Genomic DNA, 144179 nt, shown 5'->3' on the forward strand with positions numbered 1-144179 from the left:
GAGTTCGAATAATAGACTGGAAGCTTCAAAAGGAGGGTGGTGCTTGGAATCATTGTTCTTCTTCTGTCAACCATAGTTACCTGCAAGGAAACACGTGCCGTCGTCATTGCACAAAAAGGGCTTCACAGGCAAGAATATTGCTGCCAGTAAGATTGCACCTAAATCAACCATTTATCAGATCATCAAGAACTTCAAGGAGAGTGGTTCAATTCTTGTGAAGAAGGCTTCAGGGCACCCAAGAAAGTCCAGCAAGTGCCCGGGCCATCTCCTAAAGTTGATTCAGTTACGGGATTGGGGCAACACCAGTACAGAGCTTGCTCAGTAATGGCAGCAGGCAGGTGTGAGTGCATTTGCACACACAGTGAGGTGAAGACTTTTGGAGGATGACCTGGTATCAAGAAGGGCAGCAAAGAAGCCACTTCTCTCCAGGAAAAACATCAGGGACAGACTGATATTCTGCAAAAGGTACAGGGATAGGACTGATGATGACTGGGGTAAAGTCATTTTCTCTGATGAATCCCCTTTCCGATTGTTTGGGGCATCCGGAAAAAAAGCTTGTCCGGAGTCGACAAGGTGAGTGCTACCATCAGTCCTGTGTCATGCCAACAGTAAAGCATCCTGAGACCATTTATGTGTGGGGTTGCTTCTCAGCAGAGGGAGTGGGCTCACTCACAATTTTGCCTAATAACACAGTCATGAATAAAGAATGGTACCAACACATCCTCAGAGAGCAACTTCTCCCAACCATCCAGGAACAATGCCTTTTCCAGCATGATGGAGCACCTTGCCATAAGGCAAAAGTGATAACTAAGTGGCTCGGGGAACAAGACATCGATTTTTTTGGTCCATGGCCAGGAAACTCCCCAGACCTTCATCCCATTGAGAACTTGTGGTCAATCCTCAAGAGGCGGGTGGACAAACAAAACCCCACAAATTCTGACAAGCTCCAAGCATTGATTATGCAAGAATGGGCTGCCATCAGTTAGGATGTGGCCCAGAAGTTAATTGACAGCAGGCCAGGGCCGATTGCAGAGGTCTTGAAAAAGAAGGGTCAACACTGCAAATATTGACTCTTTGCATCAATGTAATTGTCAATAAAAGCCTTTGACGCATATGAAATGCCTGTAATTATACTGCAGTATTCCATAGTAACATCTGACAAAAATATCTAAAGACTCTGAGGCTTTGTGAAAAGTAATATTTGTGTCATTCTCAAAACTTCTGGCCACGACTGTATTCTAGAAGTTCTAGAAAATATGTAATGTACAGGTAGTTTTTCTAAATATATGTAAGTCTACACAACACGTTATTGTACATGTTTATATGAAATACTCTGTAATATCCTGAAACTGGACTGTGTCCTGTCTGCCAGACTTCTCCATGATTTGATTTGATGAATTGTATTATTATAGTTTCCTGTATCAGCATGCCAAGCCCACATGGGCTTATAATACACTGTATTTCCTGTAGCAAAATAAGATAATAATGTAAATATATGCACACATATGAGTATACCAAACATTAGGAACACCTTTCTAACATTGAAACCCCCCCCCCCAATCTTTTGTCTTTCCCTCATACACAATCCATGTCTCAATTGTCTGAAGGCTTAGAAATACCTTCTTTAGCCTGTCTCCTCCCCTTCGTCTATAAGGGATCATGGCTTTCACCTGGATTCAACTAGTCCAGTCTGTCATGGAAAGAGCAGGTGTTCTTAATATTTGGTATACTCAGTGTATGTAAACATACGTTCATATGGCAGTGAAAAACAATTGAGAAAACAAAACAAAAACATATTTTGGGCAGTTGGCATTTGGGAATGGGAGAGAAACCATCCAGTACTTCTCAAGACAGGCACCACTGGAATCTCTTCAGCTTATCCACGACCATGCCATCTAGAATGGCCAACAGAGATACTGGAGCGGCCATTTTACTGTAGAGAATTAGACTCTAAACATAGAACAGCAGTTCAGAGCTGGATCTGTGCAACGTGCCATTAAACCTTTGCATTGACATTAAACGTTCTATTAAATGCCTGGTGTTATATTTTATTGCGCAACAATTTGGCCAGCCCTTTTTTTTATCAAAGCTAAACTGCAGCTCAAGGGAAATGATCTGTGAAAACAGGAGGGAATACTCCTCTCTTTCATTCCTCTGTTGATACAGAACATTAGGATACACACACACACACTGTAACGGTTTTGATCAGGGCCGTCAAAACACACACACAATTCCCAGTAGCCGCTGATCATCTGTTTTCATTGCCAGGAGCAGGATTTGGGAGGGAGGCAGCTATGTTCTTAGTACTGTAGTAGAGTGAGAGATTAGTCCTATATATGTTTATATTATACACTATGTCATATTCTAAAACTGGACTCAGGCATTTCTGATGGACAGCTGACACAATCTGACTGTACCCAAGACTCCAAACCCTGGGTAGAGAGGCTCAGTGAAGGTGGCGTTGAAGGTGGGTCAGTGTGTCAGAGGAGACACTGTAGAAGGACTCAGTGCCAGCCAGTCCAGATACACTCCTACTCTGCAGGAGCAAAGAAAGGGAAAAACAACGTAGGTCTTTCTCTTATTGTGCACTGAAATGAAGCGGATTTCTCAGGCCTGCTGGTTTTCTGCACAGTGAATACCCCGGGATAGGTGATTATCACCAAATTTTGAAAGCCCATCCCATCCGTTTCTCCTGATTCTTTTATAGGTCCGTCCTACGAATACTAATGCAGTCCACTCTGCCTCCCAGTAACAGCGCCCGGTCAGACCATCTCCACATAGCACATATTTCTTGTTACTGAATCTCTCTGGATGTTTAGGTAAGGCTACTATCCCGCGCGCCACCATTCTGTTGACTTCATCCTGAGAAAGCAACCTGTGGACTGTGTTTGGGTCTAGCGTGAGCTAGACGTCATATTGTGATGAAATACATCTTGCTGCATTTGCCTTCTGTCTGTCTATCATTTCACAGTGATCAAGGATTACATCTCCTAGGCTCGAGTTAAGCTGTGGTAGGTTGCGAAGGTCTGTTATGAAGGTCATCTCTTAAATTCTCTCTGAGATGGTTCAGGTTCATCTTCCCAAGGATCTCTAGTGGGATTTTCACAGCATCGTCAGCGCCGTAAGTCTGCACCATCTTATCCAATGTGTCCTGCCTGTCAGACTTCTCCAGTTGGTATTTGGGAGTGGGAGAGAAACAATCCAGCACTTCCCAAAACAGGTACCACTGGAATCTCTTCAGCCAACAGACACTGGAGCAGCCGTCTTACTGTAGAGAAGTAAACAGACAACTGCAGTCTAGAGTTGGATCTATGCAACTTGCTATTCAACATTCCATTCACATTCAACATTCCATTCAATGCCAGGTGTTTTGTGCTACCAGCTTTCACAGTCTCCCGTCAGAATTAGACGTTTATCCATGTTTCTCAAACGTCAAATCAAGAAGTTGTTCCAAACGTCACATTTTGAAGTGTTTAAGGTTCAGTTTAGGCATTAACTCTAAGATTTTTTTAAGGTTAAGCCTTAACTCCAAGTGGTTAAGGTTCGGGATAGTGTAGTGGCCGGTTTCTACTTCATCTCCCGACGTACTCAGACATGGATTGACGTCGAATACTGACTTGTATCACAGGTGACCTGACTGGTTTTGTGTTGCACAACAATTTTACCAGATCCTTTTTTTTTCCAAAACTGAACTGCAGTTCAAGGGAAATGGTCTGTGAACACAGGAAAAATGACTCTTCTCTATCATTGCTCTGTTGCTGATAAAGACGAGTATACAGTATAGGAGTACATTAGGCTACACACACCCGCATGCACGCACACACATACACACTTACAAACACGCTTGTGCTCCTAACTGAATTCCCAGTAGCCGCTGATCATAGCAGTTGACTATCATCTGTTGTCATTGACAGGAGCAGGATTTAAGAGGGAGGCAGCTGTGTTCTTAGTGCTGTATTAGAGTAAGAGATTAGTTCTAGCATGTTCAGCACCCTACACAGGATCCCTCATCACTAAAGCTTGGTCTGCGTCCCAAATGGCACCCTATTCCCTTTATAATGCACTACTTTTGACCAGGGCTCTGGGAATAGGGTATGAGTAATGCATCCCCAGTTTCTACCACTACAGCCAAGCCCATTCTCTATCTTGTTAAATGAGAAAGCCATTTCATTAGGCTAACCCCTATTCAACATGGGAAGGGACATTCAGATAGCCCCATAGGACTGATAGCACTGACCCATTCAAACCAATGCATCAGCAAGAACACATAGGCTACACACCGCACACATACACACATGCAAATACACACAAACACATGCATATATACTGTATATACACACATGCACAAAATTGAGCAAGTGCATACAGAGACACATTTGAGCACACTGAGACTACTCTCATGAGATGCATCACACAGACTCCGACAGAGAAACATCAAACACACACACACACACATAAATGAAAACACAAGGCCAGCAGCAAGCATACACCCCAGGCTTGTCCCTGGCAGACTGCAGTGGGTGATATATGGAGCTCACTCTACATGCCTGTTATACTCAGGCCCTCCATTATTGACCAGAAAAAGCCCTCATGTAACTGTGTGTGTGTGTGTGTGTGTGTGTGTGTGTGTGTGTGTGTGTGTGTGTGTGTGTGTGTGTGTGTGTGTGTGTGTGTGTGTGTGTGTGTGTGTGTCTCTCTCTGTGTGTGTGTGTGTGTGTGTGTGTGTGTGTGTGTGTGTGTGTGTGTGTGTGTGTGTGTGTGTGTGTGTGTGTGTGTGTGTGTGTCTCTCTGTGTGTGTGTGTGTGTGTGTGTGTGTGTGTGTGTGTGTGTGTGTGTGTGTGTGTGTGTGTGTGTGTGTGTGTGTGTGTGTGTGTGTGTGTGTGTGTGTGTGTGTGTGTGTGTGATTTATAGCCTGTGTTTTAGGCTGATTGTGGTCCTGTGTGATTAATTCCATGTTCTGCTCTACAAGGTCTCCCCCATCAGAGGGAATTGCAAAGGTCTCCAGTGTGAGAAATGACTCCATCCCTCCACCCAGAGCACTGAGTAGGAATCCCCTTAACTGGGCAAGGGAATCACAAAGCCATGGAATAAATCATACATGAGTACAACAGAGGACAACGAACGACTACTGTTTTACGTATTCTTTATTGTTTTGCAGTATCATTGCCACTAAATAGCATTTGCTTTTGAGTTTTCTACTGTTTAGTGTTTCTATGCTTTTCTCATTCTTTATTTGATGTCTTGGGCACAGTAGATGAAAAGTACATTATACAAAGATAATTGTTTATCATGTATTGTTAGAGGGAGGGTTTCTGTCCAGTGGTTGTATTAAATAGATTGAAATAAATCAATTGTTTTTGCTAATGGAATAAATCCAGTGTGTTTTCTGTTGATGCTCTGTACCTGATGTAGCGTATGATTAGCGTTACAATAGCTGAGGCACTTGTGTGTGTGTGTGTGTGTGTGTGTGTGTGTGTGTGTGTGTGTGTGTGTGGTAAGCCATCACAGTCCATAATGGACTTCCTCTCTAGTCACCTACACATCCCCTGTCTGGGCAATGACTTCACCCATAATGCATCAGTAATCTCATTTCTGGGGTCTTATTGTGGTTCGTCATCAGTCATAATCCGACTAGGGGGTTTATTAGGGAGAAATTACCGGTGTGTGGTCATAGACACACTGCCTAGAGCAGGATGGCATCAGCGTAGATCTCCCATTGTTTATGATGCAGACGCCACAGAAAAAGTGTCTGTCTTAGTGATACACCTCTTTCCATATACACAACTGGACCAGACATGGCTTCAAAGTGCCATAGGGATGTTTATCTTAGCTTAGTTTTAGCCCTTGACTATGGAAATGGAAATGGAAATGTCAGTGTGACACTTGATGAATTAGCCTTCGTGCTAAAGCTGACTTGTGTGTGTAAATACCCTTAGCTTATTTTAGCTTAGCTTTAGCCCATGGCTGTGGAAATGTCAGTGTGCCACTTGATGAATTAGCCTTCGTGCTAAAGCTGACGTGTGTGTGTAAAAAGCTACTAGTCATTAAGCAGGCTGTCTCTGGCCATTCACCAGAATTACTAAAAGCTCATTAGATCCTCTGCTCTTGGAACAATCAGTTGCTACAGATTCAGCCAGCCACACAGAATGAACAATGAAAGACCTGCTCAGAATGCCAAACCATAACCCTAACCCTAAGCATGGCTTCATGTTCACATCTCGGTTGAACCATATCCCTAGCCTCAACAACAACTTCTTCCTTCAACAATGGAGAGAACTGAGCATGTGTCTATGATCATTTGGCAAGTTATTGCTGTAATAAAGACAGCAGATGTGCGATAATCGAAGTGTGAAAGAGGGATGGGGGATTTCTAATCCAGGAGATCCTGTTATAGAACAGGTCAATATCCACAGGCTTAACCTTTACGTTCCCCACATTCTGATTATGTGGCGAGTCTATACAGAACACACATACGCGGACACACATACACACACTTTCATGCACACTATACACACGGGAGCCGACACACACAGGAACACACATAGTCATTCATCAGCTACTAGAATAACAATAAAAAGTCAGATGGGAAATGAAGTAGAGTCTCATATGTTACAGTGGTCCCACAGAGCATGTTGTAATTATTAGAACATGGAGAAATGCACATGGGGTCTGCTGACTCTTATCTCTCCTTACTATATTGATTGATATGGCCTTCCCGCCTATTCTATTGTAACCCATTATTCCCTTCCCTCCCCATCCCTCTGTCACACACAGAATACAGTACATCCAAATTCACAAGTTAACGTGCACTAATTCAGCATTTAATCAGTACAGCTAACATATACAGTACAGCCAAAGCCATTTTCTGGCATTCTTTTCCAAATCTGAAGCGAGTCAAACCTGTTATTTGGGGCATAAACATGCTTTACCCAAGGTTTCAGTCTGAATCTGTGTCTGTTTGTCACATTGTGCTCCTTTGAATAAGGCAAACTGAAAATGCCCTTCGTTCAATAGGCCCTCAACTATGTAGGCTGTTGCCATAGCAACTCTTTCTCACAGAGCAGGGGCAAGGTGTGGCTGTGTGCTTGACATTTTGTCTTTATGTACTTTGCATTATTTGCATTCTATTATTTCTATTTGAAGAAAGAGGTGGGTGAGGGCTCATCTCTCAGAGTACACTGAAGGCTAGTCCATTTCTAGATCCACATCCATATTCTAAGCTAGACAATGTTCAGGTCCAGACCTGGACCCAGGGCAATAGGTCTGTCTGTCTGTCTGGCAGCCCGCCACGAGAGAGCTATCATCCCGGCTGGAGACAACCATAGATGCTCTCATTTCAACAAGCTCTCACAGTCTCACTGCAGAATTAGACATTGATTCCACATTCTCCAAACGTCAAATTTCATAGTGTTTTTGTTGCTCCTGCTGCTCTGTATCGTCCAATTTCTCAAACATCACATTTCAAAGTTAAGGGTTAAGTTTAGGCACTCATTTCAAATGGTTAAAGCCATACTCAGTAAGTCTCGTTTATGCAGTGGTGTAAAGTACTTAAGATAAAATTCTTTAAAGTACTACTTAAGTAATATTTTTAGGTATCTGTACTTTACATTACTATTTATATTTTTGGCAACTTTTACTTTTGCTTCCCTACATTCCTTAAGAAAATATTTTTACTCAAATTGTATCTGTCACATGCGCTGAATGCCTACTTACAAGCCCTTAACCAACAATGCAGTTTTAAGAAAATACCTAAAAAAGTAGTAATATTGAGGTAATATGTACATGTAGGTAGAGTTATTAAAGTGACTATGCATAGATAATAACAGAGAGTAGCAGCTGCCATACCAGGCAGTGATGCAACCCGTCAGTATGCTCTCGATGGTGCAGCTGTAAAACCATTTGAAGATCTGAGGACCCATGAGAAATATTTTCAGTCTCCTGAGGGGGAATAGGTTTGGTTGTGTCCTCTTCACGACTGTCTTGGTGTGCTTCGACCAAGTTAGTTTGTTGGTGATGTGGATGCCAAGAAACTTGAAGCTCTCAACCTGCTCCACTACAGCCCCGTCGATGAGAATGGGGGCGTGCTCTGTCCTCCTTTTCCTGTAGTCCACAATCATCTCCTTTGTCTTGATCCCGTTGAGGGAGAGGCTGTTATCCTTGCACCACATGGTCAGGTCTCTGACCTCCTCCCTATAGGCTGTCTCATCATTGTCGGTGATCAGGCCTACCACTGTTGTGTCCTAAGCAAACTTAATGATGGTGTTTGAGTTGTGCCTGGCCGTGCAGTCATGAGTAAACAGGGAGTACAGGAGGGGACTGAGCACACACCCCTGAGGGGCCCCCGTGTTGAGGATCAGCGTGGCGGATGTGTTGTTACCCTTAACACCTGGGGGCGGCCCGTCAGGAAGTCCAGGATCTAGTTGCAGAGAGAGGTGTTTAGTCCCAGGGTCCTTAGCTTAGTGATGAGCTTTGAGAGTAATATGGTGTTGAATGCTCAGCTGTAGTCAATGAATAGCATTCTCACATAGGTGGTCCTTTTGTCTAGGTGTGAAAGGATCGGAAAAGCCATCGAAAAAATCCTGGAACATGTTCCAGTCTGTGCTAGCAAAAATGTTCCTTGACATCCTAAAATACTCGTTACAGGAAAATAGTGAAATTCACACACTTATCAACCGAACATCCCTGGTAATCCCTATTGCCTCTGAGCTGGTAGACTCACTAAACACATATGCTTCTTTTGTAAATGATGTCTGAATGTTGGAGTGTGCCCCTGGCTTTACGTAAATTTTTAAAACAAGAAAATAGTGCCATCTGGTTTGCTTAAAATATGGAATTGGAAATAATTTATACTTTTACTTTTACTTTTGATACTCAAGTACATTTTAGCAATTACATCTACATTTGATATTTAAGTATATTTTAACCCAAATACTTTAGTAGAATTTTACTGGGTGACTTTTACGTGTAATTTTCTACTAAGCTTCTTTACTTTTACTCAGGTATGATAATTGGGTACTTTTCCCACCACTGCATTTACATCATTTGTGATTATGAAATACCAAATTGTCGGGACGACAAAACAAACCTAGGCAAGATGTCATAACGTGCTCTATCTGAGAGTTCTCAAGCGCTGCTGGGCCAGCCACCCTTCGATCAGTCAGTATCAGACAGCTGGTGTTCATGTTTGCTTGTAGCCTACAACAAGCATGTAGGTTACGCTACAAGTTGAGTCAGCTATGAATGTTATAGCAGTGAAATGTAATTCAACAACATAGGCCACCTACTGGAGTGCAACGGTAGCGCCGTTGTGTGCTTGATCTCTTGCAGTACAAACACTTGCCTGGAAAAGTCGGACAGCAACAACTATAGGGTTGAATACATTTGCTATTAAAACGTAGCAAATAGTAAACTCAACATCCAAGAGGATAATAATTAGCCGGTTAGCAACTCCAGCCAAAGCTTGCATGTGAATGAGCGTTTATTTGGCTGTAGGTTAATCACCCACCGGTAGGCTATCCAGATTTGCAAGCAATGTGTGAGTGGATCTAACTGTTTGCTAGCCAGCTAAATGAGCTAGTCAGCTTACTTCACTTACCAGTAGACAAAGCTGGCTTTAATGATTTTTATCCATAGTGTCCAGCATGCTGCAGGCACTGGTCATGCTGAGAAGTCTGAAATATGGTCCAACTAGCAATTGTTGCTCGAGGAAGATATTCTTAATCCCTTGCTGAATGAAAATCGCCCACAACTAAAGTTTTCATTCAGGAGCTAGCAACATCAAAGAAACTTTGTAACGACAGACTCACGAGTGTTTTCAAATTTGCTCTCCTGCACATCGTCAGCTGTCGCACAGACAGGCAGACGCACAGACGGACTGACAGCTAGGAGCCGATGTTAATTAACCGTATTTACGACATGCATTTGTCAGCTAAATTACACGTTTATTCTGCATCACTCAACTCTCATTGATAAGTCTTGTTTGTATTGAGAGGGATATATAGTAGCAGTTAAAAGTTGACACACCTACTCATTCCAGGGTTTTTATTTATATGTACTATTTTCTTCGTTGTAGAATAATAGCGAAGACATCAAAACTATGAAATAACACATGGAATCATATATTTTTGTTGTTGTTGAGATTATTCAAAGTAGCCACCCTTTGCCTTGACAGCCTTGCACACTCTTGGCATTTTCTCAACCACCTGGAACACTTTTTCCAACCGTCTTGAAGGAGTTCCCACATATGCTGAGCACTTATTGGCTGCTTTTCCTTCACTTTGCGGTCTAAAATATAAAATATATTTTGATTTGTTTATCACTTTTTTGGTTACTACATGATTCCATATGTTTTATTTCATAGTTTTGGTATCTTCACTATTATTCTACAATGTAGAAAATAGTAAAAATAAAGGAAAACCCTTGAATGAGAAGGTGTGTCCAAACCTTTGACTGGTACTATAGGTATGTATTGTTGATGTATTGCTGTAGTCATGGATTGATCAGAGGGACAGATAGAATGTGCATGAGAGAAATGATCAATAGGCCTATGCATCATAATTACTTAGAGAAATCTGACCTGCAAAGCTGCTGTACTTATAATTCGTAAAACCTTCATTTGTATCACTTTGAATTGATCCAAATGGCAAATTCACCTTTCATCTGCACATTTTGAGATATATTAAAGTAACAAATATTTTATTTGGGACTTACTGAGTCTGGCTTTAAGGTAAGGGTTAAGGTTTATGATACTGTTAAAAAAAAAATAATAATAACTGTGTCAATGACTGGGATATTACAGAAGTCATTACGTGTTGGATTACATGCAATTTAGAGGTCAATCTTGAACGACCTGGCTGCTCATTTAAATAACAAATAAATACCAACACAGTGTGTGTGGGAGAGTGTGTGTGTTTCGGGAAACTTTGTATGATTCTTCATGAGCCACGTAGGAGTGTCTATGTCTGTAAGTGTTAGCATAACTAAGAGAGCGTTTGTGTGTGTGTGTGAGTGTGTCAACCCTGTTTCTCCATTAGATAGCATTAGATGTCACATCTTCGCTTCTTCCCATGGGTAATGGCCGTTTGAGCTGCATAGAATACCCACAGAGCACTGCGGTGGCGTGCGGCCCAGTTTCTGAGGTGTGACTGATCTGTAAATTCACTTCCTGCTGCGGAGGGAAGCATCTCCTGTACTTAAACTAACCCCAAACACACATCCCTCTCATACAATCCACACACCTCCCACCAAAAGTCTATTGGTTCCACTGAAAGGGCATCCACACTATCTATTACACCAAGAAAATCCATTATTTTCCTCATATAATGATGAGCAATGGGAGTCTGACAAAGATTTAATGAGTGACCAGTGCAGGGGAAATAAGAGAGGAAGAGGAAGTAATGGCTGACTTGCTTAAAGTAGGTCACGGCATACAGGGCTTTTGTACATCTAATTTGACTATATAGATAGACGTCTCTCCTTCCCCCTCTCTCTGCTCATCTCTTCTTTCTTCCCATCCTTCCCCTTTTTGTCTGTCTCTCTACCACTCTCACGAGAATACCTCTCTCTCTCGCTCTCTCTCTCTCTCTCTCTCCCACTCTCACGAGAATACCTCTCTCTCTCTCTCTCTCTCTCTCTCTCTCTCTCTCTCTCTCTCTCTCTCTCTCTCTCTCTCTCTCTCTCTCTCGCTCACTCTCTCTCTCTCCCTCCCTCAGACGCCCTCCATCTCTCAGAGTAAATCCCTTTAACAGAGTGGAAACCTTTTCCTCTCCTCCTTTCCTCCTCCAGGCATCCATTTGGTCAACTTAATGGAAAGATGAAAAATGACTTTGGGGTGGGGCGGGGGAGGAGGGATGAGCAGGGAGCGACGGGAGTGGGGAGGTTCCATCGTTGCCTGTAAAATAAGATGAATTTTGAGACAGAGGAAATCAAATCAGAGTTATTTAGAAATGATGTGGCTCGCCACATTTTGATATTCTCACATATTCTCATGCTGGGATATGTGGGGGATATATCCGTCTGAATATGGGTTAATCGGTGGATATAAAAGATATTAATCTAAATGTAAATATGACATCATAGTTAAGCCTGCTGCCTTACCCTTTGAGATAGCAAGGATGCAAATAACATAGCCTTCCCTAAAATGACAGGCACCTTTGGTGACAGATGTGGTCCAAATGCATGTACAGTCTCTCTCTCTCTCTCTCTCTCTCTCTCTCTCTCTCGCTCTCGCTCTCTCTCTCTCTCTCTCTCTGTCTCTCTCTCTCTCTCTCTCTCTCTCTCTCTCTCTCTCTCTCTCTCTCTCTCTCTATGTGTGTGTCTGTGGTTTGTAGTCTAATGGTTAAATAATGAATAATGACAACACTGCTCCTTTAACTGCTGAGAGTCTCTTCTAATCTCTTCCAAGTCTCTTCTATTTGATTTCCTGGATACGGCGTAGCAACGCAGGCCTAAAAAGATCCGGGGGAATAGTCATTATGGGGCTTGGCTCACTTAAATGGGTGTTGCCTCACCCTCTAACAAGGGCCTCGATTAAAGGGGTGGAGGGGGAGAGAGCGAGAGAGAGAGAGAGAGAGAGAGAGAGAGAGAGAGAGAGAGAGAGAATTACATTCAAGGAAACAAAAATACCTCCACAGATCGGTTAAAACAAGCCTCCCAACAGATGATGCTATCGTTGAAGCGAGGAGTGTATGGGGATTGAGACTGGATGAGTCCGAATGAGGAAAGGTTTATGTAGAGTAATACCCAAAGGGTTTGAAGAGAATTCGCAGTGTGTGCCTTCACACGTTTCTAATGATTATGAGTTAGCCCCTGTAACAACCCAGCGGAAACCAGAGAGCTTAAAGTCTATTAAAGGAAAGATGTGGTCGTGGCTTAGTAAAGTATTACAATGGTGCTTTAAAGAAAGTGTTGTGAATGTGGCCCTATGGACACCCCCGTTGAATGAATCTCAGTGGAATGCGAGCAAAGGGTTGTCTTAGTATTGGTAGGTTATTCTAATGTGCAGAGCAAAATGTGAACGTAGAGTCGAAATCATTGTATAGAACAGATGTGAATTGGAACGCACTTCAAGTGTTCCATTTCTCCTGTCACTACACCACTTTATGGAACAATGCCTCTCAGTAAAAAAAACGAGGACACACAAATCTAAAAATAGATTAAAGATGTCTATCAATCTCTGTTCAGTCTCTCCCTTATGACAGAGAAGGGTCACAAATCTGAGAGATTCTAATACGTTCCTCCAACTGATCTTGGAACTGGAACTTTCAACTGATCTTACTCGTATGTCCTTCTTCGTCGTATTCATGTAGAATTGATACTGCTTCATGTTTCAATTGTAATATCTGACAGATTCTCCAATGGAAATTAAATGTCTACATCTTCAAACAGCCCTCTCAGAGAATCAAAGGAAAGCGAAAAAAGGGTGATATACAATTGAGCAGAAATACAGTATTAAACAGACACACATTGTGTGTGTGTGTGTGTGTGTGTTACAGCCAATCTCCCTGTCTTTGTTTGAGTGAATAGAGCTGGTTCTCAGATCGTCAGAGGAAGATTCCTCTCAGCCACTACAGAGCCAGCTAGCGTGGGAAGAAATGACACTGTCAAACACTTTTCAAATGGCTTCCTCTACTTGTCCCCTCTACTTTCGAACCACTAATGAGAGTAAGGACTGAATGGGTTTCCACTTACCGAATCATGCCTGATCAGTTCGAATGAAAAGGGAAGGTGGAAAGGAGACCTTGGATGACTACTGGAACATGCAAGTGATAAAAAGGCAGATTGGAAATATCTTTAGATGTGCCTTGCTCCTATCTCTTTATCTTCTCCTATATTCTGCATATGCAAATGCCATCCTCCAGACTGGGCAGAGTAGGGTATCTCTGAGTTAGAAATAAACTGTGGATCTTTGCTTAGGCCCATGGATATAGTAGCTCTGGGCCTGAAGCTTAAATAAGAAGGTGTGGAATAATATTGAGGAGAGGTTCAGCATCTCATTGCCAAAAAGGCGTGCGAGAGAGAGAGAGAGAGTGAGAGAGTGAGAGAGAGAGAGAGAGAGAGAGAGAGAGAGAGAGAGAGAGAGAGAGAGAGAGAGAGAGAGAGAGTTCATGTGTGTGTGAGTGTTATTAAATCACAGACACACAGCGAACGCAGCCTCTGGGCATCTTGTGTTCCTCTCACCCGGTCTGCCTCGAGCCAGTCTTCCCTTTACCTTTTCTATCCCCCATCTTTTCCCTCGTCTTTTTCTTGTTCTCGCCGTCTTTCAAAGTGAGTCAGAGTCAGTGGGAGGGGGCGAGATACCAACTGAACACATCCCACCAGGAATCACAACCGGCATTCAAAGCATACATGAATGCCACATTACGTAACGTGCCAGTGGAAGAAAATACATCTTATCTGGTGGTATGAAAGTAAACATTTGAATTTGCATTCAGAGGAGTTGAGATCCTTATGCATTGACACTAAATGCTTTGGCCACTCTGGGAAGAGATCTAGGTTGATTAGTATGCTTCTCAGGTTCTCAAAATCACCAAATTGAGGCTGCTTCCCCCTCCAGCTACAGTGCTGCAAACACGTTTGATAAAAGTGGGTCTGAGGCATAATAAGGATGGAAGCATTCTGCTATTTCTGGGCTCTGCTTGTGTGAAGAGAGGGGATGGGAGGAGAAGGGAGGCATAAGGTCTTACCGTTTGTACCATCGACCTCCTGGGCATAAAGTGTTGCTGTCTACAATGCGTTCACATCTCTGTGTATAACAGCAGTTTACATGGAAGCTGAGCTAAAGCCAGAGGCATCGCAGTGAGGAACAACATCTACACTGCAGCAGACTTAACTCTACAGTGCAACAATATCCCACTCTACCTTCAAAAGTACTGAACTCATTTACAATATATTGCACACACCAATGCCCTATATACTGTAAACGGGTGTTAAACATTCTGTACTCTGTACTGGAAAGTGTGAAATCATTTAGTGAACCGAGGGCTGTTTGACTTGTGTCATGGCCATATAAACTATAGGTTAATCACACTGTAGGTGATCATTATTCTCAGCATATTTTTTTCTGGCTGACAGTGGCATTACCAAAGCGGGATGGGCGCACAGTCAATCCCACCTACGGGTGTGGTGTGCACCACGCTCCCACCTAGTGTGTGTGGGCAGGCCAAGCCCCCATTGCAGCGATTGGAACAGGTACAGAGGCTAATCCCAAACAGCCCACAAAGCGTTGTTGTGATTTCTGTAAAAGGGAAGGGCATACCGTCAGGCGCTATTAGAACCTTGGCAGAGGCAACCCCCTCCTGCGTATTTCAGGCAGCCTGACGGCCCACAGAGTAGGACCAACTATCCAGTTATCCAGTCCAATTTGGAGCTTTCTGCTGAAAACATAGGTAACTATTTCTTGCCTTTACAACTAAATGGTGACTACATCCATTCGTGATGGCGCTATGTTACATTTGTGAATGTGTGTACTTTGTATACAGATTGCTAGACAAATGACTCCTGTTGCACCAAGAATAATTTGTTTTCCTATGTGTGCTCCACAAGGCTAAATCTGAATGTATAGATGTGGGTGTGCTATGAGTAAAGTAATTGCCTCATTGCTTACAAAATGGCATGAGAGACTTCACCATTGGTCTGCTACTGTTGGGTGCTGTAAACTGGAATGTTAATACACCTAATTTTCAAATGGCTTGAAACCACTCTTAGCCTACATTGAGTAACTTTCAAGTAACTTACAAGTAAAACTAAATGCATGCTCTTCAACCGATCGCTACCTGCACCTACCCGCCTGTCCAACATCACTACTCTGGACGGCTCTGACTTAGAATACGTGGACAACTACAAATACTTAGGTGTCTGGTTAGACTGTAAACTCTCCTTCCAGACCCATATCAAACATCTCCAATCCAAAGTTATATCTAGAATTGGCTTCCTATTTCGCAACAAAGCATCCTTCACTCATGCTGCCAAACATACCCTTGTAAAACTGACCATCCTACCAATCCTCGACTTTGGCGATGTCATTTACAAAATAGCCTCCAATACCCTACTCAACAAATTGGATGCAGTCTATCACAGTGCAATCCGTTTTATCACCAAAGCCCCATATACTACCCACCATTGCGACCTGTACACTCTCGTTGGCTGGCCCTCGCTTCATACTCGTCGCCAAACCCACTGGCTCCATGTCATCTACAAGACCCTGCTAGGTAAAGTCCCCCCTTATCTCAGCTCGCTGGTCACCATAGCATCTCCCACCTGTAGCACACGCTCCAGCAGGTATATCTCTCTAGTCACCCCCAAAACCAATTCTTTCTTTGGCCGCCTCTCCTTCCAGTTCTCTGCTGCCAATGACTGGAACGAACTACAAAAATCTCTGAAACTGGAAACACTTATCTCCCTCACTAGCTTTAAGCACCAACTGTCAGAGCAGCTCACAGATTACTGTACCTGTACATAGCCCACCTATAATTTAGCCCAAACAACTACCTCTTTCCCAACTGTATTTAATTTTAATTTATTTATTTATTTTGCTCCTTTGCACCCCATTATTTTTTATTTCTACTTTGCACATTCTTCCATTGCAAAACTACCATTCCAGTATTTTACTTGCTATATTGTATTTACTTTGCCATCATGGCCTTTTTTGCCTTTACCTCCCTTCTCACCTCATTTGCTCACATTGTATATAGACTTGTTTATACTGCATTATTGACTGTATGTTTGTTTTTACTCCATGTGTAACTCTGTGTCGTTTTATCTGTCGAACTGCTTTGCTTTATCTTGGCCAGGTCGCAATTGTAAATGAGAACTTGTTCTCAACTAGCCTACCCGGTTAAATAAAGGTGTTCTCAACTAGCCTACCTGGTTAAATAAAGGTGTTCTCAACTAGCCTACCTGGTTAAATAAAGGTGTTCTCAACTTGCCTACCCGGTTAAATAAAGGTGTTCTCAACTTGCCTACCTGGTTAAATAAAGGTGTTCTCAACTTGCCTACCCGGTTAAATAAAGGTGTTCTCAACTTGCCTACCCGGTTAAATAAAGGTGTTCTCAACTAGCCTACCTGGTTAAATAAAGGTGAAATAAATAAATAAATCAAACTTTCACACATAGGGTAGGAGTAGAAAATGTGTGGCTATTCAACGTGTTTCTTCAACATTTGTTTGTAGCTTGAAACTTGCTTTTATCTTCAAGCATTTTTCTTGATTATTTAAAAAATGTTAGTTTTTTTGGTGGGGGGGGGGGTGAATCCATTTTCTCTCAAAGCTCTCTCAAGCTTTATTTAAAATATACTGTATTTTACGACGCATTGATCTTTTCTGTATTCATCTGACCCACATAATAAAACCACATCTGTTGCTATTGACCAATCAGTTCAACAGATTATTTTGTGTTCAGTGAAATGTTGAAGTAATCCGTGATGTCGTCATTTCCTTCAATCTCTGTGTTTTGCTCTTACAAAGGAGAATGGAGCGTTCCTTTCTGGCTTGCTCGCAGAAAGGTGTTACCTAAGGACATTTGCATGTCTAAAGCAGAATTACAATGCTACCCCCGAAAGGACGCTCCTGGAGGTGATGCTGCTGGGACCATGAACTGCTGGTCTGAAGATGCCGACAGTGTCGAGAGTGCTGGCTGTCCAGTCCGGTTTTGAACACTCCTGTCTAACACAGTTTGCATCATTAAAAGGGAGGATTATGTAGGCCGGCCCAACCCTCAGTGTCACTTTTGTTAATGCTCAATGCAAAAGGTTTTATTGTCTTCTCAGGAATGCAACCTTCTCTGTGTTGTTCTCACCACCCCCTTTCTGTCACATCTGTGATGCCGTAGCTGCTGTTGTGATGACATCATGTAGGTATGATGATGTGATTAGAAGTTCATTTTTACACTATTCTATTGGTTAACAACTCAGATTTTGAATCCAAACAGTCAGATGTTAGACAAGGGTCTCCGAGTCATTTTGTCTTTCTCTTTTGGTCCTGCCCTGCTCTAGTGCGATACCGACACTCTCTCTGTCTCTTTCCCTCCACTCCCAAGAGTTTTGGGACATGGCCAGAAACGTCTCTCTCTCCCTCTCTGATCATGCCTAGATTATGAATGCTTTGTTAATAGAAGTATTGCCCTGTAATGTAAACCTTGTATAATGTGAAGCGTTCATTTTACAAAGAGATGGAATCTATTTGCTTTTAGTATTCCATTCGTTAGACCTTTCTTGTTTTGTTCCTGTAACTCAACAATAGTCCTGATTGCACACTGCTAAATCATCGTTATGGAGTCAGATAAACATTTGAATAGATTTTATTCATATTAATTGCATAGTCTTATTAACGGCCGCATCTGTGGGATTAAATGATAAATATGACCTCTCTCTCTCTGTCACGCCCTGACCTTAGAGATCATTTTTATTCTCTATGTTTGGTTAGGTCAGGGTGTGACTCGGGTGGGAAAGTCTATGTTTTCTATTTCTTTGTTTTTGGCCGTGTGTGTGTGTGTGTGTGTGTGGTTCCCAATAAGAGGCAGCTGTCTATCGTGTCTCTGATTGGGGATCACATACAAGTTGTCATATTCCTTTTGGGTTTCGTGGGATCTTATTTTCTGTTTAGTGTCTGTGCCTGATGGAACTGTTCGCGGTCGGATTTGTTATTTTTGTTTGAGTGTTTCTTGTAATAATATCATGAACACTTTCCACGCTGCACTTTGGTCCACTCTTCCTTCCACCGAAGACGAGCGTTACACTCTCCCTCTCACTCTTTGCAGGTTTGTTTTGTGCTGACGTGGCCTTGCTCACCTCCCAGATAGTGGGCCTACACTATCTCTCTTACACACACACACGCACTCCATCCCCCTCCCACACTCTCGCTCTTGTTCTCTCCCTCACTCATTTACTCTCTCTTTCACTTTCTTTTCTACTATCCACCCATTCCTCCTTCTCACATTCTCTAGCATATTTGTCTCTCTGTGAGAGAAGATTTGGGTCTGTGTGTTGGATGTGTGAGATCATCCGAGTTCTCTGTCCCTGTGTCAATACTGACATATAGATTGTGGTCTGGTTCTGTGTACAGTGTAAACACAGAGTAATGTCCTGACCTACTGTCTCTCACTGGGAGATGGGATTAGTCTACTCTGGGGACAATATATACACAACTGCACAATAGCACATTCAGCAGCACCACTCTCATTGTCCCCAAAATCCCCCTTTATCCTCTTCCTGTCCAAGGCCTGAAATACAATGTAAATATATCATACACACAGTTCCATTATCACTCTGTGAGATACGCTAAAGTCTCTACCTTCCATAAAAACCCGCCATTTCCTCTTATCTCTCTTTATAATACACACACAAACCACCTTACATCCTCATCGATACACAAATCTTTGTTTATTCCTTTAGAATGCATAGAGCTCAGTGTCTCAATGGATATCTACAGTATAAATAAATATGAGCTCCAGATTTCTCCTCGTCTATAATGTTCTACATACATATAATGACTCAATTATAAGTACAGTAGCTACACACACGCACACACACTGCAGTCGGCCAGAGACAGGGTTGGGGGAGGACGTGACTGCTTGCTGAAGGTGTTTTCATGTATGCGTATGTGTGTGGAGCTGTGGAGATTGGGGAAGGCGATACCTCTCAGATATGTAATACACACAGCTGACCCCTAACCTGAGCAGTGGCCAATCGCATCGTTTATCACAGCACTGTGTTTACTTTCCCAGAGCCAATCAACAATCCCGGGTCTGTCTCGGTCGGCAACCACAGCTCAGACAGTGCAGTTATGGGCAAATAAAATTGGCCAGGTTTCAAATATGCTTAAACCACACACACTGACAGTATGGGAGCCTGAATTCAAAATACAGATCCAAAATACAGTTTCCTTCCTTCCATTTTCCTTCTTTGTTTATTGTTATTTCGTTCTTCTGTTTCATTCTTTTTTCCTTCCCTCCTTTTATCCGCCCAGCGTGATAGATCAGTGATAGCCCAAAGTAACTAGAGTTGATAGTGTCTTTGTGCTCTGGCTCTTACTGTTGAGTGCTGCCGAGTGTGCTGTGAAGTAGAGGGGAGTCTGTATGTCAGCTCCACTTCTCCTTCCCTTCAGATGGCAGAGCAGTGCAGAACAAAACAGAGCAGAACAGAGAAGAACACAGAAGAACAGTGCAAAGCAGAGCAGACTAGAACAGAGCCGACTAGAACAAAGCAGACTAGAACAGACTAAACAGAGCAGACTAGAACAGAACAGAGCAGGCTAGAACAGACTAAACAGAGCCGACTAGAACAGAGCCGACTAAAACAGACCAGACTAGAGCTGAGCAGACTAGAGCTGAGCAGACTAGAGCTGAGCAGATTAGAACAGAGCAGACTAGAAAAGAACAGAGCAGATTAGAACAGAGCAGACTAGAAAAGAACAGAGCAGATTAGAACAGAGCAGAGCAGACTGGAGCAGATTAGAACAGAGCAAAGTAGACTAGAACAGAGCAGAGCAGACTAGAACGGAGCAGTTTAGAACAGAGCAGATTAGAACAGAACAGAGTAGATTAGAACAGAGCATAGCAGATGAGAACAGAACAGAGTAGAATAAAACAGAGCAGACTAGAGCTGAGCAGACTAGAGCTGAGCAGAGCAGACTGGAGCAGATGAGAACAGAGCAAAGTAGACTAGAACAGAGCAGAGCAGTCTAGAACAGAGCAGATTAGAACAGAAAGGAGCAGATTAGAACAGAGCAGAGCAGATTAGAGCAGAGTAGAATAGAACAGAGCAGAATAGAACAGAGCAGAGTAGAATAGAACAGAGTAGAATAGAACAGAGCAGAGTAGAATAGAACAGAGCAGAGTAGAATAGAACAGAGCAGAGTATACTAGAACAGAACCACAGAACAGAACAGAGCAGACTAGAACAGAGCCGACTAGAACAGAGCAGACTACATCAGAACAGAGCAGACTACATCAGAACAGAGCAGAGCAGCCTGGAGCAGATTAAAACAGAACAGAGTAGACTAGAACAGAGCAGAGCAGTCTAGAGCAGAGCAGGCTAGAACCGAGCACACTACATCAGAACAAAGCAGACTACATCAGAGAGAACAGAGCAGATTAGAACATAACAGAGCAGAACAGAGCAGACTAGATTAGAGCAGAGCAGACTAGAGCAGAGTAGACTAGAGCAGAGTAGACTAGAGCAGACTAGAACAGAGCAGAACAGAGCCGACTAGAAAATACAGAGCAGATTGGAACAGAGCAGAGCAGCCTGGAGCAGATTAGAACAGAACAGAGTAGACTAGAACAGAGCAGAGCAGACTAGAACAGAGCAGTCTAGAGCAGAGCAGTCTAGAGTAGAGCAGTCTAGAGCAGAGCAGACTAGAACAGAGCAGACTACATCAGAACAGAGCGGACTACATCAGAACAGAGCAGACTACATCAGAACAGACTACATCAGAACAGAGCATACTACATCAGAACAGAGCAGACTACATCAGAGCCGACTAGAAAAGAACAGAGCCGACTAGAGCAGAGCAGAGTCGACTAGAGCAGAGCAGAGCCGACTAGAGCAGAGCAGAGCCGACTAGAGCAGAGCAGAGCCGACTAGAGCAGAGCAGACTAGAGCAGAGCAGACTAGAAAAGAATAGAGCAGACTAATAAAGAATAGAGCAGACTAATAAAGAATAGAGCAGACTAGAATAGAGCAGACTAGAATAGAGCAGACTAGAATAGAGCAGACTAGAATAGAACAGAGCAGACTAGAATAGAGCAGAGCAGACTAGAATAGAGCAGACTAGAATAGAGCAGACTAGAATAGAGCAGACTAGAACAGAGCAGACTAGAATAGAACAGAGCAGACTAGAATAGAGCAGAGCAGACTAGAATAGAGCAGACTAGAATAGAGCAGACTAGAATAGAGCAGACTAGAATAGAACAGAGCAGACTAGAATAGAGCAGACTAGAATAGAACAGAGCAGACTAGAATAGAACAGAGCAGACTAGAATAGAGCAGACTAGAATAGAGCAGACTAGAATAGAACAGAGCAGACTAGAATAGAGCAGACTAGAATAGAGCAGACTAGAATAGAGCAGACTAGAATAGAGCAGAGCAGACTAGAATAGAGCAGACTAGAATAGAGCAGACTAGAATAGAACAGAGCAGACTAGAATAGAGCAGACTAGAATAGAACAGAGCAGACTAGAATTGAGCAGACTAGAACAGAGCAGAGAGAAGGACTTCGCTGGCTCGGTCCTTGTGCATCTCCACTTCCCACTTTCTCTATCTAATAATAATTAATAATAATTTGATGGGTGTTTATATACACCTTAGCCAAATACATTTAAACTCAGTTGTTCACAATTCACGATTCAACAACTGAGACATAAACTGAACAAGTTCCACAGACATGACTAACAGAATTTGAATAATGTGTCCCTGAACAAAGGGAGGTCAAAATCAAAAGTAACAGTCAGTATCTGGTGTGGTCACCAGCTGCATTAAGTACTGCAGTGCATCTCCTCCTCATGGACTGCACAAGATTTGCCAGTTTTTGCTGTGAGATGTTACCCCACTCTTCCACCAAGGCACCTGCAAGTTCCCAGACATTTCTGGGGGGAATGACCCTAGCCCCCACCCTCTGATCCAACAGATAACAGATGTGCTCAATGGGATTGATATCCGGGCTCTTCGCTGGCCATGGCAGAACACTGACATTCCTGTCTTGCCGGAAATCACGAACAGAACGAGCAGTATAGCTGGTGGCATTGTCATGCTGGAGGGTCATGTCAGGATGAGCCTGTAGGAAGAGTACCACATGAGGGAGGAGGATGTCTTCCCTGTAACGCACAGAGTTGAGATTGCAGGCAATGACAACAAGCTCAGTCCGATGATGCTGTGACACACTGCCCCAGACCATGACGGACCCTCAACCTCCAAATTGATCCCGCTCCAGAGTACAGACCTCGGTGTAACGCTCATTCCTTCGACGATAAACGCGAATCCGACCATCACCCCTGGTGAGACAAAACCACAACTCGTCAGTGAAGAGCACTTTTTGCCAGTCCTGTCTGGTCCAGAGATGGTGGATTTGTGCCAATAGGCAACGTTTCTGCCAGTGATGTCTGGTGAGGACCTACCTTACAACAGGCCTACAAGCCTTCAGTCCAGTCTCTCTCAGCCTATTGTGGACAGTCTGAGCACTGATGGAGGGATTGTGCGTTCCTGGTGTAACTCGGGCAGTTGTGGTTGACGTCCGGTACCTGTCCTGCAGGTGTGATGTTCGGTAGTACTGATCCTGTGCAGGTGTTACACATGGTCTGCCACTGGGAGGACAATCAGCTGTCCGTCCTGTCCTAGCACTGTCTTAGGCATCTCACAGTACGGATATTGCAATTTATTGCCCTGGCCACATCTGCAGTCCTAATGCCTCCTTGCAGCATGCCTAAGGCACGTTCGCTCAGATGAGTAGGGACCCTGGGTATCTTTCTTTTGGTTTCTTTCAGAGTCAGTATGGTGTCTAGATGCATGGAAGGGATAATTTGACCAAGAACAGTGTGAACCTCATCCCCACTAACCACCTGAAGCAATGGTGTTCAGTTTGGTCCTTCACCACTTCTACCGTGAGACCTGAGTCCGAGCCAGCATGTACACAGCATCCAGTCGAAGCTATCAACTGCCTTTTACTCTCAGGAGTGAGACATGGGTCCACTTGGAGTGAGCATGGAGAAAGATCCCATTCAAACTTGCTGGTGTACTTGTAGGAAAATGGACAAGACATAATGGACTGTAAAGGACAGTGGCGGCTCAGGTGAGACATTATCAAGGGCCATCCACTTTGAACATGTGCCATTGGGAGGACAGTTATTTGGATTTTTAGGAATTATCTTTGAAAGACGGGGTCCTGAAAAAGGGACGAGTTAGATACTTTTGTACCTGTTACCTCCAGCATCTTCACCAGGTCCTTTGCTGTTGTTCTGGGATTAATTTGCACTTTTCGCACCAAAGTTCGTTCATCTCTAGGAGACAGAACGCGTCTCCTTCCTGAGTGGTATGGTGGCTGCGTGGTCCCATGGTGTTCATACTTGCATACTATTGTTTGGACAGATGAACGTGGTACCTTCAGGCATTTGGAAATTGCTCCCAAGGATGACACAGGCCTACATTTTTTTCCGAGGTCTTGGCTGATTTCCCATGATGTCAAGCAAAGAGGCACTGAGGCCTTGAAATACATCCATAGGTACAACTCCAAATGACTAAAATGTAAATTAGCATAACAGATGTTTCAAAATCCATGACATAATTTTCTGTAATTTTCCAAATACTAAAGGCACAGTGAACTTAGTGTATGTTAACCTCTGACCCACTGGAAGTGTTATACAGTGAATTACAAGTGAAATAAAACAATTGTTGGAAAAATGACTTGTGTCATGCACAAAGTAGATGTCCTAACTGGCTTGCCAAAACTATAGTTTGTTAATTAACAAGAAATGTGTGGAGTGGTTGAAAAACAAGTTTTAATGACTCCAGCCTAAGTGTATGTAAACCTCTGACTTCAACTGTATGTCCTAATTCACACATGCACAAGTGTGTATTGTACGCATGCATGAATTGGAAATGTGTTTTTTTGCAAATCACAACTCCCCCCGAGGCACCCTCGGAAAGTGGGGCACAGCCAGGGTCTCACTCTCTCTCTCACTCTCTTTTTCTCTCTCTCTACCTTGTTGTTTCTCATGCTCCTTCTTTCAACCCCTCTCTCCCTTCTCTCTGTCCAGGGAATGTGTTATAATTGGTCTCTCCGTGTGTCTCCTAGAGTTCTTCATCTGGAACATTCCCTGGTCTCATTGGGAAGTTATTCTCCCGATTGCTGGACACACCAATAACAGAGGAAGTAGGGGGCACATTTGGGTAACTGGGGGGGGGGGGGGGGGCTGTCTTGTTTGGGTAATTGATTAATAAAAAATAAAAAATAAACTGCATAATAAATAAATGTGACTGGTCAATTGTGTGAGTCAGGTGCTAAGCCCTTTTTTATACAACCATAGGAGACAGATCTCAATGTTCAAAATACACCAGAAAGCATCATCTCGCCACAGATCAATCATTTCAAAAAAATAACTGTGGATGACATTTTATCACAAGTATACAGGTAACTGCCAAAATAAATGAACCCTTTCCTGCACTGGCAGTCAAATGTCCAAAGCACCCTCTAGTGGCCTCAGGGGTGGAACGTTATGAATCTTTTTCACAATTTCATAATTCGTAAACATTAGTATTTTAAAAAGCAGAAAATCTGGTGTTTCTCTGTCAATTGTTTTGTTATATTTCTGTCTTCTGTGATGTATATAAAGCGTCAAATTGGAGTGCAAACATGGCATAGTGCAAACATGCACCATGGCATAGATTCTACAAGTGGACCTAAACCAAGCCAGGAAAATGCACCCTACACCATAACCTTTTATTTGTTTCCCCCATTTACTCAAGTGGTTCCTTTAATTTTCCGGGTGTTAGCAGTGGTTGAAAAAGTACCCAACTGTCATACTTGAATAAGAGTAAATGTACGTTAACAGAAAAGTCACCCAGTAAAATTCTACTTGAGTAGAAGTCTAAAAGTATTTGGTTTAAAACAAACTTAAGTATTAAAAGTAAAAAAAATAATAAATAATTTCAAATTCCTCATATTAAGCAAACCAGATGGCACCATTTTCTAGTTATTTATTTAATTAGGGAAAGCCACAGACACACTCCAACATTCAGACATAATTTACAAACGAAGCATGTGTGTTTAGTGAGTCCGCCAGATCAGAGGCACTAGGGATGACCAGGGATCTTCGGTTGATAAGTTTGTGAATTTGACTATTTCCCTGTCCTGCCAAGCATTCAAAATGTAACGAGTACTTTTGGGTGTCAAGGAAAATGTATGGAGTAAAAAGTACAATATTTTCTTAAGGAATGTAGTGAAGTAAAAGTAAAAGTAGTCAAAAATATAAATAGTAAAGTAAAGTACAGATACCCCAAAAAAACGACTTAAGTGGTACTTTAAAGTATTTTTACTGAAGTACTTTACACCACTGACAGTTGGTAAGGCCGCAATTTGGCCAACATGCACGCCAAACATGCAGCTTGTTGAACTGTGGCCGTAGACATATCCATAGAAGGGTTATGAAGCATCTTACCCTGACGACTCCCATTTTTTTGTGAACAGCAGCACTATTTTTCAAAGGGGCTCATCTTGAGGTAGTCTATTGCCAAGACACGTGCATCAGCCAACACGGTGTGCTTTGCCTATGGCTTCATCTCCATTATTAGGTGAGTCAGTGTGCCACTGGAAATATTATTTAGTAGTCTGCTGTTTCCTATAATACACAGTACCAGACAAAAGTTAAGTGTTTTCAAGGGGTTTTCTTTTTTTTTTAAACTATTTTCTACATTGTAGAATAATAGTGAAGACATCAAAACAATTAAATAACACAAATGGAAAGCTTTAGTAACCCAAAAAGTGTTAAACAAATCTAAATATATCTTATATTTGAGCTTCTTCAAAGTACCCACCCTTTGCCTTGATTACAGCTTTGCACACTCTTGGCATTCTCTCAACCAGCTTCATGAGGCAGTCACTTGGAATGCATTTCAATTAACAGTGTGCCTTGTTAAAAGTTAATTTGTGGAATTTCTTTCTTTCTTAATGCGTTTGAGCCAATCAGTTATGTTGTGACAAGGTAGTGGTAGTACACAGAATATAGCCCTATTTGGTAAAAGACCAAGTCCATATTATGGCAAGAACAGCTCAAATAAGCAGAGAGAAATGGCCTTCATGGTCAATTTGATGCAAAGAAACCACTACTAAAGGACACCAATTAGAAGAAGAGACTTGTTTGGGCCAAGAAACACGAGCAATGGACATTGGGAATCTGTCCTTTGGTCTGATGAGTCCAAATGTAGAGGGACACTTAACCAGCATGGCTACCACAGCATTCTGCAGCGATACACAATCCAATCTGGTTTGTGCTTAGTGGGAGTATCATTTGTTTGTCAACAGGACAATGACCCAACACACCTCCAGGCTGTGTAAGGGCTATTTGACCAAGAAGGAGAGTGATGGAGTGCTGCATCAGATGACCTGGCCTCCACAATCACCCAACCTCAACCCAATTGAGATGGTTTGGGATGAGTTGGACCGCAGAGTGAAGGAAAAGCAGCCAACAAGTGCTCAGCATATGTGGCAACAGTCTTGAAGTGAAACTGGTTGAGAGAAGGCCAAGAGTGTGCAAAGCTGTCATCAAGTCAAAGGGTGACTGCTACATATTTTGATTTGTTGAACACTTTTTTGGTGACTACATGATTCCGTATGTATTATTTCATAGTTTTAATGTCTTCACTATTATTGTACAATGTAGAAAATTCTAAAAAATAAAGAAAGACCCTCGAATGAGTAGGTGTGTCCAAACCTCTCTCACTGCGTTTGATCGCCTTCTCTTTCTTGTAAACAAACTATAGTTTTTGTAAGTCGTTTATGACATCTTCTTTGCGCATGACACAAGTCATTTTTCCAACAATTGTTTACAGACAGATTAGTTCACTTGTTATCACTGTATCACAATTCCAGTGGGTCAGCATTTTACATGCACTATGTTGACTGTGCCTTTAAACAGCTTGGAAAATTCCAGAAAATGATGTCATGCCTTTAGAATCTTCTGATGGGCTAATTGACATAATCTGAGCCAATTGGAGGTGTACCTGTGGATGTATTACAAGGCCTACCTTCAAACTCAGTGCCTCTTTGCTTGACATCATGGGAAAATCAAAAGAAATCAGCCAAGACCTCAGAAAAACTATTGTAGACCTCCACAAGTCTGGTTCATCCTTGGGAGCGATTTCCAAACGCCAGAAGGTACCATGTTCATCTGTACAAACAATAGTACGCAAGTATAAACACCATGGGACAACACAGCAATCATACTGCTCAGGAAGGAAACGTGTTCTGTCTCCTAGAGCTAAACGTACTTTGGTGCAAAAAGTGAAAATCAAATCACAGAACAACAGCAAAGGACCTTGTGAAGATGCTGGAAGAAACAGGTACAAAGGTATCTGTATCCACAGTAAAACGAGTCCTATATCGATATAATCTGAAAGGCCGCTCAGCAAGGAAGAAGCCACTGCTCCAAAACCACCATAAAAAAGCCAGACTACGGTTTGCAACTGCACATGGGGACAATAATCATACTTTTTGGAGAAATGTTCTCTGGTCTGATGAAACAAAAATATAACAGTTTGGCCATAAATACCATCGTTATGTTTGGAGGAAAAAGGGGGAGGCTTGCAAGCCGAAGAACACCATCCCAACCGTGAAGCATGGGGGTGGCAGCATCATGTTGTGGGGGTGCTTTGCTGCAGGAGGGACTGGTGCACTACGCAAAATAGATGGCATCATGAGGCAGGAAAATTATGTGGATATATTGATGCAACATCTCAAGACATTAGTCAGGAATTTAAAGCTTGGTTGCAAATGGGTCTTCCAAATGGACAATGACCACAAGCATACTTCCAAAGTTGCAGCAAAAGGGCTTAAGGACAACAAAGTTAAGGTATTGGAGTGGCCATCACAATGCCCTGACCTCAATCCTATAGAAAATTTGTGGGCAGAACTGAAAGTGTTTGCGAGCAAGGAGGCCTACAAACCTGACTCAGTTACACCAGCTCTGTCAGGAGGGATGGGCCAAAATTCACTCAACTTATTGTGGGAAGCTTGTGGAAGGATACCCGAAACATTTGACCCAAGTTAAAAAATTTAAAGGCAATACACTTAATTAGTATTTGCTAGCATGTAAACTTCTGACCCACTGGGAATGTGATGAAAGAAACAAAAGCTGAAATAAATCATTCTCTCTATTATTCTGACATTTCACATTCTTAAAATAAAGTGGTGATCCTAACTGACCTAAGACAAGGAATTATTACTAGGATTAAATGTCAGGAATTGTGAAAAACCGAGTTTAAATGTATTTGGCTGAGGTGTATGTAAACTTCCAACTTCAACAGTAAATATATTGCCTCCTAATATAATACAATCTTTGTGTCGCTTCATTGGCCTGCGCTATTGTTTGTTTGAATTCAAGAGAAGATTGATCTCAGTATGTCAGTGTCAGTAGCCACTCAATTCTGTAATTTGTGTGGTATTAAAAGAGATTCAGCTAATGCCTTCTATCATGTAAATTATGTAGAATTGCATGAAATGCATTTTTTATATAAAAATAATAATAATAATAATCCGGCACTGGGAATTCCATTTAATCCTCTCTCTTTCTTATATAAGATGAACGTCTCATTCAGTTATGTTCAGTGATGTGCTAATTTGAGTAAGATGTCAAACCTGTCAGGAATACAGATTACATTCGCTTAAAGCACCAGGTCGGAATTTCTCTATTCCCCAGTCGCCAATCATATTCTTTCTAAAAGATGTTCCCATGGTAACACAGCCGGATCTGTCACTATACTGTCAGATGCATGTTTTATAACTTAAAACAAATAAAAACGGAACCAAAATATATTTAAAAAAAATACCTTTTTACATTAGGACAAAGGAACGTATAATCTCAAGAGACAATAATGAAATACTGATCAAATCTAAATGCAAAGCGACACAGAAATATGTGGTTTATTTATATCATACTGGAGAGACACCTACGGATGTATCTGTAAGCAGTGTTGAATCTAGCTGCTAATCTAATTACGGCGTGATAATAAGCAGCTACCCACACATGGTGATGCATAACTCATATCTTCTACAATGTATGTACCACATCCCGTGTGTGTGTGCGTGCCTGTTTGTGTGTATGTGTGTGTATTCATGCCAACGCTCTGACAGGGGATGTCTTGTTCTGAGGGATAATCCTGTGTGAAGAGTGAAGGATGATATTTTTTTGTTTCCGACAATAAACACTCTAGATAAGGTTTGGATGACAAGTCAACAGAAACCCAGCAGATAAGGTTTGGCACAGCGGCATATGGCACAACAGTGACAAATAACACTTCCTATACTGTGGATGGTATTATCGGTTGACGCTTTATGGCTGACTGACATTGGTGATAGGCCTCTCTACCTAGAACTGTAAAAGCCTTGTGAATAGAAAGCCACATTTCTGACGTCAAAGGATGGAGCCTGAAAACCCCGTTGAGCTTTCATTTCCAGGATGAGAAGTATTCAGAGGAATCTTCAAACGGACAGAGAGGCTTAATAAAACATGAGTAAACAGAACTGGGGGGGAATTTGAATGGAATCTGCTGCTACAATACAGAACAGCACATCGGGGTACACAGGCTAAAGAGGAAACAGCAGAAGAGGTGGGTGGGTGGGTGGGGGGGGGGGGGTGTAATCTCACAGAAATGTAACCGTGCATAGACATACATATCATAATCACACACAAACCTCTCTCACTGCGTTTGATCGCCTTCTCTTCTCACTCACCCTCTCTTTCCGCCTTCCTCTCGCTCTATCCTGTGGAAGGAGCTGCAGCTGCGGTAAATCACCTCATATGGTTTTCCCTAGCTACAGTATGGTTCTTCTCTATATGCTATTCAGTAGAAAGATGCCCAGACAGCTCTTACAGAATACGTCTCCTCTCTCCCTCCAAGGCCTCTTGCGTTAACAGGGCCTGCTCCCATGCTAACAAGAGCCCTCCTCAATCACACTCCATCAAGCAACAGTCTGCACTAACCACTGAGCTCTCCCCTCACCCCCACCACCACCCTGACGCTTTATTATTTAAAACACGAGGATCCGAGTTGCCATAGAGGCCCCTTAGTCGTCATGGCTACAAACAACTGCGTAGATGTAAGGAGCAGGAGGACGGGTTGAGGAGGTGCTCGAGGGCCTCGGAGAGAGGTTAACCTCTGCAGGGCTGAACTTTCCATCTTCATAAAGAAGTCACAAGAAGAGAGGTCAGCTTTAAATATTGTTTAAAAGACACTGGAAGGTCAAACTGTAATGTCAGAAGCAGTGATAAGGGTTAAGATGAAAATTTCTGTCATTCTAGCTGCACGTTTCCTTCCAAAGTCGCTGGTCTCTAAGAGACAGGCCAGTTCAGAACCTTGGACAGGGCTATGTGCTTTGCTGGACTCAGCTGAGCCACCAAGACCAGCATGTATCCCCTCTGTTTTTCTACAGTAATTGAAGTGACTGAAGACTATGCTTCGATGTACAGGCCAAAGGGTAATTTACATAGGATAGATAAGTCTACAGTTCTACCAAGGAACAACACAAGTTGACTAAATTACTGAGGAGACTCCAAAGTAGATCCCATCTATCCCATAGCCACATCGATAGAATCTTGCAGATCTATTCCAAAGTCCTAATTCTATAAAGCATTCTAGTCAACCCATGATTCCTCTCACTACTGCACTGCACTGCAAATTATCTGATCATTACAGCTGACCTGACCTGAGTTGAGCTGAGGTGAGTTAAGGGAAAATATAGATCCATTATATGGCTGTTTCCTGTGATCTAGGATCAGTGTCCCTGATAAAGACTGGGTTGTTCCTGCCCTGCAGCTGAAGCAGAGGAGGATCTAACACTGGATCACTGATCAATACTGGATCGATAGCTGTGATCTGATGCTGGAAACCGTGTTTTAACCCTAAATTGGAGGGAAGGGAGAAGCTGGTGGTTAAAGAGAGAATGTGTCTTGATAGCTCTTTGTCCTTCATTGGACAAGTAGGGTCCTATCAACCATTCATGGATTTTAAAAAGAGAAACAAACCGAGCACCTACATTTCATGTACAGTGCTAGAAAAAGGATACTATGATTCAGATAAGGTTTGGAAGATGATGGAAGCAATTCCTGCCTGTTACATTTTTGCTGATGACAAGGTACACCACCCATTGAAAACACACTTACCATAAAATAGCTAATAGCCCCATCTGGTGGTCAAATGTTCCATAGCAACATCTGTGTGTGTGTGTGTGTGTGTGTGTGTGTGTGTGTGTGTGTGTGTGTGTGTGTGTGTGTGTGTGTGTGTGTGTGTGTGTGTGTGTGTGTGTGTGTGTGTGTGTGTGTGTGGCTATGGCTTACCTCCAGAACTCAGCTCTCTAGCCTGCAGTGAGTAAGGTGCATTAACACAAACTGTACTAAAAGCTTTCAGTTCTAATGAAATGTTTCTCTTCGCCAATGTTTAAGTGACTCATAATAGGGAAGCTGCATCTCCCTGCCTCTGTCTCCAACCTCATCTCTCTCTGTGGTTAAACAAACTGTAAAATAAGAAGAGGTTATCACATTTTCACTATACAGTAACCTCTCAGTCTAAATCCCCCCTCTCCCACTGTGTACTCAGGGTAAAAGCTATAGTCTAGGAGTTGTGAGACTATGATTTGTTTCCTGTAAGGTAGGTTGGTAGCTGCCCACTGGTTCTGAGTATGCTCTGTGTGAGCGTGCGTGCGTGTGAGTACTCTCCATAGATCAGCTGAATGGCCTGGGCTAAACTGTGGGGTGACTGACCACCATCACTCTTCTCACACTGTTAAATGCGACTGACACTTGGTTCACTGCATCCCACAGCATTAGCATGGACAGGTGCCATAAACCAAGAGAGTGTGGGAGAGAGAAAGGGGGAGGGGAAAGAGAGATAAACAAACAGAAGTAGAAACAGATTGACTGAGATAGAGAAACTACCATATCTATTGGGTGAAATACCACAGTGTGCAACCACAGCAGCAAGACTTTTGACCTGTTGCCACATGAAAAGGGGAACTGAGTGTCAATTGACACGGTGACGTCTAAGTCAGGCCAGAAGTGTGCCAGCATTTGTGCCATTGTACCCCGGTAAAGGGGAGTGTCTAACCCTGTATGCTCCAATCAGGAAGCATTGCCTGGCAACCACTTTCATTCCTCTCCGGTGTCGGGGGGTTTATTGCAGTGTGTGTGCCCGCATACAGTATCTATTTTTGTGGTTGTAGCTAGTTCTGAATGTGTGTGTCTTCAGGAATGAGCCAGGCTGAGTTACACTCTGGTCAGTCCCTCGGGAGCTGTTATGGTGCAACAGCTGAAGTCAGGGCTGCTTAAAAGACACAAACATGCACGTTCACACACACACACACACGCTCTCTCACACACACACGCTCTCTCACACACACCACACACACACACACACACACACACACACACACAGCTGCTGAGTGAGAGCTGCAGTCCTTTCCTCAGACGGCCACAGTACTCCTGCTACCTGCCGCCCACCAGCCGCGTCAAGGACACCGAGGAGAACCAGGCAGGGGGTCCTACACACACTTCCCTCCCAAGGACTCGGCACTCCTTCCAGGGGACAGCCAGCAGGGACCCTCCCTTGCACCTCCAGACAGACTTACAACCAGACTTCCGACCTCTCCTTGACTAAACTGACAGCAGAGGAAGGTGTCACTACTGCACCCCTCGAACCCTCAGCACCCCCCCCCCCCCCCCTCACCGTGCCGGACCCCCCTAGGGTGAGGTAGTGACATGGAGCTGCCCTGCCTGCCCCCCGAAACCCCCACCACAGCCAGCTCCTGCTCCACCGACCCCCTGTACGACAACTGTCTACCCCATGCCGGGAGAGGGAGGGATAGAGGGTTTAGGGAGATGGAGAAGGAGAGAAAAAGGGAAAGTGGGGGACTTTGCAACCCTGCTGTAACTGGAATCCTTCACCCCTCCTCCCCCCCTGGCCTGGCCCCAGCTGCAGCTGTGGTTCCCACACTGGGAAGGGGGAGAGATGGAAGAGGAGGGGAGAGAGGGGCTGGCGTGCAGCCAGCTCACAGTCACTGCAGCTGGGGAGGCCTGGGAAGGCAGGGCTGGGACATGGGGACAAACAGAGGAGAGCGAGGACGAGAGAGAGGAGGGAATACGGGAGTGCAGGAGGTGGAGAGCGTTCGGCATCAGCAGAGCCCCAGCCCGAGCGACGGAGACACACACGAGAGCGCTCTTTCCGTCTACGACAACCTCCACGCCGTGACCCCCACCGAGGACGCTGCCATGGAATCCACTGTGACCTTCCCTACGCCCCAGCGTTTCCTGAGGATCCCAGTGCCGGTCTCGGTGTTGATGGAGGATGGAGGGGTCAGCGGGGAGAGTAGCTCCTGGTCTTCCTGTGAAATCCTCCTTGCAGGGAGCAGCGCCAGCAATGGACCAGACCAGTACCAAGACCTGGACCCAGAACCGGACTTTAACCAGGACAAGCCCATGTTCCAACTCCAGCCATTGATCCAACCACAACCCCATCGACCAGATAACTTCTCCCATCTCCAGCCCCTTGTCCCACCTCTACAGGCTTCTGCCACCCATCCAGTCGAGCCTCTCCAGCCTTCTGGTCCGATCCCTGTACCTGTCCCTGGGGCCCGGGTTCCCCCTCCCCTGCCCTTGGCAGACCCCTCAGCCAGCGCCCTCCGCAGCCTCCTCACCAGCCTCCAGCAGCAGATAGCCAGGCAGAGAGAGGAGTATGAGGAACGCATACACAGGTAAGAACTTCATATCATTATCTAATGTGCACACACATATAATGAAAAACATGGAGACATGGTTTCTCTGTGTACTTTCAGTGATAAGGAGTTGCAAAGGTTTTTTATCCAGATGTGTGTGCTGTTTCCCATGACCGCCCCTCCCCCCTACCCCCACATCCTGTTTACTGACAGATATCAGGCATGGAATATTCCACAAACACTTTTCCTGCCTTTTCTTCTACATTTATTTGACATGTCATTAGTACGCACACAAGGAATGAATGCCACGAATGGCATATTAAAAAACACCGGAATTCAAAACCGACAATTACACACAATGCTGCCATGACAGTCTTTTTGAAATAGAGGCTGTTTGTGGGGTGGATGGGGGAAAAAAAGAGCTATATAAAAGGGTATGTGCTAACCTAGACACTAACACATACCTCACTACTGCTGATATAGACAAGACAGTGGATGCCTGGTCAGATTGAGACTAAACTGGCCATACAACTAAAATTAGAAGCATACAGCACACAGGGACGATGACGTCTGACTGTCACATAGGCTAATTCACCATCCTTAGCCCTAACCCCACGATGGATGCCCCCAAAGGGTACTCGGTCGAGGTGTTGGCTCAGGACCCCTCTCTCTTCCGTACCCTTTTCGCTCTCCTCCTTCTCACTCTGTCCCCCTTACCCACTCTCTCCTTCGAAACACTTAAGGAAATGCAATTGAGATTCTCCCATGATTCCTCACCTCGCCATTTTAAGAGGTGAGAGGACGCAATGAACCAAGGAAATGCAATTGAGATTCTCACCAAAAGTCTGGAAGAGAGGAGCGAGGTGCTACAGGGAGAGGTGTTTGACCTGATGGCTAACCTGGCTCAGCAGAGTTATTGTGCCACCCCCATTTTCCTAATCTTCTCTCTCCACCCCCCACCCTTTGTCCCCCCCTTCCCAGTCTGGAAGAGAGGAACGAGGCTCTCCAGGTAGAGGTGTTTGACCTCAGGGCCAACCTGGCTCAGCAGAGGCGGTGGTACTCTGTGGTCCAGGCTAAGATCTTGGAGTCAGAGAGGGGCCGGGCTGCAGCAGACCTCCGAAACGCAGCCCTGCAGAGGGAGATGGAACAGTTCTTTGACACCTTCGGAGAGCTCAACAACGAGGCTAAGAAGACGGAGAAAATTGTCAGGAGTTTCTGAGACTGACCTTTGGCTGAGGGGTGTGTACTGTATGTGCTGAGGAAGTGAAGTATGTATGATGAGATTGGAAGTGATAAGACAACTGTCTTTAAACTAAGACTATTTACACAATCATTAAGGCCAGCTGGAGAGGAAACATTTGAGTATGAAACGCTGCCTTCAGGAATTCTAATGGATTATGGAATGGTTCATTATCAGAAATGTGCATATTCATAAGCTACAGTATATTGTCCATGGATTCAGACCATGGGCTCATACACCTTTATTTTGCGTCATGTTTGGCTCATCTTTGAGATTATATCACACCTCTATTAGCACTTTCTAGTGCTGGGTCAGGATCTGGAAGAGCTGATTTGCCAGTTTGGTGGGGGAAGCGCAAGAGGCGCTCACACACATCTAGAAGGTTCTGAACTGGTATCGATGTACAGTACCTCTGCATTTACAGCAATTAACAGCACATTCTTTGAGTTGTCCACTTTTAATTGATGGGGAAGGACAACATGAAGGCAAAGTGGTATTGTGAAACAGCATGTCATTGCAGACAGTACATTATGAAAATGAACAAAATAAAAGAAAATGAACAAGACAAAACATGAGATGTACAGTTTGTACACAGTGAATATTTTAAACATGGTACACACACCTCAGTCCTTAACAAATAGGATGTAAAGAGTGAGCCGGACACTCCTCTGGTCATTTAAGGCATGATGAATGAATAAGGCTGTCATGGTCTGAAAGGAAAACAAATATGGGCCACAGTCCTCATCTGACTACATTATGTCTGTTTGTGCATATCCGTCATCCAACCGAGTTACTTTTCGCCAAAATCTGTTTAGTTCTATCTATGCCGAGTTCTGCTCCAGAACTTCAAGGTCCAGAATCACAACTAGGTATTGTACAGTTATGTGACATGTCCACATTCCAAACCAACAGCTGTGCTCCACCACTGTGTGACTGTCCTTCCGTCCATAGGCATTCATCTACTGATGGTGGATGTCCTTGTCTTGAAGAAGCAAAATCCATTTGAGGAACGATGAGGGGACAGCATGGTACCGATATAGCATACACACAAGAAAAGTACAGTGAATGTGACACCATGCAAGTTGAACAACAATTGTTAAGTTGCTACATCTCTAGATACTGAATTTCAATATAATGTTTTATGTCATGATTTCTCCCAAAGGATTTCCAGTACTGATGGAATGGTTTAGAATAAGAGGCCCCATGCATTTGATCATCAATAAGACGTTTCACAAGGGTCTTGTTGTGTATGGGTCAAACATCATCAGTGGTGTGCAACATTTAGCAAAGAACTCAAACTAAATACAAAACACATGAACCTTTTTTTGTACTCTCAAAATGTACAGGATAATGATATTTCAATATACACATTGTACCTTACGGCATATGGGTTGATTGTACTATATGAAGATGTTTCTATGGGTACATTGAATGTCTAACAAACAAATATGCCTAGCTATATATCTACGTGCATTATCAGAGCTTTAGCTGGATACTATGACATACATTACACTTATAAAGGAAATAAAACCTTAACATTGCAACCACAGCCACCCCTGGAGGTCAGGAGGAGTAACAGCTCCAAACCACATCACTCACGACAATTAAAACACTATACTCAACGCCGGCACCACTCTCACTTGTTCTCAACACGGCTACCTAACTAAAACAAATCAAAAAAACGTGATTAGTGGTTGATCGGCAGATGAACATTTGATGGTTTGATAATGTGATCAATGCTTTGTTTGTGTAGCATGCAGAAAGCAGCTGTTCAAATGTAATGATACTCCTGTCTTTAGGTTCAAATCTTTATAACCTTAATTGAAAACAAAAAACAAGAAAACATTTAAAAAAAAAATTTTTTTTTAAAAGGTAGGCAAAGTAAATATCAAGTCCCTTGCCAAGAATTCTAAAGACAGATATTCAAAATGGAAGAATATATTACAGAAAACTTCAAATATTAATAAAAAAAGCTATTAAGCCAATATAGATATTTTAACTTGCGCCTCTTACACACAGTCAGAAAAATAAGGATTAGGATAGAAGTGAAACACTGTTCTGGGGTTACAGCTAAACTATACCTGTCCAAGATCACACAATTTTTCCTTTAGAAAAATAGACCTATGCATGGAAGTTAGAGAGAGAAAAAAAAGGATACGGAAAGAAATATGAAGTAAGCGAGACAAAGCAAGCTAGAATAGAGAGAAAAATATACACTTCCTGGTGCGATCTCATTGGCTCTCGTCCAGGTGTCCAGTGAGTGTGTCAATGCTGCTGCTGTCAGTGTCGGAGGCCAGGGTTTGCTCTGTTGACATGGACGAGATGTCATTGGCCGAGGACGACTGGGAAGCCAACCCCCTCACTGCATCTATCACAAAGACAGACAGACACCGAGAGAGAAAATATAATAGGGTTTATACTGTATGTCTAATGCAGTGGTCACCAACCTTTTCCGAGTCAAGATCACTTTCGCAGTCAAAAAGGAAGCCGAGATCTAGTGTTCAGCTAAAAAAATATATATTTTTATTTAAATGGCTTAAATTTGTTTTTAACTACCTAATAAAAACAATTCTGTAGGAAGAGTAGGCCTAATCACAACATATTGGCTAAATGCTTAGCAATATTGTTCTTCTCAGACCATATTATAACACTGCTTAAAAAAATAAAAGTGAACACTTAAACACCACAATGTAACTCCAAGTCAATCACACTTCTGTGAAATCAAACTGTCCACTTAGGAAGCAACACTGATTGACAATAAATTTCACATGCTGTTGTGCAAATGGAATAGACAACAGGTGGAAATTATAGGCAATTAGCAAGACACCCCCAATAAAGGAGTGGTTCTGCAGGTGATAACCACAGACCACTTCTCAGTTCCTATGCTTCCTGGCTGATGTTTTGGTCACTTTTGAATGCTGGCGGTGCTTTCACTCTAGTGGTAGCATGAGACGGAGTCTACAACCCACACAAGCGGCTCAGGTAGTGCAGCTCATCCAGGATGGCACATCAATGCGAGCTGTGGCAAGAAGGTTTGCTGTGTCTGTCAGCATAGGTGTCCAGAGCATGGAGGTGCTACCAGGAGACAGGCCAGTACATCAGGAGACATGGAGGAGGCCAACAACCCAGCAGCAGGACCGCTACCTCTGCCTTTGTGCAAGGAGGAGCAGGAGGAGCACTGCCAGAGCCCTGCAAAATGACCTCCAGCAGTCCACAAATGTGCATGTGTCTGCTCAAACGGTCAGAAACAGACTCCATGAGGGTGGTATGAGGGCCTGACGTCCACAGGTGGGGGTTGTGCTTACAGCCCAACACCGTGCAGGACGTTTGGCATTTGCCAGAGAACACCAAGATTGGCAAATTCGCCACTGGCGCCCTGTGCTCTTCACAGATAAAAGCAGGTTCACACTGAGCACGTGACAGACGTGACAGAGTCTGGAGACGCCGTGGAGAACGTTCTGCTGCCTGCAACATCCTCCAGCATGACCGGTTTGGCTGTGGGTCAGTCATGGTGTGGGGTGGCATTTCTTTGGGGGGCCGCACAGCCCTCTATGTACTCGCCAGAGGTAGCCTGACTGCCATTAGGTACCGAGATGAGCTCCTCGGACCCCTTGTGAGACCATATGCTGGTGCGGTTGGCCCTGGGTTCCTCCTAATGCAAGACAATGCTAGACCTCATGTGGCTGGAGTGTGTCAGCAGTTCCTGCAAGAGGAAGGCATTGATGCTATGGACTGGCCCACCCGTTCCCCAGACCTGAATCCAATTGAGCACATCTGGGACATCATGTCTCGCTCCATCCACCAACGCCACGTTGCACCACAGACTGTCCAGGAGTTGGCGGATGCTTTAGTCCAGGTCTGGGAGGAGATCCCTCAGGGAGACCATCCGCCACCTCATCAGGAGCATGCCCAGGTGTTGTAGGGAGGTCATACAGGCACGTGGAGGCCACACACACACTACTGAGCCTCATTTTGACTTGTTTTAAGGACATTACATCAAAGTTGGATCAGCCTGTAGTGTGGTTTTCCACTTTAATTTTGAGTGCGACTCCAAACCCAGACCTCCATGGGTTGATAAATTTGATTTCCATTGATAATTTGTGTGATTTTGTTGTCAGCACATTCAACTATGTAAAGAAAAAAGTATTTAATAAGAATATTTCATTCATTCAGATCTAGGATGTGTTATTTTAGTGTTCCCTTTATTTTTTTGTGCAGTGTGTTTCAACACTCAAGCTTTAATAATAAAATAGATCAGTTGGTATAGCACTTGCGAGGCACAGCTGAGCATTAATTGAAATCATTTTAATTGTAATTTTACTGGACTTGGTTCCTGCATCTGTCATGGTGCTTTCAAGACATCTGGGAACTGGGGGTAAAAATCACGACGTCAGTGATCTTCAGGTCGGAGCGCTATAAAAGATGCCCGAGTTTCCGCGTTGAAATTCAGAGTTGGATGACCATTCAAAACATTTTTACCCCGACTTCCCAATTGTCTTGAACGCACTGAAGTTGGAAGTAGGAGATTTCCGAGTTCCCAGTTGTTTTGAACACGGCATTCGTCCCAGCGGAGGGAGGGAGAGAGCAGCAGAGGGTCTGCCTCTCACGGTCCCTACTCCCTCCTTCCTTTCCTCCGGTGAGACTGACCAGAGAGAGGGGACAGTCTTCCACCTGATGGTGAAACTTGAGTCGCACCTCATGTGACAAACATTTTATTTGATCTGCCTCATGCACAAATTCATGTTGTTCCTATGACCAGAGAAAGTAAAATATTCATCGATATTAAGATAGACACAACGAGCTGCTAATAATAATATTTAAATAAGCAGGGCTATTGATAGACGTGGCTACTAATTCATTGCAGCTGCAGCACGAGTGGACATAGGGAGAAGCGCATTTTATGTTTTGTAATTAGTGTTGAATAAAAGCTTAAAAGACGTGAACTCACAAAAAAACGAATTGACAGTCTCTCTCTGGTCATGGTTTTAAGTCATGAAATCTCACGTAGGCTAGTATCAAACTTCGCTGTGGTCGGGGAAGCTGTTGGCACGGTGATTTAAGCTATCCGATTGGCCAGAGCAGGAGGCGCACTCGCTTTAGTCGGTCCACCGGGAAGGTGGAGTTGGTCTTTTCAAACAAATGAAATGGTTCCAAATGGGTCAACTTTGCCTACCCAGTGTGCAGGGCTTCTGAATCAAGTACCGCCAACTGCACAACATAAAATAATAAAAAGAACGCAACCTTTTGTCGTTGCCTTTTATACAGAAATGTTTGGTGATCGATGAGGAATGCCTTGAAGAGCAACGAGTCGATCACGATCCACCGGTTAGTGACCACTGGTCTACTATATAACAGGTAGGGATGGACATTTTTTAAATATTACTATTCAAATAATACCATGAGCCAATTTTTAGGCTCTTGACCAAACAGAATGACACAATGCCACAAAAGCAGTTATTTTCAGGGTGCTACTCCAGTGTTTTTGGTGAAAGACAAGTCTGATGTTCACCATAATAGAACTGATTCTGTTTCAAAACAAGGTGTTTTGCATTGATCTATGTCAGGTCTTGTGCACCGTCTGTTGGTGCGCGACTATAGCCTAACTGCTATTTGAAGTGAGGAAAATAGCATACCATTGTCAGAGCCAACCAGTGGGCTAAATGCCCTATGATAGTAAAATGCTTTTTCATGTAAATGCCAACCCGTAGCCCATGTGAGAGAAAATGTGCTTTAAATTCAAACAAAATAGGGGGCCTCCCAGGTGGAGCAGTAGTCTAAGGCACTGCTAGCTCTGCCACCAGAGATTCTAAGTTCAAGCCCAGGCTCTGTCGCAGCCGGCCGCGACCGGGAGGTCCAGGAGTGACGCGCAATTGGCCCAGCGTCGTCCGGGTTACGGAGGATTTGGCCAGCAGGGATATCCTTGTCTCATCGTGCACCAGCGACTCCTGTGGCGGGCTGGGTGCAGTACACGCTGTCCAGGTCGCCAGGTGTACGGTGTTTCCTCCAACACATTGGTGCGGCTGGCTTCCGGGTTGGATGTGCGTTGTGTCAAGAAGCAGTGCGGCTTGCGTTTCGGAGGACGAAAGGCTCTCGACCTTCGCCTCTCCCGAGTCCGTATGGAAGTTGCAGCGATGAGACAATTGGATACCACGAAATTGGGGAGAGAAAAAAAGAAGATAACTCAAACAAAATCATTTTATGCATCCTCAGAACTGTAGGCTACATTTACGGTTTGCAACTGTAAACAATTTACTTTCAAAACCATCTGAAGCAGCAGTAGCTCAATGCATGTACGTACATAAATACTACATTTTAAAATTTGTGTTTATATTTAATGAAGAATTTCAAATGTCATTGTATATCCTTTTTCATTGTTAAAATAGGCCCAATTATTTTGTTGTTTTGAATACTTACATCATTTTGGATATTAGAATATGAGAATAACCGTGCCCATCCCTAATTCCTGGCAGGGTCCACCAGGGGTCAATTCCATTTTAATTAGAAATTTCAATTCATTTCTTGAAATGGAGAAGTTACGTTGAATTCAATTCGAATTTCAACAACCTTCAAGTTACGGAATTGAACTCTTAGAATTTTTTGATCTTGGAATTCAATATTTGTACATTTTCCCTTAGTATCAAAAATGGACAGCAAAATTGGTTTAAAAACATTTCAACTTTAATTTCCATTATAGCTAGGCTGTCTGAACAGTGACATGATTAGCCTGAAAGCCTGAGGGATTTGAATTCTAATTTGGAATTTGTGGAATTATTGGGGATAATATTGAATTGGGAATATCAATCTTGGAATTTACTTAACATTAGAATTGAGAGGAACTGAATTCAAAGGCAGAACTGGAATTTTAATTGAATTACAATTGAATTTGTGCAATTAACCCCAACCCTGGGGCCTGGTCCACTAACATTCACCACTGTGTCACAGACACAACAGACCTAGAGGACTTGTTATATAGTACAACCTTTCCATTAAAGATGTGATCTTGTATCTGTGTATTGTGTAAAGAATTACCCGACTCGTCTTTCGTCACGCCATTCTTGTTCCTCTCCTCCCAGTCTATCAATTCTTCATAAATGAGCTCTGAGGAGAAAGAGTGATTCGTTTCATCCCTGTACAGTCATCTACACTGTTCGTGCGTGAACGTCACATATCAGAACAGGTGAGAGAGAGTGCAGTCCCTAGAGGGAGCCACCACCTACCTTTCCACTGTTCGATGCTGTGTTCTCTCTCCTCAAGCTGCTTGTCACAGATCTGTGGGGGAGGCTATTAGATACAACATAGACAACACAGTGACACACATATCAGACCAAACAAATGTATTCCCCATATATATATATATATATATACACATACACACACACACATACATACACAGTTGAAGTCAGAAGTTTACATACATCATAGCCAAATACATTGAAAATCAGTTGATCACAACTCCTGACATTTAATCCTAGTAAACATTTCCTGTCTTAGGATCACCACTTTATTTTAAGAATGTGAAATGCCAGAATAATAGAGAGAATTATTTATTTCAGCTTTTGTTTCTTTCATCACATTCCCAGTGGGTCAGAAGTTTACACACACTCAATTAGTATTTGGAAATATGCTTGGGGTCATTGTCCATTTGGAAGACCCATTTGCGACCAAGCTTTAACTTCCTGACTGATGTCTTGAGATGTTGCTTCAATATATCCAAATCATTTTCCTGCCTCATGATGCCATCTATTTTGTGAAGTGCACCAGTCCCTCCTGCAGCAAAGCACCACAAACATGATACTGTCACCCCCCGTGCTGCACGGTTGGGATGGTGTTCTTTGGCTTGCAAGCCTCCCCCTTTTCCTCCAAACATAATGGTCATTATGGCCAAACAGTTCTATTTTTGTTTCATCAGACCAGAGGAAATTTCTCCCAAAATTACGATCTTCGTCCCCATGTGCAGTTGCAAACCGTAGCCTTGCTTTTTTTATGGCGGTTTTGGAGCAGTGGCTTCTTCCTTGCTGAGCGGCCTTTCAGGTTATGTCGATATAGGACTCGTTTTACTGTGGATATAGATACTTTTGTACCTGTTTCCTCCAGCATCTTCACCAGGCCCTTTGCTGTTGTTCTGGGATAGATTTGCACTTTTCACACCAAAGTATGTTCATCTCTCGGAGACGCGTGTCCTTCCTGAGCGGTATGACGGCTGCGTGGTACCATGATGTTTATACTTACGTATTATTGTTTGTACAGATGAACGTGGTACCTTCAGGCATTTGGAAATTGCTCCCCAGGACAATCCAGACTTGGAGGTCTACACATTTTTTTTCCTGAGGTCTTGGCTGATTTCTTTTGATTTTCCCATGACGTCAAGCAAAAAGGCACTGAGTTTGAAGGTAGACCTTGAAATTCAGCCACAGGTACACCCCCAATTGACTCAAATTATATCAATTAGCCTATCAGAAGCTTCTAAAGCCATGACATTGTTTTCGGGAATTTTCCGAACTGTTTAAAGGCACAGTCAACGTAGTGTATGTAAACTTCTGACCCACTGGAATTGTGATACAGTGAATTAAATCTGTCTGTAAACAATTGTTGGAAAAATGTATTGCGTCATGCACAAAGTAGATGTCCTAACCGACTTGCCAAAACTATTGTCTGTTAACCAGAAATTTGTGGAGTGGTTGAAAAACAAGTAAATGACTCCAACCTAAGTGTGTGTAAATTTCCGACTTCGACTATATACATCCCCTCTCTCAAAAATGTGGAACAGTCCACTCACCGCATCTGCCTCTCCTGGATCGTACCACACATGGATATACGGGTGATTCAGGGCCTCTTCTACTGAGATGCGGCTCTCGGGATCGATCACTAGCATTTTGGACAGCAGGTCCCGAGCTTGACCTGCTGTCATGGAAATGAGAGAATGGCACATTCACTGCACTGTTTCTACAGCAACCAAGGCTATCTTGACATCATTTCATTAAGATAGACCCCGTGACCGCTTAAGCCCACACAAGGTGTTAGATAAGAATACGGATCCAGCTTTCAACTAGATCACTTTGATACAGCAACATACATATTGCTGGATAGTGTTCTTCACTCCTGCTCTTGGAGGGCTACAATGTGAGCGAGATTTTGTTCCAGCCCATCAATAACACACCAGTTTCAGCTTATCTATTCATCACTAAAGCTTTGGTCAGCTGAATCTGGTGACGCAGTGATGGGCTAGAGCAAAAGCCTGCGATACTAGAGCCTTCTAGGACCAAAAACTAAAAGAAAAGTTAAAAAAAATTAAAGATAAAAAAGTCAGAGGGGAGATATCTTACTCTTGAGTCTGTCGTGTTCGGAATCAGAGGGGAAGGCCCAGTCAGGAAATAGTTCAGCGAAGTTCACCCCTGGGTATTGAGGCTTGTTCATCACATAGTTCCTCACAGTCTCCATCAGCCGGTTCATAAACTCCATGGAGGGAGTACCCAGCACCTCAATCACCTTGTTCCACTGGTCTATGTCTGGACAGGCACCACAGTTAAGGAGAACATGGGTGTATGTGTGTGTATTACATCAACTAAAAATGAGAGCGAGAGCCCATTCCCATTAGAAAAGGTGAAACAGGCAGCCAGTATAAAATGCTAAATCGGAGGCATCCCAGTTCTTTTTTTCATTATCAATGGAGGTGACGTCTACTGGTTGAGGAAAAACACAATGGAGGTGGTCTCAATCGTCCATGTGGATCTAACCAAGTATAAATACTTATGGAGACAATGGAAGAATCAAGTGCCAGAGAGGAGTGGAGACAGAGGGATGAGGAAAGGGATGAAGAGGAGTGAGATATTGAAGAAAAAAAAAGAGGGAGTGGGAGAGAGGTGGATGAAGGATACGGTCGGTGCCCTGGAAGATAACGTTGCCCTTCACCATTTCACCCATGATGCACCCCACTGACCAGATGTCCACTGGGAACAGGAAGAAAATGAAAACACACAATGTTCAAACATATGGTTGGTTGTCTTTATAACACAAATCACCAAAATCATAGGAAGACTTACGGCAGTGGTTAAATTATTATATGTTAAATGGAAGAATAATGCTTTAGTTAAGAAATGTTTCAAAATGCAGGATTAGGGACATACTCCAGGCTATTTCCATTCAGAGAGCACTCTCATCAGGATGAGAAGGACAGACTAACTAACTTAACACACAGCCTTTCAGGCTCCTCTCGCATGCTTAGGAGCACTGCTAATCAGTTTACACAGCCGTTTCGCTTTCTAGATTTGCAAGTCGGGGATGAAATAACACGTGTCCTTACTGGACACTTTGAAGATGTCAGAATAACTGTCCACGTGTACTTTTCCTCAGCCAACAAGACGAGTAACGAACAGAAAAATCACCCGCCTATGCAAAGGCGGAGTTTGAGTTTCAGCACATTTTTTACCATAAAAATGCACCTTTATAATAAAGCATTGAATGCATCATCGCATTTCCAGACTTATGTAAGATAGTAGGCTATGCATAATGTGAGGAGTAGATTGGAAAAACATAATTTAGGCTAATAATATAATATATAAAAAAGACCACGTGTATATCGGCGAGTCCTGGGTTACAGGCTATATCAGATACGTTTATTCTTTCTTTGCACGGGAGAAACACATTTCATGCAATTCTACTACACTTTATATGACTGGAGACATGAGCAGAATCTTTTTTTTAATACGACTAATTACAGGGTAGCCTATTCTGCTGACATCGAAACAGATAAATCAAAACAACGTTGTCCATTTAATAGGCCTACGAGAAGGGGAGACGCAAATAGAATATGACGTCCATCTAAACTTGGAGGAAATTGTCCAAAAACAAACTTAAGTGGCACTGACTGAACAACGATAAAGAGTGAACATGCGCAGGGCGCACTTTCCGCTGGGGCTAATAAGATAAGCTATAGGCCTACTGTTCAATTAGGTTGAGAATTTGGTTACTAAAAGACAGATTTTCATTGTCTTCTCTTTACAGCAAGAGCCTTTTGTTTTCCAAACTAATGTTTTATTTCTGTATAGACAAGAGTAGGCTAATTAGGCTATATAATTTTGGCAATTTAATTTAAGTTACTTAGGGAAAGCATAGATTCCCCTTGCCGTATGGATGCGTCACCTATGAGCCTATGGCAATCTACTATTCCCCATAGTAAAAAAAGTTTACTATTCTATTGGCCAGCTTGTCGAGAAATAAATAGCCCAAAACAGTCTCTGGGACAGTTGTGGGAAGATAGATCCCAAATTCATACAACCACTAGGCCTAGGCAACAAAAATAATATTGAAAAGCAATGAATAGATCGAACAGATCATAACATTAATTTAAAATGCAAAGTCTTATTTCTTAACATAATTAGCACAGTAATGTGAGATAAATAGGCTTTTGGTTTCAATGAAATATGCCCAGGCTACATTGAAGCAAGGTAAAACATGCCTCATAATATGTAGCAAAATGTTCAGGTTTTAAACAATTAACTTCTCTAGGATAGGGGGCAGCATTTGGAATTTTGGATGAAAAGCATGCCCAAATTTAACTGCCTGCTACTCATCCCCAGAAGACAAGATATGCATATTATTAGTAAACACTGAAGTTTCTAAAACTGTTTGAATCATGTCTGTGAGTATAACAGAACTTATGTAGCTGGCGAAACCCCGAGGACAAACCATTCGGATTTTTTGTTTTGTTTTTGAGGTCACTCTTTTCAATGGGTTTTCATTGGGAATCCAGATTTCTAAGGGGCTTGCTTGCAGTTCCTACCACTTCCACTGGATGTCACCAGTCTTTAGAAATTGGTTGAGGTTTTTCCTTTGTGTAATGAAGAAGTAGCCCTGTTCAAAACGAGGGTCACTTCATGTGTACTGTTTGATAGAGGCACGTGACCAGAAAGCTAACGTCAGTTTGTTTTCTTCCTGTATTGAACACCGATCATCCAGTCTTCAATTTGATCTATTATTTACTTAAAAAAATACTAAAAGTTGTATTACAAAAGTAGTTTGAAATGTTTTGGCAAAGTTTACAGTTAACTTTTGAGATATTTTGTAGTCACGTTGCGCAAGTTGGAACCTGTGTTTTTCTGGATCAAACGAGCCAAATAAATGGACATTTTGGATATATATGGACGGAATTAATCGAACAAAAGGACCATTTGTGATGTTTATGGGACATATTGGAGTGCCAACAGTAGAAGCTCGTCAAAGGCATGATTTATAATGGCATGATTTTATTTCTGCGTTTTGTGTCACGCCTGCAGGGTTGAAATATGTTCTCTTTTGTTTACGGAGGTGCTATCCTCAGATAATAGCATAGTTTGCTTTCGCCGAAAATCCTTTTTGAAATCAGACATGTTGGCTGGATTCACAACACGTGTAGCTTTAATTTGGTATCTTACATGTGTGATTTCACAAAAGTTTGATTTTTATAGGAATTTATTTGAATTTGGCATTTTCTCTGGCTTTTGGCCAAGTGGGACGCTACCGTCCCACATATCCTAGAAAGGTTTTAAGTAGGTATACGTTTTCAAAGGGCATACTGCTTCCAGCTCATTGCTAAGTGGTGTGTGACGCGCTGATGAAGCCTGACTTCCGTTGCCAATGCATTTAAATAGTGAATGGGAAGCGCGCTTCAATTACCAGTTGAGAAATAAAAAGTTATTTTTTTTTAATCGTGGCCACAGAACTATTTAACACGTGATTGCATTTAGAATTGTTGGCAATAATTGGACTTTTAAAAGCACTGTCTGACAGATTTTCCACTCAAAAGGCCCTGTATCACGTGTGATAAATAAATTGCATAACGAATATACACACGTACCAATTAAATTCCAATAGAATTATGCAAATTGCCCCATAGATCGATAAGCATGACTGGTCAAATGTATTTACATCAACAAATAGGCAGTGGCGTAAAGTACTTAACAACTAAAAATACTTTAAAGTACTACTTAAGTCGTTTTTGGGGGAGGGGGGTATCTGTACTTCACTATTTATATTTTTGACAACTTACATTATTTTCTTTCGTAATGTACTTTTCACTCCACATTTTCCCTGGCACCCAAAAGTACCCTTTACATTATGAATAGAGGAATATGGTGCAATTCACACACATCAAGAGAACATCCCTACTGCATCTTATCTGGCGGACTCACTAAACACAAATGCTTCGTTTGTAAATTATGTCTGAGTGTTGGAGTGTGCCCCTGGCTATCTGTAAATGAATATTTTTGGTTTGCTTAATATAAGGAATGTAAAATGATTTATACCTTTGATACTTAAGTATATTTAAAACCAAATACTTTTACTCAAGTAAATTTTATATTAAAGGCATCTTTACTTTTACTCAAGTATGACAATTGTGTACTTTGTCCACCACTGCGAATAGGCAACAAAAAAAGCATCATTTTGCAAATGGATCTTTTTCTCCCAGCCTGGCGCCAATTGTGTTTACTAACTTTGTTATTTTTAAATTTTTATAAAATGAAGGCCAAAAGCTGGATATTTCTGACTAAAGCAAACCCTGAGTGTGTGTGTAGCTGGTACAATAGGATGTGATCAGGGCGTGGATAGTATTTGCTTTGGACTGTGTGTGTGCCTTTAACAAATGTTCATAAACCCCTCCCCTGTATTTCTGCCCTGATGAAACTTAGAGGTATTCTCCTTTGATAAAAGGTCAATTGGAATCTAATGCACTGGAAAAATGTGCCTTAACTTCCTACACAGGAAGTAGGTTTGACTACTGTACACCGATAAAACAAAAACATAAATGGAATACCATTCACTATGCAACACTGCTACATACAAATTCTCATAATCAGAGTAATGTGTCATAAGTGGAATGAACACGCACACTCTCACACGCATAAAGGATACAGTCTTTTCCAGGGAAGAGGATTTTGTGTGCAATCATCTCAGCCATGATGCAGCCAACAGACCACAGGTCAACTGCAGAGCAGCACAGAACCATCATCAATGGAAACATGATCAAGCGGTATGATCAGAACAGCATGATCAGTCACTGTTCGTTCTCTAACCTTGATCAGCCACCACAATAGTTTAGTAGAATCACTAACTATGATCAACAAAAAGATTTATCCAACCCTTCAAAGGTCCTTGGACACACCAAACATGACCAACAGCACTCCATTTTAAAACCAACCCACTGTGATGAACTTTTTTTAATTTTTACTAATAACCAATTTCTGTGTTCATGCAAGTGACTGATTGAACAAATCCTCACCATCAGTATCTGCAATTTGGCAGTACGCCCAGAACCTTGTTTAGAGAAAGGGATATCTCAGTTTCAAGGTCTCAGCTTAGAGAGAAGAAGACTTATGAGGTATTGGTCTGTCACATGCATGGCCCAGTATTGGTCGTCACGTGAATGAAGCAAACGTGAATTATGAATAAGCTAAATCATGCAAATATAACGGGACTGCCCCGTTAGAGCTCCTAATCGACATGTGTACTTGGTGCATTAAGTTTGTTGGAACCACTCCAGCGCGCTGATAATAAACAATGATTCATTTAAAGATTGACTTAGTGTCCCTGTGTACGAATTTCCATTGGGGGTCTGCGAAGAAAACCGGTGGCACATTTTATGAAGCCTGAGGGTAAATTTCCATTTTGACCAAAAGATGAGACCCGCCCAGACCCTTTCTGTGAGCTGCCCAGGAGGAGACATCATCCGCGAACAAATGAGGGACAGCAACTGATTTCAGTCCATTTAAAGGAAGTCCATTTAAGGAAGTCCATTCAAGTCCATTTAAAGGAATCTGAATAAAAATGTATGATGAAAAATAAAATCAAGGTGAGTAACACATAAAAAGGTACCCATAGTCTTAAAGAGAGAAGGCTATTCACAAGTTTTATGAGAAAACTAGCGCAAGGGCATAACGGTACCATGGAAAGCCCCACTGACAGCTGTCTAAGCATTTGTAAGAAATGTCTACGTGGTCTGCAGCCACTGATACTAAATATGTACGGAAGATACATATGGTGCAAAGCAAGTAAAAAGAGAATCGTTGAAGATGCACAAGACTAAATACGCAAATTGATTTTCTTCACATGACTGCATGTAAAAAGGGAGAAAAAAAAAGATGTTGGTAATGGTTGACAGTTAAATCCAAATGGATTGAGGTTTCCCCACATCAAGTGATGTGTATTGCTGTTGTCTTCTCATTGTTCTTGTCTTGCTTCAATAACACATATCACCAGACTGGGTCTGTTGGATGGTTGGGATTTCTCAATTAGGATTAGCCCTGTGCTGCCATCGTGTTAGAAGGTAACAGATGGGGCCTCCCGGGTGGCGCAGTGGTCTAGGGCACTGCATCGCAGCGCTAGCTGTGCCTCCAGAGACTCTGGGTTCGCGCCCAGGCTTTGTCGCGCCCAGGCGACCGGGAGGTCCGTGGGGCGACGCACAATTGGCCTAGCGTTGTCCGGGTTAGGGAGGGTTTGGCCGGTAGGGATATCCTTGTCTCATCACGCACTAGCGACTCCTGTGGCGGACCAGGCGCAGTGCACGCTAACCAAGGTAGCCAGGTACACAGTGTTTTCTCCGACACATTGGTGCGGCTGGCTTCTGGGTTGGAGGCGCGCTGTGTTAAGAAGCAGTGCGGCTTGGTTGGGTTGTGTTTCGGAGGACGCATGGCTTTCGACCTTCGTCCTCCCATGCCCGTATGAGAGTTGTAGCGATGAGACAAGATAGTAATTACTAACAATTGGATACCACAAAATTGGGGAGAAAAGGGGGCAAAACATTTTTTTTAAATAATTTTATTACAATGGTTAAGATGGATTTTCATTGTGTTCCATGGTGTTATTCACCCATAGTGGAGCTTTCTGGTACTTAGAAAGACTGTACGCAAACAGGAAGTAGAGAATTCGTAGATTTGCAGTGGTCTGATACTCCTTCCATTTCAATATTATCGCTTGCACAGTGCTCCTTGGGATGTTTAAAGCTTGGGAAATATTTTTGTATCCAAATCCGGCTTTAAACTTCTTCACAACAGTATCTCTGACCTGCCTGGTGTGTTCCTTGTTCTTCATGATGCTCTCTGCGCTTTTAACGGACCTCTGAGACTATCACAGTGCAGGTGCATTTATACGGAGACTTGATTACACACAGGTGGATTGTATTTATCATCATTAGTCATTTAGGTCAACATTGGTTCATTCAGAGATCCTCACTGAACTTCTGGAGAGAGTTTGCTGCACTGAAAGTAAAGGGGCTGAATAATTTTGCACACCCAATTTTTCAGTTTTTGATTTGTTAAAAAAGTTTGAAATATCCAATAAATGTCGTTCCACTTCATGATTGTGTCCCACTTGTTGTTGATTCTTCACAAAAAAATACAGTTTTATATCTTTATGTTTGAAGCCTGAAATGTGGCAAAAGGTCACAAAGTTCAAGGGGGCCGAATACTTTCGCAAGGCACTGTACCTGTCCCACAGGTGTGATGTTCGGATGTACCGATCCTGTGCAGGTGTTGTTAACTGTGTTCTGCCACTGTGAGGACGATCAGCTGTCCGCCCTGTAGCACTGTCTTAGGCGTCTCATAGTACGGACATTGCAATTTATTGACAGTCCTCATGCCTCCTTGCAGCATGCCTAAGGCATGTTCACGCAGATGAGCAGGGACCCTGGGCATCTTTCTTTTGGTGTTTTTCAGAGTCAGTAGAAAGGTCTCTTTAGTGTCCTAAGTTTTCATAGCCGTGACCTTAATTGCCTACCGTCTGTAAGCTGTTAGTGTCTTAACGACCGTTCCACATGTGCATGTTCATTAATTATGGTTCATTGAACAAGCGTGGGAAACAGTGCTTAAACCCTTTACAATGAAGATCTGTAAAGTTGTTTGGATTTTTACAAATTATCTTTGAAAGACAGGGTTGTTTCTTTTATATATATATAAAATGGTTTAAACTGTGTTGTTATTCTCTGACATTTGTTTTAGAAATCTGTATTAAGAATATTGGTAGCAGTAATAGTTTGTCATTCAAGAAAATCCAGACAAATTATTTATTGTATCAGAAATGCCCTAAAAAAATAAAAATAAAAATGTTGTTCTGGTCTCTCCTTTATGGCGAAAGTGACTACAGATGGTGTCTAGATGCATGGACGGGATAATTTGACCAAGAACAGTGTGAACCTCATCCCCACTAACCAGCTGAAGCAATGGCGTTCAGTTTGGTCCTTCACCACTTCTACCGTGAGACCTGAGTCCGAGCCAGCATGTACACAGCATCCAGTCGAAGCTATCAACTGCCTTTTACTCTCAGGAGTGAGACACGGGTCCACTTGGAGTGAGCATGGAGAAAGATTCCATTCAAACTTGCTGGTGTACTTGTAGGAAAATGGACAAGACATAATGGACTGTAAAGGACAGTGGCGGCTCAGGTGAGACATTATCAAGGGCCATCCACTTTGAACATGTGCCATTGGGAGGACAAACTGAAACACATGAAGAAAACGCCAGAAGGATGAGTGTCGGTATGGGGGGGGGGGGGGTAAACTGTGTCCGTAATTGATTTAGGCTTATCCAAAATGGTATATTTGAAGTATCAGGTTGATTGTGGAGGTCTGCACACTGAGAAATGTATAGTAATTTTGACTAAGAATGAATTGAGATACCACATCTGTCATTACCACAAGGGATGAGAATAGTTGCTACTGGAAATATAAGAATATACTGTATGTCAATGTACATTCTGCCAGTATCGGTGTGTGCTAAGTTGAGGGTCTTAAATTAAAGTGATAGTGCTTCAAGTTGGTTCTAAGGACTACCATTCTAAACTTGGGTTCGACAATTTATCAATAGTTATAATTATGGTTTGGAAAGGCGAGGCTTCTAGAGACAGAGCTATACAACTAAAATGTGAGGAGAGCCACTAGATTGGGGCAAGGTTAGCCCAAGCTGCAATCTCATTCTTATCAAGGTTGGTGTGAAACTGTTTAACACGTGTTCTCTCTTCCCTGTGAAAGTCAATATGCATGTACCCTAGACCAAATTCGAGAGAAAATTGGCAATGCCTAAAGAATTGCGTAAATTGGCTCTACAAACAGATAGGCTCTTGACTATCTTTTGGCAGTTCAAAGGGGCACTTGTGCAATCATTTGTATTTATTATGGATCCCTATTAGCTGCTGTTACTCTTCCTGGAGTCCAGCTAAATTAAGGCAGTTTAAACAATTATAGAAACATCACAATACATTCGCAACACACTGTGTGCCCTCAGGCCCCTACTCCACGACTACCGTACTAAATCCATGCGGATGTATAGTGCATATATATATATGTGTGTGTGTGTGTGTGTGTGTGTGCGTATATCGGCGATGAATGTTGTACTTTTGCCCCAGATCACTCCTCTCATATGACTGATCTCACCGAACACATTGCCACTGTTGCGAAGAATAATTCCCCACAACCAGAAGGGACGCCTGCAACTTGGTTGGAATCCCTGTTTGGAAGTTGGGGATCCCAAATTGCCAAAATGGGCTACAGCAAGTTTTTTTTCTCCTTTTTCTTAAGTCCAAATTGTGTTATTGAACATGCTGTGTATGTTTGATCAATTAATTGCCGTTAATAGAAGTATAACCTTTACCATGATGATAGTGTTACCATACTAATTAGAATCTATAATACAGAACGAAGGGTTTGAAGTGTCTGGTTTCATGTGTTGATTTCCCTTACTTTAAAATTCAAAAAGGCATTTGCACATCTGAGCAAACTTTTTGCAGGTGCATGGCAACAGTTGAATAAGACGAATGAAAAAGGAAACCGCACACTGCTCTTGATAGTGTCACGGATCTTTAATAAGCTTAACGTATCGGCCTCCATCAGAGCTTTCCCCTTACTTTAAAAGAAATATGATAGAGAAGAAAAAAACTAAATGCTTACATTAAAATGCAATGATTATCATCACACACGTGATAAGTTAGATAAGTTAGTTATTTTCTAATAACCAACTTCTGTGTGTTCTGTTGCTGCTTTTCTCAAAACCAATTTCTGTGTTCATGCAAGTGACTGATTGAACGAATCCTCACTATCAGTATCTGCAATTTGGCAGGACGACCAGAACCTTGTTTAGAGAAAGGGATATCTCAGTTTCAAGGTCTCAGCTTAGAGAGAAGAAGCCTTGTGAGGTATTGGTCTGTCACATGCATGATCCAGTATTGGTCGTCACATGAATGAAGCAAACATTATGAACGATGAATAAGCTAAATCATGCAAATATAACTTGTCAGTATATAAGGGAACTAACGGGACTGCCCCGTTAGAGCTCCTAATCGACATGTGTACTTGGTGCATTAAGTTTGTTGGAACTGCTCCAGCACGCTGATTATAAACCATTATTAATTTAAGATGGAATTCAAGTGTCCCTGTGTAAGAATTTCCACGACACTCCTTTCATAATTATTCTGCAATTTGTTTTTGCAGGTTGTAACCAGGCACTATGAGGAATTCCAATCACTAACACATCAGCACCTTTTGGAATGGAACAACTCTGTTCAGTGGTACACAATACACACAGGACCCAGGACTTGTTAGTGGGTTAGTCAGATTAGTAGCAATTAGGCTGTGTCCTAATTGACACTATTTCCCAAGTTCAATACTTTTAACCAAAGCCAGAGGGTCAAGGGTAGTGCACTACAGGGGAAATAGGGTGTGGTTTGAGACACAGCCATAGCGTTCTTCCCACTTACCGTTCTCCTTGTACTTCATGCCCAGGATGACCTCTGGGGCCCTGTAGTACCGAGTCACCACATAAGGGGTCATCATGAAGTTGGTGCAGGCCGTTCTGGCCAATCCAAAGTCCAGGATCTTCAGAGTACAGTCTGACTTGACCACTATGTTACTGGGCTTCAGATCCTATAGGGAGAGAGGGATAGAGCATACAGCACATCCGGAAAGTATCAAATCACATTTTAATGGTCATATACACATGGTTAGCAGATGTTAATGCGAGTGTAGCGGAATGTGACTTATTCCACATGGTTACGTTACAGCCTTATTCTAAAATTGATTCAATTGCCCCCCCCCCAAACAATACCCCATAATGACAAAGTAAAAACAAGGTTGACATTTTTTGCAAATGTATTCAAAATAAAATACTGAAATATCACATTTACTTAAGTATTCAGAACCTTTACTCAGTACTTTGGTGAAGCACCATTGGCAGCGATTACACCCTCAAGTCTTTTTGGGTATGACACTACAAGCTTGGCACACCTATATTTGGGGAGTTTCTCTTCATTCTTCTCTGCAGATCCTCTCAAGCTCTGTCACGTTGGATGGGGAAAATAGCTACACAGCTATTTTCAGGTCTCTCCAGAGATGTTCGATCGGGTTCAAGTCCAGGCTATGGCTGGGCCACTCAAGGACATTCAGAGACTTGTCCCGAAGGCACTCCTGTGTTGTCTTGGCTGTGTGCTTAGGGCCATTGTCCTGTTGGAAGGTGAACCCTCGCCCCAGTCTGAGTTCCTGAGCAGGTTTTCATCAAGGATCTCTGTACTTTGCTCCGTACACCTTTTCCTCAATCCTGACTAGTCTCCCAGTCCCTGCCGCTGAAAAACATCCCCACAGCACGATGCTGCCCAGACCATCCTTCACCGTAGGGATGGTGCCAGGTTTCCTCCAGACATGACGCTTGGCATTCAGGCCAAAGAGTTCAATCTTGGTTTCATCAGACCAGATAATCTCGTTTCTTAAGGTCTGAGAATCCTTTAGGTGCCTTTTGGCAAACTCCAGGCGGGCTGTCATGTGCCTTTTACTGAGGAGTGGCTTCCGTCTGGCCACTAACATAAAGGCCTGATTGGTGGAGTGCTGCAGAGATGGTTGTCCTTCTGGAAGGTTCTTCCATCTCTGCAGAGGAACTCTAGAGCTTTGTCAGAGTGACCATCAGGTTCTTGGTTACCTCCCTAACCAAGAACCTTCTCCCCCGATTGCTCAGTTTGGCCGGGTGGCCCGCCATTTCTTCCATTTAAGAATGGAGGTTTCTGTACTTTTGGGGACCTTCAATGCTGCAGAAATGTTTTGGTACCCTTCCCCAGATCTGTGCCTCGGAGCTCTACGGACAACTCCTTCGACCTCATGGCTTGTTTTTTTCTCTGACATGGCACTGTCAACTGTAGAACCTTATATAGACAGGTGTGTCCCTTTCCAAATCATGTCCAATCAATTGAATTTACCACAAGTGGACTCGATCAAGTTGCAGAAACATCTCAAGGATGATCAATGGAAACAGGATGCACCGGATATCAATTTCGAGTCTCATAGCAAAGGGTCTGAAAATGTAAATAAGGTATTTCGTTTTTCTATTTGTTATAAATTAGCAAGCATTTCAAAAAACCTGTTTTCGCTTTGTCATTATGGGGTATTATGTTTAGTTTGCTGAGAAAAAAATAAATATTTAATCAATTTTAGAAATGGGCTGTAACGTAACAAAATGTGGAAAAAGTCAAGGGGCCTGAATAATATCTGAAGGCACTGTATGTAGTCAAAGTGTGTATGCTGGTGTGTGTGTGCACGCATGCTGCATTCATGCAAGTGTGTGAGCGTGCGCAGGTGTGTGTTCCTCACCCTGTGGATGATGCCAGCGGAGTGCAGGTGTCTGATGCCACAGAGGATCTGGTAGAGCAGGTAGGACATCCTCTCATGGTCCAGGTCCATGTGGATCACCTGGCACAGACTGGCATCCATTAGCTCCATCACTAGGTAGCTGGCACAGGGACCGGAAGAGGAGAGGGAAGGAGAAGAGCACATAAGAACAAGCAGAGATTGAATAGTAGAAGATTGGCGAGAACGTCTATCAGCAAACCTATGGGTATTACTGTATCAAACTGGATTTGAGTTGAAGACTAGGGCTCCGTTTCAATGTCCACACTCGTATAGTACGCGTAGAATTACGCCATGCATTGGAATGTAGCGTAGAACTACTCAACAATAAAAGAAAGACCACAGGTACAAGAAGACTTACAGGTCCTGAAACTCCTCCAGTGACTTCTGAGGCGTGAACACATTGATCAACCTGATAATCTGAGGACAGAAAAAACGCCACTCATCAGCTGAATAGAATATTAAAGGAATATAGTTTATTAACAGGTAATGAAAGGTAATACTGATGGTTACTATATTGTATCTATTAGGTCATTATTTTTTGCATCATACGGCATGTGTCAGCTTAAAATAGACAATCAGCTCAATAGACAGGGCAGAGGGCTTTCAAACAGTAACTTGTTGAAAAATCAGGTGCCATACGTTTTTGTGGTTGACACATTTGAGCAGCACCAGTTCCCTGTAGGCCCGCTTGGCATGAGTCTGGTTCTGGAATGGCCGACACAGCTTCTTTACTGCCACGGGAAAACCTAACACTGAGTCTAGAGCAGAGCTGGAGAGAGGGTTGGGGGGGGGGGGTGAAAAAGGAAGAAAGAGTGGTGGGGGTAAAGAGAGGATGGAGAGAAAAATATGTGCCATGACTCATGATAGAGCAAGGCTAAGAGACATACTCATGGAACCTTTCATTCTTGTAGAATAGAGAACAGTAAACAGTAGCTAGCCTAGTTCTAGGACTACCCAACCTATGGCCCAATCCCAAATGGAATGCACTTGTGAAGATATGAGAGGATTTGACTGGTATAAACAAGTAAGTGAAACTTTCACTTATTAGAGGGCATATTGTTTGTCTACATAACGGTTGTCTTACCAGACAATGCCCTGTGCCCCGGAGCCGATGGCCCTGAGCTCCTGGTAGCGCTTCAGAACAGTGAAGGTGGAGTCTCCCACCTGCACACTGTAGAACTGGCCCTCATCCACACTCATACTGCTGCCGTCTCAGTCAGGGGCCTCTGTGCTGCCTCGGGGGCCGGAACCAGTCTAGGAGACACAGAGATCGATATAGTAGGACTTGTCTTAATATAATTCATAATATGTCTGAAATTTGCAAAGCATCCTTCCAGCCATCCAAGTCCTGTTAATCTAAGCAGAGTGTGTGAGTGGTCTGTGTGTGTGTGTGTTTAAATGCAGTATAAGAGGACAGAAGCAGTGAGAGGCTAGCTGACAGATTGAGAGCGCCTAGGGCCGTAGTCTAAACAACACTGCTGTGCCCGCTCTAACCCAGTTACACAACATTACTCCCTTACAACAACCTCTGGCAAAACACATGCAGCTTGACACATACATTTTCGGGGCGACCTGACCAAATTCACATAGAAATGAGAGTAATTCGCATTGAAAGCATGTGCGCTATTTCTATGCTTCGTTTTTGCGTCTTTTACTTTTGAACACCGGTATCAAGCAGCTGAAAAAACTATATTTTTGGTTATGGGAAATATATTTCACAATGGTTTAGACGGTACAATCATTCTCTCTATTATACTTGCTTGTTTTGTCAAACTGAAATTTTAGCAACCAGGAAATGGCAGATCAATTTCTGCATAGTGCATCTTTAAAAATGTATTTTATTTTTAATTTTTTAAAACACGTATACACAAACTGACAAAACAGTTCATCTATGCTGATGAAGATCCATGTCTGCCTGTTAAGCGTGGTGTGTGTTTCAGGACCTCAGAGATAATGTGTGGGCATGCTGTAGCTGATGCTTCTGGCAGGAAGAAAGAGGAATGTTATTATTGGCTGTGTATGTGGGGGGAGGCGTGTTTGTGTCAGTGTGTGTGTGTGATTGCAGATGCCCACACTGTTGTAGCAGTGTGTGGGCACCATGACAAATCCCCACAGGTGAATTGGACTCGGCTACATTACAGGCTTTCAGTCAGGCAAATTGCCAAAAGCAAGAAGGCAAGGTACAGGGGAAATCGTATCCCTTTATAATTTTTTAAACACAATAAAAACACTCACAGACAAATGACACTAAACACAGAGGTACACATGGAGAAGACATGCACCTACAATCGCATGTGAAACCACAGGAGTTGTTGGCGCACGCACACACTCGTTGTTTGTGCGCACATACAAGGTTAGGGAGAAACGGATTTACGTGTAATCCATTACATGTAACAGATTTTATATATATATATTATTATTATTATTTTTTTTTTAAACTAGTTACGTTACCAGCCAAAATATTGTAATCAGATGACAGATACTTTTGAAAAAACAGATTACTTTTGAATTAAAAATCTAATAAAAATCTTTGACACCGTTCTACACAGAACAAAAATATAAAAACGCAACATGTGAAGTGTCGGTCCCATGTTTCATGAGTTAAAATTAAAGATCACAGAAAATGTCCATATGCACAAGAAGCTTATTTCTCTCAAATTGTGTGCACAAATTAGTTTACATCCCCATTACTGAGCATTTCTCCTTTGCCAAGATAATCCATCCACCTGACAGGTATGGCATGTCAAGAAGCTGATTAAACAGCATGATCATTACATAAGTGCACCTTGTGATGGGGGACACCAAAAAGCCACTAAACTGTGCAGTTCTCACACAACACAATGCCACAGTCTCAAGTTGAGGGAGCGTTTAAATTGGCATGCTGAATGGAGGAATGTCAACAAGAGCTGTTGCCAGAGAATTGAATGTTAATTTCACTACCAATGTCGTTTTAGAGAATTTGGCCGTATGTCCAATCGGCCTCACAACCGTAGACCACGTATAACAATGCCAGCCCAGGACCTCCACATCCGGCTTCTTCACCTGCAGTATCGTCTGAGACCAGCCACCCAGACAGCTGATGGATCTGTACAACCAAAGAATTTCTGCACAAACTGTCTCAGGGAAGCTCATCTGTGTGCTCAGCATCCTCACAAAGGTCTTGACCAGACTGTAGTTCGGCAGGTAGCCTAGTGGTTAGGGCAATGGACCAGTAACCGAAAGTTTGCAAGATCGAATCCCTGAGCTGACTAGGTAAAAATCTGCAATTCTGCCCCTGAACAAGGCTCTTCCTAGGCAGTCATTGAAAATAAGAATTTGTTCTTAACGGACTTGCCTAGTTAAATAAAAGGTTAAAAAATATAATCATAACTGACTTCAGTGGGCAAAATGCTCACCTTCGATGGCCACTGGCACGCTGGAAAAGCGTGCTCTTCATGGATGAATCCCGGTTTGAACTCTACCGGACATATGGCAGACAGCGGCGTGTGGGCGAGCGGTATGCTGATGTCAACGATGAGAACAGAATGCCCTATGGTGACGGTGGGGTTATGGCATGGGCAAGCATAAGCTAAGGACAATGAACACCATCTATGCAAAGGAGATGTGTCGCAAAGCATGAGGCAAATGGTGTTCACACCAGATACTGACTGGTTTTCTGATCAGTCTCTACATAAAAATACAAAAAAGTAAAAAATAAAAAAGGTTCCGTATTCCCAGTCATGTGAAATCCATAGATTAGGGCCTAATGAATTCATTTCAATAGACTGATTTCCTTATATAAACTCAGTAAAATCTTTTAAAAATTGTTGGATGTAATTTCTCAATAACTTTCAAAATCAGCATGGAAAAAACGTGCATGTTTAATTTGGTTCCGCCTGAGCGAGTCTGACCACAAGTCAGAGACCACTATGATGACACTAAATGTGTTTGATGGATCGCAGGAAAGAGCAGGAAAAGGCTTTTGTGGGCTACAGTCCAAGCTATGTCTTCCAATGGTGTGACTGATGTCAGCATCCAAAGATTATCCAACTTGAATTAACGCGTAGTTGGAGGGAAGGGCGACAGCAGTGGTGTTGCCTAGGGGAAATGCTGTTATCGCGTATTATTGATATCTACATGGCACATTGACATGCACTGCTGCGCTCTCATTTAGCTATTTGCGCCTTACGGATTGTGGTTGTTGTGGATGGCTGTTTACTTATTTTCCACCATAATTTGCAAATAAATTCATAAAAAATCCTACAATGTGATTTTCTGGATTTTTTTTCTCATTTTGTCTGTCATAGTTGAAGTGTACCTATGATAAATTACAGGCCTCATCTTTTTAAGTGGGAGAACTTGCACAATTGGTGGCTGACTAAATACTTTTTTGCCCCACTGTATATACAGTACCAGTCAAATGTTTGGACACACCTACTCATTCATGGGTTTTTCTTTATTTGCACAATTTTCTACATTGGAGAATAATAGCGAAAACATCAGAACTATGAAATAACATATGGAATAAAGTAGTAAAAAAAAAAAGGTGTTAAACAAATCAAAATATTGACAGCTTTGCACACTCGTGGCATTCTCTCAACCAGTTTCACCTGGGATGCTTTTCCAACAGTCTTGAAGGAGTTCCCACATACTGTATGCTGAGTACTTGTTGGCTGCTTTTCCTTCGCTCTGCGGTCCATCTCATCTCAAACCATCTAAATTGGGTTGAGGTCGGGTGATATGATGCAGCACTCCATCACTCTCCTTCTTGGTCAAATAGTCCTTACACAGCCTGGAGGTGTGTGTTGGGTCATTGTCCTGTTGACAAACAAATGATCATCCCATCTGGTTTGTACTTAGTGGGACTGCGTATCGCTGCAGAATGCTGTGGTAGCCATGCTGGTTAAGTGTGCCTTGAATTCTAAATAACTTACTGACTATGTCACCAGCAAAGGACCCCCAAACCATCTCTTCCATGCTTCACGGTGGGAACCACACATCCATTTACCTACTCTGCGTCACAAAGGCATGGCAGTTGAAACCAAAAATGTCACATTTGGACTCATCAGATCAAAAAGGACAGACTCCCACCGGTCTAATGTCCATTACTCTGGTTTCTTCGCCCAAGCCTTTTCTTTTTATCGGTGTCCTTTGGTGGATGTTTCTTTGCAACAATTGGATCAGAGGAGACTGTGTGAATCAGGCCTTCACGAACAGTTGATGTTGAGATGTGTCTGTTACTTGAACCCTGTGAAGCATTTATTGGGCTGCAATCTGAGGTGCAGTTAACTAATGGAACTTATCCTCTGCAGCAGAGGTAACTGTGCGTATTCCTTTCCTGTGGTGGTCCTCATGAGAGACAGTTTCATCATGATGGTTTTTGCCACTTTCCGGATTGACTGACCTTCGTGTTTTAAAGTAATGATGGACTGCCGTTTCTCTTTAATTATTTGAGCTGTTCTTGACGTAATATGGACTTGGTGTTATACCAAATAGCGCTACCTTCTGTATACCAAAACTGATTGGCTCAAATGCATTGAGGAAAGAAATTCCACGATTTATCTTTTAACAAGGCACACCTGTTAATTGAAATGCATTCCAGGTGACTACCTCATGAAACTGGTTGAGAGAATGCCAAGCGTGTGCAAAGCTGTCATCAAGGCAAAGGGTGGGAAGAATCTTGTTTAACACCATTTTGGTTACTACGTTATTCCATGTTTTATTTCATAGTTTTGATGTCTTCACTATTATGCTACAATGTATAAAATAGTAAAAATAAAGAAGCCCTTGAATGAGTAGGTGTCCAAACTTGACTGGTACAGTATGTGTGTATTTTAACCCAACAATAGTTGAATTGAAGAAGTAAAACTGCCTATGAATCATCATTTTGCTACCAGTGGACAGCCAGTAAAAAAATGCAATCTTTTGTTTTACACTCCCTCTTTCTCCCCGATATCCAATTACAATCTTGTCTCATCGCTGCAACTCAGTTCTCTGCAATATAAGTCTCCAACCTTAGTGATTTTTGCAATTTGTTCGAGTCATTGGCAGCAGAGAACTGGAAGGAAAGGCGGCCAAAGGAGGTGTTGGCTTTGGGGACGACCAGTGGAGTGCGTGCTACGGGTGGGTGTTGTTATGGTGACCAGTGAGTTGAGGTAAGGTTGAGCTTTACCTAGCAAAGACTTAGATGGCCTGGACCCTGTGGGTCTGGCGACGAATATGTAGCGAGGGCCAGCTGACGAGAGCATACAGGTCGCAGTGGTGGGTGGTGTATGGGGCTTTGGTGACAAAAACGAATGACACTGTGATAGCAAACTGGATGCAGTCTGAGTAGAGTGTTGGAGGCTATTTTGTAAATGACGTCACTGAAGTCGAAGATCGGTAGCATAGTCAGTTTTACGAGGTTGTTTGGCAGCGTAAGTGAAGGAGGCTTTGTTGCGAAATAGAAAGCCGATTCTAGATTTAATTTTGGATTGGAGATGCTTAATATGAATCTGGATGGAGAGTTTACAGTCTAGCCAGACAACTAGGTATTTGTAGTTGTCCACATATTCTAAGTCAGAACCGTCCAGAGTAGTGATGCTAGTCGGGCAGGCAGGTGCGGGCAGCGATTGGTTGAAGAGCATGCATTTAGTTTTACTAGCATTTAAAAGCAGTTGGAGGCCACGGAAGGAGTGTTCTATGGCATTGAAGCTCGTTTGGAGGTTTGTTAACCTCTGGCGCAGGCGTTCCACTAGCGACCCACCTCGACAACTTCTGGTGAAATTGCAGAGCACCAAATTCAAAATAAGGAAATAGTCATAATAAACGTTCATAAAAATACAAATGTTATACATCTTAAACATTAACTTCTTGTTAATCCAGCCGCTTTGTCAGATTTAAAAAAGGCTTTATGGTGAAAGCATCCCATGCGATTATCTGAGGACAACATCCCAAAAACAATGACCCAACACACACCTCCAGGCTGTGTAAGGGCTATTTGACCAAGAAGGAGAGTGATGGAGTGCTGCATCATATCACCCGACCTTTGAGATGAGTTGGACCGCAGAGTGAATGAAAAGCAGCCAACAAGTGCTCAGCATACAGCGTATCGCTGCAGAATGCTGTGGTAGCCATGCTGGTTAAGTGTGCCTTGAATTCTAAATGACTCACTGACAGTGTCACCAGCAAAGCACCCCCACACCTCCATGCTTCACAGTGGGAACCACACATGCGTAGATCATACGTGACACTGTCAGTACTCTGCGTCTCACAAAGACACGGCGATTGGAACCAAACATCTCAAATTTGGACTCATCAGACCAAAGGATAGTGCTCGTGTTCCTTGGCCCAAGCAAGTCTCTTCTTATTGGTGTCCTTAAGTAGCCGTGTCTTCACTGCAATTCAATCATTTATTTGAGCTGTTCTTGACATAATATGGACGTGGTCTATCTTCTTTATACCTCCCCGACCTTGTCAAAACACAACTGATCTCAAACGCATTAAGGAAATGAAGACATTTCAAACTAACACGGCACACCTGTTAATTGAAATGCATTCCAGTTGACTACTTCATGAAGCTGGTTGAGAAAATGCCAAGAGTGTGCAAAGCTGTTGTCAAGGCAAAGGATGGTTACTTTGAAGAATATCAAATATATTTTCATTACTACATGATTACTACTGTGCTATCTAACCTCCAAAAGAGCTTCAATGCCATACAACACTCCTTCCATGGCCTCCAACTGCTCTTAAACGCTAGTAAAACCAAATGCATGCTTTTCAACCGTTCGCTGCCTGCACCTGCACGCCCGACTAGCATCACCACCCTGGATGGTTCCGACCTAGAATATGTGGACATCTATAAGTACCTAGGTGTCTGGCTAGACTGCAAACTCACCTTCCAGACTCATATCAAACATCTCCAATCCAAAATCAAATCTATAGTCGGCTTTCTATTTCGCAACAAAGCCTCCTTCACTCACGCCGGAAAAATTACCCTTGTAAAACTGACTATCGTACCGATCCTCGACTTCGGTGATGCCATCTATAAAATAGCTTCCAATACTCTACTCAGCAAACTGGATGCAGTTTATCACAGTGCCATCCGTTTTGTTACTAAAGCACCTTATACCACCCACCACTGCGACCTGTATGCTCTAGTCAGCTGGCCTTCGCTACATGTTCGTCGCCAGACCCACTGGCTCCTGGTCATCTACAAGTCTATGCTAGGTAAAGCTCCGCCTTATCTCAGTTCACTGGTCACGATGGCAACACCCACCCGTAGCACGCGCTCCAGCAGGTGTATCTCACTGATCATCCCTAAAGCCAAAACCTCATTTGGCCGCCTTTCTTTCCAGTTCTCTGCCGCCTGCGACTGGAACAAATTGCAAAAATCTCTGAAGTTGGAGTCTTATCTCCCTCACCAACTTTAAACATCTGCTATCTGAGCAGCTAACCGATCGCTGCAGCTGTACATAGTCCATCTGTAAATAGCCCACCCAATTTACTGACCTCATCCCCACACTGTTTTTATTTTACTTACTTTTCTGCTCTTTTGCACACCAGTATCTCTACCTGCACATGTTCATCTGATCATTTATCACTCCAGTGTTAATTTGCTCAATTGTAATTATTCACTCCTATGGCCTATTTATTGCCTACCTCCTCATGCCTTTTGCACACAATGTATATAGATTATTTTTTTCCCTACTATGTTATTGACTTATTTATTGTTTACTCCATGTGTAACTCTGTGTTGTTGTCTGTTCACACTGCTATGCTTTATCTTGACGAGGTCACAGTTGCAAATGAGAACTTGTTCTCAACTAGCCTACCTGGTTAAATAAAGGTGAAATAAAACATTTAAATTCCATGTGTCATTTCATAGTTGATGTAGACAATTTTAAAAATATAGAAAAAAATACCTGGAACAAGTAGGTCTGTGCCCCCCATCCCCGGCTTACTTTTATGGGTTAATGTAAAGATAATATGATTAGGTTATCTATAGAAAGCAATGGGTTGGAAGAAGCCTAACATAACCAACCCATAAAGGAAATGCAACATCAATTTCTGGCCCGCTATGTAAACTCTAACATAGTTTTATCCTGCAATAGATGTTGGTAAATTGGCTATATTAATTTGTCTTCTAATGTCTCTTAAAAGGGAAAGTAATTTGAAAGCAACAAAGACTACTAAGAAGGTATCAGTCGCATTAAAATCATACTTAAATTAAAGGGTTGGCACTGATTTACTATAGACTAGACCACGCACTAAACTATTATGTGAACAGAGTTAGTTTTAGACAAGAGTATAAACACATATCCTGTGTGAGCATGAGTATCTTCACAGCTAGCCCTGTGTAACACACAGGGACCCCTGGGGAAGGATGTGATGCGGCTCCCTGGAGCCAACTGACTGGAATATCAGATTATAATACAGCAACACACACAAAGGCAGTGCTTATCTGTATGGAGAGAGAGTCTTATAAAAAGGAGTAGAGGTAGACCGATTATGATTTTTCAACGCCGATGCCGATTATTGGAGGACAAAAAAAGCCGATACCGATTAAATCGGTCGATTTTTACCATATATTTGTAATAATGACAATTACAACAATACTGAATGAACACTTATTCTAACTTAATATAATACATCAATAAAATCAATTTAGCCTCAAATAAATAATGAAACGTTCAATATGGGTTAAATAATGCAAAAACAAAGTGTTGGAGAAGAAAGTAAAAGTGCAATATGTGCTATGTAAGAAAGCTAACGTTTAAGATCCTTGCTCTGAACATGAGAACATATAAAAGCTGGTGGTTCCTTTTAACATGAGTCTTCAATATTCCCAGGTAAGTTGTTTTAGGTTGTAGTTATTATAGGAATTATAGGACTATTTCATATACCTTTGACTATTGGATGTTCTTATAGGTACTTTAGTATTGCCAGTGTAACAGTATAGCTTCCGTCCCTCTCCTCGCTCCTCCCTGGGCTCGAACAAGGAACACATCGACAACAGCCAACCTCGACGCAGCGTTACCCATGTAGAGCAAGGGGAACAACAGCTCCAAGTCTCAGAGCGAGTAACATTTGAAACGCTATTAGCGCGCACCCTGCTAACTATTTAGCCATTTCACCAGCCTAATCTCTGGAGTTGATAGGCTTGAAGTCATAAACAGCAGAGCTGCTGGCAAAACGCACAAAAGTACTGTTTGAATGAATGCTTATGAGCCTGCTGGTGCCTACCATCGCTCAGTCAGACTGCTCTATCAAATCATAGACTTAATTATAACATAATAACACACAGAAATGCGAGCCTTTAGTCATTAATATGGTCGAATCTGGAAACTATCATCTCGAAAACAAGACGTTTATTCTTTCAGTGAAATACGGAACCGTTTGGGGCTGCCTAATTTGCCAGAATTTTCTGTAATTATGACATAACATTGAAGGATACGCAATGTAACAGCAATAGTTAGACTTATGGATGCCACCCGTTAGATAAAATACGGAACGGTTCAGTATTTCACTGAAAGAATAAATGTCTTGTTTTCGAGATGATAGTTTCCGGATTCGACAATATTAATCGGTATCTGCTTTTTTTGGTCCTTCAATACATCGGTATCGGCGTTGAAAAACCATAATCGGTCGACCTCTAGTCAAGACCCTGGTGAGGACGCCGAGCATGCATATTAGCTTCCCTGAGACGGTTTCTGCTGAACTTCTTCAGTTGTGCAAACACACAGTTTTGTCAGTAAGTCTAAGCCAGAGTATCCTGGGCTGGCGTGGTTACATGTGGCCTGCGGTTCTGAGGCCAGTTGGACTTACTGACAAATTCGCTAAAAACGACATTGGAGGTGGCTAATGGTAGAGAAATGAACATTCAATTATTTGGCAACAGCTCTGGTGGACATTCCTCCAGTCAGTATGCCAATTGCACTCTCCCTAGTGTTATGCAAGACAACTGCACATTTTAAAAGGGACCTTTTATTGTCCCCAGCACAAGGTGCACTTGTGTAACAATCATGCTGTTTAATCAGCTTCTTGACGTGCCAGCCCTGTTAGGTGGATGGATTAATTTGGCAAAGGTGAAATGCTCACTAAGAGTGATGTAAACAAGTTAGTGCATTTTTTGGGTTGAGAGAAATAAGCTTTTCATCTTTTATTTCAGCTAATGAAACATGGGACCAACACTTCACATGTTACTTTTGTATTTTTGTTCAGTCTATGATACTCTCCTGATAGAAGAAATTAAAGCTATGGCTTCTCTCAATAATAAATACATTAAAAACCACACACACACACACACACACACACACACACACGATATTGCATCATTCAGAACCTAAAGCAAGTGGAAAACGACAATCTTTTAAAAAGTACAAATTAATGAACCTCAAATGCAGTCATTGATTTGGCTCAAGTAAGCGTGAATAATGTAATCTCATTCCATGTAGGTTACTAAATTGACTTCAGACAAAAAATAAGCGATAGAATAGGAGATCGTCCGGAAACACTGAAACGCCCTATAGCATAGCCTACTTCCCCCAAGCGTTAACCCCGCTATTTCGTTCCCATTCAATTCCTAGCTGGTAAACTGGCACAACCCGGTTGATTGAAAGATGAAGTCATCGCCCTCATCGACCCCCGCTTTATGACACCGCATACCATCGGCAATCCACTATACCCTACCCTAATGTCAATCGTCAGAGGTTTGATAAAACTCACGTTTTCTGGTGTGCCACTTATTATTCGCCAAGGCCCTGGCTCTTCCGTTTCTATCACTCCGAGCAGACAATGCAGTAGCAGGAATGGAAAAAGGACGGACAGCGGGCAGAATCATACGACACCTACCTTCTCCCTTCGCTTCTCCTATGTCACTCCCATGCATGGAAATGACAAGATACCAGCTCCTCTCCCTCGTTGGGAATATCAGGAATTAAGTAAAGTTGTGAAGACCAGTTTTCCTAATTGCCAATAGAAATGTGAAAATGCTTCCCGAGTTTGAAACCAAAATGACAAAGTCCTGCACTATCAGAGGCGGAGGAGGGTATGTCGGGGTTCAAGTGCTTGTCGAAACGAAGAAACTGAGAAATGTCCGACTTGCTAACTGGTTGTAGTTAAACACGTGCCGCAAGTCGGAAATGTCTGTGTATCCTAGTTCCGACTAGAACATGAACGCGGCAGTAGTCTCAACACAACAAGTGAATGACGTAATCACGTTGTTTCACGTTGGACTCCTGAAAGTTTGTGGCAAACTTTTTTTTATTGTCGAAAGAAACATTAGATATGTTTCCATTAAACTGGCGACATATTTTAAGCGAATATTCTAAATCCGCATAAAGAAAATATTTTCCCACCAGTAACCACGTTTCCATCAACAGTTTTTATGAGAGTAAAGTCATACCGTATTAAAAAAATTGAAACAGGAAGTTTTTGTACAATTTAATAAATGCAGACAAGATCATTTGCTCGTTCTACATGTCTACATGATGGAATCTTTTTGTATCGGTAAAATGTATTATGCGAGAAATGGCGATGGAAACGCCTTTATGCGCAAGTATTGATATAACAACCATCATATAGCGAAGTAAACTTGGAGTCACGTGATGCTATGTCTCGGGAAAGCATGCAGTTTAAATTAGGCTACAGGAAATAAATTAAGATGAACTTCACAGGGTGGTGAAAGTGCATGGTATGAGTTTGCTGCTCCTTTCCAATATATATCGAGGATCTTATTCTGGTGACATGATCATCGATGCTTGACTGACGTTTTGACAAATACAAACATTCTCGCTCTTATACATAGTCTCATCATGTAAACTTGCCTACCCACACTGTATCTGCAAACTGTTGGCTAGAGTAAATGTGCCAAGACCAGAGTAGGCACATTTTTTATTTAACAGTTGTGACAAAACTATCGGTAGATTCGGTGCGAATTACGGAGGAATGAGACCTTAGCTCCCATAAATGCAACAAAAGTGTGTAAATAATGCTAATTTAACCATTCTCGTCTTGCTTTAAAATGTAATGGTAAATATGTTTTACAGTGGTAAATATGAAGCTGGTAAATATGAAAATAAAAGCTTGCAAATGAAAATAACACCCCATCTCTCTGTTATGGTTTAATCCATTTATTTCTACGTGGCAGTGCTGTCCACTCAGTAGTGCTGAATTTCGGCCTCAGCCAAAGCTCCTTTATGCATAAGATTTTACTTTGTACTTCCTCATTTCCGCCATTTGTTTGCCATACATTCTTGATTAAAACATGTACCTATGCCTTTATTCTAATGCATTAGATTTATCCATTGATTTGTCATTGTTTGCTTTTGTCAGTCCGCTGTTTAGAGCTCTCATTGCTTTGTTTTTCAAGTGCACAGCTGGTTCTCCCTGACATCCTTGGCCAAAAGTAGTACACCATTTATTTACCTTTATTATTTTCTATCAATATTTGTTTTCTTACCTGGATCAGCTGATGAGGTCGACAATATCACTAGACCCCTAGCCTACAGCTAGACACCAATTCTCATCCAATCCATCCAACAAGTATACTTTAATGACAGCAGACCTATAAGGTGATTTGACATTTGATTTGGCAATGGCATAGGCCTACATTATTTGGGATTTGTGTGCCCATGAGAACTGTTATATGGCGAAGCATCATTAAATGTTACACACGCATAGTTACACTTATTTTTTATCTTGCATTTTATAAATGCTTAATAATGACAAATAACACAAATGAATGTCATTAATGTAATGGATGAAATGTAGCTTTTTATGTCACATGATCTGTGACAACTCATGAACTAGGGTGTAAAATATGTTTTTTAATTAAACTCATGTAATATATTGAAAGTAGGCTACCTGTTCTGCGTGTGTTCGTGTGTGTAAAATTGCCTTGGCTGAGAGGGTAGGTTATCTCGGCAGTGGTGTAGACCTAGTGGAGGGTAAACAGTTTTCCCACCTTTTTCAAAAAAATGCATTGAAAGTTTAGGGACTGTAATGGTGATCAGAATTTACCCACTTTTTTTTTTTTTACAACTACATGACTGGCTCCCGCTAGGCCTATTGGAAGTTCATGGTAATACACATTGTAGCCTAGTCTAGTAAATTGACAGTGTGTTAGGGTGACCATCACCTTTTTCCCGGGACAGTTTCAGCCCCATTTCAGGTGTCCATATTTTTCAGGCTACAAAAAAGGCACATTCTTCAGCAAGACGCATCAATTAATGTAGGCCTAATCAATGGTAATTGCTGTATGTCATTAGGCACAATTTTTGGTGTTTTGTAACAGATGTCTATTTTCATTCATCAAATGGCATAAGAATAAAATAAAATAGTATTTGTCACATGTGCCGAAGGCAACAGGTGTAGGTAGATCTTACCTTACTTAAGAGTCCTTAGCCAACAATGCCGAGTATTAAAAAAGTAAGTAAGAACATTTAGCTAAATAAGCTAAAGGAAGAATAGTAACACAATAAAATAACAATGATACATACAATGGGTACTGGTAGTCAGTCAATGTGCAGGGGTACGGGTTAGTCAAGGTAATTGAGGTAATATGTACATGACGGTATGGGTAAAGTGACTATGCATAGTTAATAAACAGAGTAGCGAAGAGTGTGAAGGAATGTGAACGTATGCATGTGTGTGTGTGTGTGTGTGTGTGTGTGGCATCAATATGCATGTGTGCGTGTGTTTTGTGTGTGTATCCGTTTGTGTGTGTGTGTTGGAGAGTCCGTGTAGTATGTGTGAGTGTGTGGTTAGAGTCCAGTGAGTATACATCGACCTGTGCAATAGAGTCGGTGCAAAAAATATAAATAATAATAAAATAAGGATGCAAATAGTGCAATAATGCAAATAGTCTTGAGTAGCCATTTGATTAACCGTTCTGCAGTCTTATGGCTTGGGGATAGAAGCTGTTCAGGTGCCTTTTGTTCACAGATAGACGCTCCGGTACTGCTTGCCGTGCGGTAGCAGAGAGAACAGTCTATGACTTGGGTGGCAGTAGTCCTTGACAATTTTTAGGGCCTTCCTCTGACACCGCCTGGTATGTAGGTCCTGGATGGCAGGAAGCTCTGCCCCAGTGATGTACTAGGCTATATGCACTACCCTCTGTAGCACATTGCGGTCAGATGCCAAGCAGTTTCTGTCACGCCCTGACCATGGAGAGCCCTCGGGGTTCTCTGTGGTGTAGTGGGTCGGGGTGTGACTAGGGGGGGGGGGGGGGGTTCTGGGTATTGTATTTCTATGTTGGTGTGTGTATGGTTCCCAATTGGAGGCAGCTGATAATCGTTGCCTCTAATTGGGGATCATACTTAGTGTGCCCTTTTTCCCACCTGCTATGTGGGATATTGTTTTGTGTGAGTGCTTATGTATTTCACGATCGTTATATCTTTATTGTTTTGGAAGTTTCACTATCATTAAAATGTGGAACTCTACTCACGCTGCGCCTTGGTCCAATTATTCATACGATGGTCGTGACAGTTTCCATACCAAGCGGTGATGCAACCAGGATGCTTTCGATGGTGCAGCAATATACCTTTTTGAGGATCTCAGGTCCCATGCCAAACCTAGCTAGTGGTGTGTTTCCTATAGAGTTGAATACAGTTTATTCCCGGTATTTTACAAATGTTCCATCACGAGAATACATCTCCTTGTCTGGATTTGATTAGAGCTTTGAGCTCACATTAAAGACATTTATGGCTTGATTCAGGAAACTGGCCGTATGTCACGCGTCACTACTTGACAGGGGAGCTATTTGAATGTAAACTTCTTTATTTTTTTTAAAATCAAAATGCCTTTTTTTTGGCAGAAATGCCTTCTGGAACATGTGAACGTTCATGTGCCTTAATAACACACTTGTATGGCATCTGTAAATATGAATACAATTGTTAAATTACAATCCTAGTTGGTTTAGCCACGGAAAAAGACAGAAACCTTCCCGCTAGCCATGATTGGTCGGAGGCAATGGATGGGCTGGACATGTGGAGAGATGAGTTCGGATTAGTCTGCCATGTAACACGCTTATATCTATAACATGAGCAGGTCAGTATTGTAGGTAATCCTTACTAAAGCATCTTTTTTTTTATTTTTATATATCACAAAGTAGAACTGCGTAAGTGTTGCTCTCCACTTTCTGGAGGACTGAGTTTTGAAATCATGCATGGTGGAATTCGAGTATGATAGCTAAGGAGATGGAGAAAATTCAGGCGTTTGATTGCAAATATGCAGAAGGTTTCGAAAAGAGAACACACAGAAGAAGGCTGTTGTATAAAACACCCGTCTCCGGATTACATCTTCAAACTAAGGGCAACCATGACATCCGTGACAAAGGGAGAAGTGTTCCTCCATGTATATGGGTAAGAGTCTAACTACATTTTCAGATATTATACATTTCTAATTTAGCCAGAAAGTCGTTTATTTCAATTAAAGCTTACTGTTAGCTAGCTAGCTAACGTTAGCTGGCTGGCTCGCTAGCTAATGTTACATGTATGATCTGTGTTGTATTATTATTGATATCTCAGAGCCATTTGCATTGCTAGTTATAGCCTAATGTTAGCTATCTAGCTAACAATTAACCTGGTTGGTTAGCTACCTGCAGATTCATGCAGGGTAGTAACGTTATATACGTTGGAATCGTGGTTAATAGTTTAGCAAGCTAGCTAGCTACATGTCTAAACAAAATACTCTACTATGCAAGTAATCACTTCACTACACCTGTGTCCTGTGCATGTGACACATAAATGTAGACTTTATTTGATATGTGTTTACCAGAGACGGTAATGTGAAGAACATGACCTGCACCAAAGTCAAATTAGGATATAAAGTTAGGCCAACGAGACAGTGTCCGAGTCCTAAAATCCTCCAGTAGAATGCCCTGCTTTTATTTCGTCACACTCACAACCGTAAGTTATTTTCTGTAATTGGCTTGCCATTAACTTGTAAATAATATTATTGTTGTGAGTTTATTTTCCTGTAATAATGAAGACAAATGAGCTAAATTGAAGAAGTTGTAACCTATATGATTTGGTCATTATTTGAACTGGCTAGCCAGCCAACTTAACATTAGCAAACTAGATAACTAAATAGAAACTAATCAAAATATTGTTTAGAAAGTTGCTTTTAGTTGCCTGGTTTACTAGATTGACATATACTAAATCCATTTTTAAATGTTTGGGTTTATTGGTGTTAAAATACACTAGTTATGCTATTTTGGACCCGCAAAACACCAGTCTCAACACCAACAGTATAGAGGCAACTCAGGGATGGTGGCCTTCTAGGCAGAGTTCCTCTGTCCAGTGTCTGTGTTCTTTTGCCCATCTTAATCTTTTATTGGCCAGTCTGAGAGATATGACTTTTTCTTTGCAAGTCTGCCTAGAAGGCCAGCATCCCTGTGTTGCCTCTTCACTGTTGACATTGAGACTGGTATTTTGGGCACTAGTTAATGAAGCTGCCAGTTAAGGACTTGTGAGGCGTCTGTTTCTCAAACTAGACACTCTAATGTACTTGTCCTCTTGTTCAGTTGTGCACCCGGGCCTCCCACTGCTCTTTCTATTCTGGTTAGAGCCAACTTGCGCTGTTCTGTGAAGGGAGTAGTACACAGCGTTGTACGAGATCTTCAGTTTCTTGGCAATTTCTTGCATGGAATAGCCTTCATTTCTCAGAACAAGAATAGTCTGACGAGTTTCAGAAGAAAGCTCTTTGTGTCTGGCCATTTTGAGCCTGTAATCGAACTCACAAATGCTGATGCTCCAGATACTCAACTAGTCTAAAGAAGGCCAGTTTTATTGCTTCTTTAATCAGAACAACAGTTTTCATCTGTGCTAACATAATTGCAAAGGGGTTTTCTAATGATCAATTAGCCTTTTAAAATGATAAACTTGGATTAGCTAACACAATGTGCCATTGGAACACAGAAGTGATGGTTGATGATAATGGGCCTCTGTACGCCTACGTAAATATTCCATTAAAAATCAGCCTTTTCCAGCTACAATAGTCATTTACAACATTAACAATGTCTACACTGTATTTCCGATCAATTTGATGTTATTTTAATGGACATTTTCTTTTGCTTTTCTTTCAAAAACAAGGATATTTCTAAGTGACCCCAAATTTTTGAACGGTAGTGTATATTATAAAATACAATCATAGTTTGTGATAAACCAGCCCAACTTTCTTTAACCCCCCCATAAAAAAAAGATAAATACATTAACTACAGTACATCTCAATGTAACATGTTTTACCCTTTACAGTACAAAACTACAATCCATATCACTTTATGCATATCAGTCTTATATTGAGATGTGAAGGGAAATCCCTCACATTTTCGAGAACAAGAGTTAGGGCATGTCAATATCGCCGTTGTGGATTACACTCTGGGAGATTGAATCCACTATAAAAGTAAGTGCAACCAATTGGTCTTCATCCATAAATAAGCCAATGGAACCCAAACAGTCTTCGTAGAAAAGGGCAGAGATGTCACTCACAATGCTGCATGACAGACAACATAATATGATTGCAATGGTGAACGCCATACAATGACTAAACAGAGAATTATGATTCATGAAAGGGTAGTGAATGAAAGGAAGTATAATTCTTATAGTATCTTACAAGACTGTAGCAGTATCACCCGGGCCCTTTTCAACAGATTGGAGTGTAGATTATGAACAGTAATCCTCTCATGATTAAAACCATATTAGATTCACTCTGACAAAGGAGTGATAAAAAAAGTGCCCCTTGATTATGGGACTACAAGGAATGCATTTTTGTGTACAGTACACCAAAGCAATGTGTGTAGGCCCTACATAGAGCTTTTCAGAATAGTTCCCTACAATATGCTAGCTTTTGGCTCTGCTGAATAACAGAATGCTATGGAATAGCCTACACTCCCCAAGATGCAAAGCGAATAAACTTCCACGGGACAGAGAACCCATTTAACAACGATAATATTATTGGAAACATTCACAATGCCTCCCATATTGCACAATTGTAAGCGCTTCAATACACCAACTAAATGCATTACTCCTACAATATGTATTTTTGGCTCAACTGTTTGTGGACAAGGCACACATTTGGTACAAGGCACAGTGTGCACAGGACTGTATAGTGAAAGGATCTTGCTTCGGAGGCATTATTGGAGATAATGCTGATTTGACAGATGGTCAAAGTTTTGATCTCTCTCTCTCTACAAGGCCCAAAAGGTCAATGGCGCCGCCTCAACAGTGTGTCAATAGGACTTCACATTTCTCTGCTTTAAAAATGTCACGTCCCTCTATTCACACACACGCACACAAACACAAACACACACACATTTGTTTTAATATCCTTGTGGGTACCATAAAATTGATATTTTCCCTAACCCTTAAACCTAATCCTAACTCTTAACCCTAACCCTAAACCTAACCCTAAAATAGCCTTTTTCCTTTTGTTGATCGGCGAAATGTCCCCCCTTATCCCAAATTGCCTTGTTTTACTATCCTTGTTTAACTTCTTGTCCCCACAAGGATGGTCAAACCAAAAACACACACAAACTCCATCTACACACATAATCGCACTTTGATGGCTTCGCCTCCTCTGTCTCTCTCCTCAGCAGAGCAGTGATGTGGCTTCTACAGCCTTCTGCCTGTCTGTCTGGTTCTACTCCACTGTGACAGACTTGGCCAGGCTCCTGGGACAGTCCACCTACAACCAGAGGAAAGAGAGAGACAGTCATTAAACCAGCTCAAAACTGAGGAGTAAAGGAAACAACACAAGACTAGATAAACATACAGCATAGTTGATTTTGTGAGGAACTGTAGATTTGAATGCTTGTTGCAATGAAATCGAAATAAAATCAAGAGTAAATACTGGGAATGAAAAGGTACAGTAGTGGAGGTCTGTGAGCAAAGGAAAAGATTGCATTAAGACAAGGTAGGTTGCAGTGGTAGACTCACGTCGTATCCTCGCAGCACGGCCAGGTGAAAGGACAAGAGTTGCAGAGGGATGACACTGAGGATGCCCTGGAGACAGTCCACTGTCTGAGGCAGCTCAATGGTCTTATAAGCATTCTTAGACACCTCTGGGTCATCCTGGCAACACAAGATAATCGGCCGCCCCTGAGGGTGAAAGAGATTATTCAAGGCTTTTGATAGTCAGGCTGTGTGTGCGCCTGTGGTTGTATGTATGTTTGTCTTGGTGCAATTCCATGGTAACAGAATGATGCTGAGACTCCGATGTTTCACTTTAAAAGTATGATAAACAAAAAAGCATTGATTGCAAAGTTAAACAAACCATACAATTCAATGCACAATGACTACTTTTAACAATTTCCACAGACAATTTGACAAAAACACATTTACTCGAAGAACAGTGCAGATGTAACGTTTGGTAACAGAATGAAGGTCAAATCTCCCTCAGTTCTTTATGTGACCACATTTTCCAAAAACCTTGTGTTGTGAAAAAATATATTTTGGTGGTTGAACTACAGTAAGTGAAGAATATTAACACACGGTAACATAATGATGGTAACAGAATGACATCTTGGGTCCCTGATCTGTTCTATACAGAAATGCATAATAATGAATGTCCCAATGTTTTTCTAGAAAGGTAGAACATTTCCTATCCTCTTTTGCATGTTTGGGTATTTTTCTACACACTGGCTATTATTCGAATGAGCTCCATCCTCAAACAAGACCACATTTGGTTGGTCCAGACCGGAACAAATCTGTACCAATCATAGACATCTATGTTTCACAAGTTTGGACATCACAGTACAGCAAAGCACAACAAAGTAGAGTACTGTACTTACTATACAGTATAGTTCAATACAGTAAAGTACAGTGGAATAGTCAATTATTGTCGTCTACGCCAGTGTGCTGTACTGTACTTTACTGTACTAAACTTGATTATAATCTACAGTTAAAAAAATAAATAATTCACCTTTATTTAACCAGGTAGGCTAGTTGAGAACACCTTTATTTAACCAGGTAGGCTAGTTGAGAACACCTTTATTTAACCAGGTAGGCTAGTTGAGAACACCTTTATTTAACCAGGTAGGCAAGTTGAGAACAAGTTCTCATTTACAACTGCGACCTGGCCAAGATAAAGCAAAGCAGTTCGACAGATACAACGACACAGAGTTACACATGGAGTAAAACAAACATACAGTCAATAATACAGTATAAACAAGTCTATATACGATGTGAGCAAATGAGGTGAGAAGGGAGGTAAAGGCAAAAAGGCCATGGTGGCAAAGTAAATACAATATAGCAAGTAAAACACTGGAATGGTGGTTTTGCAGTGGAAGAATGTCCAAAGTAGAAATAAAAATAATGGGGTGCAAAGGAGCAAAATAAATAAATAAAATACAGTTGGGAAAGAGGTAGTTGTTTGGGCTAAATTATAGGTGGGCTATGTACAGGTGCAGTAATCTGTGAGCTGCTCTGACAGTTGGTGCTTAAAGCTAGTGAGAGAGATGAGTGTTTCCAGTTTCAGAGATTTTTGTAGTTCGTTCCAGTCATTGGCAGCAGAGAACTGGAAGGAGAGGCGGCCAAAGAAAGAATTGGTTTTGGGGGTGACTAGAGAGATATACCTGCTGGAGCGTGTGCTACAGGTGGGAGATGCTATGGTGACCAGCTGAGATAAGGGGGGACTTTACCTAGCAGGGTCTTGTAGATGACATGGAGCCAGTGGGTTTGGCGACGAGTATGAAGCGAGGGCCAGCCAACGAGAGCGTACAGCAGTAAAAACACTATAACTAATTGGCAAGTTAACCGTCACTTGTTACTTCTGTGAACTTTCATTATCCTCCGTCATGAGAGAAATTGGAAAATATCTTCAAGATATGTGGGTTTTTGTAAAATAATTATATGACACTAGGCAATATTTCTTAAACTTAGAGAAGGCAAATCATTTCAACAAAATATAAATGCTGATATTAGTTGGCTGGGGTCTTTACTTCAGCATTATTGTGTTTTGATGTATTTCTAATACCTTTAAGACGTTTTCTAAGGCCCCTTTTCCATCTATTTGACCAGAAATCAAAGCCTTTGCCTTTCCCACATTTTTATGATGGAAAAAGGTTGAAAACAATGTACATACAGTGGGGAGAACAAATATTCGATACACTGCCCGATTTTGCAGGTTTTCCTACTTACAAAGCATGAAGAGGTCTGTAATTTGTATCATAGGTACACTTCAACTGTGAGAGACGGAATCTAAAACAAAAATCCAGAAAAATCACATTGTATGATTTTAAAGTAATTGATTTGCATTTTATTGCATGACATAAGTATTTGATACATCAGAAAAGCAGAACTTAATATTTGGTACAGAAACCTTTGTTTGCAATTACAGAGATCATATGTTTCCTGTAGTTCTTGACCAGGTTTGCACACTCCTCCATACAGACCTTCTCCAGATCCTTCAGGTTTTGGGGCTGTCGCTGGGCAATACGGACTTTCAGTTCCCTCCAAAGATGTTCTATTGGGTTCAGGTCTGGAGACTGGCTAGGCCACTCCAGGACCTTGAGATGCTTCTTACGGAGCCACTCCTTAGTTGCCCTGGCTGTGTGTTTCTGGTCATTGTCAAGCTGGAAGACCCAGCCACGACCTATCGTCGACCTATCGTCAATGCTCTTACTGAGGGAAGGAGGTTGTTGGCCAAGATCTCGTGATACATGGGCCCCATCCATCCTCCCCTCAATACGGTGCAGTCGTCCTGTCCCCTTTGCAGAAAAGCATCTCCAAAGAATTATGTTTTCACCTCTATGCTTCACGGTTGGTATGGTATTCTTGGGGTTGTACTCATCCTTCTTCTTCCTCCAAACACGGGGAGTGGAGTTTAGACCAAAAAGCAACATTTTTGTCTCATCAGACCACATCACCTTCTCCCATTCCTCCTCTGGATCATCCAGATGGTCATTGGCAAACTTCAGGCGGGCCTGGACATGCGCTGGCTTGAGCAGGGGGACCTTGCGTGCACTGCAGGATTTTAATCCATGACGGCGTAGTGTGTGGTTTTCTTTGAGACTGTGGTCCCAGCTCTCTTCAGGTCATTGACCAGGTCCTGCCGTGTAGTTCTGGGCTGATTCCTCACCTTCCTCATGATCATTGATGCCCCACGAGGTGAAATCTCACATGGAGCCCCAGACCGAGGGTGATTGACCGTCATCTTGAACTTCTTAAATTTTCTAATAATTGCGCCAACAGTTGTTACCTTCTCACCAAGCTGCTTGCCTATTGTCCTGTAGCCCATCCCAGCCTTGTGCAGGTCTACAATTGTATCCCTGCTGTCCTTACACAGCTCTCTGGTCTTGGCCATTGTGGAGATGTTGGAGTCTGTTTGATTGAGTGTGTGGACAGGTGTCTTTTATACAGGTAACGAGTTCAAACAGGTGCAGTTAATACAGGTAATGAGTGGAGAACAGGAGGGCTTCTTAAAGAAAAACTAACAGGTCTGTGAGAGCAGGAATTCTTACTGGCTGGTAGGTGATCAAATACTTATGTCATGCAATAAAATTCTAATTAATTACTTACAAATCATACAATGTGATTTTCTGGATTTTTGTTTTAGATTCCATCTCTCACAGTTGAAGTGTACCTATGATAAAAATTACAGACATCTACATGCTTTGTAAGTAGGAAAACCTGCAAAATCAGCAGGGTATCAAATACTTGTTCTCCCCACTGTATGCCTTAATTATTGGGGGTGGCAGGTAGCCTAGTGGTTAGACAGTTGGGCCAGTAACTGAAAGGTTGCTAGATCAAATCCCCGAGCTGACAAGGGTAAAAATATGTTGTTCTGCCCCTGAACAAGGCAGTTAACCCACTGTCCTAGCCGTCATTGAAAATAGAATTTGTTCTTAACTGACTTGCCTAGTTAAATAAATAAAAATCTGGAATTAATGTGATGTGCTCCTATGAACTTTACATGTTAGTACTCATGGGACTTTTTACATCAAAATGCCCCTACTGAGCAAGTTCTAGTTGTGGGTGTGTGTATTTAGTTGTGTGTATCTGAATATGTGAATAAGGTTGCGTTGATAGACAGGCAGCCAAATTCGGATAATTGGTCTCCAGCGCTTAAAAAAATCTGATGTAAAAAGATCTGATGTGATTGGTCAAAAGATCAATTCATTTGGCTGTCTTTCTAAATGCAGCCTGTGTGAGTGAGTAATGTAACGTACCGATCTGGCTGTGACTTGCTGCAGTGCGTTCTGACACTTGGTGTAGCAGGCGTCTCTCATGATGATCATGATGACCGGCATGTGCTTGTCAATCAGAGCCAGAGGACCGTGCTTCAGCTCCCCAGCCAGGATGCCCTCTGAATGCATGTAGGGGATTTCCTTGATTTTCTGTATGGGAAGAATCAATCAGTTAAATGACATAATAATCAGTATTATCATGTCAGAGTGTGCATATATTGTGTGTATATATAGAGGTGTGTATATAAAAGAGGAGAAAATGCCAAACTTTGCCCCTAGATGGACGCTGACCTGAGGTCAGTTTTTCATGGTTCCTATAATGGTTGAGGGTTAGTATTTGGGGTGGGTGAGCTAATGCTAGATCTGTTCTCACCAGTGCCCCCTCTAGACAGGTAGCGTAGTTGAAGCCTCGGCCCATGACCAGCAAAGACCTCTGCTCATATAGCTCATCTGCTATTGACTTGATGTTCTTATCCAGAGTCAACACCTTCTTGATCAACTCTGAGAGAGGGAGGGGAGGAGAGGAATAGGGGGTGAAAAAGTTAAGTAAGGTTTAGTAAAAACAACAAAGTGGTGTTTTTGCTGGTGAGATCAGGCAGTATATTGGTTAAAGTGTGTTAGTCATAGTGATATCATGTTGGTTACAGTGAGAAGGTGATAATGGGTTAAACATTATCATAGTGGGTGTTGTGGTTTATCGACTCACCTGGGAGTATCCTGAGTCCATTGATGATCTCCAGCCTCCTTGTCTGCAGGGAGATCCTGTCCTCACTCATCATCAGACCAAACATGATGAGAGCCACAAACTGGCTGGTGTAGGCCTTGGTGCTGGCAACCCCTATCTCTGGCCCAGCATTGATGTGCACCCCGCAGTCTGTGTCTCTGGAGATGGAGGAGCCTACTGTGTTGGTGACCCCCACCGTCAGAGCACCTCTATCCTTACAGTACCTCAGAGCCATCAGGGTGTCTGCTGTCTCACCTGAGGGGAGGAAGGCGCAGAGGACAGAGGCAACTTGGCATTCTTACAAACACTAGAATTCTCCCCTATCCAACAGATTATAGTCTCTGTACTAGCATTCTCTTGTATCGGAGTCTCCACAGTCTCCACCATAGAGAGTGAAATAACAAAAACACTAGCGTTTTATGAAACACTAGCAATAAAATATAAACAGCAGTCTACCCACCAACACAGTATGGCATTACCTGATTGGCTGATGTAGAAGCAGACATCGTCTCTGAAGACGGGCGTGTTGCGGTCTAGGAAGTCGCTAGCCAGCTCCACCATGACAGGAAGCTCAGTCAGCTCCTCCAGAGCTTGTCTGGTCTGAGAGGTGAAGGGGAGAGGGGAAGAGAGGTCATCACCATCATCATCATCTTTCCTTTCTCCTTCTCAATCGCACATCTGGTTGGTTCACTTACAGCCACGGCAGCATGGAAGCTGGTTCCACAGCCAATCATGATGAGGCGTCTGCAGCGTTTGATCTCCTTCAGGTGGTCCTTCAATCCCCCCAGGATCACTGAGGACAAGACAGGACAGAAGAGGAGACCATTAGCATTAGCATATAGAGCCAAGAGGTGAGAGGGATATTGTTCAGATGTTTAGGGGTTTTATGTGAATTTGTTGGGATTGCTTTGACAATGTTTTACTTGTCCAAAGCTGTTTATTCTATCTACCTTTTTTCTTTAACATATAATAATCATAATTTAAAAAATATGATCAAAAATAAAATAAAATAGGGGTTTTGATATCTGAGGCTCGGGAATAGGGGGGTCACATAGTAAGTGGGTGTTTGTATTGGTTTATAAATATATGTTTTGCAGTTGTGGCATGTCTCCAGTCTTACAGCACAGTAGGCCTATACTTCCACATAGTAACTGTTAGTTATTGTCGCGTAGGCTTCGGTTGAAGCTCAATGTTAAATTCAAATGTCCCTATCATCATATCTAATCCAACATGATACCAAAGTCGATGAAAATGGTGAAGGGGAGAGTGCAAATCACCTTGATTGGCGGCACACAACACATTCCCTGCCTCTCGTCATGAACCGTCAGGCCGTTACCGAGAACCGCATACCGGATTTTGAACAGGGTCGATAGCATTAGCACAGGTCCATAACGTGACCATTGCACTTGCTACATTTCTGACTGAATAAGTTTGTAAGGGCAACCGTTTGGATGACATTTAGAAGTTATCGCTCTCACGTGCCAAAAGAGAACAAACGAGGTGCTACCTTTTTGGCTGTGCTAAGACCTTCAAAAGTCAACCGGAGATAAAACGTTGATTTGAATGGGAAGTCATTATAAAATGTAAGACTGTCCCAATCTAGTTAGTTCAAAACTGATTTTAGAGGGCAACAGTCAGCAGACCAGGGTTTAAACCAGCAACCCTTGCAGTTATGCAAGCACACCACCTATGCCACTAAGGTCCAGACATTTTGCCAGAAGCCGCATTACAGGTTAGAACAGCATTGCCAATGACAGCCTTTTGGTTACTAAAAAAAATCTGCCTTTGTCTCTGGAAATGTTGTATAATTCACCATTAACATAAACACCAGCGACAAACTGGCTGGTGTAGGCCTTATATATATATACACATACTGCTCAAAAAAATTAAGGGAACACTAAAATAACACATCCTAGATCTGAATGAATGAAATATTCTTATTAAATACTTTTTTCTTTACATAGTTGAATGTGCTGACAACAAAATCACACAAAAATGATCAATGGAAATCAAATTTATCAACCCATGGAGGTCTGGATTTGGAGTCACACTCAAAATTAAAGTGGAAAACTACACGACAGGCTGATCCAACTTTGATGTAAATGTCCTTAAAACAAGTCAAAATTAGGCTCAGTAGTGTGTGTGGCCTCCACGTGCCTGTATGACCTCCCTACAACACCTGGGCATGCTCCTGATGAGGTGGCGGATTATCGGTATAAAAGACACCTGTCCACAACCTCAAACAGTCACACTCCAAACTCCACTATGGCCAAGACCAAAGAGCTGTCAAAGGACACCAGAAACAAAATTGTAGACCTGCACCAGGCTGGGAAGACTGAATCTGCAATAGGTAAGCAGCTTGGTTTGAAGAAATCAACTGTGGGAGCAATTATTAGGAAATGGAAGACATACAAGACCACTGATAATCTCCCTCGATCTGGGGCTCCACGCAAGACCTCACCCTGTGGGGTCAAAATGATCACAAGAACGGTGAGCAAAAATCCCAGAACCACACGCGGGGACCTAGTGAATGACCTGCAGAGAGCTGGGACCAAAGTAACAAAGCCTACCATCAGCAAGGGCATTGAAGATGAAACGTGGCTGGGTCTTTCAGCATGACAATGATCCCAAACACACCGCCCAAGCAACGAAGGAGTGGCTTCATAAGAAGCATTTCAAGGTCCTGGTGGCCTAGCCAGTCTCCAGATCTCAACCCCATAGAAAATCTTTGGAGGGAGTTGAAAGTCCGTGTTGCCTAGCAACAGCCCCAAAACATCACTGCTCTAGAGGAGATCTGCATGGAGGAATGGGCCAAAATACCAGCAACTGTGTGTGAAAACCTTGTGAACACTTACATAAAACATTTGACCTCTGTCATTGCCAACAAAGGGTATATAACAAAGTATTGAGAAACTTTTGTTATTGACCAAATACTTATTTTCCACCATAATTTGCAAATAAATTCATAAAAAATCCTACAATGTGATTTTCTGGATTTTTTTTCTCATTTTGTCTGTCATAGTTGAAGTGTACCTATGATGAAAATTACAGGCCTCTCTCATCTTTTTAAGTGGGAGAACTTGCACAATTGGTGGCTGACTAAATACTTTTTTGCCCCACTGTATATATATTTATCATTAGGCTGAATGTATTTTGATATGGGCCTATTGTAAATGTCTATTGTAACATCACCATTATTGCAAAAATAAATACAAACATAACTTTGGACTACATATTCACTGCCCATTGATCAGCACAGCAATTGGTATAACAGGACCATGTATGCAAAACAAGTGGTTGTGAGCATATGACAATATTACACAGGTAAGCGGTTACAGAAATCAAGAATGCAAACAGGCTCTATAGACCTCTATATCTACAGTATATGAGTGACATGTTGTTATGTAGGACACCTTCTGACCACAAATCACAGTATTGTGGGTGCACCTCATCTTAAGACTGTGAATTAGGTTGTTTGAGAAGGTTTGAATCCTAAGCCACCTGCCTACACATTGTTTGAAGTACAATAGACCAACATAGCTACAGTAGTAGGTCAAAGCTGTGTGCTGGAAAACCTTGGTAGACGTTGAAGTAGGCATTGTGGTGCTCGTGAATTTCCTGTCTTTTTCGGCTTCAGACCAATGCCTACTTCTCACATAAAACATAGTTTTTGTTTTTAATAACGTATGCCTCCGTGAATTGCTGTGCTAATATTGATTGAGCCTAGGGCACTGTGCCATCAGCATCCTAGAACAATAGGGAGGGACAGGATCAGGATATGACATCGTCATGGTAAGCTACCTTTGTTGGTGTCGAAGCAGATCCGCCCCCTCATGGTGTTGAACACAGACTCTGGCTGTTCAAAGATCTCCTTTTGCATGAATGCCTCAAAGTTACCTGCACAGAAAAGATAAGGACACAATAGGGACAGTGGTTAAGTCACAGGTGGAGTTACTCACTAACGTCAGCAGGGGGAGATCTTATTCTAGTGTTCTTAGAGCTATAGCAGCTTCAATACAGTATGTGTGGCCAAATGGTTATGTGTTCTCTGTGTAATATCAGACTACATTTCACTAGTATGACATTAGGTCTTATCTTTGACATGTCTTTGTGAATGGGAAGGTATCGATACTGACCGGCTCTAGGTTTATGGTCCCTTTAGGTACATATTGAGAATCAGCTTTTTTTTCCTTTCTCAAATCCTAAATATTGCACCTTAACCTTGCACAGAACTCTCCCTAGGTCAGTGTGTAGGGCCTGGGACACTCTATCTTACTCCTAATTAACCCTTTGGTTTCCATGGCGACAAGCCCCATGACCTCTAACCTCTGACCTTTCATGATCTCCTGCAATTCCATCTGGAGGGTCTGAATGGCCCGGACAGGAACCTCCCCTGCCAGGCGGTTCAGCCTATGGAGGGACAGCTTCCCCCCTACAACCGCTGCTATGTCATCATCCTCCAGGTAGATCACCTTGTTGGTGTGCTCTATGATGGCACTGGGCAGGGAGAGCGAGGAGGAGAAAGAAAAAAAGGATCACGAGACAAGCACCAATGCATGCGCCACACACACACCGTGCACGTGTTCACACACACACACCTAGGGCTTTCAGCTCACCTGGCGTCAGAAGCAAAGTAGTACTCCACAGCCTTGCCGTCTTCAGCAAAATTCACAGCATTGGCGATATCTGGCCGGTTATGGCTGTTCTTTTCCTGGACCCCCTCTTTGAACATAGCTACTCGACAGAGGGCAGGGGGTATAGGGCATGGGTTATGGTTCATGGTTCAAACTGAGCACTGTAACAACCAGAGATGGATCACTGAAATCAACACTTCTGCTTTACTTGAACACTCCACCTAAAACATTTTGTAATTTTTCATAAACTGGTAACAGCTGTTTTAACCCGATGATTGCAAACCAAAACAAGTTCATGATTGTGATTGACAAACAACAGAGGAGAGAGAGGAGCCATCTGAGCCAAGGCTCCTTTGACCATAACTAAACATGCTAATCATCTGGTTACATTGCTTCAGAAGATTCTGGAATTAATAATCAGGTGGAGGTTCAAACTGCCATCCGTATTGATTTGTCACATATTATTTATAAGGTGACTGAACGCAGTTGAGGGACGTTTGCCCTTGCGCACAGTTACAGTAGAGCACTGCAGTCATGATGGGGCCAGGAGTATTAGTCCCCAATAGCGGTAAATGACCTTGTTCTCTCCTCGTCTCTTTCCCTTCATCTATACTCAACAGGTGAGTTTACAGTAGGCATCCACTATGTTGCTTTCACCTAATCAAGGAAGCCACTTTATGGTACTGAGAGAAGCAAACCCATTATCTACTTCCCTTCCTCATTCCTTTCTCATTGGACTTTAGACCGGACCCCAGTCTCCATCTAGAAACTGCAATAATAAATCTGAGCGTAGTTAAGTAAACAGATGAAGACACAGTCAACATACCTACAGGGTGTTCTGTCTCCAAATTGTTGACACACACAAAGAGAACATAACACACCAAACCCATGACTGTTATTAACTGAATGAATAGGTAAGGGGCAGATTTATTGTGACACACTTTTCAAGAAGCATATTTTAAATGTATAATTTGGAGAGGGCTATGATATCTCATAGAGGTTCAACATCGTATTGGCATTTCCACAAGAAGCAAGAGTGATTTCTCAAACACATACAGTACCAGTCAAAGGTTTGGACACACCTACTCAATCCAGGGTTTTTCGTTTATATTTACTATTTAATACATTGTAGAATAATAGTGAAGACATCAAAACTATGAAATAACACATATGGAATCATGTAGTAACCAAAAAAGTGTTAAACAATGCTAAATATATTTTATATCATCAAGGCAAAGGGTGGCTACTTTGAATAATCTAAAATATATGTTTAACACTTTTTTTGGTTACTACATGATTCCATATGTGTTATGTAATAGTTTTGATGTCTTTAAAATTATTCTACCTTTTAATGGCATCAGACCGAGGCTCTGCATCTGTCCTCGTGCTCCTAGACCTTAGTGCTGCTTTTGATACCATCAATCACCACATTCTTTTGGAGAGATTGGAAACCCAAATTGGTCTACACGGACAAGTTCTGGCCTGGTTTAGATCATATCTGTTGGAAAGATATCAGTTTGTCTGTGAATGGTTTGTCCTCTGACAAATCAAATGTACATTTCCGTGTTCATCAAGGTTCCGTTTTAGGACCACTATTGTTTTCACTATACATTTTACCTCTGGGGATGTCATTCGAAAACATAATGTTAACTTTCACTGCTATGCGGATGACACACAGCTGTACATTTCAATGAATCATGGTGAAGCCCCAAAATGGCCATCGCTAGAAGCCTGTGTTTCAGACATAAGTAAGTGGATGGCTGCAAACTTTCTACTTTTAAACTCGGACAAAACAGAGATGCTTGTTCTAGGTCCCAAGAAACAAAGAGATCTTCTGTTGAATATGAAAATGAATCTTGATGGTTGTATAGTCGTCTGAAATAAAACTGTGAAGGACTCAGCGTTACTCTGGACCCTGATCTCTCTTTTGACGAACACATCAAGACTGTTTCAAGGACAGCTTTTTTCCATCTACGTAACATTGCATAAATCAGAAACTTTCTGTCCAAAAATGTGGCCGAAAAATTAATCCATGCTTTTGTTACTTCTAGGTTTGACTACTGCAATGCTCTACTTTCCGGCTACCTGGATAAAGCACTAAATAAACTTCAGTTAGCGCTAAATACGGCTGCTAGAATCCTGACTAGAACCCCAAAAATGGATCATATTACTCCAGTGCTAGCCTCCCTACACTGGCTTCCTGTCAAGGCAAGGGCTGATTTCAAGGTTTTCCTGCTAACCTACAAAGCATTGCTCCTACTGATCTTTCCGATTTGGTCCTGCCGTACATACATACACGTACGCTACGGTCACAAGACGCAGGCCTCCTAATTGTCCCTAGAATTTCTAAGCAAACAGCTGGGGGCAGGGCTTTCTCCTATAGAGCCCCATTTTTATGGAATGGACTGCCTTCCCATGTGAGAAACCCAGACTCGGTCTCAACCTTTAAGTCTTTAATGAAGACTCATCTCTTCAGTAGGTCATATGATTGAGTGTAGTCTGGCCCAGGAGTGTGAAGGTGAACGGAAAGGCACTGGAGCAACGAACCGCCCTTGCTGTCTCTGCCTGGCCGGTTCCCCTCTCTCCACTGGGATTCTCTGCCTCTAACCCTATCACAGGGGCTGAGTCACTGGCTTACTGGTGCTCTTCCATGCCATCCCTAGGAGGGGTGCGTCACTTGAGTGGGTTGAGTCAGTGACGTGATCTTCCTGTCTGGGTTGGCGCCCCACCTTTGGGTTGTGCCCTGGCGGAGATCTTTATGGGCCATACTCGGCCTTGTCTCGGGATTGTAAGTTGGTGGTTGAAGATATCCTTCTAGTGGTGTGGGTGCTTTGGCAAAGTGGGTGGGGTTATATCCTGCCTGTTTGTCCCTGTCCGGGGGTATCATCGGATGGGGCCACAGTGTCTCCTGACCTCTCCTGTCTCAGCCTCCAGTATTTATGCTGCAGTAGTTTATGTGTCGGGGGGCTAGGGTCAGTCTGTTATATCTGGAGTACTTCTCCTGTCTTATCCGGTGTCCTGTGTGAATTTAAGTATGCTCTCTCTAATTCTCTCTTTCTCTCTCTCGGAGGACCTGAGCCCTAGGACCATGCCTCAGGACTACCCGGCATGATGTCCCCTTGCTGTCCCCAGTCCACCTGTCCGTGCTGCTGCTCCAGTTTGAACTGTTCTGGCTGCGGCTGTGGAACCCTGACCTGTTCACCGGACGTGCTACCTGTCCCAGACCAGCTGTTTTCAACTCTCTAGAGACAGCAGGAGCGGTAGAGATACTATCAATGATCGGCTATGAAAAGCCAACTGATATTTACTCCTGAGGTGCTGATTGTTGCACCCTTGACAACTACTGTGATTATTATTATTTGACCATGCTTATTATTATTATTATTATTATTAAATGACCATGTCATTTATGAACATTTGAACATCTTGGTCATGTTCTGTTATAATCTCCACCCGGCACAGCCAGAAGAGGACTGGCCATCCCTCATAAGCCTGGTTCCTCTCTAGGTTTCTTCCTAGGTGTTGGCCTTTCTAGGGAGTTTTTCCTAGCCACCGTGCTTCTACACCTGCATTGCTTGCTGTTTGGGGTTTTAGGCTGGGTTTCTGTAAAGCACTTTGAGATATCAGCTGATGTAAGAAGGGCTATATAAATACATTTTATTTGATTTAGAAAATAGTAAAAACAAAGAAAAACCCCTGAATGAGTACATGTGTCCAAACCTTTGACTGGTACTGTATATATTTTTTTAAATATGAATCTTGTCATTTTTGCACTTGACTCTTTGGAGAGTAGATTCATGCAATCATACAACAGTTGATTCATTGGAGACAGTCTGATTTAAGGGTATCTGATTGTTGTGAGTCATGCAATTCTTAATAGGTGGTTCAATCAAATGTTATTAGTAAAGTACACATATTTTGCAGATGTTATCAGGTGCAGCGAAATGCTTATGTTTTTAGCTCCAACAGTGCAGTAATCTGAACACCAAATCAGAGATCAAGCCACAACACCCAAGTGTTTATTGGGTAGTAGGCTCACATATGGGCTCAGCGGCCCTCTGACCCTCTGGGACCACTGGATTAACTGCACAGTCCCTCAGGACAGAGTAGTATGGAGCTACGGACAAAACGGGATTAGGTTTAGATTATGACATGTTATCACACACAGGAGAACAGGCTTTCATAACCATTAGTCTGGATCAGATGGTAAGTACTGCAACTGTTAGTGTTAGGACACAGATACAGATACTGCTCACAAACACAGATAGCTTTGAACAACTGCATTACGTTAGCTGACTGGTTGGTTGGTTAGCTTATGAGTTGGTAAGTTAATTAGTTCATTTTTGGGTGTTTCATATTGACCTGAATCGGGACTTGAACTACAGACATATAACCAAACGTTTCATGCAAATCTCATGTGCAATATTTATGTGTCAGTTCGAGTTACGCCCTCGTATCTCAAATTAAGAGATCGGTGCGTGAAGATAATGTAACCGAATGTGTTGAGATGTGGTTTGATTGAAATACGATGTGCTTTAGGTTGATAACACAGTCAAGTCTCTGTGGGAGCACTGACTGAGAGGTTTAAGAACACTGTAAAGTGATAATGTCTGATAGAGGGGAACAGAGCTCACCAGTGTTGTACTGGATTGGAATGTGCTCTGCAGACAGCTCATACTTGCTCCGCACACCAATGAGCAGAGGACTTCCTCTCCTGAAGGATATAGACAGAGAAAGGGGATGGATAGAGGGATAGGGAGAAAGGGGAAAAGAGAGGGCGAGCATGAGAAAGACAGAGGGGTCAGGAGATAAATTGTTAGATTTGTGTGAGAGAACAAACACAAATGCACAAGCACATGCACACACACACACACACTGTGGAACGCCTTTAGGTCTTTATGTGTCAAAAAAGATACATGTTAAATACATGCTCCCAAGTGGAGCAGTGGTCTAAGGCACTGCATCTCAGTGCAAGAGACGTCACTATAGTACCTGATTCGAATCCAAACTGTATCACATCCGGCTGTGATTGAGTAGGCCACCATTGTAAATAAGAATTTGTTCTTAACTGACTTGCCTAGTTAAATCAATAAAAAAATAACACCATTTGACTCGTGAAGTAAGCTTGTTGACCAAGCAGGACCTGAATATAACTGCACGTCACATAATAATTTAACACGTTCATACATTTTTTACGTAGTTATTACACATTGATTACACTATCACTCGTATTTCATTTGACACAACGATTCACCGATTGGTATGCTATGATGCTGGTAAAGTTTTGTCTCGCGCACTTGCCGCTGCGTACGAGCGCAGACACTTCCCCGTGCTCTAGACAGTGCGGGTCATAAAAGAAAGCTAGCTAGCTGATGGATGCAAACAATGTTCTTCCCAAAAAAATATACCAAAACGACATAATCTCTTTCAGTAGCTACAGTAAGCTAGCTAACTATCTAGCTAGGTGTCATCATCTAATATACCCCTCATTTATAAGACAGATCTTATTTGATTAATGGTCGGACCCACCTATGTGAAGATCAGCCACAATAGTGGAACGTGCGGTTCGCCATCAAAATAAAGGTCTGTCATTGACAGTGATGCAAATTAATACGCATCGTGGAATTATGCCATAATTGAATAGATCATGCCAAACTAGGTTGGAATGTTATAGAAATTCAACAAAAGACAATAATTTGACAAGAATCTGTTGTAATCACAATGACTGTATTAGACTTTAGAATTGCATATGGATTGTGGATCAATGACATGGGGTATCAGTCCACTCAGTGACACACAGAGAACATTAGCATCATAGCTCTTATTGCGGGACTATGAAACCACTGAATTGAGCGACATTTATAGTACCAGTCAACCTACTATGTGTATTGAACACTACTCCAGAGGAAAAACAATACAACGTGGATGTTTTGGAGTCTGAGAACTCTGAGGAGGACGTTGGGAAAAAAGCACTAGGGTACTGAGTAGACTGATAGACCATTTAATTAATCCCCAATCCTTAAATAAGGCTGTACAGTGGAATATGATTGTCAGTGCGCACAATAGGCTGACTTGGGAGGTGATTTCCCTCAAAGTCCCTGATAAGAGCTATGATGCTAATATTTACATACACTCTTCACAGTTGCGTTCTGTGGGTGTCACTGAGTAGACGGATACCCAATTTCAAATTACAACACTCCAACCTTGTTTTAACATTATGTTGTCTAAATATTGCGTCTTTCAAATAGGGACTTTTATTTTGAAGGCCAGTCGCCATTTCCACTATTGTGGCTAGCTTCACAACACATAACCCGGTCCGGTCAAACCTCACTACTTATTTTATTTATCTAGGCAAGTCAATCAAGAACAAATTCTTATTTACAATGACGGACTACCCCGGCCAAACCATAACCCGGACGACGCTGGGCCAATTGTGCACCGCCCTATGGGACTCCCAATTACGGCCGTTTGTGATACAGCCTGGAATCGAACCAGGGTCTGTAGTGACACCTCTAACACTGAAATGCAGTGCCTTAGACCGATGCGCCACTCGGGAGCATTATGACGTTAGCTTTGGGCAACAAATGCTAGCTATCTTTTGATTATTCATATATTCATTTTTAAATCTTTTTATAAATAGATTCGGCTCCTCTGATGTGCGAGCCGGGTCCCAACTTTCACCTACAAGAGCCTTAGAGCCGACTTCGTTCGCGAACGACCCTTCACTACTGGACGCTCTGGCGGAGGAGTAGAGGTGATCCGAGCGTTCAACAGCAGTCAAGCACCCAAGCTAACTGGCGAACGTTGGCTAGCTACTTCCAGACACACATTAGAGAACACCTCACTGACCATTTCTCTCGCCCTAGCATAGCTGGTTAGGCTGTTTTAATGTGATCCAGAGCATTGATGAATGTAACTGTGCTGCTGGCAACAATTTAATTACGGTTTTTGTGCCGACGTTTACCGACACTGACCATATTCAACGGGTGTTGAGCTTTCGTAAATGCATCCGTCATTCGGCGCTCTGGCACACTCAGATGAGTGCTATTAACTCAATTGAAACGCACACGACTATACCACTTAGCTAAGCATGATTTGAACAATCAAGTCAATAAACGTTGGGTAGTTAGTTAGATAGCAGATAGTTAATATACTGCCTGGAAAGTTCGATGTATTAGTAGCCGACTACGTTAGGTAACTAGCTAAAATACAGGTACATACTGCTGTAATGCTACGCGGTTCGTAAGGCTAGCGTAGCAAATTGTCAGCCAACATAGTGTAACTTATTTGAAAAGTCATTACTTTATTACACTTCTTAACATTTGTCGAAATTAGTTATTTCCGCCATTTTCTTAAACTCTGAAAACGTTGTGAAGCCACGCACACTTTCTGAAGAATTGCATTACGGGCCTTGAAAGTAGGGAAATAGTGTCCACTGCAGGTGGGGGGAGAGGGTGTGGCAAAAATAACCTGAATATAGCTCAAGCCTTTATTCCTATAGTGTCAAATAGGACCTATGACAGTGTGTACACAAAGCATCAGATAAAAGTACTCAGACATACATAACACTCCCATCAAAAAAATGTGTTTGACAGCTTACACCTGGCTGGGGTAATTCCCACCTGAGGCTTAAAGAAAACAGGCACGTTTCTCAATTACGCTCTTTTCTCTCCCTCTGTTTACTGTATCCTTCTCTGACAGTTCTTTACGCTGGGCAGGGAGCTGTAGCTAGGGAAGAGTGATGTCATCATACATGACACATTAATTAGATGGAATAGAAGCTTGGCAGAGACACAGTCTGAAGAGCAATATAGGGCTATATAGAGTCACGCTGTCATTGCTTTATTGTGGCGATAGCTGAGACGACTAGTCAATGCCAATGGGTGTTGATCCTTTCAAATCAAATTTTGCACACCAACTTCGCAGATGTTATCGCGGGTGTAGCAAATGCTTATGTTCCCCACCGTGCATTAATACCTAACAATACAAAAACGATACACGTAAAACCAATACAAATAAATGAATTAAGAAATATAGAAATATTAGAATGAGCAATATAAATATATACTGTATGTATATATAGACAGACTTATGTGAGGTCATGGCATAGGCCAGACAGACAGAGACATGTGAGTGGACATGGATACTGACCTGGTGGCTACCGCCTCTCTGGGGAAATGACTGCTTTTAAACATCAGAGCGAAGGCCCCCTCCTAAGACAGGATGACAAAGAGGAGAGAATACAAACATGTCTATTAGGGTCCAAGATGATGATGATGACGAGGAAGAGGAGAAGGTTGAAAATGAGAAGGAATTGTAAAAAGAAAAAATACAGCGAAGGAAAATGTAGAGGACAGTTTAAGTCGAACAGACCAACAGTGACATTACAAAACAACATTCAAATTTCCTATTTCTTTTTGGAGACTGTCTTTCCATCTGTTTCCCCTCGTGGGGGTAGTAGTGGGGATGTGTGGAAGGGATGGGGGGGGGTCGATGTTCAGGGAAGTTAGGAGGAATAAGACCTCTATTGTATAAAACCAGCTCTGTTTCCAACACACTGCCAGCACTCTCACCAAGGGTGGGAGAGAGATGGAGGAGAGGAGAGGGAGGAGCAGTGGTCATTAGGATGTAAGGGGTCTGTTCTGGTCTGGTTCCTATTAGCCCAAACCCACTGAAGCTGTACATTTTATCCTCTGTGTTCTTCTCAGACCTTTTACAGTGAGCCAAGGAGAGGGAAGATGTGGCTGAGATAGGACTGGCTCCAATAAAGACCAAACTCAACAACAAGAGTGTGTGAAGAACTGAGCGAGACAGAGAGAAAAAGAGAGAAAATGACTGAGCAATCTAGTTGCAAAAGTGCAAAAGGGATTGAAAAAGTGTCTCGCTCCTGTTCACCAGATACAGATTGCGATGTCACTAAAGATGTTGTTGGGGTGCTTGCCATGGTGACAGTTTTGGTGATGACGTAACACTATTAATGGGACGGCCAAATTTGAGGCCAGACTGGACAGTGTGATGATGACATCATCAAGGTCGAACTGGGGGAGATTGTTGCTCTGTTGTTGAAAACACTCCCTTACAATGCTGTTTCAGAGATGGAATTCATCATAGGGCCCGATGGGATCTGAGGGAATGTTTTGTCATTTTTGTTAAGCAGTTCATTTTTGTTTCGTAGTAGTAGCAGAAGCAGCCGCAGTAGTAGTCGTCGTCATCATAGTCGTTTTTGAAGAATACTTTAAATAAATCTCACGTCGCCTCCGACACCCCCAAACAGAAAACAAAACACTTATTTTCCCACTAGCACTGACTTTTTTGATAACTACTTTGTTGAGGGAAAATGTACTTGAAACGATTGTGATGTGTTGTCCCGCCCAGCTATCTTAATATGTATGCACTAACTGTCAGTCGCTCTGGATAAGAGTTTCTGTTAAATTACTCAAATCAAAAAATTTAGTAGTAGTAGTAGCAGCAGGAGTACTATAGTAATAACATAGTAGTAGAGTAGGTGTTGGTGTAACAGTATAATTTTAGACAGTCCCCTCGCCCATACCCGGGCACGAACCAGGGACCCTCTGCACACACCAACAAGGGGAACAACTACTTCAAGGTCTCAGAGCAAGTGACGTCACCGATTGAAACGCTATTTAGCGCGCACCACCGCTAACTAAGCCAGCCGTTTCACATCCGCTACACTCACCCCCCTTTTGACCTCCTCCTTTTCCGCAGCAACCAGTGATCCGGGTCAACAGCATCAATGTAACAGTATAGACTTTACGTCCGTCCCCTCGCCCCGACCTGGGCGCGAACCAGGGGTTTCAGGCTTGATTTCTGAATAAGCACTTTGTGACATCTGCTGATGTAAAAAGGGCTTCATTAATAAATTGTATTGACTGATTGAGGTGTCCCAGTACTCACCAGCTGTTGAATGACCCTCTCCACCAGGGTAGAGAAGGACAGGTCTTCTCTCTCTCGGTTGTCGTAAACATATTTGATCAGTTTAGGGATGACCTCTGTGTCCGTCTCTGACTCAAACTCATAGCCCTTGGAGTTCTGAAAGAGGGTGGGGATCAGAATGAATGTTACAAGCTTACTGAAAGCAGCACTGCCGGAAATGCCTCTAACTTTTATCCTGTAATTGCTGGGCTTTTCATGCAAGGCTCCCTTGGTCTCAATTGGACTCCCTGACAAAATAAAGGTTAAATGTGCATTAGCTAGCATAGTAATAACTCCGCTAGCATAACACCAATAGTCAGAGGAGTTGGCTTCAGCACAAACAGATCTAAGGGGAGGTAAGTACAGTCAGCATGGTTCACAAAACATGATTTATTGTAACTTATTTTACTGTCTGCTAGGATATAATTTCCTTGGGATGGATATCTGCTAGGATGGGTAAGATCAACATTTTATACCCTAAGAATTATGAGTGATAACTAGCAAAACCAGTAGAGGTAGCTATCAGTTACTATTCAGTGTCTCCTGCTTGCATGAATTTATACCCATTATAGCTGAGGAGAAGGTACCCAGCTAGCACATTTGGTTCCTTGGAAGTTGTGGGAACTAATGTTTTTGTTTTCACTTTGGTTGTGGGATCAAAGCCATACGTTTCCTGACCAGTAAAACAGAACGTTTTTTTGAACGTTCTAAGAACAAAAGTGAACATCTTGCCGGTTCTGGGAAAGTTCATTTTTAAGTTGCAGGGAGGTTCAGAGAACATTTTACTTTCAAAGTTTTCCTGGGAGGATTGATTAATGCTTTGAGAATGGAAATTATAGGTTATTTGGAAGGTTTTGAAAAACTTAAATCTTTTACTAACACTGCTAGCTTATTTGGGGTAAACTTTTTGTAACACGCACAGATAGGATACATTCATTTCCTTAGGCAATAATCATGTGAACACATTAATTTTTTTATGTGACACGGCATCAGTAAGATTCAAACCTATGATCTTCTGTTCTCTACCCATGGAAGTCCACTGCACCACCAGAATGGAGATAGCATGCCATGTTCTTTTATGCATACGAAGCTGTTTATTTTTGTCTACTCAAACACACCCCCTTTCAAAGGAAACAAGAACTCATTAAGATCAGGTGTGACCAAATAGTTGGTGTGCCGACAAACCTAAACACACTTAAGATGATTGAGGATAGAGAGATTTTGTTTGATGCTGAGATCCAAATGTATATGTTTTTAAATAACATTTTTAGAACGTTCTCTGAATGTTACAACATTTTTCTTGTGTTTTTTTTAATGGAAAGTCTTCTTAATGTTCTGAGAAAATAATGTAGAGTTTATTGATGTTAATGTGTACAATTTACTTTTTTTTTTACATTCCGTGAATATTGCCAAAAGAGAACCATACGTTATCTGAACGTTCTAAGGACATCGCTAAAGTCACACCATTTTTATAACTTTCCCAGAATATAGTAAAATAGGACATGAAATAGAACCACACGGGAACTTGTGTGAAATGTTCTGTGGAAGTACTGAAATTCACACAGAAATCAAATCAAATTGTATTGGTCACATACACACATTTAGCAGATGTTATTGTGGGTGTAGTTAAAAGCTTGTGTTCCTAGCTCCAACAGTGCAGTAATATCTAACAATTCACAATACACACAAATCTAAAAGTTAAATAATGGAATTAAGAAATATATAAATATTAGGACGAGCAATGTCAGAATAGCATTGACTAAAATCCAGTAGAATAGGGAGTACAGTATATACACTTCCATTCAAAAGTTTGGGGTCACTTAGAAATGTCCTTGTTTTTTAAAGAAAAGCTATTTTATTGTCCATTAAAATAACATAAAAATTGATCTGAAATACAGTGAAGACATTGTTAATGTTGTAAATGACTATTGTAGCTGGAAACGGCTGATTCTTTATGGAATATCTACATAGGCTAACAGAGGCCCATTATCAGCAACCATCACTCCTGTGTTCCAATGGCACATTGTGTTAGCTTATCCTAGTTTATCATTTTAAAAGGCTAATTGATTATTAGAAAACCATTTTGCAATTATGTTAGCACAGCTGAAAACTGTTATCCTGATTAAAGAAGCAATAACACTGGCCTTCTTTAGACTAGTTGAGTATCTGGAGCATCAGCATTTGTGGGTTTGATTACAGGCTCAAAATGGCCAGAAACAAAGAACTTTCTTCTGAAACTCATCAGTCTATTATTGTTCTGAGAAATTAAAGCTATTCCATGCGAGAAATTGCCAAGAAACTGAAGATCTTGTTCAATGCTGGGTACTACTCCCTTCACAGAACAGCACAAACTGTCTCTAGCCAGAATAGAGAGTAGTGGAAGGCCCTGGTGCACAACTGAACAAGAGGACAAGTACATTAGAGTGTCTAGTTTGAGAAACAGACGCCTCACAAGTCTTCAACTGGCAACTTCATTAAATAGTCCCCGCAAAATCCCAGTCTCAACGTCAACAGTGAAGAGGCGACTCCGGGATGCTGGTCTTCTAGGCAGAGTTCCCCTGCCTATTGTCCGTGTTCTTTTGCCCATCTTAATCTTTTATTTTAATTAGCCAGTCTGAGATATGTATTTTTCCTTGCAAAAGGTTTCTGTACGTTATCATTTATTGTCCAGAGACTGAACATTAGCGAGTAATATACTCGGAAGCGGTGGATGGTGTGCCCGCCTCCTGAGTCGGACTAGAAGTCCACTCCGAATACCTTTTCTCCGCTGGCGGCATCTTGAAGCAGCCTCTGGGATAAGTTCAATTGCCTTGGGGGGTGCGAACAAAGGATCCAATTCGGGAACGTCGTATTCCTGGTCGTAGTGCTGGTGAGTTAACGTTGCTCTGATATCCAAAAGTTATTTCCGGCTGAATGTAATAACACTAAAAAATGTTCTGGGCTAATAGTGTTAGAAATAACACACAAAAACAAATACTGCAAAGTTGCTTAGGAGCTAGAATCAGAGCTGCCATGTCTGTCGGTGCCATCTTGTTGTAAACGTTTTTTCTTAATGTTCTCGGACAATTTGAGAACAACATTTGAAATAGCACATGAGGAAATGTGTAGGAAACATTATGCTGAAGTACTGAAATTCCCACAGAATAATGTTGTTTCTTAACAGTCTCTGAAATATTTTAGATCATTCCTAATGTCAAACCAGTTGGAGAACATTCCTAAAACATTACCAAAATTGAAATTTGAACTTTTAGAAAATCTTCTATTAAAATAATGAAATACCAAGAAAATAGAATGTTCCAAAGCCAAGCAACTATCATGCACCATTCCCAGAAAGTTGTGGGAAGGTTGTATGCAAAATAACCATAGGACAACCACACTCTCACCAAGCTCGAAGAAACATGTGGTTCTCAGAATATTATTCATTATGTGCTGGCTGGGCAGAACCAGCAAAACTGGACTGACAAAACAAGACAGACAAAAGGCAAGCTGACTCAGAAGATAAAAGATACACTGTATGGTTTCCATGTTAGCCTAAGCCAACATTGATCATTGCTACTTTGTTAATGCCATTTCAATTCACTTGCATTTGTGTAGAACAGTGCAAGAGTCATCGGTCAAAAAGTCCAAAACAAAGGACCAGGAACGAAGATCGTCAAAGGCAATAGATGACAGAGGACTTGAAATCCTATAACCCTTCTGATCATATCTCGGTCCATTACCAAGGGTGTGACCCAAAACAAGCTGCTTTACGGTGGAGTAATTTATACTTAAATAGAGTAGAACTATAGAAATACAGACAGCGGAGTGGAGGGGTAGAGTAGGACTTGTTCTTACCAGGTACTTCTTTAACTCTTTGTAGTTGGTGATGATGCCATTGTGGATGACAACAAACTCTGAGGGAAAATAGAGACAGCAAGAAATCAGTTAGGAACTCCTCTTATCATACAGTACATGGTCAAAAGCATGTGGACACCCCTTCAAATGAGTGGAATCAGCTATTTCAGCCACACCCATTGCTGATAGGTGTATAAAACCGAGCACACGGCCATGCAATCTCCATAGAAACATTGGCAGTGGAATGGCCTTTACTGAAGAGCTCAGTGACTTTCAACGTGGCACCGTCATAGGATGCCACCTTTACAACAAGTCAGTTAGTCAAATTTCTGCCCTGCTAGAGCTGCCCCGGTCAACTGTAAGTGCTGATATTGTGAAGTGGAAATGTTTAAGAGCAAAATGTTTAAGAGCAACAACGGCTCAGCTGAAGCACTTAGCGTGTAAAAATCGTCTGTCCTTGGTTGAAATACTCACTACAGAGTTTCAAACTGCCTCTGGAAGCAACGTCAGCACAAGAACTGTTAGTCGGGAGCTTCATGAAATGGGTTTTCATGGCCGAGCAGCCGCACACAGGCCTAAAATCACCATGCACAATGCCAGGCGTCGGCTGGAGTGGTGTAAAGCTCGCCGCCATTGGATCTGGAGCAGTGGAAATGCCTTCTCTGGAGTGATGAATCATGCCTCACCATGTGGCAGCCCAACAGATGAATCCGGGTTTGGCGGATCCTAGGAGTACCCTACCTGCCCAAATGCATAGTGTCAACTGTAAAGTTTGGTGAAGGAGGAATAATGGTCTGGGCATGTTTTTCATGGTTCGGGCTAGGCCCCTTTGTTCCAGTAAAGCGAAATCTTAACACTACAGCATACAATGACATTCTAGACGATTCTGTGGTTCCAACTTTATGGGAACAGTTTGGGGAAGGCCCTTTCCTCTTTCAGCATGACAATGCTCCTGTGCACAAAAAGAGGTCCGTACACAAATGGTTTGACGAGATCGGCGAGGAAGGACGTGACTGGCCTGCACAGAGCCCTGACCTCAACCTAATTGGACACCTTTGGGATGAATTGGAACACTGAGAGCCAGGCCAAATCGCCCAACATCATCAGCGCCTGACATCACTAATGCTCTTGTGGCTGAATGGAAGCAAGTCCGCGCAGCAATGTTCCAACATCTAGTGGAAAGCCTTCCCAGAAGAGTGGAAGCTGTTTTTGAAGCAAATGGGGGACCAACTCCATATTAATGTCCATGATTTTGGAATGAGATGTTCGACAAGCAGGTGTCCACATACACTACATGACCAAAGGTATCTTAACAGCAATTCCTGTAATTCCTGCCTGACTGCATAGTTAAGGAGTGTATCCTGTGTATACTGATCACAGTATGTAAGGTGTGTTTTACATATTGATATCTCTGGCCAATCAGTAACCAGAAAAAAACTAGCTCGCCTGACTGACTGACACCGCCGTTCCAGAGAACTTTGTCAAAGCCATGACAGAGCAGTGGGTTGGTGTGTATGTCTGCACTGTATGTTGTGTGTAGGTATGAACTGTGTGTGTGTGTGTGTGTATGTGTACACAGGTGAGTGTGTGTTACCATTGTTCTTGTCGGAGCGGTGGGGGTGGCTGTTGAGGGCGCTGGGTTCTCCGTGTGTGGCCCAGCGTGTGTGAGCCATGCCAAAGTGTGTGTCCAACTCCATCTCCAGATCCATGCAGTCTTTCTCTGATCACAAAACACATCAAGCACTGATCAACAATAAGAACAAAAGGTATTCTATCAATGATTGACCAGTAACATGATACGACTTAACGTCAGTCAATAATGGGTACATTGATAGGGTGAAGCTGACAGAGGACTGACTACGTTCGTCTGGTAATTCAGCCGAGCTTAATGTCTTACCATAACCCTACACTGTACCCTCTTTCATTAAAGAGGTATTTGGTTAGGACAGAGCAGAAGGGAAAGCGTGAGGAGAGATAGAAGAGGGAGAGAAATGCACTAGAAGGGTCGTGAGGCAGAAAATAAGTTACCATGAAGAAAGAGGTACAGGCCATAGGAGTCTTTGGAATCATATATGTGACGCCAGAGGAGAGGAATGTGATGAGGGAATGAGAGAAATGTATCCATCAGACCTACTGTAGAGCTCTTCATCCAGGGCCTTGACTTTGCCATTCTTCTTAATGAGAACGATGTTGTTGTTGTTGATGCCATCTGTCGTCGTGTTTTTGTCACCATCCACAGCGATGCCTTGAGACACGAGAGAAAAACTACTGAGGCAAATGTAGAGCAATTACCAACCCTAAGCCAATCATGGTCAATGAAGGCTAAACCTGCTGGCTAGTTGGCTGCAAGGCTAGTCAATGAATCAGTTCAACTTCAACTGAGGCAGTGTTCATGTCCGATTTGAAAACTTGTTTGAAAGACTCAATTAAAGAGATTGAACAAGATCTGAAGAACAACAAATTCATAACATTTTGTACAAATTGGATTTGCAACAATATCATACGAATTGCTAAATATATATTAAAACATTTTTTGCAGGACGTCACATATCATACAAAATGGATGTCATAGTACACCATTTCCGGGGACCTGTTGTGGCTCGTTAGCACTACTTTCAAAACTACTGCCTGAAATAATACAAAACCTTTATAACGGACCTATCTGAGGAAAGAGCTGATTATTGTGGAATCTCTTGTGAATATCAACCAGCTCACGTAGGTCACATGTGTGTGTGTGTGTGTGTGTGTGTGTGTGTGTGTGTGTGTGTGTGTGTCAACGAACACATGTTAGAATCACCTTTGGCAGCGATTTCAGCTGTGAGTCTTTCTCTGTAAGTCTCTAACAGCTTTGCACACCTGGACTGTACAATGTTTGCCCATTCTTTAAAAAAAGGTCAAGCTCTGTCAAGTTGGTTGTTGATCATTGCTAGACAGCCATTTACAAGTTTTGCTATACATTTTCCAAGCCGAGGAACATTCAATGTGGTATTGCTAAGCCGGCAACTGATTCAGGAAGGGCACCTGTACCTTTGTCATGACTGGGTGTATTGATACACCATCCACAGTGTAAAATGTATAAATGCACAATGCTCAAAGGATATTAAATGTCAGCTTTTTTGTTTGTTACCCTTCTACCAATAGGTGCCATTAACAAACGTCATTGTGGTTGGATCTGTGTTTGAAATTCAATGCTTGACTTAGGGACCTTACAGAAAATTATTTGCGTGGGGTACAGAGATGTGGTAGTCATTTAAAAATCATGTTAAACATGTGCCAAAGCAATAGTAAATATCAGTGAGGCAGATATCATTCGTGTATGGTGAGGCTCAGAACAGGAATAGGGGCAACAGATTCTCTCCTCACATGTTCAGGACTCTCTACCACTGCATTCTTTGCTTTCTGGGTTCACCTCATCTCATTTATCTGAACACTGTTGACCGATGCCCTGTCCCAAAATCAACCCCTACAGTGGTTCCTCCTTTAAAAGTTGCGTCATACTGCGGCACGCCTTGTGGGCTGCTGCAGCATTCTGTGGCACGTTATCTAAACTCAGCAACAACAAAAAAGTCCCTTTTTCAGGACCCTGTCGTTCAAAGATAATTCGTAAAAATCCAAAAAACTTCACAGATCTTCATTGTAAAGGGTTTAAACACTGTTTCCCATGCTCGTTCAATGAACCATAAATAATTAATGAACATACACCTGTGGAACAGTCGTTAAGACACTAACAGCTTATAGACGGTAGGCAATTAAGGTCAATAGTTCTTAAAACGTAGGACACTAAAGAGGCCTTTCTACTGACTCTGAAAAACACCAAAAGAAAGATGCCCAGGGTCCCTGCTGCGTGAACGTGCCTTAGTCATGCTGCAAGGAGGCATGAGGACTGCAGATGTGGCCAGGGCAATAAATTGCAATGTCCGTACTGTGAGACGCCTAAGATAGCACTACAGGGAGACAGTATGGACAGCTGATCATCCTCGCAGTGGCATACCACGTCAAACAACACCTGCACAGGATCGGTACATCCGAACATCACACCTGTGCGACAGGTACAGAATGGCAACAGCAACTTCCCGAGTTACAATGTCGCCTATTGGTACAAGCCCACCGTCGCTGGACCAGACAGGACTTGCAAAAAGTGCTCTTCACTGACGAGTCACGGTTTTGTCTGACCAGGGGTGATGGTCGGATTCACGTTTATCATCGAAGGAAAGCGTTACACCGAGGCCTGTACTCTGGAGTGGGATCAATTTGGAGGTGGAGGGTCCATCACGGTCTGAGGCAGTGTGTCACAGCATCATCGGACTGAATTTGTTGTCATTGCAGGCAATCTCAACGCTGTGCGTTACAGGGAAGACCTCCTTCTCCCTCATGTGGTGCCCTTCCTGCAGGCTCATCCTGACATGACCCTCCTGCATGAAAATGCCACCAGCCATACTGCTCGTTCTGTGTGTGATTTCCCGCAAGACAAGAATGTCAGTATTCTGCCATGGCCAGTGAAGAACCCGGATCTCAATCCCATTAACCACATCTGGGACCTGTTGGATAGGAGGGTGAGGGCTAGGCTCATTCCCCCCATAAATGTCCGGGAACTTGCAGGTACCTTGGTGGAAGAGTGGGGTAACATCTCACAGCAAGAACTGGCAAATCTGGTGCAGTCCATGAGCAGGAGATGCACTGCAGTACTTAATGCAGCTGGTGGCCACAGCAGATACTGAGTGTTACTTTTAATTTTTGCCACCCACCTTGTTCAGGGACACATTATTCAATTTTTGTTAGTCACATGTCTGTGGAACTTGTTCAGTTTATGTCTCAGTTGTTGAATCTTGTTATGTTCATACAAATATTTACACATGTTAAGTTTCCTGAAAATAAACGCAGTTGAAAGTGAGAGGACGTTTCTTTTTTTGCTGAGTTTATTTGTCAGACATTTTTTCTGTTAGTGCAAGTTATTGCTAGTTTGACCACCAGAGGGCATCTTTGAGAAGCATTTGATAGTCTTCCATATTGGCATTAACAGATAATTTAAAACCTTTTTGTAATAACATAGTATATGGATTGATTTTAAGAAATTTTGCTTAATTAATTTGATTAATATTATGGTGTTTCTATTCAGAGAAAAACGAAACCCTCAGGGTTTCCATTGGGATGGATTGGAAAATATGGAGCTGTACAACGGGAGGAAGGAGTAGGCTGTCATTGTAAATAAGAATGTGTTCTTAACTGACTTGCCTAGTTAAAAAAAGGTTACACTAAGATCATAACATTTCTGCACCTTAATTTTCTACATCTTGTCTAACAAATACACAAACAGAGATGAAGTGAAAATAATAATATCATTGATTTATCAAGACTAGTCCCCATGCTTGCCTCAGAGCAGCGAGAAACGGTGCTAAAATAGTTGTAGGCTTTTGCTTCTAACTTCAATATGATCTTGAAATAAATAAGACCTACACCATTTTAAACAACACATTACTCAACACTAGTGAGACTCATTTCGCCTTTGGTAGGCCTACAGTAAATCAAAAAAAAATAATTACATTTAGAGGATTGGAGGACTCTAAATTTTCCGTTAGGATCTGTGAGAATATCTGAGGATATCTATGGGGCTTTTAAATCATTCTAAATTTTAAAAAATTCCATAACTCGTTATGATGTTATAATTACTTAAATTAGCTTCCACCGTAATGTTTTGTCAGCCATCTTTGCTGGAGAAAGTCACCAGAGTCAGGTGGCTCGTGTCAAATTCGTCATTGGAACCACGCAATATGATTGGTCATATAAAAACCTTGGGACCCAAATACATAATGAGTGCTCTAACTCCCCCTTGCAGTGGTCCGGAACAATGAAGCCGTGACGTTGGGTACCTCTGAGACCCGCGGTGTAAGCTAGCAACTTTTAAAGGAGGAACCACTGGAGCTATAGCCGAGATCCTACTACCCAATGGATCAGATGGGTGGAAGTAATAAGGTATTAGAGCTACCTTTTGCCCACTGGTACGCCACCTAGATGGCATGTCCACACCCAGTTTCAAATGGACCATGTGATCACATGTGTACACCTGTGTCACGGATTCCACCGAAGGTGGCTACTCTCCCTGTTCGGGCGGTGCTCGGCGTCGCCGGCCTACTTGCTGCCACCGATCAATTTTCCTTTTTGTTTGTGTCTGTCTTGGTGTTTACACCTGTGTCTTATTAGTTGATTTCGGTGGGTATATGTACCTCCACTGCCTGCTAGTCTTTGTGTGGGATTGTTTTCTGTGGTTACGTTGTTAGGGGTGCGTGTCTGCACCACGGGGTTCTCTTTTCTCACGGCAGTTGTGCCGTTTGGTATGAGTTTAGGAGTAGAGGTTTCTCCTCCGTGTGATACGTTTATTTCCCTGTGTGAGTGTCAACCTCGTTTGAGCGTGTTTCAGTCCCATGTTGTGGTTGAGTTGGGACTGCTCAATAAACTATTGTGCCACTGGGACTTCCTTGCTCTCCTGCTCCTGATTCCTGGACCTCCCTCCTTTAGGAGGCACGTAACAACCTGCTTCAACAGTACCCTGCATGTCAACATAGGAGGACAATGCACTCATCGGCATGATAACTGACAGTAACCGGCCGCACTCAACTGTAAGTGATTAGATATCATACCTTCAGTACCACCACAGAGTCTCTGTATCAATATTCTCACTGCTTAACCGCCCTGAAGCACATAGTGAAGGAATAACTAGTTTTGGGGGTTTTACAGTGTAATGACAGTGGTTTTACTAATGTTTGTCATAACTGTGCTTGAAGCCATATACCCGCTGTGCAGTTCCGAAGGAAGACTGGATAAAACATAGAGAGATGCAGTTGTGGGAGTGGTGCTCTGTGGGCTTTAGTGTGAAGGAGCTCTTGTGTGTGTTCAGGGTGATACTCAGGGCCTTACCTGCTGAATCGTAGCCTCTGTACTCCAACCTCTGCAGTCCCTTCACCAATGTCTCAAATATTTCCTTTCTGGTGCGAGGCACACAGTAATTCAGGTAGGCAAAGATCCCTGCAATGAGGTCAAAAAAGAGGGGATAAAGGGGTGAGGGAGGGGAGAGAGAACGAGAGAAAGACTATTTACTTATTTCACCCTCTCTTTCGGTCTATCGTTACAGTCAACTCAAGCTGTTTTATGGGCACTTTCACTGAAAGACTTGAGCAGTGTGTAGTTTTAATGTAGACTATCCATCCAGTACTAGACTATGGTTTAGAAAACAGTTCGAGGCGGCAAGTACTGTACTGCTGTAAGGGATCTCGTCCTCCTCTTCTGAGGAGGAGAAGCGAGAAGGATCGGAGGACCAAAACGCAGCGTGGAAAGTGTCCATAATGTTTATTTTAAAACATAAACTGAACACTACGAAATACAAAACAATAAACGTGAAATGAACGAAACAGTTCCGTGTGGCGACAAACACTGACACGGAAGACAAACACCCACAACCCAAAACTGAAACCCAGGCTACCTAAGTATGATTCTCAATCAGAGGCAACTAACGACACCTGCCTCTGATTGAGAACCATACTAGGCCGAACACAGAAACCAAACATAGAAAAACAAACATAGACTGCCCACCCCAACTCACACCCTGACCATATAAACAAAGAAAAAACAAAGGAACTAAGATTAGAACGTGACAGTACCGCCCCTCCCCCAAAGGTGCGGACTCCGGCCGCAAAACCTGAACCTATAGGGGTGAGTCTGGGTGGGCGGCTGTCTGCGGTGGCGGCTCTGGCGCAGGACGTGACCCCACTTCACCACAGTTTTTGTCCGCCTCCTCAACCGCCCCGTGGCCTCTTACGAGCGGCGACCCTCGCCGCCAACCTCCGACTGAGAATCCTAGCCATGAGTCCCGAATGGACGGGAGATTCCGGCAGCGCCTGACAGGCGGGAGACTCCGGCAGCTCCGGAGTGAAGGGCAATTCCGGCAGCTCCTGGCTGACTGACGGCTCTGGCAGCTCCTGGCTGACTGACGGCTCTGGCAGGTCCTGGCTCACTGACGGCTCTGGCAGCTCCTGGCTGACTGACGGCTCAGGACAGACTGGCGGCTCTAGCGGCTCAGGACAGACTGGGGGCTCTGGCGGCTCAGGGCAGACTGGCGGCTCAGGACAGACGGGAGACTCTGGCGGCGCTGGGCAGGAGGAAGTTTCTGGCAGTGCTGGACAGGCGAGAGCACCTGTAGCGAGAAGACGGAGAGAGAGCCTGGTGCGGGGTCTGCCACCGGAGGGCTGTTGCGTGGAGGTGGCACCGGATAAACCGGACCTTGCAGGCGCACTGGAGCTCTTGAGCACCGAGCCTGCCCAACCAGGCTCGGTTGAATGCTCCCCGTAGCCAGGCCAGTGCGGTGAGGTGGAATAGCCCGCACTGGGCTGTGCTGGCGAACCGGGGACACTATGCGTAAGGCTGGTGCCATGTACGCCGGCCCGAGGAGACGCACTGGAGACCAGATGCGTAGAGCCGGCTTCATGGCACCTGGCTCGATGCCCACTCTAGCCCAGCCGATACGAGGAGCTGGAATGTTCCGCACCGGGCTTTGCACACGCACCGGGGACACCGTGCGCTCCACCGCCTAACGCGGTGCCTGCCCGGTCCCTCTAGCTCTCCCTCTAGCTCTCTCTCTAGATCTCCTCCCAAGTCCAGGAGTCTTGTGTTTTCGGCCGCTGCTGCTGCTGCCCGTTACCACGCTACTTGGTCCTCTTGTGGTGGGTGTTTCTGTAAGGGATCTCGTCCTCCTCTTCTGAGGAGGAGAAGCGAGAAGGATCGGAGGACCAAAACACAGCGTGGTAAGTGTCCATAATGTTTATTTTAAAACATAAACTGAACACTACGAAATACAAAACAATAAACGTGAAATGAACGAAACAGTCCCGTGTGGCGACAAACACTGACACGGAAGACAAACACCCACAACCCAAAACTGAAACCCAGGCTACCTAAGTATGATTCTCAATCAGAGGCAACTAACGACACCTGCCTCTGATTGAGAACCATACTAGGCCGAACACAGAAACCAAACCAAACATAGAAAAACAAACATAGACTGCCCACCCCAACTCACGCCCTGACCATATAAACAAAGACAAAACAAAGGAACTAAGGTCAGAACGTAACAACACAGTCAGTATCCCAACATTTTTCTGTTGTTCATAATTCTCTATTCCTGTGCTTGGGAATATGATCCTCTATAATGTGTGGTGAACATGGAGACAGTGGCATACGCATATAAGTTACTGACATGGCCAACTGAGACAGCTAAGACATGAATGGAAATCAAAATATATCATTAAAAGTGTATATCAACAAACTAATCCCTGTCCAACTGGAGAAGTAATGGAATCATATAATCGCAGCTTTGGAAATAAAAAAGCCACTTCATGGGAGACTCATAGTGGTGCAAATGAATCATCCGTGTTGATGATGCATGAGTGTGATGCTGAAAATAGGTTTAGTGTTTTTCGACACAATGTTTAGCATATTTAAGTTTTTGTGGCACTCAAGGTGTGGGTTGATGGTCAATAAACTTGTAATTAGTTATTCTCATATCAAATGATAGTGATTGATGCCAAAGGACACACTGATTATTCACTGTTGTATTGTATGAAGGACATTCTGTGAACACTGACTCTGTAGCAGCTGACAAAGTCACTGCCTTTTTGTTTTGATTTCCTCCCGCTGTTGTTTACAGAACATTTGGGGCTGTCTGATTGGGATATAAAGGGCCTTGTCTCAATGAGCAACCTTACCGAGGATTTAATTAAATATCCAATACAGTGTAGCCTACATAGGTTTCTGATCAAACGCGAATGACACATAATGCTCTGGAGAGCGCCTCAAATGGTCGTGACGTCTGCAATTAAAGGTCCCAGTATGTGCACCACGCTGGAGGGAGTTTGGATTCAGAGCAACACAGGTGGCCATTGAGAGGAGCACATTGCGCGCAGTGTTCGCCTCAACCAGGTAGGCTAACTTTAGGCCAAATCCCGGGGGAGTTCCCGGGAGGAAACTAACAGACCTAGATTTACAGTGGGAGATGCCAGGAAGAAACTGGCAGATTTACATTTACAGTTGGCTGCAAAACTTTGCTTGGATTGCTTCACTTCGGGGCAAATAGTTACTATTAGAACCCTAAAGCATTTAAATAGCATACAATCATATATTTTTTGATAATGCAAAATCATATTTAAGCAACATAAATGTGCATAGTGCATAGGCCTAGAGTCCAACGACTCGGATGAGAGTACATATCTTTAAGCATAGCCTACATTTCGTTAAATTTAATATTTGAGAATGACGCTCCTGGGCTGATGGTATCCTATTGATGTAGCCCATCATCATAATCTGAACATAATACAATGTTGCCCGACCTGTCATAGCCTACAATGTTGCCCGACCTGTCATAGCCTACAACGTTGCCCGACCTGTCATAGCCTACAATGTTGCCAGACTTGTCATTAATACCCCAAGGAGCTACATTGACACGTAGCAGCTCAGAACATGCCATGAGACTGGCATGTTAATTGTCTAAAGCGGAAGGATTGTCGTCCAACCAATATATGGACTACTGCTGAACACTGATAACCTATTTTGTTATTACTATAAATAATACAAGTTATATTCATATATAATCTAGGTTTATATTTAAGTAATTGGCCAACGGTGACATGTAAATTGCCTACAAGGATGGCACCTCATTGACACAGTGTCAGAGACAAACACACACAAAAACTGTTTGCCTTGGTACGGCTCCCAACGGACTTGTTTTAAATTACAATAACAACATAGCTAATACTATTGTACTATTCCAATAGTCTCTACAAGACGAGCCTACTGTAGGCTATTGCTTGTTATGCGTAATGCGTCTCCCGATTATCTAGATTAGATGTAGGCTATCCGTTCTTACCACACATAGTTCTGATTGTCTTGTCCTAACTGGATAGTGTTCAGGGCGACGGTCGGTACCTGGTTGTTTTCCCTGGTACTATACTATGTAGCCTAGTTCAGTGTAAAATCCAAATGAGACTGTGTAAAACCTCTCACTCCAACGACATATTTAAAGGCAGTTTCCGTGAGCGGCGGCCCCACCCCCGTCTCCAAGGCAACTAAAGAAACCACCCCTTCACTGTCTTTAACCTACAGCAACTTTATAGCCTATTGTTGATATGAAACTACTTCCTTGAACTCTAGTTTTACTGTTAACCTGTCCTTACATATTTCAGGGACTTCCATCACCATAATAATGTGCATTGTATGGAACTAATAATAATTATCAAAAAGAGCCAAAGGCCTGTTTCCTGGAAGCATATTTTACATCATCATTGATGGTTATGAAGAATCAGGAAATGTAACTTGTGAAGAACTGTGAAATTAATTTCATATGGAAAGTCTTTAAACATCCTTATCACCCTCATCATCAGCAGCATCATCATTATTCAATGTCCTTGCATATAGACTGGTTTAGCTCAACTGCCTGTTTTACTTGGCAACCCTAGCAGTCTGGATGACCACCTGGGAGTCAAACCTGGGTTGTCAATACACCTCAAGACCATGTTAGTCCATGGAGCTAAAGGCTCGGGTCTTCAGGTCTCAGGTCAGATCACTCACCATGCAAGCATAGTTTGGATTTGGATTTGGATTTTGCTTCCGAACAATCACATCACAAACGTCATTATTGACAACAAAACAACGTGCATTGTTGCATCTCGTTGTTGTTGTCCTCCGGTGGCTAGATAGCTAGCTAAAATCAGCCCTGTCCTAAATTAGCCATGGATGGAGATAGGGATTTGGACTTGTAGTTTTACTTAATTCTCAGTACTGGCCAATGATTATAACGGATCCAACCATACATTCATACATTGTGCCCCTGTCCTGAGAGGATGGAAGTTGAACATGTAGCTAGAAGTAGTATGCTAATGTTAAGTTGCCCATGAAAGGTAGTTAGGCTAGCATTTTACCAGGTAGCATAGGATAACAAAAACTTAAAGTGTGTACTGCATGACAGCCATAGACCATTTAGGCAACATGAAGAGGAGGATAGCATGGGTGTGAGTCAACATGTTTTTTCTACTTGCACACACACACACACACACACACACACACACACACACACACACACACACACACACACACACACACACACACACACACACACACACACACACACACACACACACACACACACACACACACACACACACACACACACAAATGTTGCTGGATTAGTGGAGGCAGCTCCTGTTCTCTCTATCGACTCTCTGTGGTTCTTAATCAATAGCTGTTAGGAGTCTGAAAATGTCAGAAACATTACCTTGCTTGACCATGCTGTAGGTCATGTAACTGTTTGCTACATGCAATATGTTTTGTTGACTTCACCAGACAGATGTTGCTCTCCGGTTCTGTGATGATACAAAGGTGTGGTTAAATGTATTTTGCTACTCTGTCTTCTTATTGTCTTTGCCTTCGGTCTATATATCACGGTTTCAAGGGATATGAACTAAAAGGTTATAGAGCAAACAACACAATTATCACAACACATAGGTTGTAATATGTATTTTGGTCAGTCTTGGCAGAGGGGTGATAGCTGAGAGATGATACTGAGAGATGATACTGAGAGATGGTACTGAGAGATGGTACTATGTTGAGAGGCAGACCCTCTAATGCTCTCCCTCCACTGAGACTGATCATCAGATTGCAAGCATAATCAGTCCAGTAAAATAAAGAAATTTATGCTCTCTCAGCTGTGCCTCACAAGTAATACAACAAATGATGATTTATTACCAGTGTGATCATATACCTTATGTTTTGAAATATAATTTTAAAATGGTCTGAGAAGAATAACATTGGCAGGGCAATTCAAGCTTAGCCAATATGCAGTGATAATGTTTTGGGCATATAGCCGACTACAAACATCATTGCTACATAATTGTTTTTAATAGGTTCATGTTGCATAGGCTTACGTCTTTTAAGTCCTGTTTATAAAAAAACTCTGAGTGGTAGATCTCTGCCTTCATTTTGACTCAGAAAGTGATCTCGACTCAGAAAAGTTTGAGGACCACTGATTTAGAGAGACAAAGAAAGAGAGAGTGGGCAGAGAGTGTAAGAATGAGAGAGACTGTAACAAAAGGTCCTTCCTGTCAGCCAATAAGTGTGCCCAAAAGGACATTTTGACTCTGGTCCCTCCCACTCCTGTTTAGAGGGGTTATCGTTGTTGGAAGATGAAGACGCAAGTTGGCAGACGGCCTGGTGTAGGATTGTTTAGGGACAAAGTTGTGGGATAGGGTGATGGATTTTGGGGATAGTGTATAAGGTGCAGGGTTAGATGGTTGTGCAATCTAAAAAAATTACCTTCTCATTTTCACTTTTTTTGTGACAAATTTGCAATAGACCTTGCGAAAGGCAGTAATACGCAGCACAGCATCTAGTGTGCCTGGAAATTCACACAAACATTTTATGCATATCAGTGTGCAGGTCCATTGTTCCTATGTTAGGATTCCACTTCCAAATGAGGTTCTAGTTCTTGTTGTACCTCCAGCAGAGGCCTCAGCCCGTCCTTTACTGCTGGGGATCTCCCCTCACCATCTGCTTCGTGTTAGGCCTGGAGGCTGGGGGCTGGAGGACCTGGCCTGGTGGACTCTGCTTCTCCGTGGGAGAGCCTTTCAACTGCAACCCTCCTCTAAAGACACACCACAGAATCAGAGGTCCAGGCAGGGCTCTAAAGTAATCCTATGACTCTGGAGGTTGTGTGTTCAATTCCATTCGTGGACACTGTTTTTTATTTATTTTTTATTTTAACACTATCCCAAACTTTAACCATTCGGAATGAGTGCCTAAACTTAACCCTTAACTTAGAAATGTGATGTTTGGAGCAATTTTGAAATGTTACGTTTGGAGAACGTGGATGAATGTCTAATTCTGCATTGAGACTGTGAGAGCTTGTTGCCTCATCATCCTGTCACATCCACCCCAAAGATCAAAGGTTTCCTAATCGCTATGGTGATGTGAAATGATGGGTGTCCGTTGTGCACTCACCCATATCAATGAGACAAGGAGGGTTTGCTTAAACATTCTTCTTCATCTTTCTTTTTAAGCCTTTTGTCAAGAACATATTTAGCTTTTATATTAGGGATGGTGTGTGTGTGTGTGTGTGTCTGTGTGTTTGTTTGTTTGTTTGTTTGTGTGTGTATGGATGAGCCATAAACTTGAACTCTGAACCTATTTTGTAGTTCCTCAAACATTGATAACTATGTTAGCATTGTAAATGTAGATGAATAATTATTAATCAGGATGAGGTTGTCAGTTATAATCAAAACTCAACTCGCCTCAACAAAGTAGGTTTGTCTTTCTGACCATAATCTGATCATAATCATAACTCCACCTCTACAGCTCTACACTTCAATAGCTCCAGGTCCATTGTGCCTATGTTATGATTCCACTTCCAAATGAGGTTCTAGTTCTTGTTGTACCTCCAGCAGAGGCCTCAGCCTGTCCTTTACTGCTGGGGATCTCCCCTCACCATCTGCTTCGTGTTAGGCCTGGAGGTTGGGGGCAGGAGGACCAGACCTGATGGACTCAGCTTCTCAGTGGGAGAGCTTCTCAACTGCACTCATCCCCTAAAGACAGACCACATAATCAGAGATCCAGGCAGGGCAGTCTGACCAAGGCTCTAAAGTGTGACAATTTTGGTGATATGCTCCTAGATATTTTGCTGTGCGACCTGATATTTTATTTTGGGAGAACCAGTGCGACCAGGGAAAAACATCTCCCAAAAATAATTGTATTGATAGGCTTCACTGTGCAGTTGTTTCCGAATGACCTAGTGAAAAACGTGAGCACAGATTCGTTCCATCCGAAGCTTACATGTAAAGAATATTAGTGAATGCATCAGCAATTTGTATTTCTTTCAACTTTCTGAAGACGTAACTGCATGGTAACTTTGCTACCACTTTGTGTAGCCAGTTTGCGATGCGAAACAGTCATTTTTAAAGACTTTCCATAAATCCAGGGCCGGCTCCAGGCATAAGTGACAAAATCAGTAGCTTAGGGCCCCCCCCCCCTTATAGAGACATACGCCAAGAGACTTGCAGCTGTAATTGCTGCAAAAGGTGGCTCTACAAAGCTTTGACTTTGGTTATGCAGGCTCAAGTTTTCTGTTTCTTGTCTTATTTCTTCTTTGTTTCACAATAACAACTATTTTGCATCTTCAAAGTGGTAGGCATGTTGTGTAGATTAAATGATACAAACCCCCCAAAATCCATTTTAATTCCAGGTTGTAAGGCAACAAAATAGGAAAAAATGCCAAGGGGGTGAATACTTTCGCAAGCCACTGTATGGGAGAAATTTTCTAAAGATTGACAGTGTTTTTATCCGTTCGACATTGGTGAATTCTTCTTTTGTCAAACTTTATTGTGACAAATGGTAATGGAAACACATTTTTTTTTTTTTTTACAGTAAATGATGATTGCTGAATAATTTACGCGGGGCAACAGATGTAAATAAAGCACCACTCCACATTTAATTCTACATTTCTTCTGCTTACTAAATATATTTTTTAACTATAAAAATAATGTTTCATAGAGGTCCTGGTTCGAGTCCTGCGACGGGGAAACCCATGGGGCGACCCTTAGGGCGTCGTTCAATTGGCCCAGCGTCGTTCGGGTTAGGGGAGAGTTTGGCCGGCAGTGATGTTCTTGTCCCATCGCGCACTAGCGACTCCTGTGGCGGGCCGGGCACAATGCATGCTGACATGGTCGCCAGGTGTACGGTGTTTCCTCCAACACATTGGTGCGGCTGGCTTCCAGGTTAAGCGAGCAGTGTGTCAAGAAGCAGTGCAGCTTGGCTGGGTTGTGTTTCGGAGGACGCACGGCTCTCGACCTTCGCCTCTCCCAAGTCTGTATGGGAGTTGCAGCGATCGGACAAGACTGTAACTACCAATTGGATACCACCGATTGGGGAGAAAAAGGGCAAAAAAATTATGAAAATACAAATAATGTTTAATTGCAGTACTGGGATTGTCTTGAATTTCAAGAAGGCCTGAATTGCTTCTCCTCGCTTTTCTGGTTGGCTGGATGCAAATTTCACCATCCAACTATTTCAGATCTACAGGAGTGCAAGTCTCACCATGGCATGGACCGTGGCCATTTGTTGGCACATGAGAATGATTAGAATGTGGCAAAATTGGTCAATTCTTTCATTCTATCCATGCTGGCTTTTGTGGGCTACCTGAAACATGAAACAGATAGGTGGAAGGGTATAATTAGCCTGGATGATGCGCAACCCACATGACGACACAGCAAGCTGTGACTCACTGGTCTGGAAACTTCGGCTTGTAAATTCTGAGCAACTTTGAACAACTTTTTGATTCGTTGTTATATGCATGCTATTTGCATGCTCAACGCCCCCCACGCTTCCTCATCAAACCAAGCTAAAGTTAGGCTAGCTGCCTAAAACTGTGGGGAGAAAACTCAGTGATGGAGCTTTCTGAAAAGGAGATAAAACAACAACACTGCCAGATAGTAATGACCAATTTAGGGATCAAATTAAAATAGTAGCAACTTGAAGCTTTTCAAGCCTTTGTGTGAGGGAAGGCGGTGTTGGCGGTCTTGCCAATGGGCTTTGGAGAAAAACCTAATATACCTGTTATCTAGCTAGTTCTAAGAGGTGAGATCTTGCATGGAGCCCCAGGCCGAGGGAGATTGACAGTTCTTTTGTGTTTCTTCCATTTGCGAATAATCGCACCAACTGTTGTCACCTTCTCACCAAGCTGCTTGGCGATGGTCTTGTAGCGCATTCCAGCATTGTGTAGGTCTACAATCTTGTCCCTGACATCCTTGGAGAGCTCTTTGGTCTTGGCCATGGTGGAGAGTTTGGAATCTGATTGATTGATTGCTTCTGTAGACAGGTGTCTTTTATACAGGTAACAAACTGAGATTAGGAGCACTCCCTTTAAGAGTGTGCTCCTAATCTCAGCTCGTTACCTGTATAAAAGACACCTGGGAGCCAGAAATCTTTCTGATTGAGAGGGGGTCAAATACTTATTTCCCTCATTAAAATGCAAATCAATTTACAACATTTTTGAAATGCGTTTTTCTGTATTTTTGTTGTTGTTATTTTGTCTCTCACTGTTCAAATAAACCTACCATTAAAAGTATAGACTGATCATGTCTTTGTCAGTGGGCAAACGTACAAAACCAGCAGGGGATCAAATACTTTTTTTCCCTCACTGTATCTGTAGGGGTCAGGGCTCAAAATGAAAACCTGCCTTTCGGGAGAGTTTCAGCAAGCTTGGAGAACTGAATTATTTGGTGAAAGAAGATGAGATAACTATATATGAGCATATGATGTTCAAAAGTAGTATCAGGCAACATTATTTGAGTGACAGTTAGAGTTAAACACGGGGAGCCATACCCGGAAGGCATATCACTTACACTATACTATAGATTATAGCCCATGTCGACTGCATACTTTACCAGGGACCATCGCCATTTTGTATAATTTCTCAATGCTAACAAATTAAACTGTTGATAAAGGATAACTTCTTAGTGCCAGAGAGAGAGAGAGAGAGAGAGAGAGAGAGAGACGAAAATAAGATGAAGAAGGTAGTGCCTGCACGAGGGTGTTGTGGATGAAAACAGACAAAGGAAAAGCTCAGAGAATCAAGCCAGCGGTCCGCCACTGACATCAAATCAAATCAAATCAAATTTATTTATATAGCCCTTCGTACATCAGCTGATATCTCAAAGTGCTGTACAGAAACCCAGCCTAAAACCCCAAACAGCAAGCAATGCAGGTGTAGAAGCACGGTGGCTAGGAAAAACTCCCTAGAAAGGCCAATACCTAGGAAGAAACCTAGAGAGGAACCAGGCTATGTGGGGTGGCCAGTCCTCTTCTGTCTGTGCCGGGTGGAGATTATAACAGAACATGGCCAAGATGTTCAAATGTTCATAAATGACCAGCATGGTCGAATAATAATAAGGCAGAACAGTTGAAACTAGAGCAGCAGCACAGTCAGGTGGACATACGAGGTGTGCCTCAAATAACCTGCCTGGCTAGGCTACCTAGACATTTTCATTCTGAATTATTGACTGAAATGAACCGATCAACATATTGATGACATACACTGTGTGAAGAACTTTTTAATTACTGGTGCTTGCGAGACAATGCACCCTGAATAGAACAAGCTCAGCCCTATTTATTCTATTGTCCAATTGCAGTTGTTCAAATCAAATTGTGTTTGTCACAGGCCCCGAATACATACTTACAAGCCCTTAAGTAACAATGCCGTTTTAAGAAAAATGCCAAAAAAAAAAAGAAACAAATGTAACAAATAGTTAAAGAGCAGCAGTAAAATAACAATAGCAAGGCTATATACAGGGGGTACTGGTACAGAGTCAGTGTGCGGGGGCACCGGTTAGTCGAGGTAATTGAGGTAATATGTACATGTAGGTAGAGTTATTAAAGTGACTATGCATAGATAATAAACAGAGAGTTGCAGCAGCGTGAAAGGGGGGGGGGGGGGGACGGGACAATGCAAATAGTCTGGGTAGCCATTTGATTAGATGGTCAGGAGTCTTATGGCTTGGGGGTAGAAGCTGTTTAGAAGCCTCTTGGACCTAGACTTGGCGCTCTGGTACCGCTTGCCATGCGGTAGCAGAGAGAAAAGTCTATGACTAGGGTGGCTGGAGTCTTTGACAATTTATATGGCCTTCCTCTGACACCGGCTGGTATAGAGGTCCTGGATGGCTTGCGATCGGAGGTCGAGCAGTTGCCATACCAGTCAGTGATGCAACCAGGATGCTCTCTATGGTGCAGCTGTATAACCTTTTGAGATCTGAGGACCCATGCGAAATCTTTTCAGTCTCCTGCGGGGGAATAGGTTTTGTCGTACCCTCTACATGACTGTCTTGGTGTGTTTGGACCATGTTAGTATGTTGATGATGTGGACACCAAGGAACTTGAAACTCTCAACCTGCTCAACTACAGCCCCATCTATGAGAATGGGGGCATGCTCGGTCCTCCTTTTCCTGTAGTCCACAATCATGTCCTTTGTCTTGATCACTTGGAGGGAGAGGTTGGCACCACACGGCTAGGTCTCTGATCCCCTCCCTATAGGCTGTCTCGTCATGCCTACCACTGTTGTGTCATCAGTAAACTTAATGATGGTGTGTCTGGCCATGCAGTGATGAGTGAACAGGGAGTCCAGGAGGGGACTGAGCATGCACCACCTGGCGGATGTGTTTTAAACTACCCTTACCACCTGGAGGCGGTCAGGTAGTCCAGGCCCGTCAGGTAGTCCAGGATCCAGTTACAGAGGGAGGTGTAATCAATTAATTCATTCTCACATAGGTGTTCCCTTTGTCCAGGTGTGAAAGGGCAGTATGGAGTGCAATAGAGATTGCATCATCTGTGGATCTGTTGGGTCGGAATGCAAATTGGAGTTGGTCTAGGGTTTCTGGGATAATGGTGGTGATGTGAGCCATGACAGCTTTTCAATGCACTTCATGGCTACAGAGGTGAGTGCTATGGGTCGGTAGTCATTTTGGCAGGTTACCTTAGTGTTCTTGGGCACAGGGACTATGATTGTCTGCTTGAAACATGTTGGTATTACAGACTCAGACAGGGAGAGGTTGAACATCTCAGTGAAGACACTTGCCAGTTGGTCAGCGCATGCTCAGAGTACACGTCATGGTAATCTGTCTGGCCCTGCTGCCTTGTGAATGTTGACCTGTTTAAAGGTCTTACTCACATCGTCTACGAAGAGCATGATCACACAGTCGTCCGGAACAGCTGATGCTTTCATGCATGTTTCAGTGTTACTTGCCTCGAAGCGAGCATAGATGTAATTTAGCTTGTCTGGTAGGCTTGTGTCACTGGGCAGCTCGCGGCTGTGCTTCCCTTTGTAGTCTATAATAGTCTATAATAGTAGTCTATAATAGTTTGCAAGCCCTGACGAGCGTTGGAGCTGGTGTAGCACGACTCGATCTTAGTCCTGCATTGACACTTTGAGCAGGATTTCTTTTTAGCTTCCGGGTTAGAGTGCCGTCCTTGAAAGCGGAAGCTCTAACCTTTAGCTCAGTGTGGATGTTGCCTGTAATCCATGGCTTCTGGCTGGGGTATGTACGTACAGTCACTGTGGGGACGACAACATCGATGTACTTATTGATGAAGACAGTGACTGATGTGATGTACTCCTCAATGCCATCGGAAGAATCCCTGAACATATTCCAGTCTGTGCTAGAAAAACAGTCCTGTAGTTTAGCATCTGCTTCATCTGACCACTTTTTTATTGAGTTGTTGTCTCTGTGTCTGTGCGTTTTAGTCTCAAACAAGTGTAAGATTGCTGTAGTTTGACAGATCATTCATCCTCCCTTGGGTCTCAAGTTGGAAAAACACATATGCCACTGTGAAAAAATATATTTTATATTTGAGATTCTTCAAAGTAGCAGCCCTTTGCCTTGATGACAGCTTTGCACACTCTTGGCATTCTCTCCACCACCTTCACCTGGAATGCTTTTCCAACAGTCTTGAAGTAGTTCTTATTCTGCAGTAAGTCAGCATCCCATCTGGTTTGCGCTTAGTGGGACTATCTGTAAGGGCTATTTGACCAAGAATGAGAGTGATGGAGTGCTGCATCAGATGACCTGGCCTCCACAATCACCCGACCTTAACCCAATTGAGATGGTTTGGGATGAGTTGGACCGCAGAGTAAAGGAAAGCAGCCAACAAGTGCTCAGCATATGTGGGAACTCCTTCAAGACTGTTGGGAAAGCATTCCAGTTGAAGGTGGTTGAGAGAATGCTAAAGAGTGTGCAAAGCTGTCATCAAGGCAAAGGGTTTCTACTTTGAAGAATCTCAAATATAAAATATATTTTCATTTGTTCAAAACTTTTTTGGTTACTACATGATTCCATGTGTGTTATTTCATAGTTTCGATGTCTTCACTATTATTCTACAATGTAGAAAATAGTAAAAAATAAAGAAAATCCCTTGAATGAGTAGGTGTGTCCAAACATTTGACTGGTACTGTACATCTTCTGGTGCTACTAGATTTTAGGTTGTGCTGCAAACTTTTTAAAATTGGGAGCACCAGTGCAACCAATGAAAAATATTAATTTAGAGCCCTGAGCCAGACACTTATGGATAGGTAAGATGTGTGAACCCACATTCACAAACATGCACGCTTGACAGATTTAACAGATTTAAGGACTGGAGGATCTGGTGTCAAAAAGGTTTTAATTTCTTAGTTAAAGAGGACAACTTCCTCAGCACTCCCCTCAATTTAGCATAACCTTTTTGTCACGACTTTGGAAGTCGGCTCCTCTCCTTGATCGGGCTGCGTTCGGCGATCGACGTCATCGCCGCTCCATTTTTATATATCCATTTGTCTTGTCTTGTTTTCATACACACCTGGTTTTCATTTCCCCAATCAATCTAATTGTATTTAACCCTCTGTTTCCCATCATGTTTTGTGTGTAATTGTTTTCATGTCAAGCGATGTTCTTTAGCGCTTTACTTTATTGTTCTGTTTTTTGAGCACGTTTGTTTTGTTGTGCTCCCGGTTTGGAACTATAATAAAGTGCGCTTTATTTATCATACTCTTCTCTCCTGCCTGACTTCGACTTCATACGCACCTTGACAGAATTACACATCGAGAATATGGAGTCAGCAGGAACAGGTACCCCGGTTAGAGGAGTCGAGGAACGCGTCCAGGAACATTCGGCCATGCTACATCTACTTGGTGCCATGATGGATCGCGTTGTCCAGACCATGGACCGCTGGGAGAGACAGGAGGTCTCTCCAGTGCCTCGACCACCACAACCGGAGATGTCTCCACCCTTTCCAACTGGAGGGAATTCCAGGGGGATGCGTCTCTCCCTTCCCAGGGAGTATGATGGTACAGCAGCACAGTGCCAGGGATTCTTGCTACAACTGGACCTCTACCTGGCCATTGTGCACCCAGCTCCCTCGGGGGGGGGGGGGGGGGGGGGGGGGGGGGGGGGGGGGGGGGGGGGGGGGGGGGGGGCCGCTCTTGTCTCCTGCCTCACAGGAAGAGCGCTGGAGTGGGCAAACGCCGTTTGGAGAGAAGGAGAGACGCTCCAGACCACTTCGAGGATTTCACCCGTCGCTTCAGGGCCATCTATTGTCCTATCACATCTATAAACAGCCACCCCACACCATGACTGACCCATTCTGAACAGTTGTAACCTCCTTGCATCTGCAAAAACCCAAGCCTTACTTATGATTCAGTACTACACAAATTGGTTTAATTATTTATATACTAGCTAATTAAATGGGAACACAGGAAAACATACACACTGCAACGGTTATTGACTGGAGAATTAATATGCTGAAAACAGGTCCCTAGCGGAATGATAACAACATGGATGCTTGATAAAGAAGAGATGGCGAGGGAGCGCGCGAGAGAGAGACAGAGACACTTAACATTGCAACATTCAGAAACTACTATCACCTACAGTAACCATATACTTTGCACACAAACCGCCGCCCACTGTGTGAAAAAAATCATGGATGTATTTGCGTGAAATGCCTAGGTTCACCGGGGGTCTTTCGGTGAAGTGGGCTGCATTGGAAAGGGGTTTGGGCCTTTTGTCCGGCATCCCGTGACTTGTCGTGTAGTCCTGAACAGAACTACAGAGTTGAGTTTCCTTCCATTCGCTCTTGAAGATGTTTCTTTGAAGATAGGCTAGCCAGCCATATCGAAGATCCCCAGTGGGGTGATGAGAGTTGCGTAATACAATAGTTTGAGCAGAGTAACAGAATGGTTCTATTTAAATTTGCTTTCGAAGGAACTTTACTTAGAACAGCTTATCAGGCGCACCAATTGTCCTCATGCTGAGATTCAAAGTTCAAACCATTTTAAACGCGCAGCTGCAGTTTCACGTTTTTCTGGTCTAATGTGTTAACTTCTTAACCCATCCTTTATACCGTTTGCTCAAAAGGGGCGGTTTCGGCAGGCCGGGACGCTACCTGACCTTACTGTGCAAAGTTATGGAAAACAATGAGCTTTTATAACTTCTCAAATCACATCCCTCTCTTAACAAAAACACTTTGATAATTTTTCATATTAAATGCAAAACACATAGTTTGGAAACGTCATGTATGTAGTGGGTATATTTTCCAAGTTGCAGTATTTCCTTTCTAACATTTTTAATGACATCACAAAATAACAAACAAAATTACATTAGTGTCCTACAGATCGCCTCTGACCATTCCCCACGTTCTACGTTGGAAAAATTGTTCCAGTATTCGCATTTGAACATGTTAGTTTCAGCGGGAAAAAGGTTTGTTGAGAGAAAGCACATTCCTTTAGTGAATTTGGAGAGTGCAGGCCTGGATCTTCTCCCTTGATTTTCAACAGGACGTGAGTTGTTAATCCACACTAGTTCTTTCCTTCCCCCACTACGGGTGAGAGGGAGTCTGATTGAAGTTAATCATTGCAAACCTGATCTGACCTGTTTGGATTCTCGTGGACAGTCATGACATAATGTTAAAAACATTTTGTTCTAATTTGAGACTAGGCTACTGTCTGTCATTTTTTTAGGCTACTGTCTGTACAATGATGTGCCCGATTTAGTGCATTATTATTGGGTAAGCATAATAAGCCACCTCAATAGCCTATTTGCAACCATAGGTGGTACTATCTCTCTAGGAGCTGATCCGTTGTCAGTATTGTAGAATAATTATGTTAAGGTAAGATTTGAATTGAGAAAGCTGATCTGAGAGCAGGGCTGCTTTTCTTTTGATCCTATCAGTATCGACACATGTTCTAACAACGCACTTAGCGAATGTTCTCTCTACGTGCTTGTTTGGGAAATACTAAAAAAGTTGGCTCGTAAATACCGATGGATCTAGTACTATCATCGTAATGCTTACGTTACATTGCAATTGGGAAACGAGGCCCAGACATTACCTATGGCACAATCTCTAGTCTCATCGTAGCTGACATACCATCAGGTACCTGAAAGTCAGAGCAGTTAAATAAATAATTGTTTTCAAGTCAGTTCCACATCACTGTTCCATTGTTTTCACGTCAGCTAGCAATCCTGACTGAGCCACCTGGTATCAATGAAGTTAATCAAAGAGCTTTATTTCCATGTCATCTGACCAAAGCATTGGTTCCAATCCAAGTGCCAATGCCGTTTAGCAAATTCCAGGGATTTACATTTCTTGGATGACATGAAAATAGAGTTCTTTGACCACACAGACCAGTGGTGGGTTTTGCGTCGAAATGAGAACGCATAAGTAGAAAAGAACCCCATACTTACAGTAAAATATGGTGGTGGATCTTTGATGTTATGGGGCTATTTTGCTTCCACTGGCCTTTGTTAACAACATCATGGACTTATCATGAGCTTCTTTTTTTTATATGTTTATTAACCTTTATTTAACTAGTACCAGGGCATTTTAGCCAAAAACCTGTTTGCTTCTGCAAGGAGGCTGAAACTTGACCGCAAGTGGATCTTCCAGCAAGACAATAGCCCCAAGCACAATCTACAAGTAATGGATAATTGGCTTAAAACCCCATTGAAACCCTGTGGTTTGAATTGAAGAGGGCAGTCCATAAGTGCAGATGAAGGATATTTTTTATTTTACCTTTAAAGGAACTGGAAGGATTCTGTATGGAGGAATGGTTTAAGATCCCTCCCAATGTGTTCTCCAACTCATAAAACATTTTAGAAAAAGGCTCAGTGCCATTATCCTCGCATGGTGAGGTATTGAAAGTTACTCAGTAAATTTGGTTTGAAATATACTTAAGTATCAAAAGTAAAAGTATAAATCATTTCAAATTCCTTATATTAAGCAAACCAGAGGGCACCATTTATTAAAACATGTTTATATTTAAGGATAGCCAGGGGCACACTAACACTCAGACATAATTTACAAATGAAGCATTTGTGTTTAGTGAGTCCACCAGATCAGAGGCAGTAGGGATGTGTATTGGACCATTTTCCTTTCCTGCTAAGCATTCATAATGTAACGAGTATCTGTAACGGCCGTTGGTGGAAGACGGTGAGGACCAAGGTGCAGCGTTGTACGTGTTCATATTATTTATTCGAAACTGAACACTAAAATGCAAAAGAACAACCTGTTTCGGTTCTGTCTGGTGCAGACACACAAAAAAAACAGAAAGCAACTACCCACAAAACTCAGGTGGGAAAAGGCTACCTAAGTATGGTTCTCAATCAGAGACAACGATAGACAGCTGCCTCAGATTGAGAACCACACCCGGCCAAACAACAAAGAAAAACAAAACATAGAAAATGAACATAGAATGCCCACGCTAGTCACACCCTGGCCTAACCAAAATAGAGAATAAAAGCCTCTCTATGGCCAGGGCGTGACAGTACCTGTGGGTGTCAGGGAAAGTGTATGGTGTAAAAAGCACATCATTTTCTTCAGGAATGTAGTGAAGTAACAGTGAAAGTTGCCAAAAATATGAATAGTAAAGCAGAGTACAGATACCCCACAAATTGTATTTTTACACAAGTACTTTACAACACTGCGCAAAAGGCACTCTTTTCGTGGAACGACCCTAGTATTGATGCCTGGTTTATGTAGTTTATGTCCTATCTGTTTATCACCAAGTCCTGGAGTGAAGACACTAATCACAGGCTACTGGACTAGGACAAAGACTACTGGTTATTGACCTAAACCTACTCTCATCTCCACCTGCCTGGGTAACCAGGTAACACCTCCAGCCCTCTCCTATACGGCATGGATACCCATAGAGACATTACTCTTTAGATCCTTGAGCACACACATTTGGTTAGACAAGTTATTCCATCTATTGAATGGTGCATAGCTGAGACGTGTCATCAATGTAGTGTTGTCTAAGTTAGGCTGCCTTATGGTGCTGGCCTGGGTGGTGCTGGCCTTCATACATCTGTGAATGATCTAAACATCTCATGTGGACCCAGATGTGTGTGATAGGCAGAACGTAATGTTAGAGGGAAAAAAGGGTATTATGTAATGGTTGTCCTGGACTGGGACTCCACCCTTTTCTCTCTCTGTCTCTCTGTCTGTCTCTGTTTGTCTCCCTCCATCTCTTTTCTGCTTGTTTCTTTGCCTTAGCGTGCTGGAAGTGTGTGTTTAATGTTAGACAGAGTCAAGTTTGCACCCCACTTGACTGGGCTGACGTAACTAGGGGAATCCAGCTGTGGTTATGGGCTGAGGCCACAGCTAATTCACAGCTGGATGGATTTTGTTTTCCTCCAGTGTTGTGGCATCCTCCTGTTCCCCACAATAACCTGACGAGTGACAGGATAGGCCTAAAGCTTCCAACTTTCAGCTCCACCACATACCCTATGGTATGGGACGTACAATATGTGTGTGTGCTTGTAAGTATACTGAGTATACAAAACATTAAGAAGACCTGATCTTTCCTTGACATAGATGACCTGGATTTCACCAGATGAATCCAGGTGAAAGCTATGATCCCTTATTGATGTCACTTGTTAAATCCACTTCAATCCGTGTAGATGAAGGTTGGAGAGTTAATTAAAGAATGATTTTGAAGCCGGGAGACATTTGAGACATGGATTGTGTATGTGTGCCATTCAGAAGTTGAATGGGCAAGACCAAAGATTTAAGTGGGTATGTCAAGAACGCCAATGCTGCTGGGTTTTTCACGCTCAACAGTGTCCTGTGTGTATCAAGAATGGTCCACCATCCAAAGGACATCCAGCCAACTTGACACAACTGTGGGAAGCATTGGAGCCAACATGGGCCAGCATCCCTGTGGAACGCTTTCGACACCTTGTAGAGTCCATGCCCCGACGGATTCAGGCTGTTCTGAGGGCAAAAGAGGGGTTGCAACTTAATATAAGGAAGGTGTTCCTAATGTTTGGTATACTCAGTGTATGTGCATGTGAAAGTGTGTATGCATGTGTGCGTGCAGTCGTCTACTTGGCCACATAACACCAACATTATATCCCCCTCGACTGCTGCTCTCCTCGAGCCACATATTACCAAACTGATTACCGCTGTGAATGCACATAGCGAAACAGAATGAAAGCTTGCGAAGTTTCCGGATGGTTGTACAAGGTTAGCTCTCCTCCTGTCCTCACTTCACTCTCTCTCTCTCTCAGTTACTCTATCGTCTCTCCTGGTCCTCAATTTATGCCCTTCGCTAAACTCAGCTAAATCTGGACCTAAGCTTGTAACTCATGCTTGTACATGCCTGTTCTCTATCTCTGCACCACCTAAAAAACAGAGCTGGATGCCCTGAAATCCTGTGATTAAGCCTAACTATAAGTGGAGGGGGTTGGGAAACTACCTCCAAGCCAATGGCATCGGCCACTTTCAAACCAGCAAGGGTCATAGGCAATGTTCCCTCAAATTTATTTGGCACTGAGCAAATTTCAGGTCTGCTGAGGGCAAACATTTGTGCAACTTCCAATACGCATTTACTGTGAACACTAACACTGTACCCACTTTAAGTTACATTTTTAACTATTTGATCACAATGTAGGCCTACCGGAGTGGCCTACCATCAAACACATTGGAGAACATACACTGCTCAAGAAAATAAAGGGAACACTTAAACAACACAATGTAACTCCAAGTCAATCACACTTCTGTGAAATCAAACTGTTCACTTAGGAAGCAACACTGATTGACAATACATTTCACATGCTGTTGTGCAAATGGAATAGACAACAGGTGGAAATTATAGGCAATTAGCAAGACACCCCCAATAAAGGAGTGGTTCTGCAGGTGGTGACCACAGACCACTTCTCTGTTCCTATGCTTCCTGGCTGATGTTTTGGTCACCTTTGAATGCTGGCAGTGCTTTCACTCTAGTGGTAGCATGAGACGGAGTCTTACAACCCACACAAGTGGCTCAGGTAGTGCAGCTCATCCAGGATGGCACATCAATGCGAGCTGTGACAAGAAGGTTTGCTGTGTCTGTCAGCGTAGTGTCCAGAGCATGGAGGCGCTATCAGGAGACAGGCCAGTACATCAGGAGACGTGGAGGAGGCCGTAGGAGGGCAACAACCCAGCAGCAGGACCGCTACCTCCGCCTTTGTGCAAGGAGGAGCACTGCCAGAGCCCTGCAAAATGACCTCCAGCAGGCCACAAATGTGCATGTGTCTGCTCAAACGGTCAGAAACAGACTCCATGAGGGTGGTATGAGGGCCCAACATCCACAGGTGGGGGTTGTGCTTACAGCCCAAACCGTGCAGGACATTTGGAATTTGCCAGAGAACACCAAGATTGGCAAATTCGCCACTGGCGCCCTGTGCTCTTCACAGATGAAAGCAGGTTCACACTGAGCACATGTGACAGACGTGACAGAGTCTGGAGACGCCGTGGAGAACGTTCTGCTGCCTGCAACATCCTCCAGCATGACCAGTTTGGCAGTGGGTCAGTCATGGTGTGGGGTGGTATTTCTTTGGGGGGCCGCACAGCCCTCCATGTGCTCGCCAGAGGTAGCCTGACTGCCATTAGGTACCGAGATGAGATCCTCAGACCCCTTGTGAGACCATATGCTGGTGCGGTTGGCCCTGGGTTCCTCCTAATGCAAGACAATGCTAGACCTCAAGTGGCTGGAGTGTGTCAGCAGTTCCTGCAAGAGGAAGGCATTGATGCTATGGACTGGCCCGCCTGTTCCCCAGACCTGAATCCAATTGAGCACATCTGGGACATCATGTCTCACTCCATCCACCAACACCACAGACTGTCCAGGAGTTGGCGGATGCTTTAGTCCAGGTCTGGGATGAGATCCCTCAGGAGACCATCCGCCACCTCATCAGGAGCATGCCCAGGCGTTGTAGGGAGGTCATACGGGCACGTGGAGGCCACACACACTACTGAGCCTCATTTTGACTTGTTTTAAGGACATTACATCAAAGTTGGATCAGCCTGTAGTGTGGTTTTCCACTTTAATTTTGAGTGTGACTCCAAATCCAGACCTCCATGGGTTGATAAATTTGATTTCCATTGATAATTTTTGTGTGATTTTGTTGTCAGCACATTCAACTGTGTAAAGAAAAAAGTATTTAATAAGAATATTTCATTCATTCAGATCTAGGATGTGTTATTTTAGTGTTCCCTTTATTTTTTTGAGCAGTGTATATCCCATAACATTTTATCATGGAATTAGCTGTTCTATCAGCCTACAGTAGCAGCCAATGTGTGGTGTTCAATGTAATTCTATATTCCATGAGACTTTTGAAAAAAACATGCAGGGATTGACATTAACCTGTTTATCCACTTTATACCTGTTTATCCACTTTATCCACTGTCTCAAAATACAACACTGCCCCTTTAAGACAAAAAAATGTGATTTTCCTGACTCGCTTTTCAAAGATGTCTAGAAATGTATTTGTTTTGTGCTCTTGTAGGAAGAAATCACTACCCTACTGCTGACTACAAATGATCTATAACTGGGCTATTATCTCACTAACTTACAAAGGATATTAACAAAACGTGCAGCTCTTGCCTTGATTTCAGAACAAGCGCTTCTACTCATGACCGCTCATGCTATTAAACATAGTCCAGTTCAAAGTAAATTGCACAGATGCATATATCCATCTATTTGCATATAGGCCTACTGCAGCTCTGATTGGTTATGCCGCACCGGTCTGTGTAGAGTACAGACTGAGTAGAGCTTGTCAATGCAACAGAATCCTACTCAAATGCGTTCTGCCTACAACAAAACCTGTCTTGCATAGTTCATTTGTTTCAGTATGTTGCATTGGAAGTGGCTAATATTGCGTTGATTCGATCACAATTGCCACAGGGAAAAGTTGATAGTGTTAACAGGGAAAACTCTAGAACAGTGGTCACCAAACTTTTCTAAGTTAAGATAATTTTCTCAGTCAAAATGCTAGCTGAGATCTACCGCTCAGATGTCTTTTTTAACATGACCTTTAACAATAGCCTATGTAACATGAACCAATAAAAAATATTACTGTAGCGATGACGCATATTGGCTTTGCTTGAATTGCCCTGCCAATGCATTGTTGTTCAGGACATTTAAAAATATATATATTTCAAAATGTGGGGTAGGCTGTATGATCACACCAGTAATAGAGCCTTTATTGTATTACTTGTGAGGCACAGCTGAGTGAGCATACATTTAACCCTTGTGTGGTGTTCATGTTTTTGTTATTCACCCAATGTTCGCGGGTCTGATGGACCCACAACATTCTTGGGTTTTTAAAACAATACAGCCATAACAATTTACATAAATACTTAACCCACCTGTTGTGTTTGTTTCATGTTAATTCATTCTGTGTTCCTGGTCCAAAATGACCGCCCTATTATAGCTGATTATGAATCATAATAATACACATATTATCACCTAATGTGGTGTTAGATCTTTTATCAACATAAGTTATTGTGAACATTACAAGGTTTGAACTTCTATTTGCTATTTATGGCCTCATTGACCTGAGCTCATACAACTTGTTTTTGAGTGAAAAAAGCATAATGTATGGATTATTTTGACTATAACAAATACTCAAATGAAACATATTGTGCTATTTATCACAGACTACTTTGTGTCAAAGTTTAACAAGGACATTTGTTTTGAAACCTTTTCAAATTTTGTTACAGGCCTTTTCTATTTTTGTTTCATCAGACCAGAGGACATTTCTCCAAAAAGTACAATCTTTGTCCCCATGTGCATTTGCAAACCGTAGTCTGGCTTTTTTTTATGGCGGTTTTGGAGCAGTGGTTTCTTTCTTGCTGAGCGGCCTTTCAAGTTATGCCAATATAGGACTCGTTTTACTGTGGATTTGAACTCAGGCACTGAGTTTGAAGGCAGGCCTTGAAATACATCCACAGGAAAACCTCCAATTGACTCAAATGATGTCAATTAGCCTATCAGAAGCTTTCAGAAGCCATGACATCATTTGCTGGAATTTTCCAAGCTGTTTAAAGGCACAGTCAACTTAGTGTATGTAAACGTCTGATCCACAGGAATTGTAGTCTGTAAACAATTGTTGGAAAAATTACGTGTGTCATGCACAAGGTAGATGTCCTAACCAACTTGTCAAAACTATAGTTTGTTAACAAGAAAATTTTGAAGTGGTTGAAAAACTAGTTTTAATGACTCCAAACTGACCTGGAGCCAGTGGGTTTGTGAAGAATATGAAGCGAGGGCCAGCCAACGAGAGCATACAGGTCGCAGTGGTGGGTAGTATATGGGGATTTGGTGACAAAACAGATGGCACTGTGATAGACTACATCCTTGATAGACTACATCCAATGATCGGAAGGATAGTCAGTTTTACAAGGGTATGTTAAGCAGCAAGAATGATAGAGGCTTTGTTGCGAAATAGGGAGCCGATAGGGAGATGCTTAATGTGAGTCTGGAAGGAGAGTTTACAGTCTACCCAGACACCTAGGTATTTGTAGTTATCCACATATTCTCAGTCAGAACCGTCCAGAGTAGTGATGCTAGATGGTTGAAGATCGGTTGAAGAGAATGCATTTATTTTTACTAGCATTTAAGAGCAGTTGGAGGCCACGGAAGGAGTGTTGTATGGCATTGAAGCTCGTCTGGAGGTTTAACACAGTGCCCAAAGAAGGGCCAGAAGTATACAGAATGGTGTCATCTGTGTAGAGGTGGATCAGAGAATCACCAGCAGCAACATCATTGTTATATACAGAGAAAAGAGTCGGCCAGAGAATTGAACCCTGTGGCACCCCCATAGAGACTGCCAGAGGTCCGGACAACAGGCCCTCCAATTTGACACACTGAACTCTATCTGAGAAGTAGTTGGTGAACCAGGCGAGTCATTTGAGAAACCAAGGCTGTGAGTCTGCTGATAAGAATGTGATGATTGACAGAGTCGAAAGCATTGGCCAGGTTGATGAAGACGGCTGCACAGTACTGTCTTTTATTGATGGCGGTTATGATATCGTTTAGGACCTTGAGCATGGCTGAGGAGCACCATGACCAGCTAGGAAACCAGATTGCTAAGCGGAGAAGGTGGTCGAAATGGTCGGGGGATCTGTTTGTTAACTTGGCTTTCGAAGACTTTAGAAAGGCAGGGCAGGATAGATATAGGTCTTTTATTTTATTTCCATTGACGGCCTACCCCATCGAAACCCTAACCCGGACAATGCTGGGACAATTGTGCGCCGCCCTATGGGACTCCCAATCACGGCCGGTTGTGATACAGCCTGGCATCAAACCAGGGTCTGTGGTGACACCTGACCAATAGGATATTATTTCGGAACCAAAATTCTAAAAACAAATTAGTATTTTTATACAATCAGGATATATTGTATAAAAATACCTCTTTGTTTTTAGAATATTGGTTCCAAAATAATATCCTATTGGTAAGCCAACTGGTAAATGCAGAGGGTCGTTTACTTAGTTATAAGGAATTCTTATCACTAAACAAGGTCCCTGTAACACCTAAAGATTTCGTAATTGTTTTAGATGCCATTCTCTCAGGTGTTGCTTTATTATTCAGAAACGTGTCAAGACCTGACCCTCAGAACCTACTTTCCATTGACCCTGTTTACTCATCAGTATGAAAGATTTGTTTCTCTTTTGGTCCATTCAACAACAGAGCGAAACAAACCTTGTTTCAGCAGGATGTTGAATCTATAACTTATGTCATGCCTTATTGGAATGGATTTATTGATAATATCTGTTGGAAAAAAGTTTGGATGTTGCCACACACATACCTACTTGTTAACAAAATTAAGGAAGTTTCCATTAAAATTATTCATAAATATTATCCTGCCAACCACTATATGAAGTAGTTTAAGGAAAACATCAACTCAAATTGTTCCTTTTGTAATGACCACCCAGAAACAGTGTTGCATATTTTTTGGAATTGTATTCATGTAAGAAAACTGTGGCAAGACATCAGTAGATTTATAATCGAACACATTTATGAAGATCTTACACTATTGTGGAGATGTACTGCTTGGATTCTTTACCTACGATAGAAATAAGATGAAACATTTTTATATATTTAATATCATTATTCTTTTGGCCAAATGTCATATTCACACATGTAAATTTACAAACAAAACACCACATTTTCTTACCTTACAAAAATAAATTCAACTGTATTTTAAGACAATACTCTACTAACAAAAAAGCTGTATAATAACAAGTGTATGTATGTCCCTTTAGGTCCTTGTGTAATGTGATGTTGTACACCCTAGCCCAATTGTCCTTTGTATATTATTTATATATATACTTGTGTTCCCACATGTACTTCCTGTATTCATTTGTTGTTATTAAAAAATATGTATAAAAAATAAAAACATTTGCAAGGTTCCGCATAGGATATTTGGATTGATTGTATATTTGCATATATCCACGTGATTGGATTAGAAGGGGCACTAGTAGAGGTGGGCGTTGCGTCGAGAGAGAAAGACATTTGTCTCTGCTGCACCTGGTAGATTTTTTAAAAGCTGTCTAAAAATAATTTGACCTTTATATTAAAAAGTGCGATGTTGTCCAGTCCGGATTGACCCTTCTCTGGGTCCGGACTCAGACCACCAGTTGAGTTTGGCTGGCCTACATTATGATCAAATAGCCACAGTAGCCTACATGGTCACTGTTAAACCTAACTTAAAGCAGGTACAGCCAGTGTTCACAGTAAACGCACACTGGAAGTTGCACAGAATTTTTACAATATTCAAGTTTGCGCTCAGCAGACCTGAAATTTGCAGTGCTGAAAAAAAAAAGAGGGAACGTTGGTTGAGTGCTATTGTTGATTTTGCCTTTAGAATGTGCTGGCAATACAGAATCCGTATTGTAACGAATTCAATGGCCGTGTTCGACAGCATCAAAACCTTGATGGATCATGGGGAAATTGTTTCTGCCTGATCTACAAATCACTACTCATTATTTGTAGATCCGTCAATCGATCACAATTTACCCATGATACATAAGAGTTTTGATCCTCTCGAACACGGTTAAAAACACTGAATGTAAAAAATTTATGAGACTCACCAACAATATCTTTTGAGTCCTCTTTATTTCACGCTCAGAGCTTCTTGTGCCATCTAGTGTCCATAAGATGTAATGGTCAAATCAGCAACATTTTCACAACTTTTATTTTTAACCCAACAGTGTTTTCTAATGGGGGCAGGTATCCTAGCAGTTGGGCCATTAACCGAAAGGTCACTGATTCGAATAGCTGAACTGATAAGGTGAAAAATCTGCCAATGTGCCCTTGAGCAAGGCACTTAAACCTAACTTGCTCCTGGGGTAACTTACTATGGCTGACCCTGTAAAACCACACATTTACCTGCACCTATCTGGTGTATGTGACAATAAAAAAAATCTAATGTGGGATGTTATACTCGTGTGCGACGTAAAATACACTAGCTAGTAACCCCATCTCAAAACACCATTTAATTCTTAGACGAAAGCTGGATCATAAACACATACAGTACCAGTCAAAAATGTAAGTGGCTTTCATATGGGGGAGCCGGCCCTTTAAAGTTAGCAATTAAGATAAATAATTAACCAGAAACGTTGGAATACTTTTGTTAGTGTTGAAATTATTTACAGCCCAAATCAGTGGACCAAGCTATAGTTATTAGAATTAATCTGGGAACATCTTGCAAAAACAAAGAATAGTATTCATTCTAAAATAATAATCCATATTAAAAAAAGATTTTAAAATGACCATTTCAATGCATTGTACTTCATATCAATATATTCTTAAAGCATTACAGACTGGTATGACAAATCAGGACACTTAAATACTAACAAACAATATCTGGATGTTAAGAAGAAAAACAAATACAAATAATCCTGGTTAGCAGTAGCCACTCATCTTTCAAAAAAAGAAAAAAAAAAAGGTCAACTGATGTGACCAAGATGCCAGAAGCAAGCTTAGGCACAACGTCAGTAAAACCACACTCACTGTTAAATTTGTGATAAAAAAAACTAAAGCGTCAGAGGCGATTGAGTATAGTTCAGTGAAATTACATTGGCTGGGTACTGTACAGTGCTTTAAGTGAAAGTGAGTTAAATACAATGAGCTTGGGGGTTTTCATCCAAAGCAAGGGGACTCATGAGACATCAAAACCACAATTTCTATCTCATGACATCACTGAGAAGCAGACGACAACAGGGCATTGTATGACAAAGCATCCCTCCAAAAAAAGTGACCCTCTTGAGGCGAGGTGGATGGAAATGCTCCGTTTGGTGCTTTAATTGAGGAGAAGTGGGGTTAGCAGGCATAGGGTCATATAAAACATCAGGGTTCAGGGAATATGGGGATATAGTTCTGTAGCTCGTCCTCCATGTTTTCCATCTCGGTGTTCCACAGAAGCTGAGGAGGCTTAGGAGACAGGGGAGGGTAGTAGACCTGCTATTGGCCAACAGGGAGGCAAGGGTATCAGAATCCAGATGGTGTCAGGACGTTCATGTCCCGGGGTTTGAGTTTGTGTGGGCGGGTCTGGAGGGGTCTGTTGCCCTCGATGCTGTTGATCTCAATCTTGGGGGGGTTGAACTTGGCAGGGTCATCCACCATGAGGTTGACCTGGGTCTTGATGCCCTCCATGGTGCTAGACTTCTGCACGCCAAAGTATGACTTTAGTGTGAAGCCTGAGGAAGAGCAGAGGAGACAAGGTTGTTAACGCACCTGACAAAAAGGTATGGCATCATCAAAGCAAAAAAACTGCAACATCCATTACATTTCAAGTTATTTTTTAGAAACCGAAATGCTGACTTGACCATGACTATAGAAGACTATAATTCACACATTCTCTCTTGGGAACACAAAGTCTATTCTTAGACCCTTCTCACTTAAAAAAATAAAATACAATTATACAAAGAAAGCTCTGCCAACAGTCCTGATAATTGAAACTCCTGAGGGACTGATTTCTCACCTGTGTTGGTTTCTGAACCGGGGTCAGTAGTGGACTTCTGTACTACTGGGCGAGAAGTTCCAAATAAGCTCCACCTCTCCCCTCCCGCTCCACCTCCTCCCTCGTTGCCTCCCATTTCAGGGCTGAGGTTAGGACTACTGAGCTCTGGGGCAGCGAGAAATGGTGCAAGACTCTGGCTGTTGAACCAGCTCCTGTATGCCCACACACAACAAAGCTGTTAGAGACATAGAACAATTGAACCTAATGTGCCATCTGAAAATATTACTCAGATTTGAATCTAGTGCTCATTCAGAGGGGAGTGGACATCTATTCTACTACAGGAACTCTTCCAAAATAGCCAAAAATAGCCATTTGATACATACCTGCGGTTGAGTATCGGTGAGGAGTGGGGGCTGATGCTGGGGGTAACACAGGGGGTGCTGGAAGGGGTGCCACAAGGGGTGGATTGAGCTGATGTCGTAAGCCTGTCCTCCTTGAAGTCCCCGCTTGGCATTCTCAGCTTCTGCAGAGACAAAGAGGTAGAAAGATGCAGCTTAGACATGTTGTTCAGTAGCACTCTTGTCTGCAGCCCATAAGGGGGCAAGAGGCATGCGTTTTGCATGGTAAAGACACGCATACACAGACAACTACCCAAATGACGAGACCCAAGAGCAAGATTGTGACATTGAGGCGGGTCAAATGATGGTGGGCCACGTAAACCAGTTTGGCCTGTTTCCCCCCCCCCATCAACATTTGTTTTTGCATCAAACGAAGGATATTTGGAAACTGTTGACCGCAGTCAGTGCGAGAGATGAGTGATTAACCTAAGGGGGCCACCAAACAGAAGATTATCTGGCAGCCCACCAGGCTACACAATGTCCATTTGACTGGTGCCCAGACTAATGATCTTCTAAGACCCCTCTCTATGCAGGAATAACATTCTTGTCAGCAGTGGTAAAGAGTACTACTTAAGTAGTTTTTTAGGGTGTCTGTACTTTACTATTTATATTGTTGACAACTTTTACTTTTATTTCACTTACATTCATAAAGAAAATAATGTACTTTATACATTTTCCCTGACACCCAAAAGTACTCATGCCCTTTTGAATGCTTAGCAGGACAGGAAAATGGTCTAATTCAAACACTTATCAAGAGTACATCCCTGGTCATCCCTACTGCCTCTGATCTGACGGACTCACTAAACACATGCTTTGTTTGTAAATGATGTCAGTGTTGGAGCATGCCCCTGGCTATTCGTAACAAAATGTTCTTTATATAAGGAGTTAGAAATGATTTATACTTTTAGTATATTTTAGCAAATACATTTACATTTGATACTTAAGTATATTTGAACCCAAATACTTTTAGACTTACTCAAGCAGTATTTTACTGGGTGAGTTTTACTTTTTCTAATAAGATATCTTTACTAACTCAAGTATGAAAATTCTGTAATTCTTCCCCCACTGCTCCTCAGTCCAAAATTATATGATCACTGCATGCCACGTATTTTCATTATACACAAGCATATAACTCAGAGGCATCAAGCCAGGGAGTGTTTTCCCCAGGCCAAATAATAAACAGGCAGACCACAACTGTCCTGCACCCACCAGCACAAGTCAAGACCTGTCACCAAACAACCCCTATACATAGCAGGGTACCCAGAGTCAAATAAGGTTTCCCAGCTAGGTATCAATATTCCCAGAAGACTCAGCCTAGTCTCCTATCTAGAGTTTCCCAGCTAATGAAATCCATAGATCCATGATAGGCTAATGAAAAAGCATGCTACCCAAGCTCCAATCTTACCTTTTTGAGTCAGTATTAACCAAAATCAACAATCTCTAGAACAATATTCTCTATGTTCCATCATTCTACATTCCTTCTGGGAATGTTGGGAGGAATATCCCATACTTCTGTGTGTACTATGCTCCTGCATTCTCGGTTTGTCCTCACTGTTGCAATCCTTTCCTTTCGAGTTCTGATCACTGTAGTGCTCATCATTCGAATGCAGCGTATACACTGTTCCCACTTAGACTGTTAGGAGCAGAGAAAACTATCTAGAGGTTTCTTCTAGGGTGTCAGCACAAGACCCAAACATCTTTGGAACCAAATCTGGTGTTCAGCACAGCACAAGCCGGTTGGGGACCACATTTTGATGTCATACAACCACTTAGCCCTTGATCATGACTCTCAGTTCCATTACATTACAGAAGAATCATGGTGAAGAAGACGTCTTCTGTATGGGGGAGTTTCAGAGCCCAGACACTCCGTCTGAACAGTAACATGCATCGCTTGCGGTACTGTTTGGGAAACATAAAGGACCTTATCTTTCATATCAGTGAGAAACAATATACAAATAAACAGAACGTTGAAATGACACACACACCTTTATAGTAGGGATGCACGATAGAGTCGGTAAGCATATCAACAAAAATGCCATCGGCTCTATGTATAGTTTAACACCGATGTCAAAGCTGACGTGCATACCTGTATAATGTAGGTAGATGAGGTAATGACGCCACGAAAAATACAGCCTTCCTAACCTAGCCCACAATGTCTGCTGTGTGGGTCTATTTTGAAGTTTCCAAGGAAGATAACAAAAAGACCATATGCAATGTTTGTGCTGCTATTATTTCCCAAGGACCGGAGAAAGTGAAATCTTTTAATACCACAAACCTAATTACTAATTTGAAGTGCATCCCCCCAGACGTTCAACAAAGTATTGTTGAAACGCACATCCATGAGCTACTTGCTATGGGCGTCACTGCTATTAGCTTCACAACTGACATTTGGACCAGCGATGTCAGCCCCATGAGCATGCGGAGTCTGACAGCACAGTGGGTAGACCAGGATTTCATACATGCTCAAGAATGTGCTGGTTCTGATACCGCTGCTGCCATTTCAATGGCATTTGAGAACATGTTTGAAACTTGGAAAATCCCCAAGAACAAAGTACACACTGTGCTACGTGATAATGCACGTAACATGACAAAGGCTTCGGAAGAATGCGGAGTCGGCAGTTTGCCATGCATGGCGCACACGCTGCAAATGTCTGCGAACAAAGGTGTTTTGGCCCAATGCAGCATATCTGACAGTGGCAACAGGTAGGAAGATTGTGGGTCATTTTAAACACTCACAGCTAGCACACAGCCGCCGCCTGCAAGCAATACAGGAGCAGCTTGGAGTGAAAACAAAAAGGCTTAAGCAAGACGTTTCCACCCAATGGAACGGTACTTTTTACATGATGGAGAACCTGCTGGAACAGAAATGAGTGCTTGGCGGGTATGCAGCCGACTATCTGCAATAATCAGTACAAACCTGTGGACTCTCATTGAAAACATGAACACACTCCTAGCTCCATTCAAACAACTGACTCGAGAAATAAGCTCATAAACTGCGTCTGCAGCAGACGTGGTACCCTCTTATGGCATTGAAACACCTGCTCAACAAAACTGCCGACACATATTGCAAAAGTACTCTACTAGAGGCTGTGAACAAGCAATTCAGTGAAATTCTCTCTGAGCCTCTTTACTGTGTTGCCACCATGCTTGACGCTAAGTACAAGGATTGCTACTTCGATACAGACAAGAAACAGGGTTTACGTGAAATGTTAGACGCAGCTGGACAAGATGGAAACGGACAGTGCGCACCGAGGAAGAGGACCCATGACAGAAGAGGCCACGGACAGACAGAGCTGAAACTTCACTGTTTGACATGTATGATGAAATCCTGGTTGAGAATGAAATGACTGAACAAATTAATGAAACAGCACAGCAAGTAAGTGAAATAAATAGGTTTTGATCATGTTTCACTGGTAATGGGGACATACAGTTGAAGTCGGAAGTTTACATACACAGGTTGGAGTCATTAAAACTTGTCTGTGGATGTATTTCAAGGCCTACCTTCAAACTGAGTGCCTCTTTGCTTGACATCATGGGAAAATCAAAAGAAATCAGCCAAGACCTCAGAAAAAAGATTGCAGACCTCCACAAGTCTGGTTCATCCTTCGGAGCAATTTCCAAACACCTGAAGGTACCACGTTCATCTGTACAAACAATAGTACGCAAGTATAAACACCATGGGACCACGCAGCTATCATACCGCTCAGGAAGGAGACGTGTTCTGTCTACTAGAGTTGAACGTACTTTGGTGCGAAAAGTACAAATCAATCCCAGAACAACAGCAAAGGACCTTGTGAAGATGCTGGAGGAAACAGGTACAAAAGTATCTATATCAACAGTAAAACGAGTCCTATATCGACATAACCTGAAAGACCGCTCAGCAAGGAAGAAGCCACTGCTCCAAAACCGCCATAAAAAAGCCAGACTACGTGGGGCCAAAGATCTTACTTTTTGGAGAAATGTCCTCTGGTCTGATGAAACAAAAATAGAACTGTTTGTCCATAATGACCATCTGTCGGAAAGATATCAGTTTGCCTCTGTGAATGGTTTGTCCTCTGACAAATCAACTGTAAATTTCGGTGTTCCTCAAGGTTCCATTTTAGGACCACTATTTTTTTCACTATATATATATATATTTTACCTCTCGGGGATGTCATTCGAAAACATAATGTTAACTTTCACTGCTATGCGGATGACACACAGCTGTACATTTCAATGAAACATGGTGAAGCCCAAAAATTGCCCACGCTAGAAGCCTGTGTTTCAGACATAAGGAAGTGGATGGCTGCAAACGTTCTACTTTTAAATTCGGACAAAACAGAGATGCTTGTTCTAGGTCCCAAGAAACAGAGATTTTCTGTTGAATCTGACAATTAATCTTAATGGTTGTACAGTCGTCTCAAATAAAACGGAAGGACCTCAGCGTTACTCTGGACCCTGATCTCTCTTTTGACGAACACATCAAGACTGTTTCAAGGACAGCTTTTTTCCATCTACGTAACATTGCATAAATCAGAAACTTTGTCCAAAAATGCAGAAAAATGTATCCATGCTTTTGTTACTTCTAGGTTTGACTACTGCAATGCTCTACTTTCCCGCTACCTGGATAAAGCACTAAATAAACTTCAGTTAGTGCAAAATACGGCTAATAGAATCCTGACTAGAACAAACAATTTTATCATATTACTCCAGTGCTAGCCTCCCTACACTGGCTTCCTGTTAAGGCAAGGGCTGATTTCAAGGTTTTACTGCGAACCTACAAAGCATTACATGGGCTTGCTCCTACCTATCTCTCTGATTTGGTCCTGCCGTACATACCTACACGTACGCTACGGTCACAAGACACAGGCCTCCTAATTGTCCCCAGATTTCTAAGCAAACAGCTGGAGGCAGGGCTTTCTCCTATAGAGCTCCATTTTTATGGAATGGTCTGCCTACCCATGTGAGAGACGCAAACCCGGTCTCAACCTTTAAGTCTATACTGAAGACGCATCTCTTCAGTGGGTCATATGATTGAGTGTAGTCTGGCCCAGGGGTGTGAAGGTGAACGGAAAGGCTCTGGAGCAACGAACCGCCCTTGCTGTCTCTGCCTGGCCGGTTCCCCTGTCTCCACTGGGATTCTCTGCCTCTAACCCTATTACAGGGGCTGAGTCACTGGCTTACTGGTGCTCTTTCATGCCGTCCCTAGGAGGGGTGCGTCACTTGAGTGGGTTGAGTCACTGATGTGATCTTCATGTCTGGGTTGCCCCCCCCCCCCCTTTGGGTTGTGCCGTGGCGGAGATCTTTGTGGGCTAAACTCAGCCTTGTCTCAGGATGGTAAGTTGGTGGTTGAAGGTATCCCTCTAGTGGTGTGGGGGCTGTGTTTGGCAAAGTGGGTTGGGGGTCCGGGGGTATCGTCGGAAAGGGCCACAGTGTCTCCTGACCCCTTCCTGTCTCAGCCTCCAGTATTTATGCTGCAGTAGTTTGTGTAGGGGGGCTAGGGTCAGTTTGTTATATCTGGAGTACTTCTCCTGTCTTATCCGGTGTCCTGTGTGAATTTAAGTAAGCTCTCTCTAATTCTCTCTTTCTCAGAGGACCTGAGCCCTAGGACCATGCCTCAGGACTACCTGGCATGATGACTCCTTGCTGTCCCCAGTCCACCTGGCCGTGCTGCTGCTCCAGTTTAAACTGTTCTGTCTGTGATTATTATTATTTGACCATGCTGGTCATTTATGAACATTTGAACATCTTGGCCATGTTCTGTTATAATCTCCACCCGGCACAGCCAGAAGAGGACTGGCCACCCTTCATAGCCTGGTTCCTCTCTAGGTTTCTTCCTAGGTTTTGGCCTTTCTAGGGAGTTTTTCCTAGCCACCGTGCTTCTACACCTGCATTGCTTGCTGTTTGGGGTTTTAGGCTGGGTTTCTGTACAGCACTTTGAGATATCAGCTGATGTACGAAGGGCTGTATGAATAAAATGATTTGATCATTATGTTTGGAGGAAAAAGGGGGAGGCTTGCAAGCCGAAGAACACCGACCCAACCGTGAAGCACAGAGGTGGCAGCATCATGTTGTGGGGTGCTTTGCTGCAGGAGGGACTGGTGCACTTCACAAAATAGATGGCATCATGAGGCAGGAAAATTATGTGGATATATTGTAGCAACATCTCAAGACAGTCAGGAAGTTAAAGCTTGGTCACAAATGAGTCATCCATATGGACAATGACCCCAAACATACTTCCAAAGTTGTGGCAAAATGGCTTAAGAACAACAAAGCCACGGTATTGGAGTGACCATCACAAAGCCCTGACCTCAATCCTATAGATCATTTGTGGGCAGAACTGAAAAAGCATGTGCGAGCAAGGAGGCCTACAAACCTGACAGTTACACCAGCTCTGTCAGGAGGAATGGGACAAAATTCACCCAACTTATTGTGTGAAGCTTGTGGAAGGCTACCCGTAACGTTTGACCCAAGTTAAACAATTTAAAGGCAATGCTAACAAATACTAACTGAGTGTATGTAAACTTCTGACCCACTGGGAATGTGATGAAATAAATAAAAGCTGAAATGAATCAATCATTCTCTCTACTATTATTCTGACATTTCACATTCTTAAAATAAAATGGTGATCCTAACTGACCTAAGACGGGGAATTTTTACTAGGATTAAATATCAGGAATTGTGAAAAACTGAGTTTAAATGTATTTGACAAAGGTGTATGTAAACTTTGACTTCAACTGTACGGAAATGCCAACAAAAGTTTTATGCCAGTGTCTGTGTGTCTCAGAGAGAGATACGCGTTGTATTTTCATTTTCTGTTACTACATCGGCCAACATTTACAAATGTAGACCTGTGCCTAATGATACTTTGGAATGCAAGAATAATGCAATCTGTTGTATTACACGTACTAACCCCCCCCCCCCCCCCCCCCCCCCATTCCATTTATTTCCAGATACTAGCATACCTGACACAACCTTCTATTCCCAGGAATGAAGATTCACTTGGATACTGGCGAAGTAACAAGCACTGTTTCCCCATCCTAGCTAAAGCTGCGCGCAAATATCTTGGTGATCCCTGTACTAATGTGGACAGTGAGGGGCTTTTCAGTGCAGCTTCACACATTGTAGACAAAAAAATAAACAGACTCTCGTGACAAATCCTAGCAGGTCCTCTTTGTGAAGAAACACCTCCCCCAAATGTTAAAAATGTGCAGTCATATTGTAACCAAGCCATCTAGAGTCACTGGGGGAAAAAATGACTAAGCCCAATGGCTGTTCTGTTGTTTATTCATGGCTGGTATAGGTCAAGATTTTAATTTAATTTTAAACCAAGCAGTTTTGTTCTTTTGTTTATTTTCTAAATGAAAGATGAGCGGTGTTTTTAAGTTGTGCCATTCATATCAGTTTGACAGCCTAGAGACAGAAAT

At 42.6% G+C, this 144179-nt stretch overlaps 4 protein-coding genes across 18 annotated transcripts in view; 1 reads left to right on the forward strand and 3 right to left on the reverse strand.

The window, feature by feature from the left end:
- The first annotated feature begins 33050 nt into the window (after positions 1-33050).
- LOC109864615 (rho GTPase-activating protein 24) lies at positions 33051-36215 on the forward strand. Its single transcript, XM_020452473.2, has 2 exons — positions 33051-34444; positions 35387-36215. Exons 1-2 carry the CDS (start codon positions 33453-33455, stop codon positions 35622-35624), a joined length of 1230 nt encoding a protein of 409 aa, XP_020308062.1. The 5' UTR covers positions 33051-33452; the 3' UTR covers positions 35625-36215.
- Positions 36084-69391, reverse strand: LOC109864614 (mitogen-activated protein kinase 9). 10 transcript variants are annotated; one of them, XM_020452467.2, is made up of 12 exons: positions 69088-69391; positions 58361-58530; positions 57916-58045; positions 57635-57693; positions 57238-57376; positions 55362-55527; positions 45521-45592; positions 44969-45151; positions 44422-44546; positions 42863-42926; positions 42675-42743; positions 36084-38013 (listed from the first exon to the last, which is right to left on the reverse strand). In XM_020452467.2, the coding sequence occupies exons 2-12, from the start codon at positions 58474-58476 to the stop codon at positions 37877-37879; spliced, it is 1260 nt and encodes a 419-aa protein (XP_020308056.1). In that variant the 5' UTR covers positions 58477-58530; positions 69088-69391; the 3' UTR covers positions 36084-37876. The 10 variants fall into 10 exon arrangements, with proteins under 10 accessions (XP_020308056.1, XP_020308057.1, XP_031653220.1 ...); XM_020452468.2 differs by having other exon boundaries at positions 68962-69109; XM_031797360.1 differs by lacking the exons at positions 45521-45592; positions 69088-69391 and adding exons at positions 49533-49604; positions 68962-69080.
- A 5883-nt stretch (positions 69392-75274) lies between these two features.
- LOC109910022 (glutamine--fructose-6-phosphate aminotransferase [isomerizing] 2) lies at positions 75275-111621 on the reverse strand. 4 transcript variants are annotated; one of them, XM_020509155.2, is made up of 19 exons: positions 111456-111618; positions 107459-107566; positions 102681-102791; positions 102141-102266; positions 100547-100605; positions 96695-96829; positions 94931-94992; positions 91414-91493; positions 90819-90896; positions 86762-86879; positions 86479-86642; positions 85947-86042; positions 82841-82938; positions 82625-82745; positions 82128-82400; positions 81795-81922; positions 81404-81571; positions 77172-77333; positions 75275-76920 (listed from the first exon to the last, which is right to left on the reverse strand). In XM_020509155.2, exons 1-19 carry the CDS (start codon positions 111460-111462, stop codon positions 76876-76878), a joined length of 2139 nt encoding a protein of 712 aa, XP_020364744.1. In that variant the 5' UTR covers positions 111463-111618; the 3' UTR covers positions 75275-76875. The 4 variants fall into 4 exon arrangements, with proteins under 4 accessions (XP_020364744.1, XP_031653227.1, XP_020364745.1 ...); XM_031797367.1 differs by lacking the exon at positions 90819-90896 and having other exon boundaries at positions 102677-102791; positions 111456-111621; XM_020509156.2 differs by lacking the exon at positions 90819-90896 and having other exon boundaries at positions 111456-111617.
- Positions 111622-134323: 22702 nt separating this feature from the next.
- The window catches only part of LOC109864617 (putative monooxygenase p33MONOX), a 16283-nt gene continuing 6427 nt past the window's right edge, over positions 134324-144179 (reverse strand). For all 3 annotated transcript variants that reach the window (XM_020452476.2, XM_020452475.2, XM_031797922.1), the window contains exons 2-4: positions 136759-136898; positions 136397-136587; positions 134324-136112 (exon numbers count right to left, since the gene is read on the reverse strand). In XM_020452476.2, the coding sequence (XP_020308065.1) occupies positions 135904-136112; positions 136397-136587; positions 136759-136889 (531 nt within the window). In that variant the 5' untranslated portion in view covers positions 136890-136898 and the 3' untranslated portion in view covers positions 134324-135903. The remainder of the gene's footprint in view (positions 136113-136396; positions 136588-136758; positions 136899-144179) is intronic.

The sequence above is a fragment of the Oncorhynchus kisutch genome, linkage group LG19, assembly GCF_002021735.2.
Source record: "Oncorhynchus kisutch isolate 150728-3 linkage group LG19, Okis_V2, whole genome shotgun sequence".
NCBI classification, from domain to species: Eukaryota; Metazoa; Chordata; class Actinopteri; order Salmoniformes; family Salmonidae; genus Oncorhynchus; species Oncorhynchus kisutch.

What these genes read in the sequence shown, in the direction of transcription:
- LOC109864615 (XM_020452473.2), top strand. Translation starts at nt 33,453, where the DNA reads ATGGAGCTGCCCTGCCTGCCCCCCGAAACCCCCACCACAGCCAGCTCC. An exon ending in TATGAGGAACGCATACACAG is followed by an intron (nt 34,445 to 35,386) that starts GTAAGAACTTCA and finishes CCCCCTTCCCAG; the next exon opens with TCTGGAAGAGAGGAACGAGG.
- LOC109864614 (XM_020452467.2), bottom strand. Translation starts at nt 58,476, where the DNA reads ATGAGTGTGGATGAGGGCCAGTTCTACAGTGTGCAGGTGGGAGACTCC. An exon ending in ATCCAGGAGAGGCAGATGCG is followed by an intron (nt 42,927 to 44,421) that starts GTGAGTGGACTG and finishes TGTATCTAATAG; the next exon opens with CCTCCCCCACAGATCTGTGA. An exon ending in CAGCATCGAACAGTGGAAAG is followed by an intron (nt 42,744 to 42,862) that starts GTAGGTGGTGGC and finishes CTTTCTCCTCAG; the next exon opens with AGCTCATTTATGAAGAATTG.
- LOC109910022 (XM_020509155.2), bottom strand. An exon ending in TACTTTGCTTCTGACGCCAG is followed by an intron (nt 86,643 to 86,761) that starts GTGAGCTGAAAG and finishes CTCCCTGCCCAG; the next exon opens with TGCCATCATAGAGCACACCA. An exon ending in CTGCTTCGACACCAACAAAG is followed by an intron (nt 82,939 to 85,946) that starts GTAGCTTACCAT and finishes TCTTGTCCTCAG; the next exon opens with TGATCCTGGGGGGATTGAAG.